The sequence below is a fragment of the Equus asinus genome, chromosome 13 (assembly GCF_041296235.1).
Source record: "Equus asinus isolate D_3611 breed Donkey chromosome 13, EquAss-T2T_v2, whole genome shotgun sequence".
In the NCBI taxonomy this organism is placed as follows: domain Eukaryota; kingdom Metazoa; phylum Chordata; class Mammalia; order Perissodactyla; family Equidae; genus Equus; species Equus asinus.
The window spans coordinates 13,148,955-13,263,650 of NC_091802.1; the positions used below are offsets into that span (position 1 = coordinate 13,148,955).

General features: G+C 48.1%; 1 protein-coding gene, 1 long non-coding RNA gene and 1 pseudogene across 6 annotated transcripts; 2 read left to right on the forward strand and 1 right to left on the reverse strand.

Annotated features, from left to right (window-relative positions):
• Positions 1-2,428: 2,428 nt before the first annotated feature.
• NLRP1 (NLR family pyrin domain containing 1) lies at positions 2,429-57,168 on the reverse strand. Of its 5 annotated transcripts, XR_011493611.1 has the most exons (18): positions 56,907-57,160; positions 56,256-56,553; positions 55,188-55,361; positions 53,294-53,497; positions 41,111-42,725; positions 38,672-38,842; positions 28,876-29,046; positions 28,113-28,283; positions 25,696-25,782; positions 24,009-24,100; positions 23,240-23,402; positions 22,647-22,870; positions 13,878-14,140; positions 13,205-13,330; positions 11,404-11,548; positions 10,666-10,807; positions 8,663-8,707; positions 7,455-8,220 (listed from the first exon to the last, which is right to left on the reverse strand). XR_011493611.1 is itself a non-coding variant. In XM_044745306.2 (17 exons), exons 1-17 carry the CDS (start codon positions 56,973-56,975, stop codon positions 7,889-7,891), a joined length of 4,347 nt encoding a protein of 1,448 aa, XP_044601241.2. In that variant the 5' UTR covers positions 56,976-57,151; the 3' UTR covers positions 2,429-7,888. The 5 variants fall into 5 exon arrangements, 3 of the variants coding, with proteins under 3 accessions (XP_044601241.2, XP_070338610.1, XP_070338611.1); XM_044745306.2 differs by lacking the exon at positions 11,404-11,548 and having other exon boundaries at positions 2,429-8,220; positions 56,907-57,151; XM_070482509.1 differs by lacking the exons at positions 11,404-11,548; positions 56,256-56,553 and having other exon boundaries at positions 2,429-8,220; positions 56,907-57,061.
• Positions 25,756-53,377, forward strand: LOC139040016 (uncharacterized). The gene is made up of 3 exons (XR_011493613.1): positions 25,756-25,889; positions 27,878-27,961; positions 53,127-53,377. It is a non-coding gene; the product is annotated as an uncharacterized lncRNA (long non-coding RNA).
• LOC106825714 (profilin-1 pseudogene) lies at positions 48,146-49,007 on the forward strand (annotated as a pseudogene).
• Positions 57,169-114,696: the final 57,528 nt, after the last annotated feature.

Here is a 114,696-nt window from a genome sequence, read left to right on the forward strand (position 1 = left end):
TGTCTGTGGGCAAACGTCTCACAAAACGACACCTCCTTGGGAAAGTCCTCCCTGAGCATCCCAGCCAGAGTTGTTGATCCCCCCCCTCTCCCGACACCTCCCCCGCAACTATTACACTCCCCAATTTTTATTTTCTTAAAAGCCCCTAAGAGTACCTGAAATTATCTTACAAATGTATTTATTTACAGATTTCTTCGGTCCTTGTCACTAGAATATAAAGTTGCTTGAGGGCAGAGACACTGTAGCTTCTGGTACCACCAGCACCTAGGACAGCCTCAGGCGCAATGAAAGTAAGGTTTGTTGACTGACTGTCTAATGGTTGTTCACTGAATGAGTAGCTGTGTACCAGCCCTACACCAACAACTTCATACACATTGGCCCATGTCATCCTCAAACAACCCTTTGTTTGTGGTGGTATACCCGTCTTAGCAATCTGAAAACCGAAGTTCAGAGAAGTTAAGTTTAGACTTTTCCAAGATCACGTATCTAGTGGGTAACAGAGCCAGGATTCGTGTCCCAGCTCACTGCCTTTTCCTCAGAATTTCAACTGTCGCTATTGCAGACGTGCAACTGTTCCCCTTGTTTTTTTCTAGCCTTTCTTAGGGTCTTAGGGTCTCCAAGACCTGCCCCACTTATCCGCTGGCTGCCACGGGAACGGCTCCCGATTTGCCAATACATTTCCAGAGCTTCCGGCTGCGACAGGCTGGCGGGGAGGGGAGTGATGGTGGTGGAGATCCGGGCAGGGGCCGACGCACTGTCTCTGAGCCCCTCCTCGCGCGCCCCATCACGGCCCCTCTTCCTTTCCGGGCGCCCCCGAGCGTCCCGCGCGCCCGGCCCCTGCGCTCATGGATGAAGCGCGGCTGCGCGGGGTCCGCCTGAGCTTAGTCCGCAGAGGACCGGAGCAGGCCTCGCGCGTCGCCCGCGAGAAAGCTCGGCTGGACGCGCGCTCCTGGGAGGCCTCCCGTAGGAGGACGCGGCCGGGGCTGCTCTGAGAGGTCGCGGGAGGGCGCGGGGGCCTGGTCGTCTCCGGGGACGCGGGCGCCACCGTGTCCCAGGCTGCGCTCTCCGCTTCCCTTTGATGCGCTGTGGGAGTCACATCTTCAGCTCGCCGAGGCCTCCGCGCAGGTCGGGAGAGGAAGGACCAGACGGCCCAGAGGCGGGGGGAGTGGGAATGAAAATAGGCGAGGCACTCGGCTTGGCTTCCGCGGCTTGTGTTTGGGGGTACTCACTACTTCGTCACCTCGTGATTTGGGGGAACAGTCTCTATTCCATGTCTAGATATCCGTCTCTGTACCTATCTGTCCTGTGTTGTCTGTTCTCCCAGGAGAAAAGAAGAATCGATGACTGGCAGCTGCCATCAGCAGGCTAAGGTGCAGTTTGCACTGGGACATTTTTCCTAACTTTGTTTTAAGGTTGTTGCTTAATCATACTTTGTGCACTCACATGTTTTGTGATTTGGGAAGACGTCCTGAATACCCTACTTGTTTTTCGGTCCCTGTAGAACAGGATATCGGGGGATGGGGCCGCAGCCCACCAGCCGCTCTCCTGTCGGGACAAGTTCTTTCGGAGCTCTGGGGGTAACCTCACCCCTCGTGGTCCTTTTGATGGGTGGCCCTAGGGTAGTGGGTTTGGGGAGCCTGGAAAGTAGAGGCCCCTTTGGCCGCTCCCTCTCGGCCGGAGAAGTCTCTGCGCCCCTTTCCGTTCTTGCCCTGTCTGCAAGTCTGTGGGTGGGCTCGAGTTCTCCCAGGGATGAGCCAGACCCGAGCCTGCAGCCTTCCAAAGAAGGCCCCGCGGGCAGGGTCGGCGCCAGGCCCGGGCTGGGCCGGAGCCCTGTGATGCTGCATCGCCCCAGGAGGAGCCAGCTGTGCCCCCGAGCTGGCGCAGACAGAGCTCGGAGCGCGGGAACTGACCGACCTGAGTGCGCAACGGACGCCGCCGGAGCGCAAGACGCGGTAAGTGGCGTTTGTCTGGGTAGCGCGCTGCGCCCCCAGGGGTTCAGGCTGACCCGGACTGTGCCTTTTCCCTGCTTAGGCTTTCCTGCTGCTGCCAAGCCGAGCCGAGCCTCATTGCCAGAGGAGCTGTCCTGATGGGAAGCACGCTCGGGACGTGTTGTGCACGGCGTGGGACCCTTGGCTGCACACCTCCCTGGATGGAGACCTATAGCTCGCGCCCAGCGCAGAACTGGGGGGTCCTGGCCGGGGTCTGCGGGAGGGCTGTCCTCGAAGACTGTGGCGGCAAGCTTATGCCAGTGTGAAGAGATGCCTGGACGCTGAAATCCGAGAGATCTGTTCGGCGCTACAATACCTTAGGTGAAGGGTGGTGTTTTGTTGGAGAAGACCGTGGGAAGGGAAAAAGGATCAACAATGCACGGGGCGGGCAAGACCGGCCCTTATGGGAAAAATGCGGGGGAGGGTGGGGAGGGTGGGAGTGGAGGACAATTTATTTAACTTTTTAAAGAGTATCGTCACTTGAGAATTCATTCATTGCTGAACTTGGGCAAACGTTGGTTGAATGTCCGCCCTGCGCCTGCGCTGTCGTAGGCCCCGAGGGTGCTGGGTTCACGCGTGCACGTGCCGCTACCGGCGGAAGTAGTGGGACTGTGGGCGTTGGTTTTGTCTATGGGGGGTGGGGTGGGGTGGGGGTGGGGTGGGGTGGGGTGGGGGTGGGGTGGGGTGGGGTGGGGGCGGGGATACTATTTGGGTCGCTTTATGAGCTAATTGTGCTGGGGGCCTTGTTGGTGGGTGCCTGTGCTGCTGCCCAGTCCCAGGCTAGAGGCTTTGTGGGTGTTGCCAGGTTTGTATCCAAATGGCGTTGTATAGTTTGGAAATTGTCGCTTGGGAGCCGGAGCAATAAAGCTCTTTTCTCTGCACATGGACCAGCCTGAGGTCTTTTTGCACTCCCAAGGGCTGAAGCTGCTCACTAGCGAGCACTGAAGACCTTTGGCCCTTGAGCAAAGAGAGAGATCCCTGCCCTGCTCGGACAACGCCTTCCAAGGACTGGGCTGGCCTGTTCTGATGGGGGCAAGGTGCCAAGGGGAACAAAGGCTCTGGGGAAATTCTAGGGTCACGGAGGGTATTGCCGCTCACACTCAGGCTCTAATCAGTAGGGGCTGGCCCTGCAGAACTGAATCCTTGCAGCTGGCCCTTCTCTGGCCTTTTACTGACCTGTCAATATCTGAGCTCATCCTTCGGTGCTCCTTTCCCCCTCATTCCTCCTAATAGCAGGACTTCTCCTGCCTTCCCTGTAGTCTGTCCTTGTCTTCCCATTACGCCTTGGTGGCTCCCTGTGCTGCCCCTCCCTATTGTCCCACAACTCGATATACAGTCTAAATTCTGTCTCCCACATATTCCTCAATCTTAGGCCCCCTGTCCACCTAGCATTCTGCCCTGCTGTTCCCCAATTTGGAGAATGCAGTTTCATGATATACAAATGCCCACTGGCCCCTAATAATAGGGTAGGGGGGAGGTCATGCTGTGGCAGTGCCTGATTGGGACCGATTTGGGCCCCAGATGACCAAGGGTCGCTAGAACCAAATGTTGTTATAATGAGGAGCTGGCTATAGTGCATTAGTGGGAGGGGCGTAGAGATTTAAGGGGCCCTGGGAAGGCATTAAGTTCCTGCCTTATTCCAAAAGGGATCAAAGGCAGTGTGCTTTTTTTTAGGATTCTTGGTTGCAAATAACAGAAAAGTCGTTGGAACTAGCTTAAGCAAAAGAGGGGAAATTATAAAGAAGCAGTATGTCTTACGAAACTCAAGAGCACAGACGTATTGTGGCTTTAGCAACACAGTGGAAGCGGCGACAGAAGACGGGGCATTCCAGGGCGCACATGGTCTCCATCCCTCACCCCTGCTTCTCTCTGCCCACCTGCTTCATTTTCCTTCCTACTGCACCCTGGCTTCCTCCATTAGTCCCAGAAGCTGCCCCCTGCTAACATCTCCTCTGTGGCCTGGCTGCTGGGGCTAGGGAAAAAGAGCCAGTTGGACGCACATGGCTATTCCTGCAGCAATTGAGCCTGTAGGGGGGAGAGGGGGCAGTTCTGAAAAAGAAGGGAGGGCCGGGCAGGCAGCTGAGTCCATTACACTCCACTCCTGACTGCCCATCACAGGAGGACACACACACACACCCCCTCACAACACACAAACGTTACACACACCACCCCCACAGCTCAGCTTTCCTTCATCCATAGTATTTCAAAGATGTCTGGGCCAACACAATCTACCTTTGTTATGCAAAACAGCAGTTACTGCCGGTGCTGAAGGGACCCAGTCCCCAGACATGCCTGCTCCTGCAAGCAGAGGTGAAGGAGGGCCTCCTCTGAAGGAACTGGATAGTCCCGCTGTCAGCTATCCTGGGAACGGGCTAATCTGGGGGCAGGAGGAGGTGGATCTCACCCCTGTGGGAGACATGGGTCTGGTCCCCACACCAAAGTCATTTTGGTCAGACTTTGGTACAATACCTTGGCACGGATGATCACAAGTAAGGCAGAATGCAGACCCTGAAAATACCTCTGCTTTTACCAACAGGCTGCATCCCACTGGTTAAAGAAAATAGTTTCTTGAAACTCAGTAGATGCCACAAGAAATTAAAAAAAAAAAAAGAGATTTCAGGAGGCCTATGAAGCGGCATAGAAGCCTAAAGTTTTGGGCAGCTGAAGTCTGTCCGATAGTAAGAAAGAATGACCTAGTCCCAAATTTATGTTCTCAGCCCCATAGTGGGCAATCGTAAACGAGTCCCCGGAATCTCTAGTTTCCCTGCATTTCCATGTCTAGAAGATGGTGAGCGGTTCATCTGACAGAGGCTTGCGTGGTGGTTAGGAGGGCGGACTGTGCAGCCAGCCTACCATGTGTTGAATCCCAACTCCACCACCTACTTTCTCTGACACTTTGGGGACGTTACTTAACATCTCTCCGCCTCAGTGTCCTCGTGAAATGAAGATGTCAGTAGTGCCTGTCATCATTGGGTTTGTGATGGTTGATTTTATGTGTCAACTTGACTGGGCCACTGTGCCCAGATATTTGGTCAAACATTATTCTGAATGTTTCTTTGAGGGTGTAGTTGGATGGGATTAACATTTAAATGAGTGGACTTTGAGTAAAGCAGCTTGCCCTGCAGAATGTGGGTCAGCCTCATCCACTCAGCTGAAGGTCTGAAGAGAACAAGAGACTGACCTCCGCTGAGCAAGAGGGAATTCCGCCAGCAGGCGGCTGCAACATCAGCTCATCCTGGGTCTCCAGCCTGCTGGTCCACCTTGCAGATTTTGGACTTGCCAGCCTCCATGATTGTGTAAGCCACTTCCTTCAAATAAATCTCTCTCACTATATATATGTGTATATGTACACACATCCTATGGGTTCTGTTTCTCTGGAGTAGCCATTAGGGTTCCATGGTTTATACATAGAACACTTTTAGAACAGGGCAAGGATGGGTGGCCGCACTGGCAGACTCTGACTTCAGCGTTCACACAGGTCTGGGTTCAGCTTCAAGGATGTCTGTGCCCTCTTGCTCGTTGAACATATCCCTGGGCTATTGAAAATAGCAAGGGAGTGAGGGCTGTTTGGGTCTCCCCAAGGTCGGGTACTCCTTAGAGATGACATGGCAGGAAGTTGAAGGCTGCCCCCAGACACCCGGCCTGCAACGATTCTCTACTGTGTCGCCCGCCCCAACCATCGTCACAGCCCCAGCTGGGAGCTAACACTGGAGGACAGTGTCAGTGGCAGGCCCTGAACTACCAGGCTCCACCTGTGGCTTCCTGGTGAACAGGATCAGAGCTTCCTCCAGGGGGATCTGGGTTTTACCTTGAGAATCGGTAAATTAGAACCAGTTAATGGGCAGTGTCTATAGGTAATGTGGTGCCCAGTGCAAGGCAATGGAAGCAAAGAGTTTTGTCCTGAGAGTATTCTTCCCTGCTTCTGGGAGATCTACACGAGGGTGTTAGCCACATTTGGAGAAGAAGCAGGCTCTAAGACAAACATGGCATACCTTTTTTCCTTAAGATAGCCGAGGATATCAAATTCAGAGTCAAGTCGTATACCTGCTGAATTCACCAGAAAACTGCTGACACAGGGAGCTGATCTGGAATCCATTCAAATCAGCAAGATCTCTTGTCCTTGGAAGCAGAGAGCCGGAGTCTTGGGTGCAGAATCCTGACAATATCATGCCTTCTGCATAGGCTTATCCTACCTGGGACCAGAAAGCAGTCATAGTTACCTGGATCTTAGAAAAAGAACATCCTTCTCAAATATGAGTGTCCTGCTAGACTCCAATTCCATCACAAGAGAGCTCCAAGAGCTGGGATCCAAAAGTTCAGGAACACCCTCGTCCAGAGGCAGGTCCTAACAGAGTCAGCCAAATTTATCGAACCTGTTAGCAACGTGGCCTGAGCAAAAAAGTCAATGAGTCCAGAAGGTGACACCTCTGGCACACGCTTACAAAGCAACTGGGACTGATGCCACAGGTGTGGACCCTTCCCTTCTCAATTTTTTCAATGTTCGTGCACTAACTCTGTTGAATTCTCTTTTGGGGTGGTTGTGGGAAGTACAGATATGCTGACCTCTCTCACTCACCCAGTGAAGAGTGAAACCAAGAGATTATGTCTACCGCTTATTGTGTACTTACTATGTGCTAAAGGCTGATCTGGGCATATCCATGTATTGTCTCATTTAACCTTTGGAACAGTCCTCAGAGTCAGGGAAGCCAGAGAAGAGAGACCCCCCAACCCCAGGCTGTGCAGTAGAGGGTAAGAGCAGGGGGTGAGGCCCAAGTGGACAGCAGGAAGGAGTGGCTGAGGGAGGAAGGTGACTGAGTGGGGAGGGAGATGCCATCAACGTGTGCTGCTGTGTGTTGGGCGTGGGTAGCATGAGTGAAGCTTTGCTCTCGTGAGTTGAGAACAACATTGGTATAAATGTTTCAACATCAATGGATTCAGTTCTGAGATTACTGAATCACTGGGGCCCTGGGGGTGGCCTACTAACTTGGGGATTGTTACTAGGGTGGGCCCCGAATCTCATGGATGGTATGGTGGCCAGGAAGGGAATTAAAGGATGTATCTAGGGAGAGTTCCTTTATCACTTACCTATTCATAAATCCTCACTTGATACCCACCATGTGCCAGGGAATAAACTGATGAGCAGATTAGACACAGTTCTTGTCCTCAGGGAGCTTACTATCTAGTAAGGGAGACCAGCAATGAAGCAGGAGGGACAATGCCATGTGCTGAGCACTCTGATGGGGTGAGGGACACAAGGTGTTGTAGGGCCACAGGGCCGTGGCACCAAAGCCAGGTCTAAGGGCATGGAATCACTTTCTACAGGAGAAGACATCTAAGCTAAGACCTAGACTCCGTTCCCCTTTGGTCTCCTTCTTCACCCCGCTCCTCTCTAGGAATCCATCTAGACTTCAGAAACAACAAAGCACAATTTGGACTAATAGGAAAACCAAGCTCAACACAGACAAATGAAAAATAAATCTGCTTTTGCCCCTGTTCACAAGCCATTCAAAACCCCCAAGGTGTCCATTTTCATTGTCTGTCTCCAGCCAGAAGTGGCTAGTCCCATGTCCCCCGTGCTCCTCCTGGCATCTGGATGGCACAGGGAGGGCTCTGGGCTTGGCTGCTGTGGCCACCAGACCAGGCTCTTGGGTTAGGCTTCTACAAGGTCTGCAGAAGTCCTGCCAGCTCCAGATGGACATTCCCTGAGATGCTGCCATCCCACCTGGACAGCCGGCAGGTGAAAGCCAAGGGAGGCAGGGTGGGTACCCAGCAAAGATGTCATCAAAGCTCCATAACTTTAAGGTTGGAAGGCAACTCGGATGACACCTTGTTTCAAGATGAAGAAATGGAGACCTGAAGAGTGGTGAGGCCGAGCCAGGACTCACAGTGGTGTTGAGACTTCAGCTGCCGAGCTTGCTGGCAGTCCCCAGCTCTCCTCCATGGCCCCACTTCTCCCAGAGTTCCACAATTAGGTGAGGATGGGTCTCCTTCAGGGCTTGGTAGAATTTGTCTTTGCAGGCCCAGTCCCAGGACTTGCTGAAGCTAAACAGCTTGCGCATCTGGCTCGGTGTGGTGGCCTCAGCCCGCACTTTCTCATACTGCTCTTCGCTCAGCACCAGTCCATGCAGCTTGTCCAGGACGGGGTCCACCGATGTCACTCGAGCCACCAGCTGCTCCCGGTACCGGTCCACGAAGTGCAGCGAGGCTGGTGCAAGTCCGTGTGAAGGTGAGACTGCCAACAAACAAAGAAGGGCTTCACCATGGCTTCTACCTCCCATGCCGCGCCCCCCGCCCCCAGCTCTCTGCACTCACCTCAGCTGCATCCCTGGCTCCTTCTCCCCCTGTAACCACCAGAAAGGCACCTCTGCCCTCTGTCATGTCAGCATCTAGCCTAGCACTCTGCTTGAGCTGGGGGTTGGGGGGGTTAGTGGGGGGGGGTTCATGATGGAGGCGTTTGAGGCTGTCCAGTGGGAGGTGCCAGGGCTTCCACGGGCAGGAGTAAGGGGGATGGGGAGGGACTCTGCCCCAGGGCACACACCACTGTCCAAGGCTTGATCCCTTGTGAGGTTTGCAATGATGGAATCCCTTTCTTTCTCTCTTCCCTCCCTTCCAGGACCAGATAGTACACTCCAGAACTGCCATGGCTCCTGCGATCTCTAACAGCTGTTACTGACCTTTCAGGGCTGGAGGGACCGGAGTCGCGGTAAGTCTGAGATCTCCTGGAGGAAAACAGATATGAAGAAGCATCTGTAACAGTGCTAGTTATTGACACAAGTGATAATCCTCAAAACTCTTACCCACTTCTGAGATTCTTTGATTCTGAGAACTAGCTACAGACAAATTCTGATAGAATCTAGAGTGAGGGCTGGAAAGCTCCTTCGAGATTGTGTGGGTGAATCCCTTCCTCATGACCACGGAGAAATTGAGGCCCACAGGCCATGACCACAGACAGGGAAAGAGAGAGAGAGAGAGTGGGAGAGAGGGAGAGAGAGAGAGAGAGAAGGCAAGTAAATGAGCAACAGCAGTTTCTTCCTCCACACTCTAGACATGGTTTAATCCAGTCTTGGCCTGAATGGAATCCTGGTGGAAAAATAACTAAGTCCCTCGCTAGGTAGCTTAAACTATCTGAGATCTCCTTATCCTGAGCAGAAATGTACCTCCTTGTCTTTGTTTGGCCTTCTAGACTCACACCGTTCTGGATTTTGATGTCAGAATTAAGAATCAAGATCAAGAAAATCTTAGCCCTTGGGAGGAAAGGGTGAATTTCAATAGGAAAAACTACGGCAACAACAACCAATGAAGAGGCTTAAACAATTACTTTCATAAGGAGAGGAAGGGGGAGTCCACAGCAGCTCATGTGGACAAGACCTGAGATTCTGAGCAGAGCCCCAGTTCAGTGTGACCTGACAGTGTGGGGAGGTGGACACCAGGAGAGGGCAGCTCCGGTTGCGGGACTGGGAGCACCGGTTTCATTCATATGGAGGGAGGATGGTGTTCCACATCCTTCCTGCTGACTGGACAGCATGGAGTCCATCCTGACTCATCTGCAAACTGGAGCATATACTGAGGAAAGTGACTGGGTTTCAAAGAATCCCAGTTATTCGAAATAGAAGAGCAGTGATGGCAGGAACTGGAAATGTTTAACTGGCATAAGAGGAGGCTTAGAGGAGGCCATGATCACAGTCTTCAAGTATATGAAGGGTTTTCCCATGAGGAAGGAAATAGACTTCTGTCAGCTCCAAGGGACAGAGTTGAGACTAAGAGGAGGAAGAGATTGGCTTAATATGAGGAAAAAGAATAATTTTACTACTGTTTACTAAGGGCCACCGCATGAAACATGTTCCTACATCATTTTATTTAATCCTACAAGTTAGGCATTATGATCCTGATTTTACAGCTGAGGAACCCGAGACTCAAATGAGTTATTTGATTTTCCCAAGATCACGCAGCAAGTAAGTGCCAGAGCGGGTTTCAAACCCAGGGGTGATGCTGGGGCTGGTTAGTTCTCCACCTGTGATGGCACCCAAGCCAAGACTGAGTGAAGCCCACTCTTTCCCACCACACTGTGAAGCCTGTTTGTCGCAGCTCGAAAGGCAGATTCACCATATTTCAATAGCTGACAATGGCTGGTTGTTCCTAAAACTGTTTAGGGTATTTTGGTTCTTGGGGCTGTTGGTGCTGGACTAAGAGACTGTAAAGTTTCATCCACCCCTGAAAATTCATTATTTGATTCCCTCTTGCCTACCTTGAAAATAACTGAATGATCCAGGTTAGAGTATCTGATATTGCCAAAATTGGCTCAATCCGTACAACCCTATAACCACCTACTTCTTATTCTTTCATCTCACATCCAAGCTATTGTGAGAAACTTTGCCAAAGGCCTTGTGCATGTTGAAATCTGTTAATTAAAGGGCAGTGTGGAGACACCATGGTTCTCTCCCGTGGTTCTTGGGAGAGAGCATGGAGCTTAGAGTCAGATTAACTTGAGTTCAAATTATTATCATATCAGCTGTCATGCAACTAGAAAAAGCCACGTTATTTCTTTGAGCTATTTTTTTTCCCATCAGCAAATTGTGATTATACAAACTCACACACACACACACACACACACACATGCACACTTTAATTGACTTTCTCTCTCCCACCTCTAAGCTCCCTGGACTTGTCTCAACTTTACCTCGTTTCACCAAGGCCTCCCATACCACAGTCCCATCTTTCTTGTCTCTCATTTGCAGCTTGATCCCTGTCCCGAAATGGTCAATGTAGAACTCAGAGAAGAGCTGGGATTCCCCAGGACTCCGATAACAGAGTTCCAATTCCTGCAGAGAGAAAGAGTCGTCATGTGAGAAGCCACCGATCATCCTGTAAGTGAGATCTTTCTCCATCTGACATCCGCTTGGCCCTGCTCAACCCCACCGGGACACTAGGATGATCAGTACTGAAATTAATCATTACCTTCAGACACTGCTCTTTTCCTAATTTCCCACAAATCGTGACTCGGAAGGATGAGGACACAGCTGGGACCCCATGGATGAGTCAGGACTCATCCTTAAATGTAGTGCTCGCACATCCTAAACCGGATCCTTCTCCCTCCACCTTGAACCAGATCCTCCTTCCTCTGTCTCCCCTATCTTGACCCCAAACCCTGATTTCTCCAGCCCAAATCCTCTCTTCTCATTGGATCCTAAACTTGACCCACTTTCAATCAACAGAAAATTTATATTCATCTCCTTTCCTAAATCACATCCAAGACAGAACTCTTGATTCCCAACTGTCTTCCAAACATTCTCTCTCCCCACTTTCCCCAAACTCAGTAAATGGCACCACTGCCCACTCAGCACTCAGTTTCCAGATTTAGGCATCATCCTTAACTCCTTCCTTTCCCTCCCCACAGGCCAAGTCCTATTGGCTCTACCTTCAAGATATGCTGTGAATCTATCAACCTTTCTCCGTCTCCACTGCGACCTTCCCAGTCAGGCCACCATCAACTGCTGCCTGCAGTATTGCAATAGCCTTTCCACTTGTCCGTGTTTCCATTCTTACCCAGCAGCCAGAGGCATCTATATGAAAGTAAATCAGGTCTTGTATTACCAAGTTTAAGACCCTCTAAAAGCCTGTCATTGCACTTAGAACAAAATCCAAACTCCAGGTCAGGGCTAATGGGGCCAATGGACCCTGCAAAACCTCTGCCTCTTGTCTGGCCCCATCTTCCTCCTGTCTTTTGCTGCACTCATTAAGCTCTGCCACACTGGCCTCCACTTTGTCACCTGGAGGTATCAAGCTCCCTCCTGCCTCTATGCCTCTGCTCCTGAAGTGCTCTGCCACAAATCTCCATGTCCCTGAGCCCTTCTTGTCACTCAAGTCTCAGTTCAAATGTCACCTCCTCAGAGACACTTCCCCTGACCACCCAGTATAAAGTTGCCCAAGTCACTCTCTTACATGGCTTGGTTGTGTTTTCTTTACAGAATTTCATGGTTCGTGGTCATTATTTCTTTAATTATTTATATAGGTCTCACCCCACCAGGATGTCATCTTCCCAAGTACAAGGCTTTGTCTTTTTCACTGAATTATCCCCACTGAAGACGGTGCATAGTTGGCACTGGGTGAATGTTTGTTGAATGACTGAATCATGTCTCTCTTCCCTTGTTTACAACTGATATAGCAGGAAAATCCAAGGTATTTATCCTTGGATTCATGTTTCCCAACTCAAAAGATATATCACTTCCTCCTAACTACTGGACATCTATTCCATTTGTCATTGTCACATGAGATGGCTCAACGATTCATCTCACAACAGAAGGAGAAAAGAAGTCAACCACAGACTACCATTCAGTGGACCCTCTGATCCTAAGCAGCAAAATCTGGGCAGGGTGAAGATTGAATGTCATGGACGAATGTCCAGTGGCCTGATGTCATGCCCCAGTGGCTGAAAGGGGAGACTGAGAAAGAACAAAAGCCTGCCCGTGACATCCAGGGACTGATCTGATGCTCACAGCCAAAGCTCAGTGTTATTACAGTCTCACCTGAGGCTGCCATCCCAGCCATTTTGTCCTTGTAGGACACACGCAATTTCACAGAATGTCCCCTTCAGACAGGTCACTTTGCAACCCACAAAATGCCAAACATCCCTTCTTCCCACTAAATGAGTGACTGCTGTGTTAGCAATTATAGCTTTGTCCTTGCTGTATCTGCCCTCTCTAGAGATAAGATTTGTTGAGGTTCCCAATCATAGAACTGCTCCTGCCTTCTGACAACACCCAATCTAGAGAAAATCTCCATTTCCTTAGGCTTTTCCCCAAATTACCCAACCAAGGCCCAAATCCTATACTGAGTTCTTTCCAATGCTCTTGTACTGAGAGGCCACGCCGTTCCCCATGGCTCATATTCTCTTACTGCAGTGAGTAATAAACCCAGAGTGTTCAGCTCCAGATGTGTACCTGGTGCTTTCGCCTGGAGGACATTGGCATCCTATAGCCCAACACTTCTCAGTACCCCTAAGTCAAACCCCATTGTCGTCCCCATCCTGAATGGGACCCTCCTTCTCACTAGCTTCCTTTCTCCCAATCTTTGAAGCATTCCTGCTCACCCTAAGTCCCTCTTGCTGTCTGCCCAACTCCATTTTGCCTTGTCCCTGGGAATGCTATGAGACCTGCCCCACAGGTATTCCCAAGCGTGACCTCTGATCCCAGTGAGGGGCGAACATCTGGGCTGCTCACCTTGGGGATTATTTCTAGCTTCTTTGGACCGGACACAGTGTAGCGGGAGCCCACGTAGAGTGGGGTCAGCGGGGGTGGCTTGTGTATTCGCACAAACTGGAACTTCTTTTCTTCATCGTCTATGGCCTAAGGAGCATACAGAACAATGATCAAGGGAGATGTGGCTGTGTCTGGTGTCTGGCTCAGAGATTCCGTCCTATGGAGTCTGGTCTGAATAAAGTAACGTGGTGCTTCTCTGTGTTTGTGTGGGAAGGGGGGGCTGTACCACCCCTGCACCCCTCTCCCCCCATGCACTGCTACACAGAAAGCCCACCCTTGGCCTTGGCTAAGTTCAGGGTGGGTCTCGGGGCATTGCTAGAGAAGAAGTGAGAACTGGGGAAAGGAGAGAGTTCTGGGCATGGGGCCTTCCCATCCTTTTGACGCCTGGAAAGAGTCTGCAAAAGGTTGCCCAGAGATGAGTGAGGGAGCAGCAAACCCCACTGGGGGAGACCTTAGGGAGCCAGGAGACCAGTCCATGGCTGAGCAGGGGGCAGGATTATTCACCCACTTCAAGGTACCCTTTTATAAAGAGGCCTATCCTTATTCCCAGTTGACCCATCTGGGGGGCTCTCTGGCTGCATTTCATGATTGCTCACAGCCCACCCTGGCCCGCCCTTTCTGGCTCTTAGTCCACCTTCCGAATGGTGCAGTCGTTGGGGATCAGGTAGAGGTGGAAGGTGACTTCCTCAGGTTGAAAGTGATAGTACAGCAACACGGTGGAGGTGACGGGAATGAAAGGCAGGGCAGCATGGATCATTCTCAGTAGAACTCCCACCGGGGAGAAGCTGGGGTTTTCCAGGACTGCGTAACATGGCTCCACCCTGGCCGGCTTCTCCAGGAGCATCCCCTCCTCTTTAAAGTGGGCCACTTGGAACAGGGAGATGTCCACATGGGCCCCTGTCAAAGAATGGATTCAAGAGGCGAGGATTTAGTACCCTGACTGAGTCAGGCTTGGCTGGAGCAGTGGGGTCGCAGGGTGTAGGCTCAGTGGCCTTCATGGGGCACTCAGCCAGGGAAGGGGGCATAGCTGGGTCTGGGGCCTTTGGGGGCTGTCGGCAATACTGTCTCCAGGGTGGGAGCACTGTAGGAACTCCCTTGAGCCAAATCCATACACAGGCCCAGTCCCTGGCCCTGGAGCTGGGACAGACACTGACCCCATGATAACCTGTGCTGGTGTGAAGTCTGTAACTGTGAGGGCCGTCAGTGATGCTGGCAGGTTTGTCTCCAGGCAGCTGGAGAACAAGGAGGAGGGAAGGATAGTGGAAATGGAGTGACCAAGCGTAGTGTACATTTGTCAAGTATTTGGCCACCCACCGTTCAGACTCTTCCTGTCAGGAAGAACCTCCTTCTCCACCATGTGTGGATCTTGGCAGGAGACAAGCTGGTCCTCCCACTCAGGAAGTCTCTACTTCCTGGTGGCTATGACACAGGTGTGCAACCAAGACTTGACTAAGTGGATGCTCCTAACCAGGCCCTTGATCTTGAGGGGGTGAAGCAAAGATGAAAAGACAGAGATTCTCTTGGCAGCAGCAGTAGAGTCAAGAGTCCAGTGGCCACCATGGCAGGAGGGTCCTGCTGGGGCTGTGTCTGCAACAGAGGTCTCCCCATATTTTTCTTTGTGTGACCTTGGCTATGTTCTTGGTTTCTCAGCACCTTTTGGTGCTGCATCTTTTTTTAAAGGCTTGCCTAATCTTTTGTTAAGTCTATAAGCTACTCAAGAATCATCCTATACATTCCTTTTCTGCCTAAATCAGATAGAATTGGTTTCTTTGATTGCAGCCAAGAACGCAGATCTGTGCACCAGGCGAGGATGTTAACACCACAAGAAAGAGCGTGAGGGATGAAGGCTGGCAGTGGGAGCAACCCCGGCCTAGAGGTCAGGAGTCCTGGCTCCATCCCTGTGTTGCCTGGCAACTGCCGCAATGCAGGTGGTTTCTGGCAACAGAGGGGCATCCGGCAAGCCAGACAAGGCTCTTAGGCTGCATGGGCTCCAATCAGAACACTGCTGAGTGATGTTAATGCCAGAAGGGGCCATGGAGACCATTACTTAAGTTTTCTCATTTATTAATGGCTTTTTTGGGGTGAAAAATAACACCACAGTGGTGTACACAATCTGAAAAAGTGTGGAAGAATTCACCTGTGATCTCATCAAACAATACAACTATTACCATCTTTCCCTTTTCCATTAGTCTTTCTCTGCAGCAACATCTTTCCACGTTTCCATTGTAGTCCACGTAGCTTTGTCTCCTGCCTTTCCCAGGTCAGGTTAAATTGTGGCAAGCATCTGTCAGACCTTTTTTTTTTGTGAGGAAGATTAGCCCTAAGCTAGCATTTGCTGCCAATCCTTCTCTTTTTGCTGAGGAAGATTGTCCCTGGGATAACATCTGTGTTCATCTTCCTCTACTTTATACGTGGGACGCCTGCCACAGCATGAGTTGATAAGTGGTGCGTAGGTCTGCACCCAGGATCTGAACTTGTGAACCCCGGGCCACCAAAGTGGAATGTGTGAACTCAACTGCTGCGCCACTGGGCAGGGCCCTGTCAGACCTTTCTAATGACTGCAGCATACACTCCCTGCTAGTGAATGCATCATCCTGGAATTCACCACTCACCTCTTGTTTCAGTGTTGAGGTTGCTTCCAGCTTATCTCCATCATAAATAGTGCTGCCATATGCACATATTTCTGCAGAGAGCTTTTCGATTTCCCTTGGGTTATTGCCTTGGAATCAATAAGTCCCAGGGGATGAGAAAAGTGTGTGAAACGATGAGAACATTTTTTTTCTTTTAAAAGATTGGCATCTGAGCTAATACCTGTTGCCCATCTTCATCTTTTTCTTCTTCTTCTTTTCTCCCCAAAGCCCTCCAGTACATAGTTGTATATTCTAGTTGTAGGTCCTTCTAGTTGTGGCATGTGGGACGCTGCCTCAGCATGGCTTGATGAGCGGTGCCGTGTCCGTGCCCAGGATCCGAACTGGTGAAACCCCGGCTGCCAAAGCAGAGCGGGTGAACTTAACCACTCGACCGTGAGGCCAGCCCCCTGGAACATTTTTATGACTTGTCCGCTTTAGCCAAATTTCTTCTCCAAGAGCAGGTGCCACTTTGCACTGCCACTGGTGTCACTAAGTGGATGGTCTCACCTTGCCCTTCACAGCACTGGAATGTCCTCACATGTCAGATGGGGGGAACTGAAACCCTGGGAGGGAAGGGCTTTTCCTGAGGTCACAAGCCTGCCAGAGCCCTATGACAAGAACCCTGCCCTCTGACTACAGTGGTGGCACTTTCAGACTGCTCTGTGCCACGCTAATTTTGGCTGAATTCTGGAAGGTGCTGTGTGTCTCCAGCTCACCTTCTTGTTAGGGTGACCAACTGTCCTGGCTTGCCCAGAACTGAAAGGGTTCCAGAGATGCAGGACTTTCAGTGCTAAAATCAGATGACCCCAGGCAAACCAAGATGAGCTGGACATCCTACTATGTGTGCATATTGCCCTTTCCATAGACTGTAACAGAATCCCTTTATCCAAACTTGCTGACTGAGTATATTTGTGCTAATCGATTGGAGGGAGAAAGGAAGCAACAGAGAAGATCCTGGTCTGAAGGGGAAGAAGGGTGAGTGGTGACTGGGACAGGTATCACTGGCATAAAGACTTTCTCTCTGGAGCTGCCTTTGACTGGTCTCATTAGAAATATTCAGAACCAGCCATCACAGGGTAGGAGGGTTTCTGTGGCAGGATCTGGGGCCCAGGGACTCACATCCCTTTATTAAACAAAAGTACACAATAAACTTCTGTTTACTTGTGCTCCTCAATCCAGGCCCCGTGGTTATGGCTGTGAAGAGGGACAGCACGGGCTCTGCAATCCTGGAGCTCATGGCCCAACAGGGAAGACAGACAGCAAATAGAACAACGAGCAAAGCTCACAAGTGCTGTCCCTCCTCCTTCCCAGCCTTGGGCCACTGCCACTCCCACAGTCCAGGAGTCTGAGGGCTCTGTCTCATTTAAACCCTGCCCTTGGCCTTATGGCCTGATTCCACTGCCCTACCCTTCCTGCTGATGTGTTCTCAGCACCTTCCAGGCTCAGGTGAGCTGTTGAGGGTAAAGTGACTTTCCTGCTGGAGGAGGGGCACCGGGAGCCCCACTACATAAAGGTGGGGGCATAGAGGGCTGTCTGGCCAAGTGGTTAATGACATGGGCTGCCGGAGTTTGACTCCCAGCAAAACCACTTACTGCCTCTGAGAGTCTAAGCAGGTTACTTAACCACTCCTTGCATCACCTGCAAAGTGGAGCCAACAACAGCGTCCACCTCCTAGTGTGACTCTGAAGATTAAACGAGTCTGTGTCCACAAAGCACTTGGATAGAACGGTGACATGCTATGGTTATGGGTAAAATGCAGCTTGATCAAGAGCATCACAACCTGGCTGTTGTGGTTCTTTCCGTTTCTTCCTTAAATGACTTGGCCCACTCCTCCTGGTAACCCTTGGGGTCTGGGAAGGAAAAGGTACTCTGATCTTTTGAAGATGCATTTTGCTGAACCTGAGTAGTTTTTGGACTTTATTGCTGTACAATTCAGAAGGCGTTGGTTCCAGAGAAGCAACAGACTCGAGGCACGTGAAATATCATGGTAGTTCCCAGCAATCTAGAGCAGGTGCATTCCTGGGGCAGGCAGGGAGGGCGAGATGGAGGAGCAGGGAACGATCCCACCCAGGTGACTGTGTGAGTACCCTTCTTCCCCACGGGCAGCACAGAGGAGCGAGCACACCAAAGTGAGTGAACTCACTTTCCTGGAGGAAGGGCTGTGTGGAGAGCAGGGGTCTGTGTGTGCTGGGGGAGATGGGTAGTGGGGGTGTGAAGGACCTGAAAGGACAGGGTCAGCTTCATGGGCACGCGGCCTATGCAGTCCCACAAAGCTCTGTACTCATAAGGGCCTCACGCTTGGTTTAATGCTCTACTGTCGCCATCTTGAAACTCAATAATTTTTGAACAAAGGGCCCCCTGTTTTCATTTTGCTCTGGACCTCACAAGTGATGGAGCTGGTCCTGCAGGAGGATGAGACTGCCCAGAGTGGTGAGTTCTGTGAGGCCCTGGGGTGAAGCTGAGATGCTAAAAGCTCTAAGCTCCTTCTATAGTGGGAGAAAACTCACCGTGGAAAGTTGATAACTTGATATAGGACCTCACCAATGACAGTGAAGAAGCAGCCAGTGCCCAAATCCTAAATTAGTATCGCATTAGGCAGTGAGGTCATTGTTTCCAGGACAACCGACAGCTGCAGCCCAGGCGGCAGGCAGCAGGGATTCCTGGAGGGGCTGGGATTCTTGGCTGGGCGTGGCCATGGTGAGCTACAAGCAGCCTTTGTGCATTTCACCTCTTGCCCTGTGTACGGAATCCAAAGGGAACAAGTGCTGTCCGGGCACAGGGTGGGGTCCAAAGGTGGTCTAGGGAAGGCTGATGGCACATGGGCTTGGGCAGGTGTGGGGTGGGTGTGGATGTAGCTCTCGTTGCAGGGTTAATAGGACCCCAGCTCTGGGAAGCATCCTCACCTCTCTGAGCTTCAATTTCCTCATTGATACAAAAGGGAAAAATCATAGTACCTAACTTACCAGGTCGTTACAAAAATTGAGATGCTACCAATACATATGGAACTGCCTTGCGTGATATCAGGCACAGAATGCTCAGTTAATTGTTCATTTGTTATGATTAGCCACGTCCCAGGAATCCTCAGAGAAAGTGCCACCAACTTGGTGAATTCACTCCTGTCCACATCTGGCCTTCAGCCTATAGGCTTAGGCTAGATTCCTGTGCCCTTGGAGGGCCACTTCTTCCTTGGGCAAATCCCATTTCCTAGGCCTACCAGAAGGATGTACAAGACTGACCAAGGCATGGTTAGGGTGTCCTCCTGACAGGGCGTGGCGGGCTCACCCACCCCTGAGAGCTGGTGTGAAAGGGGGCCTGGGAGCAGGTGCTAAAGTCACGCTGCCCTCTCAGTCACTGCTGGTGCCTTCTGGCTCCAGGCCTTGGACGCAGCAGGTTTTTCCTAGAATGTCTTGGCGTAGAGTGGAGCGTGGCAGTGTAGCCCCGAGCATGGCAGGCCAAGGGCAGACCAAGTGCTCTCCTTGCTGGGCAGAGCCGAACCCACTGACTCCATGGGCCAAGCCCCTCTGTCCCTGGCAGAGACAGAGACCCCCTGGGCAAGGTCTCACTTTGTGGGAGGGGCAGGATGGCTGCTGTAGCAGCTATATTCACCACTCTGCAGATGGTCAGGTGGGAGGAAATAACTTGCCCTAGCTGTGGTCTGAGCCATCAGTGCCTGCTCCCCAGCTTTCCCCCATGTGGTGGGCCTCTACAGCCCCTGGAGCTATCTTGCTCCTCCCTCCCTCATGCTTTACTCTGGAACCTTCCCTAATGACCCTGTCTTTCCAGCCATGTGCCTCCGGATCCCTGAGTCTTTCCCCTTGGTCCTGGTCATTTCCCCGCCCCATGCTCTCTCTTCCTGGTGTGCAGCTCGAATTGTTTACTAAGCCTTGTGGTCTCAACAAATGAGCCTTCCCTGGTCCTGGGTGCTGGGCAGTTCCCTGCTTGTTATTTTTATCATTCCATCTTTTTCTTTCTACTAGTTTGTAAATTATTCTTCTTGCACATATATTCTTTGATTATAATATATATATATATATATTTTTAAAGATTTTTATTTTTTTCCTTTTTCTCCCCAAAGCCCCCTGGTACATAGTTGTATGTTCTTCATTGTGGGTCCTTCTAGTTGTGGCATGTGGGACGCTGCCTCAGCGTGGTTTGATGAGCAGTGCCATGTCCTCGCCCAGGATTCGAACCAACGAAACACTGGGCCACCTGCAGCGGAGCGCGCGAACTTAATCACTCGGCCACCGGGCCAGCCCCTGATTATAATATTTTTGACCCTAATATATTTGACCCTAATATTTTAATGTAAACCTAACGTAAATCAGTCCCTTGACCTAGAGGTTACCAAATATATTTAACTATGGGGCTGGCACTGTAAATTAATGTATCAATCAATATACCAATGAAACATTGAAAACATATCCCCCTTTATTTCACACATATCATAAAAGTGCTTATAACTGATATAAGCTGTAACACAAATTGTTTATTAAATCATTCTATCATAATTAAGTGATGCTCCTGTTTGAGTCATGATCTGACATGGGGAGCTGCATCAGACTCTTCTAACTTTCTCATTAAATTGATAGACTCTGGGTGCCTGGCACTCAGCACTGGCTGGGTGGGCTCCTGATGCCAGCTGTGCCCACATGGCCTGGTATGGAGAGCCTGTGCTGTAGCCCCTGCCAATAACAGTGCTCCTGATGCCCCCACCTGCTGCCCAACAGACTCAGACCCTCCTGCCTACCCTGGGCGTCTGGCCTGATACTGCCTCAGCCACGCCATTCATGCCTGCACCACACTCAGGTCCTGTTACTCACCTCTGTGGCCAGCACTGTATGATGTGAGGTCATTCGTGGTCTCAGAAGGTGGAGAATTTCTTTCTTAGCCAGTTCAGAAGTGTTTCAGCATTTTAACCTGGACAGCACTACTGGTGCAGTCTTTACCTTCCTTCTGAACAACACAAAGACCTTAGAATTCTGGGGCCAGCCCTGTGGCTGAGTGGTTGTGTTCGTGCGCTCCACTTCAGTGGCCCAGGGTTTTGCCAGCTCGGATCCTGGGCATGGACATGGCACCGCTCATCAGGCCATGCTGAGGCGGCGTCCCACATGCCACAACTGGAAGGACCCACTACTAAAATATACAACTATGCACCAGGGGGCTTTGGGGAGGAAAAAGGAAAAATAAAATCTCAAAAAAAAAAAGAACCCTTAGAATTCTTTAACACTCTTCTTTGCTATTGTCGTTGGCATTTTCATTCTCTCTTTTAAATCCCTGGCATCAGACATTATTATTGTTGATTTATCCAGTTAATGTTTTCTTAGACATACCCATACACATCTCAGAATCTTTGCTGACCGTTCCATCTTGCACTTCACACCTTCCGTGTGGGATCATTCTCCTTTTGCCGGGGTACATCCTTTAGAATTTCCTTTAGTCAGGATTTGCTTGTAGAAAGCTCTCTTGGTTTTAGTTTGTTTTAAAAAAAATCTGTTTTATTCTCTTCTTAAAAAAAATAATTTTTCTGTGGTTACAATTTTCTGGATTGACAGCTATTTTCTCAGTAGATTGAAGATGTCATTGCATCGTCTTCTGCCTTCCATTGCTGCTGTTCAAAAGTCAGTTGTCTGCCTAATTGCAGTACCTTGCTAGATAATTTATCTTTCTTTCTGGGTGCTGTCAAGACCTTCCCTTTGACTTTGGTATTCTGTAGTTTCATTATACTGGGTCTAGTGCTGATTTCTCTCTCTTTTTTTTTTGATTTTTGAGATTTCTCATTATGAGAAGTCACAACTTTCAGCAATTCTAGAAATTTCTTAGAAATTCTCTCTTTGAGTACTGCATCTTCTCCATTCTCTCTATCTTATTCCTTTGGATTCTGATTAGATGCATGTTAAGCCTCCTCATGCCATCCTCCCTGCCACTTAATCTTTTTTCCCCTATATTTTCTATAAATTCAGTTTGTTTCCAAACTCAGTTGATAATTTTTAATGGTTTATTGCTTCTTGCTCATATTTTTAAGACTACTTATGGCTTTAAGCATATGAAACGTACTTATTTTGTGTTCTGTTCGTGGTCATTTCAATGTCTGAGTCTTTATGGGACTGATTCTGGTACCTGTAGTTTCCATTGATTTTCACTTATGGTACCTTGTTTGCTGTTCCTGAGATTTTTGACCGTGAACTTATATTTCTTGGCACTTTATCTGTGGGAAGTCTTTGGAGGTGAGCGAGGTTGGCATAAGTCCATTACTCTTTATGACTACATATCCTACTGGGAAGCCCCCCTTTCATGGCTGCAGCTCTCAAATGGAATCTGGTGACATGGTTTCTTCTCATTACTAGTCCCTAGGTACCCCAACATTCTTGTGAGTTCACTTAGACTTACTTTGTAAATAGTGCTGTCTTTGAAAAATCTCTTCAAAAACCTCAACAGCATATCATCTGTTTCCTGCTGGGACCGTGAGTGATACAAGCTATGTGAAGAGCACTTACTAAGTGCCAATTCTTGTTGCTATGGAGGAGAACAGTTTCTATACAGGGAAACTTGCAAGGAATTCAGGCAAAAATAATTATGAGGCTGGGAGAGAAATATACTTCAAAAAAGGTATGCCCAGAGCACTGGGGAATGAGGGAAAAGCCGTCCCCACTCTACAACCCTCTCAGTGTCTCTAAGGAAGCCCTGAGCTCCTCCCCCAGCACGTTGCCATCCAAAGCCCCCTTCAGGCCTGTTCTCTCCACCATCACTTCCCTCCACCCCTCGCTCTTGCTTACCTTGGAGGACCACAAAGTGAGGGAGGTACACAGCTGCCACAGCTCCTGGCTCAGCCTTGATGTCAAACAGAGGTCCTGCCACCATCCAGCTGTGCTGTGGGACAGTCCTGTCCAGGAATTGGCCCCAGGCACAGAATTCAATCTCGATGGTCACTGGCCCTCTCACCACAAAATGGAGACCTGTGTTGGGCCAGCGGTAGGAGCCAGCCATGGGGAGGTGAACTCTGGGAGAAACAGGGAGAGGTAGACACTGAATTACTCTACACAAACTCACTGAGCGCATCCTTGATGCCAGACCCCATGCAGGGCACTGTGGATTTAGCCGAGTGGCTACAAGCTGAGATGTTGGCGTCAGACAGATTTGACTTTGAGTCCTGGCTCCTTTTGTGTATGTTTGAAAATTTTCCTAATAAAACCTCTTTTTCCATAATAAAAGCCCCCACCTGGTATCTCAGCCCTGTGCCTGCCTGCTGGCTTGGAAGGGGAGGGGACCTGATGAACTGTGGGTGGGGTGCTGACCGTCTGTGGGGGCCCAGTGTGGGGATGGTAGGGTGGCAGAGGCCAGCCTGGGCTAGCAGAGCCCGCTCACTCACCGGTACAGACTCCTCTCTTTGTCAACCACCTCGGTAGCCACAGGACCCATGGGGCCCCAGAAGTCATCTTTGGTCTCCAGAGGCTCCACGTGCGGGTCCCCCGGAGAGGCAGGAAAAGGCAGAAAGAGGGGTTGCACCTGTACCACTTGAGGGGAGCTGCTCTCTGGAACAGGCAGGGCAGTGGTCAGCTCTAGGTTCTTCTGTCTGGTCTCCACCAGCCCTTGAAGGCTGGACCTTGGAGGGGCCCCTCCCAAGGTTGATCTGCCTGGACGGTGGCAGGCATGTGTCTGCAGCCTCTGTTCCTGCTTTTGGGTTGCCCGCCTGCTCTCTGGGGAGGCCCAATCCTGCTGCCCCCTGACCCAACCCCTGCCCACCTGCCCTTTCCCAAGATCCAGAAGTGTCGCTTTTCCCAGCATGCCCCAGGTGGGCAGCTTATGAGAGGAACATGGCTCAAAAGATGAATGGGCAGGAATGGAGAGGTGATGCCCAGACCTCAGAAGCCCAGAGTGGGCCTTCGGAGACTGGGCCCTAGCTCAGAGTCTGAGACATGCCACATATGTTCTGGAGAAGAACAGCCCCAGTTCCCGAGGCTGGGAGAGAGGGAAGCAGAAGGTTCTAGGAGTGGGAGACTTTGCATGGGGCGGGCTCTCCTAGGTGAGGAAACTGCCCTGTCCTGAACCAGAGGCAGGGGGTTGGAGGGGATGACCTTCCACAGCTGCCCCAGGAGCCATCCTGTTGTGAGGCTGTCAGCCTGGCCCCTTCAAACTACCTGATTCTGCTCTCTGCCGCTTGAGTGAGCACCTGTTTTCACTCATCTCTCCTCCATCCCGGCCTTCGTTAGGGGTCGTCACACTCGGCTTCCTAGACACAGAGTTAGTTGTTCATTCTCCTTGAGATCTTGGAGGAAGCTAGGCCTGTCTGCGAGTCATCCTTGCTTAAATTCAGCTCATCCGAATTTGAACTCATGGCCCCCGTCTGAGCTTTTCCATAGTTCCTGTCTCCATGAATGTCCCCCCATCTGCCCAGCCATCCGTGCCAGAACTGGGGTGTCGTCCTGACTCCTCCCATGCCCCCTCCGAAAGCTGAGTGATCACCTAGTCACTACCTCCAAAATAGCTTTCCATTCTATTCTCTTCTCTCCACCTCCACGGCCTCCACCCTAGCCCCAGCCCCGGCGTCTGTGCTTGAACCACCGTAGCATCCTTCCGCTCTTGCCCCTCTCCAGTGCATTTTCTACACAGCAGCTGATCTTGAAATAGGAATCTGGCACATCACTTCACTGCTGAAGCCCTGAAATGTCTCTTCATTGCTTTTTGGGTAAATTGAAAGTTCTTAACATGGCCTAAAAGGCCTTACTGTGCCCCTGTGTCCTCCACCCCCTAATCCCACCTGTGTCACTCTCCCCTACTCACTCACTTCTAGACCAGCGCTGCTCCAACGCGGTGTTGAAAATCACCTGGAGGGCTTGTTAAAACACACATTCCTGGACCCCCCCAGAGATTCAGGTTCTGCAGGTCTGGAGTGGGGCCCGAGACTGCATTTTTGACGAGCTCCCTGGTGATGCTGATGCTGACACTGCTGGTCCATGGCGTACACTTTGGGTAACACTGCTCCAGACACCGGGCCTTCTTCTATTCCTCAAAGGAGCTAAGCTCAGAGCCTCTACCTCTGCCTGGAGTTGACCCCTTCTCAGCCCAGCTAACCCCTCCCATCTTTCAGAGCTCAGCACAGTTCCTCTGGACAGGTAGGCCCAGCAATACACTCACACTGACCCCAGGTGCGATTATACAGGCTGGGGGTCGCTGGTGCCCGTCTCCCTCCTGGACTAAGCTCCTGGCCCTTGCTCACTGCAGTGTGTCTAACATACCGTGGGTCTGCAGGGAACCGTTTCTCCAGTGATGAATGGCTCTTCCTCCTAAGCCTAGGCGCCCTTTCCCTTCCATTTCATCTGAGGCACAGTAGCCAAGAACCCCGGGACAGGTGCACTTTGCAGTAACAGGCAAATGCACCAAACTGGGAGAACTTGGGGGCTGTAGCAGATTCCCCGGGGGAGGGGGGAGGGGAGATGACTGCTCTCCCAGGGGCTTGCCCCTCAAGCACGGGGTGTGTGTCTATGTGTGTGTTTGAGGAGTGGTGGGGTGGTCTGGTCCCCAAGCCTCGCTCTCTTTGTCTTTTGTCTCCCCCTGGCGGTCACTGCTTTCCATGTTCCAAATCTCACCCACTCACTCATTCACTTTTTTCATTGTTCATTTCCTTATTCACCTAATGGAAGGATTCAAGCAGAGGAGTGACGTGATTCTATTTGTAGCAGACAACCAACCAACCAACCAAACCTCACTCTGGCTGCTGTGGTTTCTTGGTTTTCTCCCGGCTCTGCTCCCTTTGTCACACCCCAAGTCTCTCCCCCATCTCTTGGCTTTGGGCCAGCTGCAAAGTTCTGAGTCTCCCCGCCTTACCATCTGCTGAGGATGAGCAGCTGAGCGTTCTTCTCCAGGGCCCGCAGCATCTCTGTCACCTCCTCATTCAGCTGGGTCTGGTCCAGCCTGCAAGCACAAAGGAAATCGAGTTCTCCTGGGACCCCCATACGACCCTGAGGTCCTCAAGGCCCAGAGGCGAGGAATCTGCCACCTCCTTTGGGAGCCTGTCACAGGTTGGTTTCCCTGGGAATTGGGCTGTGAGATGGAAAGTAGAGTGAGGAGGTTTATTAGGGTGTCTTCTTGGGTCAACATACAGGGCAAAGGAAGAGAGGGAAGCAGGATTGCACAGAAGGGGAAGTTGGGCTGTGATGCAATCTCAACGCAGACCTCAGCCAACTCTGCGGGGGGTTCTGAAGCTGGGATGGCCCTTCAGAGCTGTCCCAAATTAGGATGAGGGGCTGGGTCTTTATACCCTATCACCAGTCAGTCATTGGACGTAGGCCACCCCAGGAAGGGGATGTCGCCTTGGTTGAGATGGCCATCGTTGGCAGAGGCCAGTCCTGTAGTTGGCTGCCAGCAGCATTCCCAATGGCTAGGGGTTATGGCTTCGTTCCTGAAGGGGATCAGGCCAGCTCTTCACAGTGTCCACCACAGAACAGCCGTTGGCTCAAATGACCACCTGTGGGTAGGTCCTGGGATTTGCTTCCCAGGCGATAGAGGTTTGTTGGAAAGAGAATGCCCTGTTTCCATCCTCACAGGCCTTGTGTTCTGGGGTTTCCGTGGCATTTGGGATAGCCGTTGCCCTCTTTGGGCCTCTGTGTCCTCATGTCTAACACGGAAGGACCTGCTCTGTCTGTTGTGAGCCATGGACAAGGTGGGTGAAGAGACCTGGTGCCCTGTAAAGGGCGGGGCACACCTCACTCATGACTGCCATCAGAGCTGTTCTCCGCCTGGGGAGGGGATGGAGCCCACGATGTCAAAGATGGTCCTTCTCAACCAGGTCCCGGGCTCCAGGAAGGAAGGAGGCAGAAACCTTCACAGGGCATCAGAGAGCAAGCTGCCCTGAGGCAACCAAGATTTGACCAGTCCCTGGTCAGCTGGGGCATGAACAGGATCTGCCTGCAAAGGCTGAGCTCTGGAGAGGCCCTTCAACACAGAGGAGATGGAGAGAGCAGAAATGCTCGGTGGGGAGTGGGCTGGGGCGCGAAGGTGCCATCCCCAGGGATGCAGTTCCCTGGGTGGAAAGGGTCCGAGTCAGCGTGGAGAGCTCCCACAGGCGGACTGCGAGGCCGGTTACCCTGCTCTGACCCCTCCTCCTTTAGGTTGCAGAGTCGGTGAGGGAGGCCCGGCTGAGGAAAGCCAGGGCCCCGCTTCACAGAGCCCCTTCGAGAGCTGGCTGGAGCCTCAGTGCAGGACCAGAGGGGTCCAGACAGGTGGGGCTCTGGGGCCCCTGTCAGCTCTCTGAGTGTGTCCCAGGGCCCCAGCCAGGAGCTGCAGGGAGTGTCCAGCCAGAAATAGCCTGTGGACTTGTATTCAGGATGTGAAGGAAAGAGGAAGCGGCCGAGAGACAGCTTGGGGAGTGGCTGCTCAGAGAAGGACGCGGCTCTCGGGGCCTGCAGGATGGGAGATGAGGGCTGGGGTTCACTGCGCTCTGGCCACATGGGTCTCCCCTGCTCTGAGCCCGTTTCTGTCCCGGGGCCTCCCCCATATATTCTCTTTGTCTGGACTGCACCCTCAGACTGGGCCCGGTCAACTAGTTCTGCTTTAGATCTCGGGCTGGTGTCACTTCCTCAGAGAATCCCTCGCTGGCCCCTCACTCTAGTTCCGTCCTCCCCGCATGTTACCCCTCACATAAGGCACTGCGCTTTCCCTTCACAGCACTCCGGGGAGTTTGGAAATACATGTGTGCGTGTTAATATGTGAGGAAAGTCTATCTCGTTCCCACTAGAGTGTAAGCTGCAGGAGGGCAGGGCCGCCTCTGCGTGCTCACTATTGCATCCTCAGGGCCTGGTCCAGTGCTTGATAGGAGGCGTGCAATGAATGAAGGAACGAGTGAAGGGACGGAGGAACGGAGGAATGGAGGAAGCACCGCCCTGGAGTGGAGAAGTGAACCTGGGAGTCCCCTCAGAACACTCGGCCTCACTAATAGTTATCCTCTCAACCGGCTCAGCTCTATTCCCACCACTGTTCTGGTTTTTACATGCCTTTTGTTTCATTACAGTCGATGAAGCAGTTATGATAGACCCATTATACAGATGAAGAAACTGAGGCTCAGACGAAGACCCGCCCAAGTCACGCGGCCTAAGTAAGTGGCAGCGCTTGTAAGGAAGCCAGGCTGACCGTGCTTTTCTTTGTCCCTTTTCCTTGCCCTGTCCAATTTCATGGCACCTGCATCCCTTGCCACCCCTCCCCACCACTTCCCTGCCCTCTGCCCAGAGGCACCCACAGGGCCTTACCACAGGAGCATGAGTTGGCAGGTAGGACGTCTGAGCCCTTCACAGAGCAGCTTCACGCCGAGGTCATCCAGCTCGTTCTGCTGCAGGTCCAGCTCTGTGAGCCTGGAGCCAGCACTCAGCACGGAGGCCAAGTCCTGGCAGAAGCCAGACGTGAGGCCACAGCTGACCAGCCTGCAGGAGAGATGCACACAGGCCCACAGGCATTATCCTGAGGGCCCTCTCCTCCGGGTGACTGGGGTCTGGTTTCCCTTTCTAGTACCTGTGATCCTTTGGTGGTCCGCAGTGACATTAAAGGAAGATAAAGAGATGTCTGGCTTGCAGTAAACTGGGAGACTTACATTTTCCTGCTGCAGCCAAGGAGCCACTCAAGATGCAGGCAGCCTTCCTTCCTCACCCCTGCATGAGTCCCATGAATCCTGCCCACTCGCCATGCCAATCTCGGACGCTTAATTGACCCATTGTCCCATTGTCCCACTTGTCTAAGTGTTAACCACTTTGGCCCTGCCAAACACACAGCGTCAGCTGACGTGGGATGCTTGGTGGGTTTCAACATTAAGGGCATCCACTACATGGGAGAAAAAAGACCGAGCTTCTAATATAAGAGCAAGGGTTGAGGAGGAATCTGATTGCTTTGGTTGGAATCAAGGGTGCATCCTGGCCACGCCCCTGAGCTCTCACCTTCTCTCTGCCCCGTGGTGGGAGGGCAGCTCCCTCCGCCTCCCTGTGCCCACCCCACAAAGTAGTGTCAATGAGAAGCAATTACAGCAGTCGCTGCAGCACGCAGCTCGGCTGTCTCAGCCCCTGGCAAAGGTGCTTGGCTCCGGCGTCCTCGAGCACATTGCAGCTCAGCTCCAGCTCCGTCAGGGTCTGGCTGGCGCTCAGCCCGGAGGCGAGGTCCTTGCAGCCTTCAGCTGTGAGGCCACAGCTGGCCAATCTACGGGAGACATACACCGGTGGCCTTGACTTTACTCACCTGTTGATTCCACAAACACTCACAAGCACCCATTGAGCAGCTACTCTGAGCCAGGCCTGTGGGCTGGGCAGAGGTCAGTAAGACCCCCCAGTGCCCCTTGAAATGCATAGGTTCTGAGGGATAGACATAGAAACAAATAACAGTAAGTCATTTTTCGGCTGTCTTTTGATCAAAACCCTCCCATGTCTTCCAATGTCATAAGAATTAAAATCAAGGTCCTGTCCTTGTCTATGGGACCCTGGAGATCTGACTCCTTGTCATCTCTGTCCTCATCTCATATCCCTTTTAGCTGCATCTTCACTGTTCCTTAAATATTCCAGGCGTGGTCCCACCTCAGGGCCTTTGCACCTGCTGTTTCTTCTGCCTGGAACGATCTTCTCACCTGCTATCTCATGGCTTGTTCACTCACCTGCTTCAGGTCTTTGCTCAAAAGTCACCATGGTGAAGTCTTGCTTCACTGCTCTCCCCGTTTAAAATTACACACCCAGCCCACCCCCTACCCTTTTCTGCTTTACTTTTCTCTATAGCCCAAACCACATACATTTTACTTATTTATCTGGCTTTTTGTCCCCCCTGCTCCAGAATGTAAGCTCCATGAGGAAGGAGTTTTGCCCGTTTTCATTGCTAGTTGTAGCTGAGTGCCTAGGGCAGTGCCTGGCACATAGTAGGCACTTAATAAGTATGTGGTGAATGAATGAATGCAATAGTGTCAAGGAGGGCAAGCCAGGCGCAGCTGAAGGCAGAGAAGGAGTGACTAATTTTGACGAGGGAAGGAGGAGAAGACGTATGTGTCCTTGAATGACGAGTAGTTCACCAAGATGAGGGTGGAGGAAGGGGACCGGCTGGCAGAGTGGATGTGAAATTACAGCGTGTGTTTAGTTTAGTGACATTGGCATAAAGGCTACACGAGGGGAGATGAAGTTTGAGGGTAAAGCTGGAAAATATCGAGATACTGGTAGGTCTCCCAGTCATTATTAGCTGTCTGGATCTTGTTCAGGTGGCAGTGATGAGCCGGTGACAGTTCTTGAGGAGGGTAGTGATGTGTTCTGGGCACTGCTTTGGAAAGATGCCTGACAGCGAGTGGAGGATGGTTGGATGGGGCGAGGCAGGAAGCAGTGGTCCAGGTGGGAGCGGATGAGCACCTGGGTCAGAGCAGTGGCTGTGGGAGACTTTTCTGGTGGACCCAACAGCGCTCGGTGCCTCTAGATGTGGGGATCCAGGAGGCTTCTCCATCAGGTGCAGAGTTGAAGCTGCTGTCACTTACTGAGAGAGTCAATGTGAGAGGAGGCAAGGTCAGCTTCATGGATGTACAACCAGTGCAGTTGCACATGGTCCTGTCCTTGGGGTTTAATAATCTGGTTGCCATCTTGAATTTCTTAATAATTTTTCTTTGAATTTGTGCTTTGTAATTAAAGTCTGATGGGACACTGGAGCTTTGGCTCCTGTGTGTCCCCATCTCCTGCCACCTCCCTCCTTCTGCCTGAAGAGTTCTTGGCCACCCACTTCCCTGTCCCCTGATGCAGTGGGACCTACCCTAGCCTTTCCTTCTGCCCATTGACCATTGTCCCCATGGGCGCCCGGATCAGGCATGGTGAGGATCTGGGTTGGGCATCTTGGAGAAGGGCATGGAGGCAGCCATCCTGCTCTGGGCTGGCAGCACCACGGCACATTTGGTGATTTGGTGGGGGCAAGTCTCTCACCCACTGCTGATCCAGATACCTGGTGCATCCTGGTAGTAATCTGGTGGGGGATCTCCTATCTACTTTGGGTTAGGGTGGCAGTCCTTGGGGGTCTCCCATGTGCTGTGGGTTGGGGTGGTGGGTGTCTGGCTTAACTTTTTTACCCACTCTAGGGCATGGTGCATGGGTCTGGCGGCTGGTGGGAGGAGAAACCTGGCATCTGGTGGGCTGTGTGCACACGCTGAATTGTTGGCAGTGCTTCCAGGCACCTGCGAGGGTCTGCACACATCTGCTAGCATCCCCATGGGAGAGACAGTGCAATATTAAACAGCAAATAAAAAACACCACGATAGGTTGAGAGAGAGACTGTGGAAGAGGAAAAAATTTTCTATCTTAGTCTTATCAGTGGCATTTTTTCCTGATTTTTGAGCAAGGGCACTGCATTTTGATTCTGTTTCTGGATCCTGAAACTTTGTAGTGGTCCTGAGAGGAGGAGCAGGTTTTCTTTGGTTGGGGGTAAGGTCTAGTTTAGAATACGCTGAGCTGAGGAGCCTCTGGGACACTCTGGAGGGGGGCATTGGGTTTGAGCCTGGAGCAGCAGATGGAGACTTGGCAGGTGCCCGTGGGGAGGGGTCACGGGGTGTGACCGTGGGAGAGGCTCTGCCTGAGGAGGGAGGAAGCTGAAGGTGGGGCCTGCTTATCGTCCTGGTTGGACATCAGAGGCCCCCACTCGAAAATCGCTGTCTTTCCTCGCTCACACAGGACCTGCTTTCCCTCCTCCTTGGTCTTTCTGGCTTCCTCCTGGATTTCCCCACCCAGCCTGGAATCCCAGGTCAGCTATATCAAAGACACGTCCCAGCGCCTGACATTTCAGAACGCCCTTGGCCATTGGTTGTGTCTCCCCAGACAGGCTCTGGCTTCCTTCTCTGCTCCCAACCTTGAGCTGCAGAATGTGGCCCAAGAAAGATAAGGATCCAGTTGGCAGATATCCCTACTGACGTGGCTCTGTGCCCCATCATCTACCACGCCTCGTAGCTTCGCGCCTGCTTTCCTGACGGCTTCCTCCTGCCAGCCCACACCCTCCCTGGCTGATGAGTTCCACCCATCTTCTTGTCTGATTTCCTGCTTGTTGACATGCAGGTTCCCACTGGGCATATTCCTGCCCCCAGGACCCATCTCAGCTTCAACAAACCCTTCTCTTGAGGGTTTACTCATCCTTGAATGACTCATCATTCAAGCTATGCTGTGTGTTTTCCCTTTCCTCAAATCCACAACTCCTCCCCAGCCCCACCCAGGATGCTTGGCCTTGGACTTCAGTGAGGAGGCTGAGGTCACCTGACCGGGGCGGTGGAATGGGCTGGTGAAGGACACAGGCTGTGGAGCCACATGGACATGGGTTCAAATCTTGCCTGCCAGTTCGAGTTGAAGACTGGGGGCAGGTTTCTTTATCTTCAGGTTTACTGATCTGTAACATGGACTCACCATGCGTCTTGCCCAAGATGGTTGCAAAGGTCAAAGGAGATAATATATGCCATGTGCTTAGAACAGTGCGTAAAGAATGCTGCTGCTGTGGGACCTGAACTCCTCGACTTCCCTCCACCTCTCCGTCCTCAGCTTTCACGCGGCCTCACATTTCAGTTTTCATGAAGCCCCCCTCTTTCTCTTCTGTCCCAGAGGGGGCCAAGGCTCTTCCTTCCTGTGTCTTCGATTCCACGCCCTTCTGCTTCCCCCATGACATTGCTCTTTCTGGCATCCCCTCTTTCAGATGTCCAGCCTCTCCTCTACCAATTTCTTCTTCTTTGTCTGTGGAATATGCTCAATTCTGCATGCACACAAAAAACAAACACCCCAGCAACCTTGGTTCTAGCCTATTCAACTTATTTCAAGAGAAACTCAATCATTAGTTAGGTCTTTGCTTGAGGGTCTTAGATAGTCTTGCATCCACAGGCAGTAAAGCTCTGAGCTCATCCGTATAGAGCCAGTTTTTCTAGTGGTAAAAATATTCACATCTGCCTGTTCCAGGATTGATAATCTTGGGGAAAACTCCTTCTTTTTATGACAGAACCTCAGTGAGCCAGCATGAATCAAGTCCTGGCTTTGCTAATAAAGAGGTAGTGTTGGTGCTGGGTTGTGCCCTCACTGGGTTCGTGTCCTGGTTCTCTCATTTCTAGCTGTGTGAATTTGGGCAAGTCAGTTAGCCTCCCTGAGCCTCAGTTCTTATCATCTGGAAAATGGAAATAATCATCCCTGCTCTGCCATTTCCATAGGTTTTATTTGAAGGTCCAAGAAGATGATGGATGGAAATTGTGAAATTCTAAACCAATGTAAGAAGCACATTGTAGATTGGTGTCTTCCCAATAGGGTGGGAAATTTGAGGTGGAACCAGGATTTCTGAGTCCCTTCAAAACCATTTTCTCTTTCCCTTTCCTACACTCGGGGGGTTAGCACTGGAATGGTTTTAGGAGTGATGGGGCAGCCTCCTGTGGCCACAGGAAGTTACAAAGGCTGGCTTTACCTCCTTACTCTGCTTGCTCAACTTCTCCCACTAAGACCTTCTTCAGTGAGCAATCCCCAACCCTCTGCTTTCTCCCAATCTCTCACCACTTTCTTTTCTTCACTTGGAATCTAGCTTAGATTCCATGATCCATCACTGGTGATATCATGAATGTCTTACCCTCTTACCCTTCAATCACATCCCTCTGGCTAAACCCAAACTCTGCCATTCTCCAGCTCCCCCATGCCCACTGCCACCTGAGTAACAGGGCTGATGGCTGACATCAAGAATCATGGCCACAACTCTCACATGGGACTCAACAAGACCTGGCAGGCAGAAATCTCCGACTCCACAATGGCCACTTCAAGATTTTACCTTCCCCAAACATGTAACACCCCAACCCTCACACTCTCAGCAGAAAACTCAATTCCTACTTCACAGAGAAGAATGAAGCCATTAGATGGGAACCTGTCAGCTTCCCACACTCAAACCTATGTGCCTATGTGCCTACCTCTTCCCTGTCTTTACCCGCCCTCCTGTTACAGTAGAGGAGCTGTTGCCTCACTCCTCCAAGGCCAGTCTTCTGTCTCTCCCTCTGAGGAAAGGGAGACCATTAATTACTCCTTCTCCTTTTGTATCTTTCATCATCCCTTCTCCGCTGCCATTCAGACTAAGGTCTTTTCCTTCTTAAATGCAAGCAAGGATACACACACACCCCGCCTCCTCTGGCCATTCCCACATTCCCCTCTGCTTCAGTTCTTTCCTCTTCTTCACTACCAAAGTCTTTGAAAAAAGAGTTTGTATTTGTGGTCTCATTTTCCACCTTCATCTCCCTCTTCCATCCAGTCCAACCTGGATTCTGGTGCCCTCACATCACAAAAGCTGCTTCTGCTAAGGTAATCCAATAGACAACTTTCAGCCCTTATTTTACTTGCCCTCCAGCAGTAATGGCCCCTGCAGGTCGCAGCCTCTTTGAAATCCTCTGCTCCCTTGGGTTCCATGACACCACATTCTCCTGGTGTTCGTCCCACCTCCCTGGCTGCTCCTTCTCAGGTGGCTTTGTTGACTATTCTTTTCCTGGTCATTAAACACTGGGGGAGGGGGTTCCCCAAGGCTAGACATGAATCTTATCTTTGCATCTGAATTTTAGGAGCAGCTTGACCATTTCCACAAAAAAGGCAGCTGGTATTTTGATAGGGATTGAATTGAATCTATAGGTCAGTTTGGGGAGTACTGACATCTTAACAATGTTCAATCTTCCAATTCATGAACATAGGATATCTTTCCATTTATTTAGGTCTTATTTAATTTCTTCAATTACGTTTTGTAGTTTTCAGTTTACAAGTCTTGCTCTTCTTTTGTTAAATTTATTCTTAAGTATTTTATTCTTTTTGATGCTATTGTAAATGGAATTGTTTCTTAATTTCATTTTTGGATTGTTCATTGCTAGTGTATAGAAGTACAATCGATTTTAGTATGTTGACCTTGTAGCCTAAAACCTTGCTGAGTTTGTTTATTAGTTCTAATAGGTATTTTTGTAGATTCTTTAAGATTTTCTACATACAAGATCATGTCAGTTTAAAATATAGTTTTACTTCTTCCTTTATAATCTGGAAGTTTTAAATTTTGTTCTCTTGCCTAATTGCCCTAGATAGAATCTTTAGTATAATGTTGATTAGAAGTGGCAAGAGTGGATATCTTTGTCTTGTTCCTGATCTTAACAGGAAAACATTCAGTCTTTCACCATTAAGTATGATGTTAGCTTGTGTTTTTTGTAGGTGCTCTTTATCAAGTTGAGAAAGTTCTCTTCTATTCATAGTTTGTTCAGTGTTTTTAACGTGAAAAGGTGTTGGATTTTGTCAAATGCTTTTTCTGTGTCTTTTGAAATGATCATGTGGTTTTGGTCCTCCATTCTATGAATATGATGTATTACACTGATTGATTTTTCTAGGTTAAACCAACTTTGCATTCCTGGGATAAGTCCCACTTGGTCATGGTGTACAATCCTTTTTACATGTTTTTAGCATTTTGTTAGGATTTTTGCGTCTATATTCATAAGAGATATTGGTCTATAGTTGTTCTTTTTTCTTGTGATGTCTTTTCTTGTCTTTGATTTTGTTATCAGGGTAATGCTGGCCTCACAGAATGGTTGGCAAGTGTTCCCTCTTCTATTTTTTTGAAGAGTTTGAGAATATTGGTGTTAACTCTTCTTTATTTTTTGTTTTATTTTTCTTTTAAAGATTTTATTTTTTTCCTTTTTCTCCCCAAAGCCCCCCAGTACATAGTTGTATATTCTTCCTCGTGGGTCCTTCTAGTTGTGGCATGTGGGACGCTGCCTCAGCGTGGTTTGTTGAGCAGTGCCATGTCCGCGCCCAGGATTCGAACCAATGAAACACTGGGCCGCCTGCAGTGGGGGGCGCGAACTTAACCACTCGGCCATGGGGCCAGCTCCTAACTCTTCTTTAAATGTTTGGTAGAATTCATCAGTGAAGCCTTCTGGGCCTGAGCTTTTCTTTGTAGGAAGGTTTTGCTTACTAATTCAATATTTTTACTTGTTATAGGTCTATTCAGATTTTCCATTTCTTCTTGAATCAGTTTCAGTAGTTTGTGTTTTCCTAGAAAATTGTCCATTTCATCTAGGTTATCTAATTTGTTAGCTTATAATATTTCATAATATTCCCTTAAAGTTCTTTTTAAATTTTTCTGTGAGGTCAGTTGTGATGTCCCCTCTTTCATTCCTGATTTTAGTAATTTGAATCTTCTCTCTTTTTATCCTAGTCAGTAGCTAAAACTTTTTCCATTTTGTTCATCTTTTCAAAGAACCAACTTTTGGTTTCATTATTTTCTGTATTATTTTTCTACTCTCTATTTTATTTATTTCCATTTTAGTCTCTATCATTGCCTTCCTTCTCCTTGCTTTTGGTTATGCTTGCTCTCCCTCCCTCTCTCTCTTTTTAAGTCTTTTAAGCTAGAAGTTTAAGTCATTCATTTGAGCTTCTTCTCCTCCCCCTCCTCCCCCTCCTCCTCCCCCTCCTCCTCCCCCTCCTCCTCCTCTCCCTCCTCCTCCTCCCCCTCCTCCCCCTCCTCGTCCTCCTCCTCCTCCTCCTTCTCCTTCTTCTCCTCTTCTTATTCCTTCTTCCCCTCTCCTCCTTCTTTCTTAAACAGACTTTATTTTTTAGAGCAGTTTTAGGTTCACAGCAGAATTGAGCATAAAGCATGGAGAGTTCCTATATACCCCTTGATTCCACATGGATAGCCTCCCCCATTATCATCTGGCACCACGGTGGTGCATTTGCTGCAATCAGTGAACCTACATTGACACATCATAATCACCCAAAGTTCATAGTTTACATTATGGTTCACTTTTAGTGTTGTACATTCTACGGTTTTGGACAAACATATAATGGCACGTATCCACCCTTACAATGTCGTACAGAATAGTGGCACTGTCCTAAAAATTCTCCATGCTCTGCCTATTCATCCTTCCCTCCCTACTAACTCCTGGCAATCACTGATCTTTTTACTGTCTCGATAGTTTTGTCTTTTCCAGAATGTCACATAGTTGGAATCATACAGTATATAATCTTTTCAGATTATCTTCTTTCACCTAATAATACACATTTAAGTTTCCTCCATGTCTTTTCATAGCTTGACGGCTCATTTTTTTTGTGCTGAATAATATGCATTGTATGGACATTGCACAATTTATTTATCCACTCACCTACTGAAGGACGTCTTGGTTGCTTCCAAGTTTTGGCAACTGTGAATAAAGCTGCTATAAACATCTGTGTGTAAGTTTTTGTGTGGACACAAGTTTTTAAGTTATTTGGGTAAATACCAAGGAGAATGATTGTTGCATCATATGGTGAGAGTATGTTTAATTTTGTAAGAAACTGTGAAATTATCATTTAAAGTGGCTGTACCATTTTGTGTTCCCACCGGTAATGTATGAGAGTTCCTCTTGCTCCATATTCTTGCCAGCATTTGGTGTTGACAGTGTTCTGGATTCTCACCATTCAACTAGATGTGTAGTGGTATCCTTTCTTCTTTTTTTTTTTTTGACATAGGCATTGATAGCTATAAATTTTCCTCTAAGCACTGCTTTAGCTGCATCGAATAACTTTTGGTATGTTGTGTTTTCATTTTCATTCATCTCAAAGTATTTTCTAATTTCCCTTGTGATTTCTTCTTTGATCCATTGGTTATTTAGGAGTATGTTGTTTGATTTCTGTGTATTTGTGAATTCTCCAAATTTTCCTTTGCTATTGATTTCTAATTTCATTCCATTACAGTCAGGGAACATGATTTGCATGATTTCAATCTTTTTAAATTTGTTGAGGTTTGTTTTATGGGGCAATCTTATTTTTGCATAGAGATTTTTTTGATACCTGCTTGACATCTCCACTTGGATACCTCACAGGAACTTAAAAGAAACACGGCCAAAATCATACTCATGACATCCTATCCTTCAATCACTCCTCTCCCAGGATTTTCCAACTTAGTGAAGGTGCCACAATCCCATGAGTTCTTCCAGCCATAAACCTCAGGTCATCCTTGATATCTCCATCTCCCTTTCTCCATAAATCCAGTCCATTACTGAGTCTGGCTGACTTTACCTTTATAGATCTCTTGAACCCACTCACTTCTTTCCATCTCCACGGCCAACACTACAGTCTTAAGTTATCACTATCTCTTACAGAAACTATTGTAATTTTCCTTAGTCCAAGCTCTCACCATCTTTACAGGAACTACTGAAATTTTCACACGAACTGGTTTTCTAACCTGAACTTCTGCTCTCCTGCAATCCATTTTTCACATTGCCATCTGTTTCTACTTTGAAAATGTGCCCATCTTGTTAACCTTCTGCTTAAAATCCCATTGCATTAGGAAAAAAACGCCCAAATTCCAACAGGGCCCTGGAGGCCTTGCATAGTCTGGCTCCTATTGATTTCTGTAGCCTCATCTCACCACTTTGCTCTCTCTACCCCCCAGACACATGGCCTTCTTTCAATTCCTTGACTGCCCATCTTCCCTCCTGCCACAGGGCCTCTGTACATGCTGTTCCCTCTGCCTGAAACTTTTTTCCCTCCTGCTTCACTTGGGTAAATCCTCTGTATTCTTCAGATCTTTTTCAAGCTTCACATCCTTCCTTAAGGAAGTTTTCCACTGGAGCCCTTATCTGGGCCTGTAATTACACATTTGTTTGTGTGGTTCCTTGATTCAGGTCAGTCTCTTGCAAACTCTGTGATAGAAAAAAATCCTGTTTGTGACTGTTTCCTGTAGTAGCCCTGGCACCTGGCACAGTGCATGGCCAGAGAAGCGCGCAATGAGTATTTGCTGAATATAAAGACCGATCTCCCATCCCAGACTTAGGTCCATCCCGGTTTCAGAACAGAACACAGGCCAGACTCACCGCAGGGTCTGTAGGTGGCAGCGAGGGTGTCTCAGGGCCTCACAAAGACTCTGTACTGCAGAGAGGCTTAGGAAGTTCCCACTCAGGTCCAGCTCCTTCAGGCTCCCAGTGACCTGGAGAACGGAGAAGAGAACCTTCCAGCAGGCATCTGTGACTGGGGCCCGGCTCAACCTGAGGGAGGGAGAGAGGGACAGGAGAGATGTGACTTGTGTGTGTGGCGTCTGAGGTGCACAGCCCTGCACAACACAGTGGGGCTGTGCTCTCTGAGAGCCAGGCACAACAGACAGTGCTGTCCCCAGGACTGACCAGTCTCCCCTACTGCCCCTGCCGCCCTGGGCTAGGTGCCCCTCCTCTGTGTGGCTCCTCATTCTACAGCCCTTGCCATTCTGTACCGAAGTGTTCAATTTGTGTGTGTGTTTCTGCCTCAGTCTGGGAGTTCCTTGAGGGCAGCGGCCGATGTTTCCCATCTATTTAATCTGCAGTGCCGAGCATTGGGCCTGGCACAGAGGAGGAGCTCTGGGATCCGGACAGCCTTCCTCCTTTCAATGCAGACACACCTGTCTTCCTTTGGCACAGACATTCTGAGTCCCAGTGCCAGAAAGGAAAGGAGGAGATGGGAGGAGGGAATCAAGCCTGGGATTGGTGGTTTGAGGATGACTGTGTGATGGCAACGTGGTACATGACCATAGATACTGTTGTCCAGGTTGACTCACGTGGGACCCTACCCTATCCCCTTCCAAGGATAGCAAGACCACAGAGAGAGTCCCCAGGAGAAAGACGGCCAAAGAGAATGTCCCAGGAGAGACCATCTGTAGCTGGACGGGGGAGGATGACAGGCTTCTCCTGGGAGTGTTTGAGTAGGTCGCCTCATGTAATTGCCACCCATTTAATTCTCCATTTTCACACACTACTTTCGCAGTCTCGTCTACTTCCTGGGCTTCAATGACTCAAACTCTATTTCAAGGTCCAGATTGGCATCTCTACTTTCTTGACAGATATCTCCACTTCAACACCTCCATAGCACCTTGACCTAATACATCCCAATATGTCCCCAGCTTGATTCATCTTTGCCCTAAGTCTGTGGGGCTGTGCAGAGGTGAGCAGCAGAGGCCCTGGAACCAGCTGCCTGCGTATGAATCCCACTTCTCTCTGCCTCATTCAGTCTCCTCGCATGCAAAAAGAGGCAAGAGTTCCTACTGCAGAGGGTTTTGTGAGGATCAAAAGATATTACAGAGTATCCCAAAAGTCTTAGTGCTTTTTTTTTTTTTGCTGAGGAATATTAGCCCTGAGCTAACGTCTGTGCCGGTCTTCCTCCACTTTATATGTGGGTCTCTGACACAGCATGGCTGACGAGTAGTGTAGGTCTGTCCCTGGGATCCAAACCTGCAAACCTGGGCTGCCGAAGTGGAGTGACCAAACTTAACCACTACACCATGGGGCCGGCCCCTTTGTGCACTTTTAAGCTTTAACAGCTCCAGAAGTACAAATGCTTCAAAGATACCCCCAAAACGATCATTGCCGACAGCCATCCAGGGCATATCTGAGCAGCTGAGGGAGCAGTTGCTCAGAGAGAAACATGTCAAGAGAGAGAAACAGAGGCAGGTGGGCTGTGTGGAGGGGAAGTACAAATGCTTCAAAGATACCCCCAAAACGATCATTTGAAAGTTTAATTATTTGAATTTCTTTCACATTTATTTAGTTTTGGGAAATTTGAATAATACATTTTTTAACTTTTTGTTTTGGTCAACATTTGCTATCTTTAATCAGAGGGACTGAAAGAAAAAATTAAAAATTTATTATTCAAAATGCACAATGCTTAATTATAAGCCAAAGACCTGGAAGCTGCCCATCCTTACTGTCTCAGGTTGGCCCCCCCTCCCTTCCACAGCCCTGGGCCAATCCGCAACGTTTCCTCCTGGCATTTTTCTTTGTTTATAGCAGCTTCCTTGTTATTCTGTCCGCCTTGCCTGGCTGACTCAGTGCCTTTAAAATCTCCCTCCTCACTTGCAGCTGAAGCCTCTGACTTCCCCATGGGCTCTCTCCAGGCTCATTTGCCACCATCCAGGGCATGTCTGAGCAGCTGAGGGAGCAGTTGCTCAGAGAGAAACATGTCAAGAGAGAGAAACAGAGGCAGGTGGGCTGTGTGGAGGGGAATTCAGGACAGCGTAGGGGTGGAAGCACGCCCAGAAGGGAAGATGGCGGTGATCACAGAGGCAGGAGGAGAAGCAGCAGTACAAGGCAGGGCCACAGCGGGTCTGCCCTGAAGTAGGCGGGCACGCCACACAGTTGGATGCTGCTGCGGAGCATCTTAGGTAGATAGAGAATGGGGTCAGATTTGCCAGGTAGAAGTCACCGGTGACCTTGCTCTTTTAGCCCCCAGTGCCCAGGAGGGTGGAACCGACAGAGGAACTGGAGAGAGGGGTGGGTGGGGGTACTCACAGAACTACACTGGAGGGCCTCCACGCCTGTCTGTGTGGTCCACTCTCATTCAGCTGAAGCCTCTCCACATGGTGGCAGAATTTAACACAGAAAGTGAACACCAGGAGCTCCAAGTCGGTCCGGACGTACATCCTTGTTCTTTGGAAATGGGCCATTGCCTGCGTCAGGAAGTCTTCGTCCTGAATCTCATACAAACAGCGGAGCACCTGCAGCGAGTATGGTGGCAGGGAGGGATGCCCTCGCCGCACCTCTGCCTCCACCTTCTGCAGTAGGTCCCGCTTCCTCTCTTGAGACAGCTTGCAGCTGAAGATGTGCTCCATCTTTCTCATCCCCTGCTCACTCAAAAGGCCGAATAGGAAAGGTGTGGTTGGTGTCCCAAACGGGTCGTGCCTCTCACATTTTTCTAGCAACTTTTTTATACGTCTGGTGCTGTTAAGATGATCACTTTTCTCCTTATCCCCCAGTGCATAGGACATTGCTGCAAAGAACCCCTGGAAAAACGGGTGAATGAAGCTGTATCTCTGAGAGGTGGGGTGCTTTTGAAGAAGACCCATCTTTAGGAGAGTGGAGATGCAGGCCCCATCTAACCTGTGCTTCCTGAGGTCCTTCAGACTGAACAGGGTCTCTCCTTGCCCGACTCCCTCAGCAGCCAGAGAGCAGAGGCACCTCAGCTGAGTCCTGAGGGGCTGAGCTGGGAGAGCCTGGGAAAGGTAGTGCAGACAGAGGGCTGTGGTGGTCTGGGATGTCAGTGAGAGTTCTTCCCCCCGCTCCATCTGCTGCTTCAGGCAAGTGCAGACCATCCAGGACACGAAGGGCACGAGACACAGGGTCAAGAGGGCTGGGTTTGACTCAACCAAGCTAAAGGCTTGAACTGCTTGGCTTTCTTCTGTGAAATATCTGTAGAAATATTCCTTCCTGGAGGACTCGGAGAATCCAAGGACTTCCACCCAATGTGGGTGCTCCAAAGAAAGAATGAACTTCTGTGGAGCTGGGGTCCGAGCTGTGACCAGCAAGGATGCCTCGGGAAGTAAGACTTTCCTCAGCAAACTGTGCAGTACTCTGGGCACTGGCTGCCGTAGGCTCCAGTCCTCACAGAGAGGCCTCTGCTCCTCCAGGACCAATTTTGGCTCATCTAAACCATCGAGGATGAAGAGCATCTTTTCCTGCTGAGACCGAATGGGAGGCGCTGGGGCAGCGCAGTCTTCTCCCATGAGCTTGGCAAGACTCACTGGCTTGGATTGGGCCAGCTCTGTGCAGTTGAAGTAGAAGACGTGCTGGAAGCGGTCCCTGTACAGCCGACCTTCCTCCCAGGCTCCTCTCACCTGTCTGGCCAGTGTCGACTTCCCGATTCCAGTAACCCCATGCAGTACGACTGTGTGAGGCCCTCTCTGGGTACCCAGGCCCGGGCCAAATAAGTCTCCAATCTCAATCAAATGTCCTTCCTCCTCTACCACCCCGTGAGGACAGCATCTCCTGACCAGGGACTCATGGCTTCCGGGGTCAGATGTGTGTAGAAGTAGTAGCTGCACGAATTTTTGGTGCAAATCTTCATTTTGCCTTGACTGTGTGGGGCAGGGCGTCTCTCTCCATTGCTTCTGGTATCTTTCTCTGATTCCTGAGTAAGGGAGGGAAAGATGGAACATAAAGGTATAGAACAGATTTGTTCGTTTCTTCCTTCATTCATTCATTCCACAACTGTGTTACGCACCCACTTCGAGCCCCACTCCGTGCTGGCTGCCGACACCAGTACACTCTTGCCAGGTCAGTGGAAGGAACGTGGGCTTTGGGGGAGAAGATCTCAGCTCAAGTCTTGACTTCACCAAGTCATATTCCCTGTGTCACTTTCCTTCATTCTACAAATACTAGTCAAGGGCTTACTATGTGCCAGACACTGCTCTAGAGGCTGGGGATAAAGAGTGGACAAAATAGACATGGCTGTCTGCTCTCGTTAAGCCCACGACCTGAGCTGTTAGCCCCACTGAGCCTCAATATTCTCATCTGTAAATTGGGCATTGTGACCTCTCCTTTTAGGTGGGCATGGAGGAGTAAAAGAGACAATGGGTGGTGTAGCAGATACTATTGGTTCCTGACAGTGTCCCCCTCTGCACCCACCGTTGAAGAACATGCCAAGCACGTCCTTCTGCAAGCACCTGTGGTTGTCCGTCAGAGGGCTCTCTCTCAGCCCATGAGTGGGGCGGGCCAGAAACACTGGGGAGTTAATGCTCCAGAAGGAACCCTCAACCAGTGACAGATGGCAGTCCGTTGTCCCCCCAGAGAGTGTGTTCTACACTGTCTTCTAGAGATGCCCAGCACTTCGAACCTTGGTTGCTCATAGAGGTAACCTGCTCCACAATGCAGGTTGCATTGGTTTCCCACCTTCCCTGCCTCGCGTCTCCCTCCTGCTTGTGCTTCCAGGGAATCACTTTTTATCAGGTAAAATCACTTTTTACCTGATAAACCACCTACACTCAAGTCCTGTCTCAGGGTCTGCTTCTGGGGGAACCCACCTGAGACACACAGGAAAGTGCTTTGTGAACTGTGAGGAGCTGAGCACATGACAGGGATTGTCCCCCAGGGAGGGGCCTCAAGCTTACACCTTAGTCAGATTCCAAATAGAATAATTGTTACAACTCCTTCCTTTCTTCCCTTCAGAATATTTTGAGTGCCTCTCACTTCTCTCCTTAGGGGATTTTTTTTTTTTTTTGCTTGAGAAAGATTGGCCCTGAGCTAACATCGGTGCCAATCTTCCACTATTTTACATGTGGGACACCGCCACAGCATGGCTTGATGAGCAGTGTGTAGGTCTGCTCCCAGGATCCGAACCTGTGAACTCTGGGCTGCCAAAGTGGAGTGCGTGAACTTAGCCACTAAGTCACTGGGCCAGCTGCTCTCTTTAGGTGAATTTTTGAGAGGATGCAAGTGACTCATCTGGGATCCTGAAGCCCAGTTCATCTTGGGGAACCTGTTGGGCCCCCAGAGTTCAAGGTTACCTGTTCTATATTTGTGGGTGTACTGAGAAAAGTCTGGGGGAGAGTGGGGCATGTGGGATCAATTCACACTTTTAGCATTGATGAGACAAGAGTGTCAGATGGCCACCCCAACCCATGAAATCATAATCTATAGATCCACTTTTATTGTCTCTTGTGAGAACATTTCTGGCAACGTGAAAATCTTCTTGGAGCATCTGGGTCGTGGCTATGGCCTACCCCACTCAGGGTCTTGTGTCTTCCCAAGGTGCCAAGAGAGAGCTTAGCTCTTCTTCGTGCCATATTCTCCAAAGCATCCTAGTTTAATGAATCTGTTAGCATGCCACATAACTAAATCCTCTTGATTTAGTAAAACTTAAAAAATACCCCCCCCGACCAAAACCTATAACAAATTGCATTTTAATATTATGCTTTGGACCACGGATTGGCAAACTCTAGCCAAATCCAGCTGGCCATCTGTTATACGACGTGTGACTTAAGGACGTCGTGTCACTTATACGACGTATTACATTTTTAAATGGTTTGAAAAAATAAAAAAAAAGAATAATATTTCATGATGTGAAAATTATATAAAATCCAAAATTTAGTGTCATAAATGCAGTTTCATTTGTAATACAGCCACGCCTATTTGCTTATGTTATGTATTATGTGTTATTTGTTTGTGTATTATAGCCTATTTTTATGTGGTTGCTTTCAGGCTCTGAGGGAGAGTTGAATGTTTGCAAAAGAGACTGCATGGCTCACAAAGCCTGAAATATTTACCACCTTGTCTTTTGCACAAAAATATTTGCCTATTTTTGCTCTTCATATATCAAAATGCTCACCACATAGTTTTTGCACTTGCACTGTTTTTGGGATATTATTTGGTTCAAGTTTTTCACTTGAAGAATTCCCTTAGAATTTAGAATCAGAGGAGAGTGGCATCAGTAAGATGGTGGAGTAGAAGATACTAGTCTTTGTCCCCTCACAAAAAACAACAATTAGACCCCAGAGTCCTGGATGTTCCGTGTGTGCCTATGGTTCAGACCCTGGCTCTGCAGCCATTCTGTGTGCATCTGTGCATCAGACACCAGTGCCATTACCACTGTAAGGGTGCCTGCAAGCTGGACCTAGCACCAAGAGGAATCCCTTCAGCTGTGATATCCCCTGTGGAAGAAAGGAAGATCAAGAGGTCTCCAGCACTCTTGGGCACTGAGGACCCCTGCAATCTTTGCCAACACTGACTTCAGCTGATGGGGCTACACCAGGACTACACAAGAACTTTCCCTGGAACCAGAACTGCCACACCTCACCCAGCTGGCACCCTTGCATCTACACTTAGGTAAAGGTCTTTCCCCACCAAAACCAGTCCATAAAGTCTAGAAGAGGGGAATATTCCATCAAATGCACAGACATCACACAAGGAGGCTATAAGAAACACAAAAAATCAAGGGCAGGACACCACCAAAGGAACACAATAATTTTCCAGTAACCAACCCCAAAGAAATGGAGACTTACAAATTGCTGAACAAAGAATTAAAAAATAATTGCTTTAAGGAAGCTCAGCTACAAGAAAACACAGATAGACTGCTCAATGAAATATGGAAAACAATACATGAACAAAATGAGGAGTTCAGAATGAGAAGTTGAAAGTGAGAAATCACAAAAAAGAACCAAGAAGAAATTCTGGAACTGAAGTATACAATGAATGAGATGAAAATTGCAACAGAGGGCATCAACAGCAGACTTGATCAAGTAGAAGAAAGAATCTGTGACCTCAAAGACAGGTCACTTGAAATTATCCAGTCAGAGGAGAAAAAAGAAAGAAAAATAAAAAAGAGCAAAGAAAGCCTACATGAATTATGGCACACCATCAAACAAAATAATATTCACATTATGGGAGTCCCAGAAAGAGAAGAGAGACAGAAAGGGGAAGAAAGCTTATTTAAGGAAATAATGGCTAAAAACTTCCCAAATCTGGGGAGAGAAATGGACATCCAGGTACATGAAGCTTATAGGTCCATAGACAGATTCAACTTGAAGAGGACTTCACTTATACACATGATGATAAAACTGCAAAAAACATCAAAGACAAAGAGAATTTTGAAAGCAGAATGAGAAAAATGAGTAACCACATACCAGGGCACCCCTGTAAGGCTATGAGCAGATTTCTCAGCAGAAACTTCACAGGCCAGGAGAGAGTGGGATGATTTATTCAAAGTACTGAAATAAAAAACTGTCAACCAAGAATACTTTACCAGGCAAAGCTTCAGAAATGAAGGAGAGATAAAGAATTTCCCAGATAAATAAAAGCTGAGGGAATTCATCACCACTGGACCTGACTTAGAAGAAATGCTAAAAGGAGTTCTTCGAGTTGAAATGAAAGGATGCTAATTAGTAAGATGAAAGCATGTGAAAGTATAAAACTCACTGGTAAAGGTAAATATATAGTCAAATTTAGAATACTCTGATACTGTAATGATAGTGTGTAAATCACTTAACTCTATTACAAAGGTTAAAAGACAAAAGTATTAAAAATAACTATAGTTACAGTAATTTGTTAATAGATAGACAATATAAAAAGATGTAAATTGTGACATCAAATACATAAAATGTGAAGGGAAAAGTCAAAGGGTATAGGTTTTCTATGTGAGTGAAACTAAGTTATTAATAGCTTAAAATGGACTGTTGTAACTATAAGACGTTTTATGTAAGCCTCATGGTAGCCACAGAGCAAAAACCTACAGCAGATACACAAAAGACGAAAAGAAAGGAATCAAAGCATACCACTATGGAAAATCATCAAATCACAAAAGAAGACAGAAAGAAGGGAAAAAAGGAATAAAGGAACTATAAAACATCCAGAAAAACAATTAACAAGATGGCAGTAGTCATTCTTTACCTATCAATAATTACTTTAAATGTAAACGGATTAAATTCTCCAATCACAAGACATAGAGTGGCTGAATGGATAAAACAAACAAACAAACAAGACCAGACTATATGCGGCCTACAAAAGACTCGCTTCAGCTTTAAAGACACACAAAGGCTAAAGTGAAGAGATGGAAAAAGATATTCCGTGCAAGTGGAAACCAAAAGAGAGGAGGAGTAGCTATAATTACATCAGAGAAAATAGATTTTAGGTAAAAAGCTATACCAAGAGATAAAGAAGGTCTTTATACAATGACGAAGGGGTCAATTCATCAAGAGGATATAATAATTGTAAATATATATGCACCCAACATTGGAGCACCTAAATATATTAAGCAAATATTAATAGATCTGAAAGTGGAAATAGACAGCAACACAATAATAGTAGCGGATTTCAAAACCCCACCTTCAATGACGGATAGATCATCCAGACAGAAAATCAACAAGGAAATATTGGACTTGAACTACACGTTAGACCAAATGGACCTAACAGACATATACAGAACATTCCATCCAACAGAAGGAGAACACACATTCTTCTCAAGTTCACACAAAACATTCTCCAGTATAGATCATATGTTGGGTCACAAAACAAGTCTTAACAAACTTAAGAAGATTGAAATATATCAAGTACCTTTTCCAACCACAATGGTATGAAACTAGAAATCAATAATAGGAGGAAAGCAGGAAAATTCACAAATACGTGGACATTAAACAACACACTCCTAAACTATCAATGGGTCAAAGAAGAAATCAAAAGAGAAACCAAAAAATATCTCGAGACAAATGAAAATGGAAACACAACGTGCTAAAGCATAAGGAATACGTCAAAAGCAGTTCTAAGAGGGAAGTTTATAGTGAGATATGTCTATGTTAAGAAAAAAGAGAGATCTCACATAAACAGCCTAACTTTACACCTCAAAGAACTAGAAAAAGAGGAACAAACTAAGTCCAAAGTTAGCAGAGGAAGGAAATAAAGATGGGAGCAGAAATAGATGAAACAGAGACTAAGAAAACAATAGAAAAGGCCAATGAAATGAACACTTGGTTTTTTGACAAGATAAACAAAATTGACAAAAGTTTAGCTAGATTCACTAAGAAAAAGAGAAGGCTCAAATAAAAACAGGAAAAGCAGACAGTACGATTGAAACTGCAGAAATACAAAGGATCATAAGAGACTAATACGAACAATTATAGGCCAACAAATTAGATAACCTACCGGACAGCAGCGCGTGCCCCAAGCTCTCCGCCTCCCCCCGCCCGCCAGCCCGAGGCAGCCCGAGCCCAGCCCGCGGCCCCAGCAGCAGCGCCGAGAGCAGCCCCAGCAGCAGCGCCATGGCCGGGTGGAACGCCTACATCGACAACCTCATGGCGGACGGGACCTGTCAGGACGCGGCCATCGTGGGCTATAAGGACTCGCCCTCCGTCTGGGCCGCCGTCCCCGGGAAAACCTTCGTCAACATCACGCCAGCTGAGGTTGGTGTCCTGGTTGGCAAAGGCCGGTCAAGATTTTTTGTGAATGGGCTGACACTTGGGGGCCAGAAATGTCCTGTGATCCGGGACTCACTGCTGCAGGATGGGGAATTTACCATGGATCTTCGCACCAAGAGCACCGGCGGAGCCCCCACCTTCAACATCACTGTCACCATGACTGCCAAGATGCTAGTCCTGCTGATGGGCAAAGAAGGTGTCCATGGTGGTATGATCAACAAGAAATGTTATGAAATGGCCTCCCACCTGCGGCGTTCCCAGTACTGACCTCGTCTGTCCCTTCCCTCCACCACTCCCCACTGCTTTTACACACACATACACCATTTTTATTTTTGGGGCCATTACTCCACATCCCTTATTGCTGCCAAAACCACGTGGGCTGGGGGCCGGGGCTGGATGGACAGACACCTCCCCCTACCCATACCCCTCCTGTGTGTGGTTGGAAAACTTTTTTGTTTTTTGCGGTTTTTTTCTGAATAAAAAAGATTCTACTAAAAAAAAAAAGCAAATTGGATAACCTAGAAGAAATGGATAAACTCCTAGAAACATACAACCTGCTAAGACTGAATCATGAAGAAATAGCAAAATTGAGTAGACCTATAACTATTAAGGAGAATGAATCAATAATTAAAAATCTCTCAAAAAGGAAAGCACAGGACCAAATGGCTTCACTGGTGAATTCTATGAAACGTTGAAAGAGGAATTAATGACAATCCCTTCTCCAACTCTTCCAAGAAATAGAAGAGGAGGGGGCACTTCCAAAGTCATCTTCTGAGGCCAGCTTTAACTTGATACCAAAGCCAGACAAGGACGCTACAAGAAAAGAAAATTACAGGCCAATATCCCTGATGAACATAGATGTAAAAATTCTCAACAAAACACGAACAAACTAAATTTAACAGCACGTTAAAAGGATCGTACACAGGGGCTGGCCCCGTGGCCGAGTGGTTAAGTTCGCGCGCTCCGCTGCAGGCGGCCCAGTGTTTCGTTGGTCCGAATCCTGGGCGCGGACATGGCACTGCTCATCAGACCACGCTGAGGCAGCGTCCCACATGCCACAACTAGGAGAACCCACAACGAAGAATACACAACTATGTACCGGGGGGCTTTGGGAAGAAAAAGGAAAAAATAAAATCTTAAAAAAAAAAAAAAAAAAAGGATCGTACACAATGATCAAGTGGGATTCATCTCCGGGATGCAGGGAGGGTTCAACATACAGAAATCCATAAATGTGATACATTGCATTAGTAGATTGAAATATAAAAATCATAAATCATTTCAATAGATACATTTGACAAACTACAACAACCTTTCATGATAAAAACTATTAACAAATTGGGAACAGAAGGAACGTACTCAACATAATAAAGGTCATGTTTGACAAACACACAGCTAACATCATACTCAGTTGTGAAAGGTTGAAACCTTTTCCTCTAAGATGGGGAACAAAACAAGGGTGCCCACTCTCACCACTCCTATTCAACGTGGTACTGGAAGTCCCAGCCAGAGCAATAGGCAATAAAAAGAAATAAAAGACATCCAAATCAGAAGGGAAAAAGAAAAATTGTCTCTCTTTGTAGATGACATAATCTTATATTTGGAAAACCCTAGAGATTCTACCAAAGAAACCTGTTAAAACTAATTAATAAATTTAGTAAAGCTGCAGGGTACAAAATCAATGTATTAAATTCAGTTTCATTTCTTTACATCAATAATGAACCATCTGAAAAAGAAAGAAAGAAAACAATCCTACAATCCCATTCACAATAGCTTTAAAAACAATAAAATACTTAGGAATAAATTTAACCAAGGGGTTGAGAGACCTGTACACAGAAAACTATAAAATACTGATGAGAGAAATTGAAGAAGACACAAACAAATGGAAAGATATTCATGTTCTTGGATTGGAAGAATTACATGGTTAAGATGTCAAACGACCCAAAGTGATTTATAGATTCAATGCACTCTCTATCAAAGTTCCAATGACATTTTTCAGAGAAATAGAAAAAACAATCCTAAAATTCTTATGGAAACACAAAAGACCCCCAAAGGGCAAAGTAATCTTGAGAAAAAAAGAACAAAGCTGGCAGTCCCACCCTTCCTGATTTCAAATGTTATTACAAAGCTATAGTAATCAAAACAGTATGGTATTGCCATAAAAACAGACACACAGACCAATGGAACAGAATTGAGAGTCCAGAAATAAACCCACACGTACATGGTCAACTATTTGACTTGGTATTCGACAAGGTAGCTGAGAATACTGAATGGGGAAGGGATGATTTCTTTAATAAATGGTATCAGCAAAACTAGATATCCACACGCAAAAGAATGAAACCAGACAACTATCTTACACCACTCACAAACATTAACTCAAAATGGATCAAAGGCTTAAATGTAAGATCTGAAATCATAAAACTCCTAGAAGAAAACATAGGGAAAATCTCCTTATCATTGGTTTTTACAATGAGTTTTTGGATATGACACCAAAAGCCCAAATACCAAAAGCAAAAATAAACAAGTGGGACTACATCAAACTAAAAAGCTTCTGCACAGCAAAGGAAACGATCAACAAAATAGAAAGACAACCTACGGAATGGGAGAAAATATTTGTAAACCATATGTCTGCTTAGGGGTCAATGTCTAAAATATGCAAGGAACTTAATACAACTCAATAGCAAAAAAACCAAATAATCCAGTTAAAAAATAGGCAAAGGACCTGAATAGACAGTTTGGTAAAGAAGATATACAAATGTCCAGCAGATGCATAAAAAGGTGCTCCATATCACTAATCATTAGGGAAATGCAAATCAAAATCACAAGGAGCTGTTACCTCACACCTGTCTGGAAGGCTATTATCCAAAAGAGGAGAGATAACAGATGCTGGTAGGGATGTGGAGGAAAGGGAACCCTTGTGCACTGTTGGTGGAAATGTAAATTGGTGCAGCCACTATGGAAAACAGTATGGAGGTTCCTCAAAAAATTAAAAATAAAACTACCATATGATCCAGCAATCTCACTTCTGGGTATATACTGGAAGGAAATGAAACCAGTGTCTTGCAGAGCTATCTGCACCCCCATGTTCATTGCAGCATTATTCACAATAGCCAAGACATGGAAACAACCTAAGCGTCCATCAACGGATGAGTGGATAAAGAAGATGTGGTGCATATTTAGGATGGAATATATTTCAGCCATAAAAAAGGAAGGAAATCCTGCCATTTGTCATAACATGGTTGAAACTGGAGGGCATTATGCAAAGAGAAATAAGCTGGACAGAGAAAGACAAATCCTGTATAGTATCACTTACATGTGGAATCTAAAAAAAAAAAAAATCCCTAAACGTCATTTAAACACAGAAGCAGAAAGAGGAACTTCGGTCATCAGGCCCGGAGGCCGGGGTGGGGTGGGTGGAGGAAGTGGGGATTTGCTGGTCAAAGGGTACAAACTCTCATTTGTAAGATGAGTAAGTTTTGAGGATCTAATGTGCAGCATGGTGATTATAGTTAGTAATACTGTGTTGTATGTTTGAAATCTGCTGAGAGAGTAAGTCTTAAGCATTCTCACCACACACACACACGTATGTGAGGTGATGGATGCATGAATTAACTTGATTGTAGTAATCATTTCATAAAGTGCATGGACATCAAATCATCATATTGTACTCTTTAAACATAATAAAATTTTATTGGCCAATTATACCTCAAAGCTGGAAAAAACAAAAACTTAGAATCAGGGAAAAATGTATTTTTCTCAAAACGGTCTTTTCTTTTCTATTGAGTAATAGGTATCATGTAACCCATTATATTTCTCCTTTTGCCCTGGTTGCTAGGATGCTCAGAATTAATAGATGTTTAATTACAGCAACTAATTAGTCCCCATGACTTTCACATTTACGTTTTCAATTTTAAGGTTATTGCATTTGTATATTTCTGTAAGATGCCTCTTACATCTTAATCATTCTTTCTTCCTTCCATCCTTTCTTTTCTGAATGGGAGGCAGTGTGACTAATTAAGCCAATTGATTCATTTTGAGTCTGGACTGCATTTTAGGACCATGGATTCTACCAGTTTACTCCTATCTGGGTGCAGAAAATATCCTTTTAACTTAATATTGCTCAGATTTCAAAGGAGGCATCTCTAAGCATTGGGATCAATGCTAGAGAGGTGCCTTAGCAGAGGGTAAGACCAGGACACCAGGAGCCTGCGTCCCTGTGACTGTCCTTGTTGCCTATATGGCAGAGGGAGTGGGCTGTAGGGGTTAAAGGCAGGGATTACGGCGTTAGAGAAAGCGAAGGTTGAATTCCATCTCTGCCACTACTCACTGAAATTTTGCCTTTTTGATCCTCAGTCTTCTCATCTCCAAGGTGGGATAATAACAACATCCATCTCATGGGGTGGTTGTGAAATTTCAGTGCACTATGCAGGTGAAGCACTGGGCACAGAACCCCACACAGAGAGAGTGTCCAGCAAACCCGTCTGGCCACGTGACTCGTTCTAGGTCACTTGGAGGGTGAGAAGCTCAGTGGAAATCAAATCCTTCTCTTCTGACCCAGACCAGTGCCCTGTCCACTAAACCAGGTGATGTGTTTTCTGTACCGGATAATGCACCTGCATTTTTGTTTCCAGGGGCCTTGTGGACACGGTGCCTTAGCCAGCTGGAGAGACTCCAGAGGTGGGATTTCTGGAGAGAGGTTTCAGATGTTTGTGAAACTCTCTGTGCTCAGCCTGCCAACCTGGCCCCCATCACACCTGTGCCTCACTCAGTCCTCTCCAGAAGCTCGACAGGGCCTCACCTGTGCTGTGTTTTCCCGATGTTTCAGCCAGAGGCCACGCAGTCCTGGGAGGCTCCTGCTTTCTGCACGCCAGCATGGACTGAGGTGGGAATTCCCAGCCCCCTAGCACCGCTGTGGACGTGGGGGCATTGGGTGACTCCTGGCTTGGTGACTCACAGACTGGGGAGTATGGAAAATCTTGGAAAGGGAACGAGGGTGGGTTTTCTGGGGGGAATGACAGGAAAGAAATTACCATTTACTAAACATCCATTTTATTTCAGGCTTATACATTTTGAACTCTTACAACAATCCTGTGAGAAAGGTTTTGGTCATGCAACTTTTAAAATCATAAAGATAGAGATACAATTTTATTCTCTCAGTGGCTGGTCTGGAACTTCCTCTTGGTGGAAAATTCCTCTGTTAGGTAGAATGATTTTGATAAGCCACTTGGGGGGCTAACTTCCCCATTTCAAGTAACGACAAATAGTTACTAAGTGGCATTCTAAGGAGGTGGGTCCTCTTTATTGCCAGGCACTGACACTTGGGGCATGCAAGTTGGGGGTAGAGCAGAATTGCTCCATGTCATCAACAAGGGAAGAGCCAGTGAGACTGGGTACTGAGTGGAGGAAGGGCAAGAAAGAAGAATGCTGGTGGGGGCAGAAGAGGGGACCTTTGTGGGGAGAGAGATGTGGATGGTCTAACCCTCTCCTCCTTCAGAAGAGTTTATATCACAAACTCAGACTTCTGTGCAAACGGATTTTTAGTTTGGAGTTCAGAGACTTGCAAATTCTGTACTGTGGAGTGGGAGGTGGTGTGCAGAGTGAGAACTGAGTAGTATGAAGGCTCAGAGAGGAAACTGAGACACAGAGGGATGAAGCAACTTGTTTCATCTCACACAGCAAGCGGGTGAAGTTAGGGTGAAAACCGAGGGCAATGGAGCCTGGGTTGTGACCGTCACTGGCAGGGCTTGGGAGTGGGAGGGGTGAGAGTGGGCACAGAAGGAAGGGAAAGAGAAAAGGGGCACAGGGGGCCGGCCTCATGGCCGAGTGGTTAAGTTCATGTACTCTTCTTCGGCGGCCCAGGGATTTCACTGATTTGGATCCTGGGGATGGACATGGCACTGCTCATTAAGCCATGCCGAGGTGGCGTCCCACATGCCACAACTAGAAGGACCCACAACTAAAATATACAACCATGTGCTGGGGGGATTTGGGGAGAAAAAGCAGGAAAAAAGAAAAGATTGGGAAAAGTTGTTAGCTCAGGTGCCAATCTTAAAAAACAAACAAAAAAAAAAAAAAAAGAAAAGGGGGACAGGGAAGCTGGGGGTGGGGCCTTCACAAAGCAGCAGCAGAGTGGAGGGAGAAATCACTGCTCCAGGAACACCTGGTTCTAGGCTCGATCCCCGGCTCTGTCTCCAGTGCTGTGTGAGTGTGGACTACGCGCTGGTATAAGAAGAGGAAGAGGCGTGGGTGTAGCTGAGCTTTGCGGTTGGATGACTCAGGATGGCAGAGGTCAGAATCAGAGAAGTCAGGAAAGGAAACTGGTTTGGGCTGAGGAATGAGCCTACCCTCCTGTTAGGGTTCATCTGGGGAACAGAGTCCTCCTTGGAACTTTCTGGACCACCCTGACCCCAAGAATCTTCAGAGTCCACAGAGATTATGCACTACGCTCTTCCTGGGTGAGGACCATGTCTGCCATGGCACCCTGTTGCCTGGCCTGTGTGGGTCTCAGTTTCCCCATCTGTCAAATTGGAGGTGGTACACTTTCAGCACTGGAATGTTCTTGAAAAGTCATTCCTAGGCCTGCTGCTCCCTCTGCCCCATGCTGGCTCCTCCATCACTCTTTTGCAGTTCCCTCTGCCCAGGGCCCCATGCAGCTACAGGCCCACCCAGGGAGCCAACTCAGTGAGCCTCACCTTTCCAGGTGTGTCCAGATGTGCCAGGCAAGTGTCTCAGATTTTTTCTCTGTGAGTCTTGGAGGAGCCCCGGGGCCTCAGGGACCCGGTGCCCCAGCACCATGGTGGAGCTGGGCGCACTGGAGAACTCCAGGTTGGGTTTACCCAGGGAGACATGGAGTGAGGAAACTTGGACTGTGGGAAGCAGAAAAAGAGGTTGGGAGATTGCCAGAGAGCAGGGGCTGGAGCCAGGGGACTGAAACCAGGCTTCCTCATATGCAGCAGGTCTCCTGCCTTAACCAAGAGCCGTCAGGAGAAACCAGCGAACCCACTGCAGCCCGCCCTGACCCCTCCAGGGGCTCGTTGGAGAAGGATGCCCTGGCACTGCTGGGCAAATGTTCTGATCTGGGGTCCAGGAAATCTGCATCTTTGCCCTGGTTCTGCCTCTACTTTCCCAGGTAAGTCACCACTCCTCCTCAGGCCTCAGCTCTCCCACGTGGGGCTCAGAGCCTCTGCCTGCCCAGGCTGCTGATGGTTCTAGCAACAGCAGGGGCAGCAACAAAAGCAACCGAGCTCCTATCACTGAGCACCTGCTAGGTGTTAGACGCTGTGCTAAACGTTCACCATGGATGACCTCTTCACCCCTCACACAGTCCAAGGAGGCAGGCACTTACTCCCCCAGCTTACAGAGGGAGAAGCAGAGGCGGAGAACAGTGAGGCCGCTTGCTCACTGTGGTGGTGCCAGAACTGGAACCTGCTGCTGCCTGATTCCTGTCTGTGCTTGTGACACAAGGCAAGGCAAGTGCCCGCTTGGGAGCTGGGCGTGAAATCCACACCTCTCCTTCTGAATGTCAGCCTCCCTCTCTGGCCCTCTGAGCACTCCCTCCCAGGCGCTGTGAGGACCACAGGAGGTCCTGGGAATGCACTTGGCTAGAACAGGGGTCCAGCAAGCCCCCCCAGCAAGCCTCTTAGCTCCAGCCTAGTCTGAGCCTGGATTACCCCATTGACAGGGCTGTCCCAAGTCAGAGGAAGGTCTGGGGCGGGGGCCCAGGAGATTGACAGCGGGCAGAGGGTGATTTATGTACTCACTTGGTATGGAGGCTGCCTCTTTGTGGGCCCGGATGCTCACCCTGCTCAGGTCCATCCTCCTCTGGGTGAGGAAGGGCAGGTCCCAAGCCTGCCGCTGCCCATACAGAGCCACCAGGCGTGAGGCCACCTCCGGGCCACTGGCCTCTACTTGAGCCACAGTCTCACCGGGAGAGTGCCCGGAGTGTGCATCACACAGACAAAGCTGGAACTCCTTCGGCTCCTCCTTTTCCCTTGACTCCAAGTACCAGGGCCATTGCAGCTCGGCTCCACCGGCCATCTCTGCCTGGGCTAGGGGGGCCTTGGGGATGTTCACAGGGGAGGGGTTGGTGGTGAGGGGCGGCAGGCAGGGAATGGTGGCCTCCCTTGGCCCATACCATCTCCCAAAGCAAGACTCCCATGGGGATCATTCCTCTTAGCCTGGTAAACTCCTATTCAGCATTCAGAACCCAGTTTTGTAAACCCCAGGGCATCTGCCAATAGATGGTGTTGGCAGAAGGGAGGGAAAGGGGAGTGGTAGGAAAAGCCTTAGGAAGGAGGAGCCCGGAGATGGCTGGGAGACACTGGAAGAGGTCAGGTTACTTGGGTGGGGCCAGTCAGGAGAGTGAAGGGGTGGGAACGGGAGGCTGGGTGAACGGGACTTGGGACACTCACTGTTCTGTGCTCCTCCGAGTCTTCTGTCTCCTGGGCCTGGACTCCTGGGACCAAGTCTTGAGCTGCCATGCTGACAGGAGGAGGGGTTGGGGGAGAGGCGGAGAAGACGGTGGGCTTTTAGAGCCCAGGGGTGAGCTCAGGCCTGCCGACTCCCAGGTCTCCTCAGACCTCTCCTGGCCCTGGGGCACCAGTGGAGAACTGAGCTCACTCAGCCAGGGCGGGAACAAAGGTCACCCAGAGAAAACCACATGGGGGTGTGGCCAGGGGAGGGAGCGGCATCACACGCCTGGGCAGAGCAGGGACACACAGCAGGGCCCGCAGGCCACATCCGCAGGAAGGCAGGGGTGGGCTTCGGCAGGCCGCTGTGCCTGGAGCAGAGTCTTCCAGGAGCACCCCGCCAGCCCACCCCCAGGGCCTGCCCACAGAGTGGGTGCAGACTCTCCAGGCAGGTGGGTGTGGGGTCTGGCCCGCTCTCAGGATGGAGGGAGCCCCCTGAGTCTGCCAGGGCAGCTCCTTATTGCGAAAACTTACAGTCAGGTTAGGGAGCATCTTTTCCAGCTTCCCATGGTTTTCGGGGCTGCCTGAGCCCCGCTGCATATCCTGCCATGATACGAGGGGCACCCAGCTGTGTGTTCCGGGGGCCCAGGGGGCTGTCTGCCTTGTGGGCAGCTCAGCGCTCAGCTAGTAAACACGCCCTGAAAGGGGGACAGCCTCTGCCTCCTCGCTGCAAAGCCAGGCCTCTGGGGAGCTGGGCAGGGCTTTCCTCCTCTTTATGGTCAACCAAGGAAGACTCCCACCAGCTGAGCTGTGTGTCAGAAATGGAGGGCAGACGGTAACTTACCCATTTCCTGTGGTGTAACAGTTTCTAGAGATGCTCTAATTTGACGTGGGCTGCAGGAGCCCAGGCCTACAAGAGCTTCAGCCCACGGCTCACCTGGACACCGGGTCCTTGTGTGGCTGATCCATTTCTCTGAGCCTCAGTTTGTTCGTCCATTAAATGGGAAATCGTAGGTTTGCAAATTAAGCAAAAGCTCTGAGTAAGCTGTAAAAATGTTATGTAAATGTTATTATTGTTATTATTATTATTTTTTTTTAATGGCCAATGAGCACCCTTGAGGACATTCTAACAGCCAGACTTACAAGGAGCGGAAAGTGCTGCCCTAAAAGGTGAGATGATCGCAGAGATTCGCTCCCTCCATGAAGGGCCCTGTGACCCTGTGTGGTGGGAGTTATGGCCTGGGAGAGGGATGTGGGTTTTTTTTCTCCTGACACCAACCGATTCTGACATCAACACTCTGGACTGAATTCATTCCTGACAGGAATCCCTGAGAGTTAGTGCAGACCCCCGGGTGGAAGGGCTCCGTCCCTCAAGACTGCTCCCCACTTCAGACACCAGTTACAAATGGCATCCCCAGGTTACCCCCTTTCTATCTGACCTAGTGACAAATTCAGAGGTCCCCACAACACCCCATCAGGTTCAATGATTTGCTAGAACGACTCACAAGACTCAGGAAAACACTTTACTTACTGGTTTATTATAAAGGATGCAACTTAGGAACAGCCAGATGGAAGAGATGCAGAGGGCAAGGGTTAGAGGTTTCAGGAATGATTGCTTAAACTGTGGGCCTTGGTGACTAACTGATTCTCCAGCCCCTCTCCCTGGAGGTGGAGGTCGTGCCTCTGTCTTTCTGGCCACCAGCCCCCATTCTGGAGTTCCCTAGGGGCCTCCAGCCACCAGTTGTCTCATTGGCATACAGAAGGCTCTCTCCTGATTGCAGAGATTCCAAGGGTTTTAGGAGCTGTGCGCCAGGAACTGGGGACAAGAACCAAACATTTGTTTTTTATCGTATCACAAGGGGGCTGCCAGGATTTTGGGTAACATGGGAGACCCCAGGTCTTGGAGGCCAAGGCCAGGCAGAGAGAGGCCGATGGAGCAGAACAATAGCAGAGAAAGATGTTCCTGCCTGTCCTCACACGCCTCCCCAGCCAAGCAAAATCCCTGGGGGCCCAGTCACCTGTCCCCCTTTCTCTGTGACGTGAGTGTGTGAGCCTCAGTGCCCCTATGCTATCAGACATGGAGTCCGGGAATCCTGGACTAATCCTTTCATTTTGGGCACGTCAAGAAAGACAGCGGAAGGGGGCACGGGGGCCCAGAGAAGAAAGCAGACGTACTCAGATCAGACAGCATGACAGTGGCCAAGCTGGGGCTGGGAGCCAGGTCTCTGGATACCCAGGTCAAGGATTTTTCCTCTTCTAGTACATTCTATTTAATTCTGGGTCAGCCGGGTTGGGGTGTAAGGATGTGGGATTTGGAGTCAGAAGGCCCAGCTCTGCCCTTAGCAGTTTTATAACCTTGGACAAGTCATGTAACTTGCTAGGCCTCAATGTAGTACCCACATCTGTAAAATGGGGGTAATAATGCCTACTGCACAGGGTATAAAACCAAGAAATGCATGTGAATGCAGGAAACACCGCTGCTGGAGCGCGTGGTTGGTGCTCAGTACGAGTTCACCTCTCCTTTTTTTCTTATTTCGTCTGCCAAAATCCTACTCCTTTTCTAAGGGCCACCCCAAATGGCACTTCTCCTGTGAAGCCTTTCCTGCTTTGATCTTCCATCCCACGATTCATTAAGCATATCCCAGGATGCCTTGCAGTTCAGCCATCAGTACCGGGAGGCTGGGTAGTGCCATGGAAAGTGCAAGGGGTTTTCATCTGGTGGGTCTGGGATCCAAGGCTGGCTCTGCCACCAGCTGAGTGCGACCTTGGGCAACACCTGCCTCTGTCTCTTGTCTGTAACGTGAGCTAAGTCCCAAAGTACTTGTGACAGTTAAATGAGTAAATACGAACGTGCCTAGCGCAAGACCTGGGACGCAGCAGAGGGTCAAGAGACCTCAGTTAATTTCTCCTTCTTCTTAAGATTGTGGGTTCCTTGAAGGCAGGTAACTGAGTCTTGTTTGTTTGGTAAGTAGAAAAACAGCTCAATGCTTTGTATGGCATTGGTATCTAGATAATCTAGTTAATGAAGAAGTAATTTAAAATATTACTTTCATTTAATTTTAATTTCCAAGTAATATATGAATACAATGCCATCATGAAAACTGCAAGCAATACAAGACGTTGCTCCACAGAGGTTACCACTGTTCCTAGTATGTTCTATGTCCTTCCAGATAGACAGACATGTAGACACACACACACCTTTATAAAATATACAGCTTGGTTTTGTAACCCAACGTATGTTTTGTTCTACAACATGCTTAATTTTTTTGTTGCATGATACTTGATGCTTACAGAAGAACCCTGCAGGGCACGTCGTCCCATGTGCCTTCTAGGATAATGCTGATGTCTCTTGGGATACAGGACTAGAAGCAGAACCCAGAGGTCATGCACCTTTTATATTCTAGTAAAAACCCTCAAGCCACCCTTCCAGATGACCGTGACCATATTCCTGTCCAGCTGCCAAGGGTGCATTGTTCCCCCACACCCTTGCCCACAGGCAGGAGGTGCAATGTACCTGTGCCCATCTCCCCGATGAGGAAGGAGGTAGAGCTGAACGTGGTGGGGATTTGATTGCTGATGGTGCGCTAGATGGTCAGAGCCCCAGGCTTTGTTCCCAGACTCCTCCTCTTCTCTAGCTGGGCTCACTCCCCTCGTGGCCTCATCCAGAGGCTTCTGATGCGGGGGCGGTGAGCCAAGGATTCGAAAGAAAGATTTCTTGGACTCTCAAGGTCTGGCAGTAGTGCTCTTTTATTTAGTGAATAGTATGGAATAGCATAGGGAAAGGACCCATGGGCAGGAGGAGCTGCTGCTGCTGCAAACATGGGTTGAGAGTAGGGCTAAATTTAAGGCATCTGTATGTGAGTTATGTCTTTACAAGACAAAGGAAAGAATATGTTAAAAAGTCAATAAATGGTATCAGTGCTGGTTATTGGGTGGTCCTATAACTTTAGATAAGAATTGGACCTGATTAAGTCAGGATGTCTTATGCTTCCCCGAGGATGTTGGTGGTGGGGGGAGTCAGCTACATGAGGTTACCAGACAAGCACAATAAACAAGACTTAAGTCCTTGCCGTCCCCATTAAGAGTTTCTAGAGATAAGGTCATCCCCCCTTCCTCCTGGTGCAGAGAGGGAGACACCCCCACACGTGGAGACTTCCTTCACAAATGCAAATGTCTGTCATCAAAGAGTAAGCAAATTCCACTCCTCAGAGCCTCCTTCCTGTCTGCAGTTTTTAAAAGTAACCAGCCTAAAATAATCCTCATCACCCTCCATGGGCCGATGATTCCCACATTTGTATCTTCAGCCCTGATCATTCCTCAGAATTCCACAATCTTTATCCAGCAGCCTCTTCCACGTCCCCACTTGGGCAAATCATAGCTGTCTCCAGTTGGACACCCCAGGTTGGAGGTCCTGATTTCACCACCTCCGTCCCCTCCCTCCCTCCAGCCTTCCCTGCTCACACGCTCTTCATTTCAGGAAGGGACTGCTTGGGCCCAAAACATTGGGGCCATCTTTTTAAAAAAAATTTAGTTAATTAGTTAATTTTTATTGCAATAACATTGGTTTATAATGTTATATAAATTACAGGTATATGTCATAATGTATTTCAGATTCTGTGTCTATTACCTCGTGTTCACCACCCGAAGACTACTTACCACCCACACCACAAACACGTGCCTAATGACCCCTTTCACTCTCCTCCCTACCCGCTTCTCCTCTGGTAGCCACCAATCCAATCTCTGTCTTTATGTGTTTGTCATTTTTATCTTCTACTCATGAGTGAGATCACATGGTATTTGGCTTTCTCCCTCTGACTTACTTCGCTTAGCATAATACCCTCAAGGTCCATCCATGTTGTCACAAATGGCCCAGTTTCATCATTTTTTTATGGCTGACTAATAGTCCATCATGTATAAATATCACATCTTTATCCATTCATCCCTTGATGGGCGTCTAGGTTGTTTCCAAGTCTTGGCTATTGTGAATAATGCTGTGATGAACATGGGGGTGCATGCATCTTTACACATTCACGTTTTCATGTTCTTTGGAAAAATATCCAGCAGTGGAATAGCTAGATCGTATGGTAGTTGTAGTCTTAATTTTTTGAGGAATCTCCATACTGTTTTCCATAGTGGCTGCACCAGTTTGCACTCCCACCAGCAGTGTATGAGGGTTCCCTTCTCTCCACATCCTCTCCAATACTTGTTTACTGTCTTGTTAATTATAGCCATTCTGATGGGAGTGAGGTGATATCTCATTGTAGTTTTGATCTGCATTTCCCTGATAGTAAGTGATGTTGAACATCCTTTCATGTGCCTATTGGCCATCTGTATATCTTCTTTTGAGAAATGTATGTTCAGATCTTTTCCCATTTTTTAACTGGGTTGTTAGTTTCTTTGTTGTTGACATGCATGTGTTCTTTGTATATTTTGGATATATTAACCCCTTATCAGATATATGGTTTGCAAATATCTTCTCTGAGTTGTTATGTTGTCTTTTTGTTTTATTGATGTTTCCTTTGCTGTGCAGAAAATTTTCAGTTTGGTGTAGTCCCATTTGTTTATTTTTTCTACTGTTTCCCTTGCCCGGTCAGACATGGTACTTGAAAATATGCTACCATGACTGATGCTGAAGAGCATGCTGCCCATGTTTTCTTCTAGAAGGTTCATGGTTTCAGGTCTTACATTCGAGTCTTTAATCCATTTTGAGTTGTTTTTTGTGCATGGTGTAAGAAAATGGTCTACTTTCATTCCTTTGCATGTGGCTGTCCAGTTTTCCCAACATCATTTGTTGAAGAGACTCTCCTTTCTCCATTGTATGTCCTTGGCTCCTTTGTCGAAGATTAGCTGTCCATATATCTGTGGGTTTATTTCTGGGCTCTCAATTCTGTTCCATTGATCTGTGTGTCTGTTTTTGTGCCAATACCATGCTGTTTTGGTTATTATAGCTTTGTAGTATATGTTGAAATCAGGGAGTGTGATACCACCAGCTTTGTTCTTTTTTCTCAGGATTGCTTTGGCTATTTAGGGTCTTTTGCTGTTCCATGTAAATTTTAGGATTCTTTGCTCTATTTTTGTGAAAAATGTTGTTGGAACTTTGGTAGGGATTGCATTGAATCTATAGATTGCTTTAGAAAGTATGGGCATTTTAACTATGTTAATTCTTCCAATCCAAGAGCACAGAATATCTTTCCATTTCTTTGTGTCTTCTTTTATTTCTTTCAACAATGTATTATAGTTTTCAGTGTACAGGTCTTTCACCTCTTTGGTTAAGTTTATTCCTAGATATTTTATTCTTTTTGTTGCAATAGTAAATGGGATTGAATTCTTAATTTCTCTTTCTGCTGCTTCATTGTTAGCGTGTAGAAACACAATGGATTTTCGCATGTTGATTTTGTATCCTGCAACTTTACCATATTCATTTATTATTTCTAAAAGTTTTTTAGTGGAATCTTAAGAGTTTTATATATATAAAATCATGTTGTCTGCAAAAGGTGACAGTTTCACTTCTTCCTTTCCAATATGGATCCCTTTTATTTCTTTTTCTTGCCTGATTGCTCTGGCTAGGACTTCCAATACTATGTTAAGTAAGAGTGGTGAAAGTGGGCATCTTTGTCTGGTTCCTGTTCTTAGAGGGATAGCTTTCAGTTTTTCTCCATTGAAAATAATGTTAGCTGTGGGTTTGTCATGTATGGCCTTTATTACGTTGAGGTACTTTCCTTCTATACCCATTTTATTCAGAGTTTTAATTTTATCATACATGGATGCTGTATCTTGTCAAATGCTTTCTCTGCATCTATTGAGATGATCATGTGATTTTTATTCCTCATTTTGTTAATACAGTGTATCATGTTGATTAATTTGTGGATATTGAACCATCCCTTTATCCCTGGAATATATCCCACTTGATCATGGTGTATGATCTTTTTAATGTATTGTTGTATTCAATTTGGTAGTATTTTGTTGAGAATTTTTGCATTGATGTTCATCAGTGATATTGGCCTGTAATTTAATTTTTCTGTGTTGTCCTTGTCTGGTTTTGGTATCAGGGCAATGTTGGCTTCATAGAATGAGTTAGGAAGCTTCCCCTCCTCTTCAATTTTTTGGAAGAGTTTGAGAAGGATAGGTATTAAGTCTGCTTTGAATATTTGATAGAATTCACCAAGGAAGCCGCCTGGTGCTGGACTTTTATTTTTGGGGAGGTTTTTGATTATTGTTTTTGTCTTCTTCTTGGTGATTGGTCTATTCAAATTCTCTATTTCTTCTTGATTCAGTTTTGGGAGGTTGTATAATTCTAAGAATTTATCCATTTCTTCTAGATTATTCAATTTGTTGGCGTGTAGCTTTGCACAGTATTCTCTTACAATCTTTTGTATTTCTGAGGTGTCTGATGTAATTTCTCCTTTTTCATTTCTGATTTTATTTATTTGAGCCTCCTCTCTTTTTTTCTTGGTGAGTCTAGCTAAAGGTTTGTCAGTTTTGTTTATCTTTTCAAAGAACCAGCTTTTGATTTCATTGATTTTTTTTAGTCTTTATTCCATTTATTTTTGCTCTGATTTTTATTATTATCTTCCTTCTACTGATTTGGGGCTTTGTTTGTTCTTCTTTTTCCAGTTCCTTTAAGTGCGCTGTTAGATTGTTTATTTGAGATTTTTCTTGTCTGTTGAGATAGGCCTTAATTGCTATAAACTTCCCTGTTAGAATCACTTTTGCTGTATCCCACAGGTTTTGGCATGTTGTATTTTCATTTTCATTTTCATTTGTCTCCAGGTAATTTTTGATTTCTCCTTTGATTTCTTCATTGACCCAATTATTGCCAGTAGCATTTTGTTTAATCTCCACGTATTTGTGGCTTTTCCAATTTTCTTCATGTATGTGATCTCTAGTTTCGTACCTTTGTGGTCAGAAAAGATACTTGGTATTATTTCAGTCTTCTTAAGTTTATTGAGACTTATTTTGTGGCCTAATATGTGACCTATCTTGGAGAATGTCCCATGTGCATTTGAAAAGAATGAATATTCTGTGGTTTTTGGATGGAATGTTCTGTATATATCTTCTAAGTCCATCTGGTCTAACATGACATTTAAGGCCAATGTCTCCTTATTGATCTTCTGTTTGGATCATCTATCTATTGGTGTAACTGGAGTATTAAAGTCCCCTACTATCATTTGTACTGTCTATTTCTCCTTTTATGTCTGTTAACAATTGATTTATATATTTAGGTGCTCCTATGTTGGGTGCATAGATATTTAAAAGTGTTACATCCTCTTGTTATATTGTTCCCTTTATCATTAGGTAGTGCCCTTCTTTGTATCTTGTTACAGTTTTTGTTTTGCAGTCTATTTTATCTGACATAAGTATTGCTACCTCAGCTTTCTTTTCATTGGCATTTGCATGGAGTAGCTTTTTCCATCCCTTCACTCTTCAGTCTTTAGGTCTGAAGAGTGTCTCTTGTATGCAGCATATATATGGGTCTTGTTTTTTTATCCAATCAGCCACCCTATACCTTTTGATTGGAGCATTTAGTCCATTGACATGTAAAGTAGCTGTTGATAAGCATGCACTTATTGCCATTTTGTTACTTTTTTTCTGGGTGTTTTAGTAGTTCTTCTTTATTCCTTTCTTCTTCTTTTGCTCTCTTCTCTTGTGGTTTGACCTTCTTTAATATTATGTTTGGGTTCCTTTCTCTTAATTTTTTGTGGATTTATTATAGGTTTCTGGTTTGTGATTACCATGAAGTTCATATATAATAACCTACATATATAGCAATCTATATTAAGTTGATGGTCTCTTAAGTTTGATCTCTTGCTAAAAGCTCTGCTCTTTTACTTCCCTCCTCCCACAGTTTATGTTTTTGATATCATGTCTAATGTCTTTTTTTTGTGTGTATCCATTACCCTCTTATCATGGAAGTAGGTAATTTTAGTACTTCCATCTTTTGACCTTCATAGGTGGTTGATCTGCCACTTTTACTGTATTTTTGTCTTTACCAGTGATTTTATTGCTTTTTTTTTTGTTGAAATTTTCTTATTCCTATCTGTGGTCTTCTCTTTACCACTTAAATAGGTCCCTGTAGCATTTCTTGTAAGACTGGTTTCTCAGCGATTAACTCCTTTAATTTTTTCTCTCTGGGTAACTCTTTATCTCTCCTTCCATTCTGAATGCTAACCTTGCCAGGTAGAGTTTTCTTGGCTATAGTTTTTTCCCTTAAAGAATTTTAAGTATATCATGCCACTCCCTTCTAGCCTGTAAGGTTTCTGCTGAGAAGTCAGCTGACAGTCTTATGGGGTTTCCTTTGTATGTCACTTGTTGCCTTTCTCTTGCAGCTTTTAGGATTCTCTCTTTATCTTTAATTCTTGATGGTTTAATTATAATGTGTCATAGTGTGGGCCTCTTTGGGTTTATCTTTTTGGTGCTTTCTGTGCTTCTTGTACCTGGATGTCTGTTTCCTTCCTTAGGTTAGGAAAGTTTTCAGCTGTGATTTCTTCAAGTAGATTCTCTGCCCCTTTGTCTCTCTCTTCTCCTTATTGGACACCTATACTACGAATGTTAGTGCCCTTGGTGTTGTCTGAGATGTCCCTTAGACTGTTCTCATTCTTTTAAATTCTTTTTTCTTTTATCTGTTCAGCTTGGATGATTTCCTCTAGTCTTTTGTCCAGCTTGCTGATCGGTTCTTCTGTATCATCTACTCTGCTATTGAGTCCTTCTAGTGAATTTTTCATTTCTAGTATTATATTCTTCATTTCTGATTGGTTCTTTTTTATATTTTCTGATTCTTTGTTGATGTTCTCACTGTGTTCATCCATTCTTCTCCCAAGATCAGTGAGCATCCTTATGACTTTTTGTTTGAACTCTTTGTCAGGTAGATTGTTTATTTCTGTTTCATTTAGTTCTTTTTCTGGGGTTTTGTCCTGTTCCCTTACTTGGAATGTATTCCTTTGTCTCCTCATATTGGCTCTTTCTCTGTGCTTATATCTCTGTATAAGGTGGGTCAGCTACACCTCCTGATCTTGGAAAGGTGGGCTTATGTAAGAGATGCCTTATGAGGCCAAGCAGTGTGTTTCCCTCTTGTCACCAGTCCAAATGTTCCATGAGTGACCCCTGTGTGGGCTACTTGTTTCCTTCTATTGTGGCAGGGTTGTTCTTGCTGCAGGTGCCTAGGGAGGCTAGACTGTCCTCCTGGCCAGCTGGTTGTAATGCTCAGCTCTGTGTGGCTGCTATGGACCCTTCAGTCACTTTATCAGGCATAGGGAGCCCCAGCAGAGTTAGCCTCAAAGTCTAATAGCACATTCCTGTTGCAGGTTTTCTCTTAAGTGAGTAGGCCCCCAGCATGGCTGATTGCTAGGCTGAGGGGCTTACAGTTGCTGTAGGCCTCCATCCTGCAAGGCTGTTGTCAGCTCTCTCAGCATTGCAGCTGCATAGGACTGGCCCCAGGCACGGAAACACCCAATTGTTTCAGGCCTTGAAGGTGAGACTGATCCCCTATGTGGCTGTTTGAGAAACACAATTCTTCTGCAGCTGACAAGCCCCACTGCCCACAGGGCCACACACACCGTCAACACGGTCCTGCCTCATGTGCGAGCCCTGACCCCCTGAAGCAGACCCAGTCGCCCCACTGCAGAGGCCTCACACACTCCACTGGCTCCTCACACACACTCTGCCCCACTTGCCTGGCTGCAGATGTTCTAGGCACCCCGTCTATGCTGGCCCGCAGGTTTCCCCAGGGCTTGCTGTTGGGTGGGGCCAGTCCCTAGGGCAGGCTGCCTGCCCTGGCTGAGCTGGATTAAATCAGTGCTCTGGTAGGTGGGGCACACCCTGTGCTAACAGACCAGGGGAAGAACTCCCATGGTGTCTGCCAGCATCTGTGTCAGCGTGCCTGTACTTGGTCACAATAATGGCTGCCACCCATGTCTCAGTCCCTGGAGAGCTCTCACCGAGATGCACCCAGAGCTTATCAGGTGAGTCTCTTTTCATGAAAGGACTGTGCACCTTTCTTTCTGTTGATTTTAGATTGCTTTCCAAAACAGGTGAATTTGTGCATGGGCCCTTTAAGAGCTGGCTTTTTTCCCCCTTATGACTCGCAGCTTTTCTAGGGGTATTCCCTGTTGTTGTTAATGGCCAGCAAAGCCAGGTATTATGACACTCATCTGGGTTGTGCTGAGTCAAAGGATGCTTATAGTGGTAATGCTCCCCCGCTGAGGTCCCCTTTCCTCCAGGGAAGGCTGCGTACCTTAGGATTGCTCCCGGCCGGCCATGAAGCACGGCAGCTTGGGAAGGTGGCTTTCTTTTCTCTCCAGAGAGGAGTTTCTGCCTCTTCTACCTCAGTTAAGGCTGTCCATTGTTGCAGGGGTTCTTTTTATCCAGTTGTCAGTTCTCTCTCAGGGCTAATTGTTCCAAGTAGTTGTAAATTGGTCGTGTCCGTGGGAGGAGGTGAGTTCAGAATCTGCCTATGTGGCCATCTTGACACCAACCTGGGTCATCTTTGACCCCTTTCTTTCTCTCAACCCCACATCCAATCTGTCATCAAGTCCCACTGATGCCGTCTTTTAAATAGATCTGAAACCTGATTCTTCTCCTCAAGCCCACTGATACCATTCTGATTCGGCCTGCCATCGTCTTGTACTCAGATCACTGCCGTCACCTCCTGACTATTCCCCCTGACTCTGACGTTACTCCTTTACTGTCTACTCTCAGTTCAGCAGCCAGAATTACCCATTTGAAACATGAACCAGGTCAAGTTTCTGCTCAAAATCTTCCAACACTCCCCCATTTTACTCCAAGTAAAAGCCAGAGTCCTCCCAATGGTTCATGAGGTCCCATAAAATCCGGCTCCTGAAATATCCTACCTCTGTCTCCCTCCCTCTGCTCCAGCCCCTCTGATCTCCTGTCTGTTCCAGAACACACCAAGAATACTCTCACCTCAGGGCCTTTGCACTGGCTTTTCCATCCTCCTGGAATGATTTTCCCTAGAAGGCATGTTACCTCGCCTCCTAGAAAGTAGCAATCCCCACATCTCCTAGACCCCTTACTCTGCTTTATTTTTCTGTCCAGCTCTTTTCATCACCTGACCTTATAGAGTTATTGCTTTGTTTACTTTACTGTCACCTCTACCTGCCAATCAAATGTTAGCTCCCTGAGGACAGAGACTTAGACTATTTTGTTCACTGTTGTACTGCTTGGGTGTCAAACAATGCCTGGCCCACAATATTAGCACAATAAAAGCTGAATACGTTTACTACGTTTGAACGATTTTCTCTTTATCCTTCCAAACAGCTACTCACTCTGGCCACTAGATGGCACTCAAGTACTTTCCGGGCTTTGAAAAGAGGCGTGAGTTTGGTCAACGGAGGACCCATGGGCGCTCTCCCTCTGAGGTCTGAACTTTTGAAGTTATGTTTCTGGTGCTTGGGGTCTTTGCTCCCTTCCTGATGCTTCAAGACCTTTTACAAGTACATTAAAAACCCACATTTATTCCAATAATGCTAGTTTCTATTAAAAATGAGCGTGTGAGGATAATCCATATGTCCCACGTCCCACCAGAGTAAAGTGATACTTTCCTTTTATATTCAAATGATTATGACTTGAATCCAAACCTGGATAACTTCTGGAAATTGGCCTCCTTGAAATTTCCCTCCTCCAAGCTGTGTCTGAAGTGTCCCAGGTGTTGTCTCAGGGAGGTTGTGAAGTCATTCAGTTTCCTCTCTGACCTCCTGGTCTTGCTACCTCGCTATTGCCTCCATGGTCTCAGACACTGTCTCCATCCTCCTGAGATGCTGGGCCCAGGGGTCTTCTCTGATCCACCAATCCTGGGGCACTCCTCTTTTCCTGTCCACTTCTGAAATGTGGGGCAGGCTCTCTCCAATTCTCCACGGCACAGCCGAGACCGTGATAGGAAGAAATGACTCTGAGCAAGACTCTGCTGAAGGATTGCAGATAAAGGAAAGTAAATACAGCAGAGGGTGCCTTGCAGTGGCTGCTGCTGACATTGCTCCTAGAGCCTGAAGGCCAGGGCCAGCCCCGGTGCCCTTTCCCAGCTGGCAGTCTCTGTAGCTCTGGCTGGTCTCCACCTGACACTGGCAGATCATCCCTGAGCCCCAAGGCTCTCCAGCATCCTCCACACCTTGGAGGCTGGTCAGTCTGGCTTCAGACCTCCAGAAAGAGACCAGATTTCCCTCCATGTCTCCCCTACTCCTAACATAGACCCCAGCATGACCTCCTTCTAGGACAATGGATGTGGAAATGTCTGTTCTCATCAGGCGTGTGGTTGGTCTTATGAGCCAACAAGGCAGTCCCAATGGCTTGACAATCCATTTCCCCAAAGTCTGTATATTTCAGGCTTAGATAAAACTGTGCACTGAACACCAATAGTTAAAATCTTTTGTTAAACAATATAATCCAGTCCATCCAGTTCCTCTCCTCTTCCCCCTCCTTCTAATCCTTTTCCCAGTGGGAAGTGAAGGAAATACCAGGACTCGGTGTCCCCCCCACCACGGTCTGCTTTTAATCTGCAAACTTTGACAAGAATACGCACACTCACATCACCGTCTTCAAGAACAGACAGTACCCTATAGGTGCAAAGCAGCCCCAAGGCGTATTAAGGAAAAACACACAACTCCCTAGTTCTCCCAAAGGACACAATCAATTTCCATCATTTACAACAGAACACACCCTCTGGCTCTGAGTGTGCCCCTTTGACTTTCTCGATTGCATTTAAGTCTCACTCAAAGGCAATGATTGGTGCCTGCCTTACGTGTGCTAAAGGACCCACCATCGGGGTCCTCCTAGAACCCAGGAAAGACACATCAAAGTGTCCATTCTAGAAGGAAGAAATTACATGTAACTTTTTAGAAACACTTTTTACTCTGAAGACATTTCAAACTTACAGAAAAATTGCAGGAGTAGTACAGTGAACTCCCACTTAACCTTTCCCTGGATCTCCCAATTATTAACATTAGGACACGCTGGCTTTCTAACTCTCTCTGTACACTTACTATTATTTCATCTTATTTTTAATTTTTAATTTTTTTGGTGATTATTTGAGAATAAGTTGCAGACGTCATGACTTTTCACCTTTAAGGACTTCAGCATGTATATACCAAGAAAAGGACATTTTCTTTTCTTTTCTTTTTTTTTGAGGCAGATTAGCCCTGAACTAACTGCTGCCAATCCTCCTCTTTTTTCTGAGGAAGACTGGCCCTGAGCTAACATCCATGTCCTTCTTGCTCTACTTCATATGTGGGACGCCTGCCACAGCATGGCTTGCCAAGTGGTGCCATGTCCGCACCTGGGATCCAAACTGGCAAACCCCGGGCCACCAAAGCGGAATGTGCACACTTAACCGCTGCACCACTGGGCTGGCCCGAAAAGGACATTTTCTTACATCGCCATAGTACAATGAAAAGATTCAGAAAATTTAACATAGATACAATACCACTACCCAATTACATGTGAATTTTAAAATGACACTTCCCCATTTTTCTTTAAATTAAATTATTAGAGTTACAAAAATAAAGTGTAGAAATATGTAGAGTAGAAAGTAAAAATGTCCCTTCGAATGGATAAAGAAGATGCGGTACATATACACAATGAATACTACTCAGCCATAGGAAATGGTGAAATCCGGCCATTTGTGACAACTTGGATGGACCTTGAGGGTATTACGCTAAGTGAAATAAGTCAGAAGAAGAAAGTTAAAAGCAGTATGATCTCACTCATAAGTAGAAGATAAAAACAACGACAAGCAAATACGCAGCGACAGGGATTGGATTGGTGGTAACCAGAGGGGAAGGGGGAGGGAGCAGGAGGAAAGGGGTGATTAGGAACATGTGTGTGGGGATGGATGGTAAGTAGTCTTTGGGTGGTGAACAGGATGTAATCTACAGAGAAATAAAAATATATTATGATGTACACCTGAAAGTTACATAATGTCATAATCCAATGCTACTGCAATAGAAATAAATAAATTAAAAAAAATAGTATCACAGAGCAATTAAAAAAATATTTAACACACACACACAAAAGTGAAAAGGTCCTTTAACTTCCCCCATCGTCCCATACACTCCCCAGGGGTAATCAGTGTTACCATTTTTACATGAATGCAGTAAACTTTTCTACAAAGTACATATATAAGACATGATTTTTTTGCAAGTTGAATCTTTTTCTCTTAGAGTCTTTTGCAGATCGTTCCATGTTAGTGCATATGGATCCGTCATCCTTTGTCCTTTCTGTAGTGGTATAGTGTTCCATGGTTTGGATGTACTAGAATTTACTTAATCAGTCCAGTTTGATGGAAATTTAGCTTGTTTTCATTTGTATTTTGCTGTGACCAACCACTCTGCAACAACCAACTTTGTACACACATATGTCTTTGTGCACACATGTGACTACCTCTCAGGGTTAGAATCCTAGAAAAGGAATTTCTCCATTGAAGGGAACACACGTTTAAAAATTTTGGTTCAGAAATGTGCTTTCCTTGGGAACTCACTTATTTTTCTCTTTCAAGCACCTCGTCAAGCAGCTGGCCATTGTGCCTCTTTGGTTTGTCCTCTAGGAAGGTTTTACATCAAGCATTTGGTCCATCTCTTAAGATTATGTACAAAATACAATCTTAGAGCATAGGCTTCACATACCGCCTTAACTTTTGGTTCCATCTTATCTCTACTTTCATTTTAACTTTGATATATGTGGCAAATTAATACAATTTTTATTTTACTTTATATCTTTCTATGTATGTAAATTTGTGTCCAGTCCTTCTAGAACAAGATGGACTGTGAATACATAAAATGGTTGGCTTGAGGGTTTTAACGACAGTCCTGGGGTGTGGAGAGGGGCAGACGATAGCGTCTATTGAGTGGCATCTGCTTCCTGCCAGGCACTTTGCAGAGCTGGCTCACTTCATCTTCCCAATACTTTTCTAAGATGGGGGTCATCATCCCTAGTTTGCAGATGAGACCAGAACTGGGAGACTCCAAAGCCCATGTCCTCATCCCCGTGCCTCCCGCTGCCTCCGATGAGCCAAAGGTGAGCTCTCAGAGTACCGGTGAGTGTATCCACCTCCAAAAAGTGTACCCCTCGTCACTCCCAAGGCTGTATCTGAAAGGCAGTTGGGATGTGGGTAAGGATGTGCACCTTGAGGTTGCTCTGGCCCTCGCCACTTGGGGAGGCCTAAGCCTCTCCAAACACATCTGTGCCCATTGCGTTAAGTGGGCTGTCATCCACTCCCTCTTCCTGGAGGCCTTGAGCTGTATAATACAGAGGTCAGATGATGGTCTCTTAGTGTGTGTGTCCAGCTCCATTGACAGCAATCAAAGCAAAAGGGCTTTGACTGCAGCACAAGGAACTGGAATTAGCTCTGGGATAGGACTTCTGCCCAGTGAGAGGTGCTAAGTGCAAAAATGAGTTAAGCACAGAGGTAAGCGTGGAATTCCCTTCTAGGAGCCTTTAAGAACAGGCCAAATCCTCAGCTGTCCGGGGCTAAGCGGGGAGAATTACTGAGGCCCCATGTGACAGCCCTGCTAAGCCTCCTTAGAAAACTACAAGTCCATGATGTCAACTGGTCATTAAACTAAATTACTCAACTCTCTTTTCTTGAAAAACTCAGTTTAGGCCACCAGGTGGTGATAGTTCAACAGAAATGAGACTTTGCAGATATTTCTTTGAGCCACGAGAGAATGCATCCAAAGCAGTCTGGAAGGCTCTGGGACCAAAAGGGGGAAGCTTTCTTTGATCCCAGCGGGCCCATGGAGTGGGCTGGTTGAGGTGCAATGGGAGGTTGAGGTCTGTAGTTATTCCTGTTCAGGCCATAGAGAGAAACTCAGAGTTATGAAAGCTCTGAGGAGGAAGCAGCTGCCACCCATGAGATGTCTCTTCTACTTCTCAAGGATCTCCTGGGCTCCCACTGTGACTCCTTTTGGTCAGAGCACAGGACAGGGCCGTGTTGCCCAATGAATCTTGGGTGAGTCCACTTTCTCAAGGAGGTATGGCCTGGAATAATCAGAGCAAGGCCTTTTGACCTGAAGAGTTTCTCAGACCAGGGAGGTCGATGGCTGTGGGGATAGTCTCCAGGGAGATGTCACTGATCTTTGATTCTTGCCTGTCTTCTCCCTGGACTGTACCTTCTCTGAGGGCAGGGATCCTGTCTATCTTGTACACAACCATACTTCCCAGCATCTAACACAGTGTATTAGTTGTGGGTAGGAAGCTCAATATGTATTGCTGAATAAACAACTAAATAAATATGTTGTAGGACAAGAGCTGGTCTTTGGGGAGCTGTCCAGGGTCCTTACCTGGTCCTGGCTTCCTTTGGCAAATTGGTCCTTTGCCTTCTTGTCTTCTTCCTGGGGTTTTGCCACAAAACCTGCTCCTAATGTATTTGAAGAATTATATACTCCCTTGACCATGTTACTGTGCCCGTGGTGGCCACCAGGGATATTGCTGAATTAGGTCCAAAAGTGATTCTCTTTGCACAGACCCAAACGTGTTAAATGTTTCAATCCTCGTCTGCATCTGTGGAGTTTTAAGTTCTCAATTCCAGTCCCTCCTACATCACTACAGTGAAGGGTGTGTGGTGGGAAAGTGGCAAGAAGTGGTGCTGGAGAAGCGAGCTGGGGTCAGATTGCGGAGGACTTAAGGCATGAATTCACGGGGCAGGGAGTGTGTTTTGTCCATCTCTGAGGGCTCACAGCATCCAGAAGAATTCCAGGCATAAAGTAAGTGCTCAATAAAAGATACAAAATTTCCAATTGTGCAGAACTATCCAGAAGATATGGAAATTGCAGATGTGGCTCTATGCTCAGCCCCCTGGAATGGCTCAGTTAATGCCCTCTGGGGAGTAGGAGGTGAAGGATCCTTATTACCATTGATTTCTCACCTGTATGTGTTTACTCACATCTGGATTGACTAAAGGGGCCAGTTCTTGGTTCTTCCACAAGGCTTCACACTATCTCAGATCCTCATATAATGAGAGGTTAATAGAGAGAAGGTGAGAATCAGGAACACAGGCTAGAGCTGGGACTGAACCTGAGACCAGAGACTGCAGCTTGGCAAACAGGCTCTGGAGAATGGGGTTTTCTGCTGTCCAGCTCAGAAGCCAGTGGGTGAAGAGGTACAATTTCAGAGCCGCCCATATAAATGAACCAAGAGGTGGGTATAGGGAGTGATTTGGGGAAAGTGACTCAAAACTTGCAAGTCCTGGTATAACGCAGGGAACCCTGATGTCAAGTGCCCAAGATACATCAGCAGCACAAAGGGTCCCCAGGGCCAGGCACTGCCAGACAAAGCATAGGGCATCAAAGGCCAGCTTCTCTCTCTTTGCACAAACGCTGGGGTGCCCACTCTCAGGACTCTGGCCTCACCTCTGGGCTCCTCATCACCTTGGAAGTACGCTGAGACTGCAGAAACTCAGAGAAAGGCCCTGTGTCAGGTGCCCTGCATCTCTCCGTCTTCTCTCATATTCGTCTGTCCCTAAGCCATCCCTATTTGCTGCATCTGCCGCTTCTCTCCATTCCTTCTGCTCCCCATCATTTCTTCTCTGGATTCCCGTGATATTCACCCCTCAAACTCTTCGCCCTGCCTCTGATATCACCCTTTCCAGCCCATCCTCCACCTAGACAGCCAGAGAGATCTTTCTAGAACACAAACCTAATCATGCCACACCCCTTGATAAACACATTCCATTACTCCCCACTGCTTGTGGTATTCAAGGTCCTCTAACATCTGTCCACCTTTCAGGCCTTATCTGTATCCCTCTTCCCGTGCCCTCTCCATTCCAGCCTGGTTTTCTCAGTGCACCACGAGCCACCATGTTCTGTCACCCGCTTGGTGCCATGGGACAGAGTCTTCCCTCTATCTAGGATGCCTTTCTCCTACTTGGTGAACTCTTTCTCATCTGAGGTCCAGTTCAGATGCCACTTCTTGCTGGAAGCCTTTTCCCATTTCTCCAGGCACAGTTTCTTCTTTGGCTTCACGTAAATTATCTATTTCTTGTTATAGAGAGCCGTACCTTATCTGTGAGCTCCCTGACCGTGAGCTCCTTGAGAACAAGAATTGTATCTTCTTTCTTTTCATATTCCCTTCCTCCCACTGCCCAGCAGAGCGCCTGGCATGTATTTGGTGCATAACAAGTATTCGGAGAACAGTAAAATTAATTGAGCCCGTAGGATGGACACAGAGACTGCCCTGTGGGGACCGATTCTTCAGTCTAGAAGGGTGGAAGCTGAGAAAGGACACAACTGAAAGCTATGCAACTCTAAGGAGAACATAGAGGGGTACATGAACTAATGGAGTGTGTCTATTTCTTGGTCTCTGGACTCACCATTGTCTCTTGCTTTCAGATCCATCCCTACCTTTTTCCTGAAAGCTGTGTTTCCCAGACTGCTCCCACTGGTTTCTGTCTAGGTACAGCAGGAGATTGGAGCCAGGGAGGAAGGGAGAAGTCAGGGCATTTCCCCTTCTCCCTCTGCTCTAGGTGAAGAAGAGCATTTTCGGGCTGCAGGTTCATCTGCATGGCTGTTCCAGATCCTTGCAAGACGTCCCTCCCTCCATGGTCTCACCTTCTGCCAGGCAGTCTCTGCTGTGGTCCTAGCTTGGGCTGATGGCCCTGGCTTCTGGGTTTTGGTAACACCATCACCCCATCTGTGTCCTGCAGCCCTGGAGGGATGGTGACTTCCTGCTGTTGCTAATTTTTGGATTGCTTCACCATCTCCGTTTGGACTTTTAGCCCTTTTACAGCCACTGTGGCCCATCTTCTATATTAAATTCCCCATGTTTGAAATACTAAAGAGTTTTCAGTTTTCCCGAATGGCCCCTGACTCTTATAGTCCTCTCGCTTAGACCAGTTGAAGGTTAAGTCCTGGGTTTCCTGAACCAGTCTCTGTCCTTGCTTCTACTCACGGGGGTCCCTTGCCATGATCACAGTATTCCTGCAGTCCAGCATTAGTGGCCCATGTAAGAGCCAGAGTAGTCCTCTGCCATCGCATGCCTTATGTTCCCTGTGGGTGATTTTGGAGATGTGAACCCTGGACTGAGCCAATCCTCCCATGCCCTTTGGTTCTTATGAAGGAGGATCTTGGATCCTGGCAGAGTGAGGTAGGGATGGTGGTGCAAGACCATCTACTTCCACTGTAGCCACTACTTCCAGGATGTTAATTGCCTTCTCTGCCTTGACACTTGGAAGAGGAATGTTTGAAACACATTCAGAGGGTAGTAAACTTCAGAAATTCATTAAGCCAAGAGCTGGTGCCAATAGGAAATATAAAACCCTTCCTGTGAGGCCTGGCTGAACTCACCAATTGATTTGTGTAGGATTATTGAGGGGAATGAGTCTGTCATGCAGCCATCTGCACTGTGGGGCAGTGATAACGTATCTTAGGGGACCCCATTAGAGCCAGAACCTGGGCTGAGTGGACCCAAGGCTGACCCCAGGGGTGGTTCCCACACTCCTCTGCAGGATGGCAGGAGGTAGGGAGCTCTTCCCAACCAGTCGTGGAGTTAAAGGTGTAAGGATTGAGATGAGGGGAGGGGAGCTGGAGAAGAGGTGGACGGACCACTCGAAGGAAGTGGATAGGACCATGTGCAAGCTTCCAGGAGCAGAGAAATAAAAATATTTAAAGCTTCCAGTTTGACAAGTCAATATGACTCTCATTGAGCAAGGGGAGAGAAGGAGAGAAAGAGCTAAGAGAGGGTGAGGAAAAGAGATCTGGGGACCAGAAAAGAGAGGGGCGTTTTTACAAAATTCATTGAGGAAATATGATGTCAGGAAAGACAGGAACTCAACATGCAGGGTGCGGATGACCAGGCTACTAGACAGAATCTTTTGGCTTCATTGATTGTGTACCTCCACGTGCTGGGCATATGAGAATGCAGAGGTGGTGTGGGAACAATGGACATTCATGCTTTAGTTGTGGAGATAGATAATAAAGCAGATGATCATGATTCCACGTGGTTAGTGTTCTTGCACATGGGCGTGCCGGTTGCTATGGAAGCTCAAAGAAGAAGCATCTACTCAGGCCAAGTTGGGAGGCCAGAGAAGGCTTCTAGGAGGAAGGGACTTGGGTGGAGTCTTGAAGGATGAGTTGCAGTTATCCAGGAAGAGAGGAAGCAGTGGGGATGGGGAAAGGTGTCAGAGGCAGCTGGAGAGTGACACCAAAGGTCTTGGATGAGGGGGAGAGCAGGGCCTGTTTTGGGAGCTGGAGTGTAGGATGGGGAGGTGAGTGGGTGAGAGGTGATGGGGAAACTGGAGAGGTAAGTGATGGTGGAGGGCATCCTCAAAGGCCTGACGCTGTTCTAGGAGTTTGGGGGACTGGTCTCCTGTGAGCAATGGGGAGCCAATAAGGAATATAGCAGAAGGTGATGTAATCAGATTTATGGTTTAGAAAGGTTACCCTGGCTGCAAAGGGGAAGCACGATGGCAGAGGGATAAGACGGAGGTGGGAGACTACAGAGGTGGCTGTTTTGATGGTTTGTCTGACAACTGCTTCCTGCCATCCCGGGCTATGCTGAGCATCCAAACCATCCAGCTGTAACACGTGGGTGGATAGATGGGGCTTGTCTTGTCCCTGACCAGGACCTGTGGGGCTCCAGTGGGGCTCACTCGGGCTTGCAGAGAGAGGGGACTTGGGGAGCAGCTATGGGAGCAGAAGCGCCAGAGAAGTCAGGGCTGGCTGGCACGGCGCACTCTGTCCTCTGCAGCCGACGCGGGGCCACGTGCTGTGACTCGGTGGGGCAAGCGCTTTGCAGGTGGAGGCAGAGGTTTAATGGCTGCTGATGAGCTGAGAGACTGCGGGTTTTTCGGGAATGTATGTGAAGGAGCCATCTCTATACAGCTAAATTCCTTTATTAACTTAATGAGTTTGGCTGCTTTCCTGGAAATGCAAGTGCCATTTGGCACCATCGCTGCTACTTCAGAAAGGGTGTCATTAAACTAAGAATCTGTAGGAACGCACAATAGCGATAAACGAAGCTGCCTGGGAGATTACGGAGCAGCACGCAGACTTCGCGAGGACCTTCAGAATGGAGAACGCCCGCCGGTGTTCCGAGGTCAGCGCGCCCTTAGGGGCGGGGCTGGGGGTGCTGGAGTCTCGAGCGATTGTCTCGATAATCTAGTCCGTGCAGGTAATGATGAGCAATATTTGGAGGACTAATATTAAAGTCATATTAAAGTTGAAGCAGAGACCTCCAAGGAATCAAAACGCGTCCCAGCCCTCCTCCGCCCCCATTCCCTGAGGCAGCCGGGGGTTTCTGTAGGCGGGACCCACATGCTGTGGCTTGTTCTTTCCGTGTCCCCGCTTGGCATCAGATTGACCCGGGGTTTCCCAGGCCCACTGAGAGAGAACCTTGAGGCAGGTTACTTCTTCCAAACACTAGATTCAGAACATCAAGGCCTGAGACGAGATCACAGGGTAAGAAGTGAGCAAAAATCTCTCTTCTTGTCCCTTTTCTTCTTTAGAATGGGAGGGGGCTTGAAATTCGGGGGAGATTTGGGGAGTCAGTGGCCTTTGGAATTCACAAGATTGCTGTGAAACCCTCTGTCTCTGAGTTGTTTGGACCTGAGTGTTGGATGTGGACACTGTGGGACAATGAAAGCTTCCCGGATGATGTCAGCCAAAGAGTTCATCTTAATTCACATGATGCCAGGTCCCCAGGAGCCACACTGCAGAGAGCATGGGATGGAGCAGCCACAGCAGCCACCTCTCACTAACCACCTGCTACGTGCCAGCCACTCTCTCTGTGACCCCGCTGCAACCCCGTAATGGTGGTAGTAGTACTTTGCAGCTGAGAAGAGGAAGCTCAGAGAGGTTAAGACACTTGGCAAAGTCCCCTCAGCTGGTTGGTGGTGGAACGGGATTGAACTTAGATTGTCCTACGCTGGAGTTGGACCCTTTCCCCTGTACTTCTCCTTACTGACGCGGAAGGTGTGTATCAGGGGATCCACATAAAGCCAGGTTTGCGCTCAGCCCAGCCTGAGAAAGTGTCTGTGGTTCCCCCCACTCCCTCTTGTCTTCCATCCCAGGCAAGGATTCCACATGGTTGGGCGCTTTTATAAAATTTTTATTTTTCAATTACATGCTCATTGTAACAAACCCAAACAACACAAAAGTGGATAAAGCGGGCAGAGAAAGGCCCCTCTCCCCCTGCCAGTTCGAGAACTTTTCCTTTGCTTAGGGCAGGTGGGGTTGAGCTCGAAGGAGCTGCCTCAGCTGTCAGAGCACCAGGCTTGGGTCCGGACTCCGCCAACTCCACAGCCCTGGGAAAATCGCTTCACTTCTCTGGGCCTCAGTTTCTTCATCTGAAAAATGGGCTAATCGCATTTACGTCATGAGTTTGTTGCAAGGATTAAATATTTAGATAAGTGCCTGGCGAAGAATCAGTGTGCAATAAATCATTAGCTATTTGTATTATCTATGGCTCTTAAAATCCAAAATCAGTATTAACACCATACATATTGTGCGGCGACTTCCTTTTTCACTTTACAATATGTTGTCGACTTCTTTCCAAGTCTGTACATGTGGCGCTTTTTAAGAGGGTTGTATAGAAGTTTATTTGTATGGAGGTTCTATAATTTATTCATTCAGATATGGACAGACATTTAGATCATTCCCCTGCTCCTTTTTTTTTTTTTTTACAAACAATTGCAACATTGTGCTTTTGTAAGAAAGAGTTCTAGAAGTGGGATCATAGGATTTTAGGGGATATATATATATATTTTAAATTTGATTATATATTTACAAATTTTTGCCGAAACGTGGTGCGAATTATATTCTCACTGACAGCGCAACAAGAAAGCCTGCTTTCTCGACCTTAACCAACTGGGTTTACTCATCTCGTAACTGCTGGATGAAAGAAATACCCATCTAACTTTGCACGTGATGAAGATGTTTGCACAAAAGTTAAATCAGATCTCTGCTTTACACCATAGAGATGCACAAACAGTAGAAAAGAGACCAACAAGCCCTTGAGAGGGGGCAAAAGGCATAAAACAATTTTGAGCTGAAGATGCGTGTGTATAGGGAGCACTGGGCAGACATTCTCTAATCCATGACGCCTACTCATCATTACTCCCATTTTAGAGATGAGAAAACTGAGGCATAGAGCGATTAAGTCACTTGCCCAAGATTGGGCAGCGGGTGAGTAGCAGAACTTAGAAGCAGGACTCCTACCTCCCTGATGCCAGCATCTGTTCTGTCTATTCCACCAGGCTGCCTCCATGTAGAGCTCCGCAGAAGCAAATCCTTTGGATCTGAAGAAACTGGAGAGGCTCGAAGAAGTGGAGACGGCACTGGGCTGGGCTGCAGAGCTCCGAGTGGCTTGATTCTGCCTCACTTCCTGTGCGGCTTTAGAGGATTTTCCCAATTGTGAAGCAGAGGGGCGGAGCTGTAACAGGGAAGCTTTGGGGCCAGCAGAAAGTGCTCTGGTTCCTCTCTGGCCCTCGGGACCGTGGGGCTGGGAGGCAGGTGGCGCAGCTCCTCTCCAGATAGAGCACAGCAGCATCCCTGTATCCCTCCCTCAGGCAGCCTGCAGCACCTTCTCGCCTTCATTTTCTGTGCATGCCCATCAGTGTAGTAAATCCTGAGAGCTTCTGCTTTTTTTTTTAAGCAAAATAGAATCAGAGCCTTTTGTGTTTGAAAGCCGTGTCCATAAATCAGTGCTCCTTGAATGAAGAGACGTGTGTGGACCCACGAAGACAGGGCTTTAAATTATTTATCAAGAAGTGATGCTACTTGGAGCCTCAGGCACACTCAGCCCTACAAAGAAACTGAGCGGCTTCTCAAGATTTTTTTGTGGCCCTGACGGATGATGACATGGGTTAAGAAACATACACGGGGCCCCATACCATTTGGTCCCTACCCTGTTCTCCAGCTCCCGAATGCCCTAAGCTGCAGCCACATCCAGGGACTCACAGATTCCCGGATGCATCATGCTTTGCACATACTGTTCCCTCCCCTTGGACGTCCTTTTCCACTTATCCACCCTGCAAACTCCTATGTGTCTGTTAAGAGCCAGCCTAAAAATCCCCTTCTTTCAGGAATGTTTCCCTCCTTCTCCTGTCTGGGTTAGTAGCTGGCTGGATATCAAATACTTCAAGGGCAGAGTTAGTTATGTTCACTTATCTAGCCATAAAACCATGTCAAGCACATAGCCAGAGTTTGGGATTGTTAAGTGAGGGAATGGTGTGATGTGAGTGGAGTCATCTGTTCTCGGTCAGCACGATATGTCTGGCACATGATGCTTATTTAATTTCCAGCTCAATGTGTCTAATACTCCCGTGAGGGGCTCGGATGAAGACGCCAGGGACGAATGCTTTTCCCGACTGCAGGTAATGCAAACCTGGAAATCATAGCAAACGCTTTGAATGATGATTCAGTGTTTGAAACAATCTTGATAGGCTGGCAGAATTGTCTACAATTAACAAGATGACCCTGAACACGGATACATTTGAAGTGTTACTAATATAAAGGTCTGAATCGATGACATTCCGTGGGTCAGCGATTTGGGCCATGCTTAGCACGATGGCTCCTCCGTTGGGCCAGGCTCTCTCATCAGCTGCTGGGCCCGCTGGGGTTGAGTGGTTTGGGACATCTTTGCTGAGATGGCTGGGATGACTGGGGACTCTCCCCAGGGTTGTCATCCTCCAGCGGGCTGGCCTGGGCTTGCTCACATGGCGGTCTCAGGGTTCCAGGAGCAGAAAGAGAGGACAAGCCCCAGGGCACAAACACTTCTCCGGTGTCTTCTCGCTGCACATTTGCTATCCTCCCATTGGCCAGAGCAAGGCACATGGCGAGCTGAGAATCAGGTGGGGGAAGATAACTCCATGGGGTGGATACAAGGAACGAACGAATTTGGAGCCGTAAATGCAACAATTTACCACAGCGAGGAGAACTGATGTTGGGAGAGAGCCACGATTTCTACAGAGGATGCAAATGGAAAGCAGGATTCTAGAGAAAGCGCAGGATGTGGGGGTCCTTTGATTCCAACACAACAGGGGCTAAATAAGACATACAGGAAGAAATGCTCTGATGCAGTATAACATCTGGAGAGGGGAAGGGTTAATTAAGCCCATTAGGGGGCGAGAAAAGGATTTCCATTTAAGGAACAAGGGAACTTAATACCTGTTCGGCTTTTAATCAGTGCCAGGCTCTGGACCAGGCATGTTGCATGCGTTGTCTCATTTAATCCTTACAGTTGCAGGTGAGGAAACAGGCTCAGAGAGGTTAAGCAACTTGTCCAAGGTCATACAGTGAGTGAGTGTGGATTCGAGCCCAATTCTCTCCGGCTCCCAGGCCTGAAAGAACCAGAATTTGGCTGAAGCAGGATGGCAGCGAAGGAGGAGAGGAACGGAGTAAAGGAGTGCTGAACTGCAGGAGTTTGTAGCATCGACTCACCTCGGTGTTGGGCAGAATGAGGCTGGGTGAAGACGTCTCCTGCCAGCTTGGAGTCCTGGACCGTGAGGTGGTGGTCACGTTTCTGCTCTAGACCTCCTGCCCCGCAGCATCGGGCAGAGTAATGATACCTTGCACTGAGGGGGTGCATCTTGTGCGCCAGGTGCTGTGCTGAAGGCTTCCTAGCCGTCATCTCAGTCCCCACCACAGTCCCAACGTGGGAGGTGCTCTATCAGCCCCATTCTACGCGCAGGACCACTGCAGTCAGAGAATTAAGTAGCACGTTCATGTTCACAAAGTGAGTGGACGAGCAGGGCTTGAAGGCAGGGCTGTGGGGCCCGAAGTTCCTGCTCTGAAATGCTTGGCCGTGCTGCCTCGTGGAGGGAGCATGTGTGCCAAAGGTAAGGGGGGTGGGAGGTGGAGGGTCTGGATGTGGAGACCCTCATGGTGAGGAGTTTGGAACATCACCATCATAAACATATGAGGGCTTATTACTACTGACCAAGGATTGGACTGTTTTATATTTTAAATTAACCCTCAAAAGTGCTTGGGGATAGATACTATTAGTTTGCCCATTTTAGAGATGAAGAAACTGAGGGTCAGAGAGGTAAATTTGTTTGCTGAGAACCACACCACACCACGAACCAGTGCCAGAGCCACAGGCCAACCTGTTCCTGGCTGACCTCAGCCCACGCTGGCCCAATGCGCTATCCACGACTGTGTTATCATCAAACTGTGGCCCCTCCTGGCTGAGTCCGACAGTTACACCCAGATGCCCTTCACGTGTGCATAGGAGGGGCGAGGACCCAGACCTCCAAGGACTAGGGACTCAGCCCAGCTTGAGCAGGCCAGAGGCAGTCCCTCTGCAGGAGGGGCAGGTGAGCTCCTGACCTCCCCGTTCTGGGAGGCGAGCTCCTATGAGCGTGGATAAACCAGATCAGGTCCTGTGCACGGACTTTTCTGCTTTTCACACCGTACTATAAACCTCCCAACGCTGTGCAGCCAGACAGGCAGGAGTCGAGCAAGAAGCGTGTCCTCCTTCTGAATCAAACATTTCCCATAAACCTGTTTTCTCCCCAAAGTCATCAATAACAATCTTCATGCCGGCAGCATCTGCTAACGATTTATTATTACACAGGTAGTATAACATTTTTGTATACACAACATTTTTCATCCCAGGTTGAGTTAATTACAAATGACGCACAAGCAAGAAGCATTTCCTCCAGCGATCCGCTGCAAACAATTGCGCATTGTCCTCCCCTCCACCGGAAGCGAGAATTTGCAGTCTTTCTCCAGCAACCCACAACCTTCCCTCATTTATCACCATTGCTCTAAATGAGTCTCATAAACCAATAGAAAAGGCCTCTGAAACATTGGACTCAGTAGCTTCTTCCTGCTAAAAACAGGTTCTAAAAATATGTGGGCCCTTCTTGAAAACTGAGTCCTAGATTTTCACTGAATGGACGAAGAACCACAGGCGTCTCTCTCACCACCTGTGTCCATATGATGTACAAGAAATCGTGGGGTCTCGGACGTGACTGAGGGACCTTAAAGTCCATTTAGCCAATAACAGAATGCTGCCAGCGGCAGCAGGGCTGCACCGAGCACAGCTCTCCAAATTGGTGCATTTTCCACAATTTTAAGGTAATAAAATTGTAATAACTAATAGTGAATGTTTATATAGTTCTACTGTGTGCCAGGCTCTGTCCTAAGTCATATATATATATTACACAGCATCCTCACAATCGTTCTGAAGTGTTACTGTTAGTATTCCCATTTTACAGATGAGGAAACTGAGGCACGGATTGCTAAGTGACTTGTTCAACATCATGTAGCTGAGAAGGGGTTGAGTCAGGATTCAAATCCAGGTGATCCTGCTCTAGTCTGAGCTCTTAACCACTCTGCTATCCAGCCTTTCTGTAGCGTGTAACCTAGTTACTTTCATATGTCAACGATGATGGTTCTGACGACCATACAGAAGAGATGTTGAGTGCAGTGGTGTGAACAAAGACCATGAGTTTTGTAGAAAAGGCAATCTCTCTGTCCTCACCAAACAGTGGGAACTGCCTCTCTCCTTCCCCAATGGAATCACCTCCCTCAGCTCTGCCTCTGGGAGGGGTCCTGGTGGAGGGGATATTCTTGCCACAGACCCTGAGAGGGGAGCAATAACTGCTCTATGAGGTATTTCACACTCTAGTCCTGCTAACCTCCCTTTTCTGGTGAGGAAGCCAAGGAATAAAGAGGTTAAGTGATTGTTCCAAGGCCTCACAGTGAAGCGATGATGGAATTGGGGTCCGAAGCCAGTTCTTTTGCGTATGTGCTATTTAACAATCATTGTATTTGGAGCTGGCAAAATAGCTAATAAAGGCTGACATTTGCTGAAAACTCACTATGTCCTTACTGTGTATAGTAGATTAACTTATTGTTCATCACTCATTCCTTTGTCCTCTATCTCCAATCCAGAGAAAAGTGAGCGAGAAATATGTGCTGCTTGTTTTATGACCCTGAGATTTTTGTGATTATTATGCAGCAATAGCTAACTGATGCAGAAATTGGTACCTGAAGTGGAATGCTCCCATAACACAAACCTGAAACATGTGGCATTGGCTCCAAGATGAGGGGGCGTGAGGGAGGGAAGTGTTACAGGAGGCTGGCAAAATAGCACTCATGTTATGTAATGGTGAAACCCTTGGTAGAGCTCTCACTTGCAATAACCTGGAAGGTAGAAAAATGTGCCTAAAGCATTTGTCAAGTTGGGTGAGGAGATTTTGAGGCAAGATGTTGAAAGTATGAGCTGGCTGCTGCTAATTGCATGAAAGAGATAATTTCAAGAAGGAATTGGCCAGTTTGCAAGCAGAATTTCAAGGGACTGCAGAGAGCCCAGAAATTGCCAGGTTGGAAAATAAAATGATTTCTCACCAAATCAAAGGCGAGGCCATTACAACACAGCCTTGGGGAGAAGACCAAACGTAGGGCCTTGTATGTAAGATTTGGTGGGTTGTTTCACAGCAACAGCTGACCCATAGTTATCACTCTACTGATTACTTTGCATACATTATCGCATTTAATTCTTATAATAATCCCATAATATAATAACCCCATAAAGTGTAGTTTTATTATGATTCAGGTATGGTGGGGCCAACCAACAGATCAGGAGATGACTGCCATTGAAAAGATAGTTTGTCACTCGCATTCTGAAGAGGAAGGGCCAAGCCTTGCCATGCAGGGCTCCATGGGGAAGCACCAGGGTTGGCCAGGAGACGGAGGGAGTGAGGGAAAAAAGTGACCAATAGCCTTCGTTTTGGTTTCCATGGGAAGGAACAGGCAAGACAGAATAAGCAGATTTAGGATTGGCTAGTTTGAATAATTTCAGCAGGCTCTGGGGTGTAGGGGCTGTCCTGAGTTGTCTGGTATCTGGCCCTGGGGTGATTAGATTAGGGGAATATTAGCCCTGAGGGTCAGAGCCAATTAGAGGAGGTGGTGGGTATAGGGCTCTGGATTGGTTCATTTGCATATGAGAGCCTCAATCGCAGGCAACTCTTGCTATCTCTAGGCCCTGGCTAGTCTTGGAAGGGGCAGTCTTTCCAGGGTCAGCAAGGTCCCCCCCCCCCCATGTCGAAACATCAGAATACAAAGACATGCTTAATGCAGTAGGTGCTATTATTTCCATTTGACAGAGGATGAAACTGAGGTTTAGAGAGGTCTTGAAACATGCCCAAGGTCACGCAGCTGTAAGAGGTGGAGCCAGGATTGGAACTGTTGGTGGCTCAGGGTCCAAAACTCATGCTCTTACTCAGAAAACGGTCCTGCCCCTTACTCCATAAATGTCTCTATTCTCTTTACTGTAAATATGTGTGTGACAGGCAGGATAATAGCCCCTCAAAGATGTCTAGTCCTAACCTCCAGAACCTGTGACTATGTTAGGTTACATGGCAAGGGGGAATTAAGGTTGCTAATCAGCCAACTTTGAGATGGGGAGATGACCCTGGATTATCTGGGTGGGCCCAATGTGATCACAAGCCTTCCTATAAGTAGAAGAGGAAGAAAGAAGAATCAGGGAGAGAGAGAGATCGGGAGATGCTATGCTGCAGCTTTGAAGACGGAGGATGGGGCCATCAGCCAAGGATCACATGCAGCATCCAGGAGCTGGGAAAGGTGAGGAAAGGAATTCTCCTCTCGAGCCTCCAGAAGGAATGTGGCCCTGCTGGCATCTTGATTTTAGCCCGATAGACCCATTTTGGTCTTCTGTTCCCCAGATCTGTTAACATGATGAATTTATGTTGTTTTAAGCCATGAAGTTTCTGGTAATTTGTTACAGCAGCCATAGGAAACCAATAAAGTGAATATCCCTGAAGGCGAGATTTCTGTGTATGGACATATGTAGTTTTCTAAATGTGTATGTCTTCATAAAAGTCTAAATGTCCTTGAGTGAAGGAAGCCCCCTGGGTGACCAAACATGGGTACAGAAGCAAGAAGATTCCTGGGAGGGCTGCAAACTTTCCATCTATTTCCTTATTGATTGACCATAACCCAACCCAACACTGTAATTTAATTCAAGAAATGTGACGTGTCAGCAGATCTAAAAGCGAATGTCTATGGAGCGCGTGGGTGCAGGCGTCTGTGTTCAGGTGCTTACATGCACATGTGGACATTCACAGGTGCCCGTGTGGATGGATACATGTGGCGTCTTTGTACGTGCATGTGCAGACGGATGTTCTTATGTTTGTGCGTGTGTAGGCATACATGCAGGCATGGGTGTGCACGTATGTGCATGCATGAGGCACACAAGAACACATATGTATGCCTCTATATGGCGTGTGTTTATGTGCACGTGAGCACACACTGTATTCACTTGGGGATCTCAAGCCTGAGATTAGAACCCCTCTAACCTAACGGGCCCCTCCCTGAGCCAGGCTCTGGGCATAGAGATAGCACAGGGCCCCTGATAGGAACCATTAATTTGCTCTTCCCTCCCTGGGGCTGGAGTAAAATGAAGCCTGTTTTCCATTTCTACACAATGAGAAGAAGTGTATTGATTTTTCCTCACTTCTGGTTGTTCACATTAGAGGCTTGTTTCTAAGTAATTGACACCTAGATGATTCGTTTTACTGCACAAACATACTTTACGGGTTGCTTTTCCCTTTGAGACATGGTCCTGGGTGGACCCCAAACAAGTTCATTTTGTAGATCAGTGTTTCCCTTCATGGAGATGACCCCTCAAAGAGCAAGTTCAGCTGCTCTCGTGATCCCCTTTCAATTGTTTATTTGTTCACCCATTAATTTGTTCAAGAAATTGTATGGAGCACCAGTGATGTGCAGACAGAATCCAGGCCGGAGGCTTGGGTTGTGGTCGAGGGGAACCAGCAGGTCCTTGCGGGAAGAACCATCAGTCTGGGACAGCCATGTCAGCCTAGAGGAAGCCTTCTTCCCATCCTCCTTAGGAAGCAGGAAGGAAATTCAGGGCGGAGGGAAAAGGAAGAGGAAGAAGGAGAGGGCGGGACAAAGAGTTGAAGCACCAGGCCAGCAAGGTGCCTTCTCTTAGCCTTTGCTCACCTGTGCTGACATCTCAAAGGATGCTGCCCCATCTTCCCATCCAATCCTCTCCATCCCATGCTCAAAAAGAGTTAGGCTTCTCTGAGCCTGTAAACTAGGAGGATGTCTCCCTACTTGGACCCCTTCCCTCCCAGGTCAGCATCTGACCCCTTTCCTCACATTCTGACTTGGGTTTTGATACAAATTCCTTGTGATGTAATTGCTTTAAGGGCAGGAGCCGTATCTCATGGACCATCTCCAGTTTCCCCACGTGGGATATCTAATACCACCACGTAGATGCTCCATTCACCCGCGTTCCCTGTATGGACCCTGAGAGAGTTACCTGGGATGGAGATTGGCAGCCACCACTCCTAGACAAGGCTGTTTGTCTGGACACCAAACCCTGGTCTCCCATCCCAATCCCTGGGGTGTTGTTGTCTCCCTGGGGTCTTTTTAGTTGGATTCAAGGCCAATTTCCCCTTTACAAGGTGGAGCTAAGAGCAGCAGTTTCTTTACCTTTTTCATGGAGAGCTCAGGTTCCCGAGCTTTAGTGCCACCTCCTGCCACTTGGTGAGGAGAAGGGAAGATCCAGGCCCAAAGGCACCACCCAAAGAGGTAGGCTTCTTTCTGGCAGCCTGTGGGCCCCCAAGGATCCAGGTCTGCTTTCCGTGCTCAGGGGAAGGTCAGTGATCCTTCCAGGAGGCCTCAGTGGGTGCAACAGCTGTGGTGGGTACTGGGACACATCTCCTATGGCTTCAGGTGGCCCCAGAGAGTCATGGAACCTTCTTATATGGGGTGAAGCAAGGAATGCTAATTGCCTCCGCAGCATCTTCTTCCTCTTTGTCCTTCCTAGCAGAACCCCAGTTCTATTCCATGTGGCAATGGACCTAACTAAAGGACTAAGCTTTCTTGCAGCTAGAGGCGGCCAATTGGTTGGGAACAGAAGCGGTTGGGCAGAACTTCTGAGAAAATGCTTTAATAGAGGGACAGACAGTCCACATGTGACTTTTCCCTCTTGCCTGATTTCTGCCTGGAATCTAGTCATAATGGCTAACGCTCCAGCAGTCATCTTGGGTCATGAGTGGTCTTGAGGATGGAGGCCATGTTCGAAGGATGGTGGAACAGAAAGATTGAAGATCCCAGCTCCTAGTTATCGTGGAAGACTGTCTACTGCCTATCGTGGGGCTTCTTTCAGATGGGAGAGAAGTAAGTTATTTTCAGTTTCTGTTACTAGTCTTGGATTGCAACTCCTGCTGTATGAGGCTGTGTAGTCACAGATCTTAACCAGAATAGCCAGGTATTCAGGGGCTGGGGGGCTTACGCACAAGTCATCTACCAACCTTTTAAAACTCTACTACTAAAAGCCAAACATGCTCTTTCATTTCCAGCGGAACACGGGGCCTACATCTAGACTGGGGCGTCATTATAACACTGCACCAGCCAGCTCTTAACTTGAGGCTTACAGGCATCTCTCTAAATTGAGGATGGTTAGGTGACCAAAGGGAGAAAGCTTTGTTATAAAGTGGCAGATGCAAGGGGAGCCCGAGCCCCAAAGGGATTTGCCCAGAGACTCCTCCAGTGCAGGTCTCCAGAGTAAAGTTGCTACCCAGGTGAGCTAAAAGTGCCGGGCACGCTGGGCCACCAGGTTGTGCAGCCCAGCAAAGCCCACTCCGCTTCACCCGCGCTGTGCGTGGACACGTGCAGGGCTGACTGTCTGCACCTGTTTGCCAGGACGGGTTATTAAGGTCTGTGGTCATTGAATGGTTAGTGGCTGTGCCATGCTGGTTAGCTATTTTGAATGTCACCTCTGCGTAGTATAAGGCTTTTAAACCTGACTACCTCCTCTCTTGTTAATATACTACTTCATCCCCACATCCACCCTGGAAACATGGCGTCCACCAGAGTTCAAACTATACGCTCATGGAAATGATTTATTCTATGCTTGTGCAACTCTCCAGAATGTTGAGAGGAGGGCAGTGGCCTGAGGGGGTGTATTAAGGGGGCACAGAGGTTTTTACTCCGAGTGGATAATGCTCAGACTGTCTCTGTTGTTTGCTTTAATTCCCTATTTGGTTGTCTTTTCATGAGCACAGATATGCTTTGATTGGGAATTAATTATATTCCACTGTTAACCACCTTTTTCTCTGTGGTAAAAATGTCGAGCTCTTTACCTTCAAACATGGACAGCCACCTATTGTATGATGTTGTGTCCTTCAAATAATATTCCGCCTCCTGAAATGGACATCCACTCAGCATGAGCAAGTGCCAGCCCCTGGGCCTTTGCCAGCCTGCTCCCTCTCTCTGCAGTTAACCTGGCCTTGTTCAGCCCCACCCAAGGCATGGCATGGCTTGCACTGTTGTGGTTCCAGTCCTTCATTCCAGTGCCATAATGCCTGGCTTCCTCGGCGCTCAGATCATTATCTCCCTGTTAAGCCCTTTGAGTTGGTTACTCAGAGCTCTAAATAACCTCTAACCACGGGTGTGTCAAGAGGACCCCACAGCCTGTTTCCTAGTGTGGTTGGGGTGTGGGTCCTCAGGTATCTCTTTAATAGTCCCTCTTGAGTGGAAGAGGAAGTTCCTGTCCCTTCCAATACTGAGCTGTGCTGTTTACTCCTTTTGCTCCATCCTGACTCTTACAGGATGTCAGGGATGCTCCCCATCCCAAGCATTCACCTTGTCCCTGAACGTATCAGATCCCTGAGTGGTCCTGTTGAAGGTCCTCTCTCTTGGCTGCATGTGAGAGTCTACATGTCTTGGTTTGGTGTCTCATTTGAGTATCTGAAATCTATGCTGCAGTGTCCAAAATGGTAGCCATTCCCCTCATTCCAGTCCGAGGAGGAACACAATGCAAGATCATACAATGAGGAAGAGGCTTTGGGAATTTCCTCTAAGAGGTAGTCAAGATGGGAAACCTTCTTGAGTTCAGGAGAGTTTAAAGACATTCCTGGAAGACTTCGTGTTCAAGATACCGAACCAAGCACTGATACTATTTCCTCTCCCACCACTAAAATGACAGTAGAAGGATAAAAATAGTATAATCCCATAACAAGGAGGACATCAAGGTGGGCAGCAGATGAGAGATTTTTAACAGATTTCTGGAAGGCAGAAAGCACATAAAGAAATGCTGGCTGATGAAGCAGGGTAGAGGAACTCCCAGCTCAGAACGCGTGCAAGAGGGGTTTGGAGGGAGAGTGAGTGACACGCTCAGTGGAGCTTGGAGAAGCCCTCAGACTTAGAGATGACAGGTAGGGCTTTAGGCTGGCCTAAGACGTGAAAGAGTGAGGCTGAAACATGAGGAATAATTGAAGATCTATACAAAAACCGTTGACCCTCATAACTCTCTCTCTTCCCAAAGGTAGACGAGATGACAGTCTGCAATTTACCTCCAGGACAAAACAGAAATGATTTCTTAAGAAATTGTGTGAACTGTCTGGGAAGAATTAGGGCAATGAGTGTGAATTGGGGCCCCAGAGGAAGGTCCTTCATCTTCTGGCATTTTGTGGGGGACCTGGAGTAATTGCAACTCCCTGATCATTCGCGTGGCATGAAGCCTACAAGCTGGTAGCCCCACCTTTGGACACTGACCTCCTGGTCAGGCTGCCAATCTCTTCATTTGGGAAAATGAGTGAATGACCAAGGATCCTCAAACATTTGAGGAGAATCCGAATTAATCGAGAGACAGAGTGAGGTAAATAGAAAAGTTGACTTCAGAGGAAACAGAGATGATTAGGGAACAGAAGAGAACCTGTAACACACCTCCCCACCCCAAGCATTCACCTTGTCCCTGAACATATATGACTTCCTGAGTGGTCCTGTTGAGGGTCCCCTCTCTTGGCTCCATGCGGAAGTCTACACGTCTTGGTTTGGCACCTCATTCGAGTATCTGAAATCCATGCCGCAACGTCCAAAATGGTAGCCATTCACCATATGTGGCTATTTACACTTAAATTTAACCTAATTAAAATTAGACAAAATAAAAAATTCAGTTCCTCAGTTGCACAAGCCACATTTAAAGTGCTCAGAACCTGCATGTGGCTAGTTGCTACCACATTAAATAGTGCAGATATAGACCATTTCCATCACTGAAGAAAATTCCATTGGACAATGTTGATCTATAGCTTTAGGTTTCAGCTCAAACTTGCATTTAACATCATTATGCAGATTTATACAGACATAAACACACATCAATCACTTCTTTTAAAAATTATTTACTTTTATATGTTTTAAAATTGAGGTATAATTTATAAATAGTAAAACGCACAAATCTTAACTCTACAGCTTGATGGATTTTTAATATGTATTTACTACTGTGACTACCACTCAAATCAATATGTGGAATATTTCCAGAATTCCAGAAAGTTCTCTCATGCCCCCTTCACAGTCAATATCCTGTCTCATCTCCTTACCCCTCTCCCGGATAACCACTGCTCTGAAATCCATCACCATAGATTGTTTTGTCTGTTCTTGAAGTCATACACAGGGTCATACAATAGGTAGTTTTTTTTGCGTCTGGTTCTTCCTCTCAGCATAGACTTTTTGCCATTCATTCATGCTGTGCGTGGATCAGTAGTTTGGACTATTTTGCTGCTGAATCATGTCCCATTGTATAAACAGACCACAATTTGTTTATCTGTTCACCTGTTGATGGACATTTGGGTTGCTTCCTGTTTTTGCCTATAAAGAATAAAGATACTATGAACGTTTGTTCTCAAGTCTTTTTGTGCTATGTCTCTCCCTCTTTAGGATGATCTTTAGGAATTTTCTGACTCCGACATTGTCATCCCATGACCACGGAACTGACCTGGCCTGGGTTTTCTTGGGTAAGAATTTGAAGGGGAGTTCTTAGCTGAGCGTCTGTCTTCCGGGACAGGCGAGGAAGACAGTGAGTATAAAATTTAGCCAAGAGGAAGACAAGGAAGAACATTTGGAGTAGATTCATTGAAGGCTTAAAAAGGGGTTGATGCCTTGAGTGTTGCTTCTAGCGACATTATTTATGTATTAGGGTTTCACTGTGAAATCATGGGCTTTCAGATAAACAAGATACAGGGAGCCTCAGGTCCCTGAAGGTCCTTGGGAATGAAATGTGTGTCACTGGACACCAGTGACGGAAAATTGAAAGAGAAGGGTCTGCCGTTTACTTGTCTCTGATGCCCTCTGGTTCCGAATCAGCTCCCCCAGGGGTCCTGCACAATTCAGAAGACAACACATTTGATTTAAGCCGGTGTCTGTCAGGGCCCTCTCGCTGGACTCCGCTCTGGGTAACGGGGCATGGGGAAGATGGTCTTTGCAGAACGAGCATTCGTTTTTTTCTGTGCCCTCATGACCCCTCTCTCCCTGGTGGATACCCAGCGTAGCTCGGGGCCAGGCACAGGGCAGCCTGCCCGACTCTGCGTGGGTTCCTGAGTCTGCCCAGACTCAGCTTCCTGCAGCTTAGTCCTGGGAGCCCTGGCAATGCTGCCCACCCCAGCCTCCATCAACACAGCCCCTGCCCTAGGTCAGGCCTTGTCCCTTCTCACCTGACCAATGCACCAGCTTTCTTGAGGGCCTCCTTGCCTCCAGGCCGGCAACCAGGGCGGTCTTTCTAAGACACAAGTCTGGCTTTATAACACTTTCTTCCTTAAAGTACTTTTGGGGCTCCCCGTTTCCCACAGGATAAATCTAAACTCCTCGTTACGGCATAGAAAGCCCTCTGTGATCTGGCCCAAAGCTGCCTCTCCAATGTCCTTTCTTCGGACTCGCCCACATCCGCCCCACACTCCAGCCCTACGAGGACCCTCCTAGCTTTGCCTACGCAGCTGGAGCCAGGACTAGGGAGAGTTGAGGGAGCACTTGCCACAGGTGCAAAATTTAAGGGGAGCCCCAAAACTTAGGATCCCGGACAAATAATATTAAAAAAAAATCAAAATCAATGCTAAAAAAAATCTGTGATGAACAAAATATCAGAATTTTGCACAGAGACAGACTCTGACAATGTGGTGCTGAGCCATATTGGAGCCTGAGGCAAAGGGAAAATGTGCATTCTTCTGTGTGTGTTTTTATGTGTTTTTTAAAAAGCTTCATTTAAATATTGAAAAATAGAAAAGTGGGTGTATTAACACTCACAACATTATTTTAAGTTTAAATATTTTATTTTTACTCAAACCAGAGTTTATCATAATTTCACTTTCTTGGCTTTAACAGAAGCATCAGTAACATTTTCAAAATCTAGCTGCGGGAAAGAGTAGATTTTGCATCGGCCTGCACCATGGCTCTGCATGGTGCTGGTAGAATATGTCCTCTTTATCTGGGTACCCCCTTCTCCTGCCTAGGCCGTATGAGGTGGTGCCTAAGAACAAGGCCTTGACACTGGGCCATCTTGGTTCCACATCCTGTACCACTACTCACTAGCTATGTGGTTTTGGGCAAAGGATTTAACTTCTCTGCACCTTAGTTGTTTTCTCTCTCTTTTCTTTAAAGATTGGCACCTGAGCTAACATCTGTTGGCAATCTTCTTCTTTTTTGTCTTCTTCTCCCCAAAGCCCCCAGTACATAGTTGTATATTCTAGTTGTAGGTCCCTCTGGTTGTGCTATGTGGGACGCCGCCTCAGCATGACCTGATGAGTGGTGCCACGTCCGCGCCCACGACCCGAACTGGCGAAACCCTGGGCCGCTGAAGTGGAGCGCACGAACTTAACCACGTGGCCACGGGGCCGGCCCCTAGTTTCTTTGTCTCCAGAAAAGATATAACAATAATAGAAGCTCCCTTATTGGGGCTGTTGTGAGGATTAAACGAGACAGTCCATGTGAAGCGCTTAGAAAAATGTGAGGTCCAGCGTAAGTTCTCAAAAGAATAAAAAGTGAGTTATTACTATCCCCAGGTGCATTCTTACTCATCCCTCAAGACCCAGCGTAAGCCTGGAGGAGCCGCCTCTGACTATTCTAAGAAGAGCCAGCACTTCGCCCTTCTCACGATCCCTCGGCCCCCGTGCTTCCCTCCAGCATCTCCCTGACCACACGGCATTGTCCTCACGTGTCTATCTTCTGTCTCCACCGCTGGACTGTGAGCAGCCCCATGCAGTGACCACAGGGCATCTTCTGGAAAACCAAGGCTCAGCCATGTGTGGTGAACATGCTCTGCCATGAAGGGTGCACAGACAATTCCTAGTGCTCAACTCCGGGCTTGCTCTGCTGTGAAGGAGAGAGAAGATAAGGTTTCTGCCCCGGGGAGGTCACAGGCTGGGGAAGAGTTGACTGAGAGGAGGAACAGTGACCTCAAATCACAAGTCAGTCTGGAATTCAGTCCCCAAATGGGCTGGGTGAGGGGTCACTAAGGGTCAGGAAGGCCTGACAGTGTTCTAGAGGAAGGACCGGCCCTGTCATTATGCAAAGGCCCTTGGTGTTTCTTGGACACCATGAAATGAGCCATTCTAAGGAGTTGTGGAGACTCCGAGAGTGACCCATGGGCTGTGAGCAACATCTCAGGCCATACATGGGGGATCCCTTATGGGCATCCCAACAGCCAAAAAGAGGGGATGTCCATTGGCTCTAATTTGGGGTTTCCCACATCCTGTGATGTGGGCAAAACTCTTCATCTGAAGAGGCTCCCAGCCTACTGGTTCTGCTTCCAGCCTCAATTGTAGGACCTCTGCGATTGTCTCCTCTCCTCCTTCCCTCTGTCAGTCAGGTTCCAGCAGAGAAACAGAACATGATAGGATGTGTATGCATATACGTATATATGTGTATATGAGTATGCATAGGTCTGTGTCTTATCACGAGGAATTGGTTTGTGTGACTGCGGTGCTGGCTGGGTAGGCTAGGCCATCGGGAAGGACTGGCTGGGACTCTCAGGCAGGAGCTGAAGCTTCAGTCCACAGGTGGAATTTCTTCTCTTTCAGAGAAGCCTCAGTTCTGCTTTTAAGGCCTTTCACCTGATTAAATCAGGCCCACCAAGAGAATCGAGAATAATCTTTTTTATTTAAAGTCAACCGATTACAGATATTAATCTCATTTACAAGATACCCTCTCAGCAACACCTAGCTTACTGTTTGATTGAATAACTGGGGGCCAAGGCCTAGCCAATTGACACATAAAACTGACCATCATATTCCCCAAATTCATTTCCTGGATCTGTAGAGGAAGAAGAAACCAATTTAGCCTCTTTGCTCCTGGATAAACATAGGGCCAAGACTGAAAAGGAATTCCCGTGGGTTGGGACCCATACCTCTGATCAAAATGGCTTACAGTTGGAGGAGGTGACCACAGGCTCTCCTTAATGGCTCAAACAGAAACCACACTCCTGCAGAGCTGTGGAAACCCTCAGTACCACAGATAGGAACAAGCGCCTCCTTCAGGTGGTAGGAAAGGGTCAGTGGAGCAAAAATGAGAGGCAGCATACATTTCCTGGGTACCACGCACTGCTGGAGAGCAGGGTCGGAAAGAGTCTCAACCTGGAGCTAGTCTAGTGAGTGATACGTCCTTCTAACAACCACATATGAGAGCTACCGCATCTCCTCCATCCACTCCTCCCTCTCTCCTTCCATCCATCCACCAACCCATCTATCTACCTTCCACCCACCTATCCATCCATCCACTTATTTACTCATCCATATACCTAACTACCTGTCTATCCACTCTTCACCCATCCACCCACCTATTCATTCATCCATCCCTCTATCCATCCATCCACCTCTATCCAACCACACTCTTATTCATTCATCCAACAGATATTTACTAAATGCCTACCATGATGCAGGCACCATGCTTAGTGCTGAGGGTGAAATGGTGAGAGAAACAGAAACAGCTCCTGCCCTGAGAGAGCTTACTGTCTAGGGGGCAGACATTAACACGGACAAATGCCAAACTGCAACTGAGATAAGTGCTGACAAGGAGAGGTACAGGTGCGATGAAAACCTATAGTGGGGCGGGGCACGGATTGAACCTAGCCACGGAGGAAAGGAAAATTCTCAGCTCAAGCTGAGATCGAAAGATGAGGAGAGGACTCGGTGAAAGCAGAGAGGCAAGTGCCTACGTGGCTGAAGGAGGAATGCTGAGAACACAGAATGAAAGGCGGCTGGTGTGGCTGGAGTGCAGGGTCCGGGGCGAGGTTAGAGGGAAAGTGAGGGGTCATCTATTTAGGGCCATGCTGGGAAATTTTAGTCTTTTTCCTGAAAACAATCAAAGCAATTTAGGGCAGGGGGAGTGAAGGATCAAATGTGTGTTTTGAAAAGATGGATTGGAGGGAGGGGCAAGACGTGAGGTGGGGAGACCATAGAGGAGGCTGGAGTGGTTGTCCCGCAGAGGGTTTTGTTAAAAACGTGGTATTGAGTTTTTGGGACAAACATTTTTTCCTACATAAATATCAGCCAAAAAATGTTGTATTGAGAGATACTTGATGCTCTCTGAGGTGTGAGTCTTACAAACTGAGAGAGGTTGAATGGAAATCGTTCCCTGGGGAGAGGTTCTGCGGGGCAGGCGGTGTCTGGTTTTCATCTGCTCCTTGAGGCGAGGACGCGTCTGATTCATTTCTGTGCCCCCTGCTCCCAGCGCAGGGCCAGGCCCGGTATAGACACCTGCTGACGTTGAGCTAACAAAGGGATGAGCGAAGGGTTTAGAAGACCTTGCTGGTCCGGTGGGGTTTGCTCTCAGACTTGGTCCTCCTCTTTCTCTGCTCTGCTCTGTCTGACCCCTACAGGCAGCATTTCCCAGCCTTCCGTGTCAGCGCCTTCCAGGGGCTTCAGCCAACGGGAGGCACTGGTGGAAGACTGGGGGCCCTGGGAAGGAGGGAGAAACAAGGTTATTTCTCCCCACCTCCGCTGCTTTGGGGGGAGCCTCCAGGAGCTGTTGCACCTTCTTTGTGGGTCCAGCTCCTTCAGGGCGACCCCGGTTGTGTCCCCCGACCTGGTCATGCTTCCTCTCTGTCCTTGTGGCCTGGGGGTGGTAGTGGCTTCCTGCTCTTGCTGACCTTTGGTTGCCTCACTGTCCCGCTCAACTTCTCAGCTTTCCCATCACCACGCAACCCAGTCCCTGTATTCACGTCCCTCTGCCTTTAACAGACAAGTGGCTCCTCTCCTGGCTGGATTCTGATTCATGCACGATTGAACTGTGGACGTTGCTTCTCTGCCCGGGACTTCAGATCTTCTGAGGAATTTCCCACTCTCACACGAGGCGCCAGGAGAAATTCTTCAGACGCAAATGAGGTGAGGTGCCGTTTGCACCTAAAAGAAGATACTGCTGTTTTTCTGAGAAATGTAAGTGTAGATAAATGTGTCAGGGCGATGGAATGAGATGAAGTTTGGGGTGAATAAGTAATAATCACAATAATGACAACTTCTAATCATGAGACCCCTAGTGTGTGCTGGGTGCCTCGCATCCATTCCCGCGATCCCTACAAAGAAGTCTTACTGCTCTCAGCTGACAGACGAACGATGGAGTCTGTGAGCGGCAGAGCTGAAATTTGAACCCCTTGCCCCACTCCCTCCAAAGCCCGTGGCCATTCTGTGTAGCACACTGAGAGAAGAACCTTCACAGAGAAATAGTAATGTCTACTAGGAAAATATGTAAATATATATGTAAATATAAATGCATAGGTGTATATACTGCTAAGAAGCTTATTAAACCAGGACTTGCCCCTCAGAGTTTGGAACGCTGAATCCTCAGTGTCTGAATCATGGGGTTGATCTCTGCGATGCCTGCCTTGTCTGTTTGGGCAGTTATAACAAAGCACCATAGACCGGGTGGCTTATAAACGATGGAAATTCCATTCTTACAGTTCTGGAGGCTGGTAGTCAGAGCTCAGGGTGCCAGCAGGTGGTGAGGACCCTCTCCTGGTTTCACAACGCCAACTTCTTGCTGAGTCCTCACAGGTGGAAAGAGGGGGGGGGAGCTCTCTGGAGTCCCTTTTATGAGGGCGCTGATCCCGTTCATGAGGCTGCACTGTCGTGGCCTAATCACCTCCCAAAGGCCCCACCTCCTAATACTGTCATGTTGGGGGGTAGGATTTCAACAAGTGAATTTTGGGGTGACACAAACATTCAGTCCCCTGCAGTGCCAAACTCCCAGGCCAGGGCTCAGACATCCGCCAACATGACCAATAGCCTGTGCGACACCCCGGACACCCGGGTACCGCACTGGCTGGTACTCGAACAGTGGCTTAGAACTCCATTTCCAGGGGACACGTGCAGCAAAATCCCAGGCCTGATTGTCCAGGAGACTGTGTTCCCCTCACAGGTCACAGAGTAAACACCGTGAGAACCAAACCAATTACACGAAGAAAGAGAAGGTATCAAAGAGCCAGGAGGGTCCTTGCAGTGTGCACGGCGTGGAAGTCGGACTGGAAAAGCCAAGAAAATGCGCCTCAAAGGCCATGGGAACACCTATCCCTTCTTTCAGGGGACTCGGCGTGGAAGTCTGCCCACAGGCTTTAACATTTACTATGTTTTTAAAGGCTTTTAACAAATGTACAGAGCAGAGCAGAGAACCCTTATCAAGAATGAATTGGGGCCAAATAGAGGCAGTAAAGAAGTTACCGTGGTCCTTTTATAAAACTGTTTTTATTTATTAAACAGATTGTTCCTCCAGCATCCTCCTGGGGTCACTAACAATGCAGGGCATATATGAAGGTTACCATGCCCTCAGCAACACTGGGTGGGTTACTCAATCTCTACTATTCACTTGATAATTCTTGTCCTCAATGGTGGCCTTGTGGGTTAATCTGGGGCCACAGACAAGAGAACAAGCCCTTGGCTATTCACGTGGGGTTAGATTGGGCACCCGGGGCCCAGTGGGTCACGTCGCCGCAGCCTGCGAGCCTGTGCCCGAGCTGTCTGTCTCATGTGGCAGGCCCCCCTGCTGTCGCTCCACTAATCACTCCCTTTCTTTTCCGACTTCAGATGGGACTCTCCAAGGAAGGCCCCCTGGGCCTTAAACTCCCGCAGGACTGTGTTATGGGTTTAATTCAGTCATCAAAGATTTGTCTCCGTCTTTCCCTTATCTCCAAATTGCCCTACACACCACTTCCAGATTCCTTTCTAAAACACAGCTCAGACCTTGGCACGTATTGTTGGAGGCAAACACTCCAGTGGCTCCTTCTTGGCTGCAAGGGTCGCTGGTTGATTTCCCCCCTCTTTGAAACACTTCTCCCAATGGTGTTCAGGATACACACTCTTCCAGGTTTCCTCCTGTCTCAGCAACCGCACTCTCTCAGGCTCCTGTCGACCTCTCAGACTTCTCAGTGTTGGGGTACCCCCAGCTCAGCCTTGGTACCTCTTCTCTTCCCGTTGCTGTGCTCACACCCTTGGTGATCTCATCCTTTCTCAGGTCCTAAACGGCATCTCCTTGCCAAGGACTTCCAAATTTATATTTCTAGCTCAGATCTCTTCCCTAATCCTGGACTCACATATCTAACTTTCTTGGGGTGAAAAAACAAGCTGGGTGAGTCCAGTGTGTTATATTGATCTTTTCAAAGAGCCAAATGTAGCAGATCATATTTTCCCAGGATGGCTGTAATAGTATCCCCATCCCTCATGTATGCTGACGATGTGCCCTTGGCACTGCTTCCGTGTGGGATTCATGTCCTTTTCCCTTGAGCCCAGGGAGACCTTTGTGACTATCCTGACTGGCAGAGTGTGGCTGAAATGATGCTATGTGATTTTCCAGGCTCAATTATCAACACACCACGCTCTTCTACCCTGTTCTCTTGAGGTGCTCTTGGAACCCAGCCATCATGCTGAGAGGACACCCAAAGGAGCCCACGTGGAGAGACCATGTGGAGAGGTCACATGGTGGCGTTCTGGCCAACAGCCCTGCTGAGGTCAGCGGACAGCAAGCTTCAACCACTGGACGTGTGAGTAAAGATGGCTCCAGATGATTCCAGCCTCCAACCATCGTGTTACCCCAGCCGATGAGTCTTCCCAGCTGAGGCCCCGGACATTGCGAGAAGAAGCAAATTGTCCCTGCTGTGCCCTGTCCGAACTTCTGACCCACGGAGTCCACATGCACGATAAATGGTTGCCCTAATGCTGCAAAGGTCCAGGGTCTTTGTTACGCAGTAGCAGGAGCTGGAGCACGAGCTCCCCCTGGGGTCCGGGAGTGCCCTCCAGTCTCAGCCTCCGTGAGGCCCGCCCGCACCTCTGCAGCTCCCTTTCTTGGGTTTACTTCAGGTACGATCTCCCTTATCAGGTGCTCTTATAGTAACCTACCTCTTCCTCCAAACCCCTTATTCAGGCCAACCAGGGGGCCAGGCCAGACCCCCACTCCCATTCTCTAGCCACACTGAACCCAGACTGACACTCGGTGCTATTTCATGCCCATGTGCCTTTGCATGCGTAACTCTCCCGTTCTGGCTAGTCTTCCTTTTTCCCGCACCTCCTAACCTCTCAACCTGGAGAAACTCTACTCACCCTTCATTGACTAACCTAACAGTTTCCTCCTTAAAAGAAGGCTCCAGACTCAATGCCGTGGAGTAAAGTCAGAGCTGGGGTGTGGTGGGTGCTGGAGACCCTGTGTTTATCTACAGGGCAGTTGTTACCCGGCTCCACGTAATTGTTGCCTCTTGGATAGTAGACTCCATGTGGCTAGAACTTCTGATTTTCCAAGACAAGTCTGAATTTTTGTGTGAAATCTCCTGACTTTAAAACTTGTAAGCAGGCCAAACAAGCCGAGCTGCCTCCGGCCTGGGGGCGACCCATTTGCAATCCCTCTTCTGACCGATTAGTCCCCTCCTGCCGGAGCACGTTCCCCACGGTGTTTCTAGAGAGCTTTCCAGACTGTAGAGAGAGAATTTTAATAACGACATTTAGCTGTGAACTTCCCAAGGGCAGGGTTGTGCTCGCCGTTCTAGAAGCCCAGCGCTTGGCACAGGGCCTGATGCATCCCAGGCTGTGGAGGCCGTTTGTTGGGTCAGGACTGGCTCGGAGCCCTGCCTCCTCTCTGACCCTCTGGCCCTCTCCTTTTCTTCTGCACGCTGCACTCCTCTGAAGCCGCTCTCTGCCCTCTGAGAACTCCCCTGCTTCCCCGGCCCCCTCTACACTCCTGGTAGCATCTTGGAGCCCTAGATAGTCAACAGCCCGTCTGGTCCCAGTGTGTGAATCTACTCTGGAACAGGTGCCTCTCCAGACCTGTTGTCTCAGCTCAAGCAGGATGCTTACGGCTCATTGTTGCATTACCGCGGTCCTGGTGTACAGCACAGATCCCTAAGTTAGACCGCACAACGCTGAGAAAATTAGTGCTTCACAAGAAGTTGTCTGCAGCATCACCATGCTCCACCATCAACAGTGTTCCAGCATTCTCTTCAGAGGAACTAATGATGCTGACAAAATACATCTAGCTGCCGTTCCCCTCCACACAGCCAGATAAAAGGCGGCGCGTCGGGATGCGGGGCACATCATTTGGTGATGGCAAAACATTATCTTTTCTTTATGAATAATAGAAGACATTTGGCTTTCGCATAATCTTTTAAAACCTGTAGTCATAGTAACTTGTGTTTTGCCTGTTAATGTGAGATTTTTCTTCCCTCTTAAAGACAACAGCCTATCTTTCAACGTATTCTCCTCGCGCCAACGGTGCAGTATCCATTAGATTCGCAACCTGACCAAAGTCAGAGATAGAAAGAAAGATTGTCTTTGCTACTGGTGAGATTCTTGGCTACTACCCCTGTGGGGTGATGTAAAAGCCGGATTCCTTTTGGCCAAAAATTGTAGTTTAGAACAAAAGAGAAAAGTCTCTGATGGACAGAATCACCAGTGATTGTTCATGATGTGGGAGGCAGTCTGCCTGCGTCTGCCACTTTCCGAAGGAAAGGATGCAGGTTTTAGGAGAGGTAGCCACATGGAGGAGAAAGTCCGTGTGTATCTGAGCTTGAGAGTGTCCTTGCCTCTGGCATCAAGGTGGCCCTGCTATGTGCTTTGGTGCAGGGAAGAGGTGTTACACAGACGTGGGGCGTAGTTGCTGTTTGTGCAGCTGACACGCTGCGATAGGGGCATGGGGAAGTCGTGAGAACCAGCCGGAAGGTGTGGGTGCCCAGTGTCAGAACGGTTGAAGGAAGTGGGGTGAGTTGGCTTGGAGAGGGCAGCTCAAGGCTTTCAGGAGACATGGTGGCCAATTTTTTTTCTTTTTTTAGCTTTATTGAGATATAATTGATAAACAAAGTTGTAAGCTATTTGAAGTGTACTTCATGGTGATTTATATATATATACACACACATTGTGTAGGACTCCTCCCATCGAGTTAATTAACGACAATGGCCAGTTTAGAATATCTGCCCTCTTTGGGGGCAGAGGGATTTGATTGTTCTGTGCAGCCCTGAGGGAAAGAAGTGGGGTCTATGGACGAGAGGACCCCAAAAGGAGGCCTATTTCAGGCCAGTCTGAGACAGAGATTTCTCCCTATTGGTGTCGTCCAGAGACGGGATGGACTACAGGAGTAGTTATGGTGCCTTGGGCGGGTTCCCTGCGACATGACTCTGAGGTATATTGATGAATGATCTAGTGTATAAGGAAGTGCCCTTGTGAGCAATACCTATGGGGGAGGGGAAAGGAAGGCTGAGGGGCAGAGGGAGGCGTTGAGCTGTGATGAGCTACAACACAGGCCCATGCGGAGCCCTGGAGCAGGGACGGCCCTTTAGCTGCCTCCTGCATTGAGGCAAGGGAGCTGGCCCTTTTGAATCTTACACTGACTGCATGCGGCTGTCTCCCGAGGAGGAGGTGACCTTAGATGAAGCTGCTCTCCTCAGCTGAGGGCAACTCCAGGAGAATAACCCAGCTGAGGGTTATCAGCTGCCAGTGTTCCTGGAAGCTGGGGAGGTGAGTGCCTTGGGCCTGAAGGGAGATCTGGGCAGCAAACCACAACAACCACTAGAAATGGCTGCTCGATGGGAGATGTTGTAGCCTCCCCATCATGTGACTTCTAATGATCCTTCCAGTGTCCACATTCTGTAGTAGAATATTATAAGGCCCATAGAAGATCCTATTCGTTCCCCATAGGGTCTCCAGCATGGGTCCTGGATGGACACAAAGTACTGTTTGCTTCTCTTCCAGCTTGAAGCCCTTGGCTCCTGGGCAACATCTGACCAACAGTCCTTGGTTCCAGAAAGAACAGTTTATTGATTTAAGTTTCATTCAAATAATATTATCAAGTGCCTTCCTTTAGGAGTTAGAAACAGAAGTATGAACAAAGTCCCACCCCTGAAGGAGTTACATTCTAGTGGGAGAGACAGAAAACAATAAACGAAACAATCCTGGTAAGGGAAGGTAGAATGATTGAGAACACATACCCAAGGAAGGAAGTAGTGATACTGGAACAATCTAAATGCTGTGAGGGAGGTATGTTTACGAATATCTGAGGAACAGAGTTCTAGGCAGGAGGAACAGCAAGTGCAAAGGTCCTGAGGCAGGAGTCACCTTGGTGTTTTCAAAAAGACTTGTTTAGCTATGTAGAGTAGAGGAAGATGAACCTGAGTTTTCTGCAGTCCAGCTGCTTTGTAGTTACATTTGGGGATGTGGAAGGCATTTTCAATGCTAGTAGTCAAATAGCGCGTGGCTCTCTTGAGACAAGACCCCCGTTCTGTTGCAGAGTGCTGACGTGAGAGTGTCCTTGGAAGTGGAATCCCAGCTGATGTGGTTTGTTTCCTCATCTGAGAAGTAGAGATGATTGCAGTACTTGCCTGGTAGGGCTGTTGTGAGGACCAAAGGCTGTGATGCACGGAAGTGCTTAACTTAGTGCCTGACTCATACTAAGTGCTCCATAAATGCTAGCTCTTATTGTGCTGCTTAATTCAGAGAGCTGGGGAGCTGGGGCTTAAACCTAAGACTTAAAATTCTGTCCCACTCCTTTCTCTATGCGATCTCTTTTTCTCTCTCTCTCCCAGTCTCAATCTTTGTCTCCTTCAGTCTCTGCCTCTTTCTCTGTGTATGCCTCTTGGTCTATATGACTCTGTACTCTATCTCTGCTTGTCTGTCTGTCTCTGTCCCTCACTCTGTCTTTTGGTGTCTCATTCTAACTTTCTCTCTCTGTTTCCCTGTCTTTCCCTCTATCTGGTCCTTTCTTTCTCTTTCTCTGTCTCTGTCTCTCGTTTCTCGCCTCCTGCCAGACCTACAGGCCCAGGAGCAGGCAGCTCTCCATGGTGCTGACGGGGATGGTACCTCCAGGCCTCCGTCCTTCAAGAAGGAACGGAGATGGATGGCAGTGGTTTTTCTTGAGCAACCGATCAACAGGGACTCTCCATCTGCTGATGCAGGTACAGGAACTTCCCTTAATGGGACCAGCTTCCGTAGAGCACACAAGACCCTGAGTGGTGATGAGAGCAGCTACCTTTCTCCCCCTTTCCCACAAACACACTTCGTCGTGTCACATACATGCCCAAACAGCCTCCACAGGGGATTGGAGCAGCAGGTGCTTCCTGGTCTCTGGACTGCAGCGAAGCAGATTGGAAGCGGATTTATTTCTCCTGCTCTAGTGGTGCAGAGCAGCTCCCCGGTGAGGGAGCCAGGGGCTGGCCTTCTGGAAGCACGGGCACTTTCTCCATGGAAACCCTTCTCGAGGAGAATGGTGGCAAAAAGCTGTGCCACTTTATCCCTCAAAGCAGCTTTCTTTAATATCCCCTAAAGGGAATTAAGTGATGAGGGCCTTGGGATTTCACCTCTCCTGATCCCTTTCAGCTGGTGATGGGTGGGGGGAGGGCTGAGGGCTTCGGGGAAGGGGGGCAGTGCTCTGGGAAGGGGACACGTGATCACAGATCTTAAAGCAGCCATGCATAGATTTCAGTCCCGGCCCCACCACTAACTCTGAGTGATCTTGGGAACAGGATTGATCAGTTTCCCCATCTGAAACTGGAGCAAAAATATTTGCTTCAGCTTTGTCGTAGGGCCATTGTGAGGATCAAACAGAAAACGAGACGAGAGAATCTGGAAACTAAGTGTTGTGCACATTCCAGTAGCTCACATTTTTTGAGTGCTTTCTAAGGCCAGACTCTGTGCTAAGCACTTTATATGCATGATCTCATGTAATCCTTAACGTCCTAATGAGGTACTTCCCATTATTGTCCCATTTAAAGGATGAGGAAACTGAGGCCCCTGAGGAGTTATGTGGCCTGCCCAAGGTCACTCAGCTAGTGATAGAGGGAGCTGGGAAATGAACCTAGGTCTGTTTGACTCCAAAGCTCTTGTCTCTTTCTTTGTGTCCTTCCCCCATCCCTGTCTTGGAAGATAAGCTGCGGATGACATCCCTACAGCCCAACGGTCCTGATAGACTAACTGAGACCCTGGCAGATGGCAGGGCTTGAGTTGGCAGGACCACTCTGAGATGTCCAAGAGGCTGACCTTGGACACACCAGAGGGCACTCGGAGGAGAGGATTTAGTGTTCCTCACCTCAGGGAAGGCACCATCTGCTCTGTACTCTTTCAGACCAATTACCTTCAAAACTTGTGACATTCACTAACTCTTTTGGGCAGGAGAGGTTAAGGAGACCAGGTGTCTGCTGCCTTATTTGTCCAGGCAGAACAGAGTTGTGCCTGAAAAAGATGCTTCTTGCAGTCCAGAAGGTGTCTTTCATTGGCAACAAGGACCCAGCCTGAGGATTCTGCAGACGCCTGGAGCCCTTCCTCCGCCTTCTTCTGTCTGCAGCCTCGCCTTCCAGCTCCAAGGCACAGTCATCAACTGATGGCCACTGTTTCTATTTTGAAGAAACCATATGCTTTTAAAGTCTCGGGTTCAAATTCTAGGCAAGCCCTTCCAGGACAGATGAATCAGTTGGACCCAGGGGGAGCTAATCAGAGAAGGGCACTGAAGTGAGTTGAATTGAGTTTCTACAACTGGGATGTCCACCTTCATAAGCATGGGTGTGAATTTGGTCACATTTCATATTTTAAAATCAAAATGGGTTTAACCCCTTCATCCCAACTTGCCATCTTTTAAAAAAGCTCAGGGAATCTCGTGGAGCTTTTGGATTATTAAAAAAACCTCAGGGTGTATTCTGTCCATAATGGTGAGCCTGCCTTCCATATGCGTGTGCTGGTAGAACTGGGACATACAACCAGTCCGCCAGCAGGCAGGCTGGGTTTCAGCTGCTGTTGACGCTGTTGCTGCCACACAGGATGGTTACTGAAAACTGGTCCAGGGCAATGTGACGTTCTCCTGTCCATCTGTGATGCTGCACCTGCCAGTTCAGATCGCTGCACCGATAAGTTGTTCTCGGGGTCTATGACTCTTTTCCCTCAGTGCTACTCTTGGCTCAGGGCACTCCAGACTGGGACTCTTGAGCCAACAGTTCCTTGCTTCACACTTGGGTTTTCAGCCACATCCCTGTCACATGGTGGGCTGGCAATGGGGGTTCTGCCAACCTCAGTCAAGCATGGAGCCAGGACCAACTCCCTCTTACATAAGCTTGGGTTGCCTCTCCAGACCTTCCCTTCCCTTAGGGTCGTTCTCAGCCCCACAGGGTCACTTCCTGCTGATTCATCTCAGCCAGGATCATCAAAGTCCCGCAGAGATTCCAATAGGTTTGAGCTCCACTGTGGAAGAGGACGACATTGGCACATTTGCTGAGAAGCTGCCTGAGGACCCAGTCTCCAATACTCCTTCTGCTTGGCAGGAGCAGCCAAAAGTTTGGCTGAAAAAATGTCCTATTGCAGCCCTCCCCCGAAAGGTAAATGGGCTTATTATTTTATATCGGGACCAGGGGAGTTTCCCCAGAACAATTCGCCTACATGGAGAGTAGCTGCAACGTTTAAATTTCACTGCTCAGATTTGAATTCTGTCTAACCAGGTATCCCATCGCGCTTATAAGAAACCAGAAAGAAACTCTCACCCTTCCAGCCTCCTTTTTCTTGCTCTTACAGGTTCCTAAGCCTGGGGCCTGAGTCTTCATTGAAGCTTTGGGTTTGGTTTCTGCTCCAAGTTCTGGCGAATAGCTTAGTCCTCTGCCCCCTTCCTGCAAGGGAGCCTTGTCTTGCTCTCGCCTGTTTCCCATTGGATTGGCCCTGGTCTTAGGGGAAGGGATGGGGAATCTGTTTTTTGTTCTTTTTAACATTTTATATAAAACCTTTATTTTCGAGTAATTCTAGATTTATATAAAAGTTGCAAAGATAGTACAGGGAGTTCCTGGATCCTCTTCACCCACATCATCTGATCTTAACATGTTACGTAACTAAATACTCTTGTGGGAACTAAGAAATTAACATCGATGCAACGCTATGAACTAAACTACAGACTTTATTCAGATTCACCAGTTTTTCTACTAACGCCCTGTTTGGCTATTCTGGAACCCGTTCCAGGATACCATGTTGTACTTAGGAAAAGCATTTGTTTTTCTCCCTGTTTCCCCCGAGTCCCGCCCAAGTCTGCGCACAGAACAGGTTGTGTGGGAGTGAACGAATGAATGAGCGAATGCATGAATGAACAAGCGCTAACAAAGGACAGCACTTCCACCCTGATTAGACACTACTAGGGTTCATGGTTGTGTCCCCTACACATGCTGGGAGGGCCCAGGGGTTCACTGAGGCCCAACCACCTGAGGCCTGGACAACTCAGCGCTTGTAGGGGCTCATCCTGTCCCTCTCAACCTGGCTGCTCTGCCAGGCTGAGAACAATAGTCTATCCCTGATTTGCGCCATTGCACCCCATGGCCGTGCGGAGCTGTGTACATTCGTGCAGATGTGCGGGTGTGTCTGATATAGGAGCAGCTTGGAAGATGGTGCATTCATACAGGATTGAGAAGCGGTCACAGCCCCTGGATCTTGCTGCAGGGGTGGCCAGCATCCTCTTTGGCCTCATGAATGCTCTTTACTTCTGAATCAGTCAGGGCTCAGTCACAGAATCAGAAACATGCTGAATTTTATAGAATGAGGGATATATTATAGGAAGGATATATTATAGGATATATTGTGGGAGCTGGTTAAGACCTCCGTGTGAGGTTGTGGCTTTGTGTCTGCTGTTGGGTCTGAAGTCACTTTAATTCAGCAGGGCCCATGGGTAGAAAGGAAAGCTGGATGAGAACTTGTGGAGAACAGAGAGAAGCTGGAAACCAGGAGGACAACCGGAGCCAGTGGTGTGCCAGAGCTGGCTGGTATCAACTTGTGAGAGCCGATGATTAAATTTTCAGGAATTTTGTGATCTGGTTGTTAAACACAGCCATTCCTGAAAATTAAATCATGTAAACTTACAATTAAATAAATGACATTAAAAACAAGGATAATAAATACTCAAAACTTATTACTTTCTACTTATTTTGCCCTGTCTTACTACTACCTATGCTCGAGGTTATTTACGTCTATGATATCTGTGTGGTGGAAACACTATGCAATCGTGTGCTCCCACACCTCTTCCCTACTCCACGGTCAGTGATGTCACGTTGGTGGCTTTAAGTCAGCCCTTGGGAGTATTTATACCATGAAAGTAGCAAATGCTACAAATTGGGCCTTGATTTATTATTTTGTTGATTGTCTAGACTTAGGAAGGTGATGGAGAAAATGTTAACAAAGCAGATCAAACTTAAAAAATGTGTAGTATTTTTAGCAGTTACATTGTGAGTAAAGGAAATATTCTTTTGGTATTCAAAACTATTTTTCAGTTTAGCAAAGAAGTAGCTTACTATGTTGACGAACAGGTGAAATTCCAACGTACGTCTTCACTGTTTTGCTTTCCTCTTACTCGTTGTCATAAACAGGAAAACCAACTAACATTCACAGTGGAACTGTACCTGGAGAGCTGGCTGTCAAACACCTACCAGCATACTACTGACTGCGTCTGCTTCTCGTGGCCTCCAATCTTGACCACACATGCAAATTGGAGAAGAAGCCGGCATCCTTTATTGCAGAGCTGAACATCACACCTGGCCCAAGACCGGGAAAAATCGAAGAAAAGAGCCAGCAGGAGCTGGAGGAGGTAAGCCAGGTGCTTCCCCACACCTGCAACATGAGCCAGCTGTGGAGAGACATGGTGTATGCACGGCGGCACTGCCTGGGGTCTGCCCTTCAGAGAGTAATGGCTGGTGCTTCATACCTGCCTCCCAAATCTGGGGTGAATTTCTCTTGGGGTCACCCTGACTGGAAGCACGCAGGAGAGGGGATTCTGAGAACTCAGTTCCGGTTTAGCTAAGTTGACATAGCCCCACATCTTCCCTGTCTCCAAGACATGATGTGAAGCTGGGATGTGAACTTCACCAGTGACACAGCTGTCTCCGGGCCTGGGGCTTCCAGTGCTGGCTGTTGTCAGCTTGCAGGTGGGGGCATGCGTACAGACAACAGCCAGGATCAGGGCTGTGCGAGATGGGGCTGCTGTGCCAAAGCTCTGCCTTTGTCATCAATCCAGAACCTGGAGGTGGGCCATACTGGGAACTGGAGCGTCTGCAGGAACAAATGGAATGACCCATATTAAGGGGCATATAAATAGTCTTTTTGGGGGCACGCTGTGTTAATTACCATGGTGGGTATGACAAGGTGTCTGAGCTGAAATGTTGAAAAGGCTGGAAGGAGAAACCATGAAGAAATTCCTTCAGTGGGGAGCTGTTGGATGAGCCAGCACAGGCCCCCCTCGATGGGCCAGCTGGGTACCACTATCAGAGGAGAGGCAGGGGGCTCATGGAAGCACATTGACATTCTGGCTTTGTCAGCTGGTGCCCTGGATCCTCCCGACAGGCTGGCTTCCAGGTTGTTTGCCAGCACCTGCCAAGGCTTCTGTGGGCCCCGCCTGCTTTGCCAGGCAGGAGGGTGTTACATTCAGGGCTGTCAAGGTCCGGATCTTCATTTGCTTGGCTGTGAGCTCAGTCAGATGGGCCAATGTCTGCTCTGGGGTCTGAGTTGGGGGCTGAGCTTAGAGGATTCAGTCAAGCATGACCTTGGCCAGCTGGTCCCCTGGCTGGTGTCTGAGTCAGCCAAGCTAGGGGTGGGTGAGATTGTGGGGGAGGGGCCCTGGAAAGGACTCAAAAGGGGACAGGAAGCATTGGCCCAGCCAACCAACATGATCATGTCCTGGATGTGTCTCACTTTCTCCCTCAGTGACTGTGAACTAGAAACTTCCCCCTGTGCTCCTTGAGCCTCTTGTGTCACACAACAGGTGGCGACGTGAGTAACACAGGCCCTTGGCACTTGCCCCGTGGCTGGCGCTTCTTCACCAGCATGGCCACATGGGTCCGTCAAAGCGGGGCTGCTGGAAGCATGGGCAGTGGTGCTGCCTGCAGCCTGCCAAGCTCACGCTTCTGAGTCCCTGTGCTCCTGCACCTGCCATGACCCGTGTCCCTGGGTGTGTTGGCTTCCAACCCGCTGTAATCCTCTTGTTCTGACCCTTGGTCTGGGGCTCCAATGCTAGTTTTCTTTCTCTGATGGGCTCTGGGTCTGGTGTCTGGTGCTTGCTCTGTGTCCTTAGAACACAAAGACCTTTCTGACAATCCTGGTGCTGCTGTCCGACCAAGCTGACCTTCTCAGTGGGGCAGGCAGGGACTCATCTGTCACAGGAGGATAGGGGAAGGTAGGGAGTGAGTGCCCTTTAAGAAGGCAAAGCACAGTCTTTCATATACAGCTGCTTCGGCCTGCGGTCCTGTCTACTCCCTTCCTTCCCTCCTCTTGTCAAGATGCAAAGATGGTGAGACTGGAGCGCCATTAGATGGTGTTGTGGTCAGAGGACTCAGCAGCTTCATTCTGCCCTTGTTATTCCCAAGGTCATTCAAAGGTTCATTCACACACAAGTTTGGTGGTTGCTGCTGGCTGTTGGCTGGGGGACTGGGTTCCTCTCCATGTGGTCTCTCTGCGTGGGCTAGTTTGAGCTTCCTCCTAGCATGATGGCTGCTTTCTCTGTAGCGAGCGTTCCCACAACAGTGAACTAGATGGAAGCTCCATCCTTCCTGTGACCCAGCCTCAGAAGTCACACAGCGTCACTTCTGCTGAACCCTATTGGTTGGAACAGTCCCAGGCCAGACCAGTTTCCAGGGGGAGGAGCGTAGATCTCACCTGTCAGTGGGAGGACCATTAAAGTCACATTGCACGAGGGGCACGTGAGGTGAGAGATATGTTGCATTATTTAGGGCAATACCACCTGCCACAGAGGCAAAGTAACCCTTTTTTAAGCAGCTGAGGTTTTGTTACCCAAACCTTGAGGCAGAATTCAAGTGAGCTGGTGGCACTCTGTGGATGGCTTCTTTCTTCTAAGCTTCTTAGACTGAATAGTCTCAGACCCAAGGCCAGGAGGGTCACGCTGTCTGTTTCGCCCCTTAATACTTGAACCCAAATCTTAAATCTTATCGTACAATGCAAGGAAAAGCCAGCACCAGGGGGAGTGGATGAGAGCAAGAGGAAGAGAGGATTTCCTCTAAGTCCGAGGGCATACGTGTCCCAGGCTGTCCTCCCCGTGCCCTTCCAGGCCTGGGCAGCGGCCCTGGGCCTGACTGCCTATATTCATCAGTGTTCTCCAGAGAAACAGAGCACACACATATATGCACCTAGATATACACACATATATGAACCATAATAGTTATGAATAATAATAATTATTGTTATTGCAGATCTTCCTCAACTTAGGAAGGGGTTAGGTCCTGATAAACCCATTACAAGTTGAAAATATCGTAAATCGGAAATGCATTTAACACACCTAATGTACCAAACGCCATGGCTTAGCCTAGCCTACCTTAAACGAGCTCATGGAATCTATTGCATACGCTACTGAAAGTGAAAAACAGAATGGTTGGGTGGGTCCAGAATGGTTGTGAGTGTATCGGTTGCTCACCCTGTGATCACGCGGCTGTCTGGGAGCTGTGGCTCACTGCCGCCGCCCGGCATCACCAGAGCGTGTCATAGCATATACCACCAGTCTGGGAAAAGATCAAAATCCAAAATTAGAGATATGATTTCTAGCGAATATGGCTTTCGTGCCACTGTAAAGTTGAAAGATCCCGAGTTGAACCATGGTAAATCGGGGACTGTCTGTGGAAGGAATTGGCTCATGGGATTATGGAGGCGGACAAGTCCCAAGCCCGTGGTCTTCAGGGTGAGTCGGTAAGCTGGGGACCCAGGAGAGCCGATGATTCCGTGCCAGGCTGAGTCTGAAGGTCTGAGATCCAGGAAAAGCCGATGTTTCGGCTCAAGTCAGGAAAAATCCCCAGTTCGAAGGCAGTCAGGCAGGAGGAATTCTTTCTCACTCAGGGAAGCCTCAGTCTTTTTGTTCTATTCAGGCCCAACCGATGGGATGAGGCCCACCCACACTGGGGAGGGTAAGCTGCTTGACTCAGGCTACTGATGTAAATGTTCATCTCATGCAGGGAAACCCTTACGGAGATACCCAGAAGAACATTTGACCAAACAGCTGGGAGCCCCATGGACCAGTCAGGTTGACACAGGAAATTAACCATCACGCTGCGGTGTGGGAGCAGGGTTTAAAGAACAGGAGCAAGTTGGCCAACAGGAAAGAGAAGCTTTCAATCCATTGAAAATCCTGCCCCTGGAAAAGTCAGTTCACCGTCCTGAAATCTAATTAGCCAGCTCACACCTTTTCCCCTCAGACACTGAACTTTCTTCCTTCTTGCATTTGACCCAGATTCATCCTTGTGGGGGGAGAGGGATGAGGAGGGAGGACCTGCGGGCCTCTGGACGCCACAATCCGTTCATTTGCTGAACACCCAGCCAGGCCACATGTTAGGCCCTGGGGACCATGAGATGGTTCGGACCAGTCCCTGCTTTGAGGAGCTCACAGCCTAGGGAGGGAGAGAGATGTGGGTGGGAGGCAGAGAGCGGTAGTGGCCTCTAGGCTTCCCCATCCAGACAGCCCTCCAAATGGCCACCAGGTTGTCTTACTGCGCTATACTCCTCCAGAAATGGCAACGGCCCTTTACTTTACCCTCAGCCACCTGTCTAACCACCTGACTAACCACATCGCTCCACTTTCCTGGGCTCCCCCAACTCCACCCTGCTCTCTAAGGTCTAACACACTTA

Bases quoted from the DNA above. Each gene is read 5' to 3' on its own strand.
- NLRP1 (XM_044745306.2), bottom strand. From the start codon at position 56,975: ATGGCAGCTCAAGACTTGGTCCCAGGAGTCCAGGCCCAGGAGACAGAA. The intron at 56,554-56,906 runs GTGAGTGTCCCA...AACATCCCCAAG, and splicing joins ACTCGGAGGAGCACAGAACA to GCCCCCCTAGCCCAGGCAGA. The intron at 29,047-38,671 runs GTGAGTCTGGCC...TGTCTCCCGTAG, and splicing joins TGCCACCTACAGACCCTGCG to ATTGGCCAGCTGTGGCCTCA.